This window comes from Rhinoraja longicauda, chromosome 2 (assembly GCF_053455715.1).
Source record: "Rhinoraja longicauda isolate Sanriku21f chromosome 2, sRhiLon1.1, whole genome shotgun sequence".
NCBI classification, from domain to species: domain Eukaryota; kingdom Metazoa; phylum Chordata; class Chondrichthyes; order Rajiformes; family Arhynchobatidae; genus Rhinoraja; species Rhinoraja longicauda.
Genome location: NC_135954.1, coordinates 102643338 through 102787516, shown reverse-complemented (window position 1 = coordinate 102787516; position 144179 = coordinate 102643338). Strand labels below are relative to the sequence as shown.

The 144179-nt window shown below is 43.6% G+C and overlaps 1 protein-coding gene across 1 annotated transcript; it reads left to right on the top strand.

The window, feature by feature from the left end:
• Positions 1-79366: 79366 nt before the first annotated feature.
• Positions 79367-143289, top strand: pitrm1 (pitrilysin metallopeptidase 1). The gene is made up of 27 exons (XM_078429528.1): positions 79367-79465; positions 83708-83810; positions 87371-87477; positions 88051-88202; positions 88351-88465; positions 88571-88667; positions 91521-91681; positions 94903-95029; positions 97094-97182; positions 99633-99761; positions 99888-100001; positions 101808-101904; positions 103173-103307; positions 108911-109049; positions 111295-111411; positions 112578-112710; positions 115744-115864; positions 117717-117793; positions 118852-119017; positions 124120-124220; positions 124929-125058; positions 127743-127814; positions 132382-132494; positions 133871-133996; positions 135359-135504; positions 138187-138289; positions 142591-143289. Exons 1-27 carry the CDS (start codon positions 79392-79394, stop codon positions 142682-142684), a joined length of 3138 nt encoding a protein of 1045 aa, XP_078285654.1. The 5' UTR covers positions 79367-79391; the 3' UTR covers positions 142685-143289.
• The last annotated feature ends 890 nt before the right edge of the window (positions 143290-144179 follow it).

The window sequence follows — 144179 nt, the reverse complement described above, 5'->3', positions numbered from 1 at the left end:
ATGTTGTTTTCCCCATCTTCGGTCTTAGATGGATCCCTTACCCGCGTTTCCTCCGTTTCTTTAGTTGTGCTCTTGCTCCCCCTTCCTCCTGGACAAGGCAAGGATAGTTCCCCTGGTCCTCACCTTTCACCCCACCGAACACATTGCATCCAACACATCATACTCCAACATTTCATCACCTCCAACATGATCCCACCGCCAGTCACATCATCCCATCTCCATCCCTTTCCACCTTCTGCAGAGACCGTCCCCTCCGCAACCTCTCGGTTCACTCATCCCTTCCCACCCAAACCACCCCCTCCCCAGGCACTTTCCCCTCCAGCTGCAGGAGATGTAACACCTGTCCCTCTACCTTCTCCCTCACATCCATCTAGGGACCCTAGAAGCCCATCCAAGTGAGACAGATGTTTAGGTGCACCTTCTCTAACCTCACCACCTACTGCATCTGGTATTCCCGATGTGGCCTCCTGCACATCGGTGAGACTCAGCGTAGACTCAGCGACCGTTTCGTCGAACACTTGCACTCGGTCCGCCAAGGCCTACTGGATCTCCCAGTTGCTAACCATTTTACCTCCCCTTCCCATTCCTATACCGACCTTTCTGTCCTGGGCCTCCTCCATTATCAGAAGGAGGCAAACTACTGGAAGTAGAATTCTTAGACCGAGGGAGCTAAGAATGCTCTTGTACTCATCAATTTACTCTGAATAATACTGCAAGAGCTTCCCTGGAATTTCTGCAAGGAATTTATAGTATACAATCACTATTGCCACTATTATTTAATTTGCTTTCACAGGTGTTCCTAGACTTATGAATGTTAGCTTTGGAACTCTTGCAATAATTCCTTTATTGACTCATTGGGATGTCACAGCTTCTTCTGCTCCGTTATCAGGCTTCTGAACGGTCCTTCCATAAGATAGGGTACTACTGTTGAATTCACCTCTATCCCAAAGAGCACATTGGGGCTTTGTCGAAGGAACTGATGGGCTGCAGTGTGCTACAATGCTGAGAACTATATTCTGCACTCTGCATCTTCCCATTTTCACTACCTCAGAGGGACTTGACCCGAAACGTCACCCATTCCCTCTCTCCAGAGATGCTGCCTGACCTACTGAGTTAGTCCAGCATTTTGTGATACCTTCGATTTGTACCAGCATCTACAGTTATTTTCCTACACCTATAGTACATGAGTTTGAACTGATCGTATCTGTGTATGGTACATCTGTTTTGACAGCAGGCAAAACGTTATCATTCTTGGTTCTTGGTTCTTGGTTCTTAGTTCTTGGTCCTCCAAAATATTCCAAATGGAATTTAAACTGGAGGTGGTGGAGTATGGACCTAAGCAAGAAGGGCTTCTTGGAGAAGAAGAGTTGCCTTGAATTTAGTTGCGTCTGGTTGAGTAACTAGTAGGGTGAAGAATATTCCATGCTTTAATTGTGTGATGGAAGAATGAATTGCTATACACATCTGTCTTGGTAGCTGGTATCTCAAATTGAATCGAATGCCCTCGTCTACTCCTGATAGGTTTGAGTTTGGTGTAGATGTGGTCATCTATGTCGAGCTGACCATTTAACATTTTGTAAAAACAGGTCAAACGGTCTCTGTCAGAAGGAACTGCAGATGCTGGTTTAAACCAAAGATAGACACAAAAAGCTGGAGTAACTGCAGCGGCTCAGACAGCACCTCTGGAGAAAAGGAATGGGTGGCATTTGGGGTCAAGACCCTTCTTCAGACGACATTCTCAGTAGATAGACTCAAAATGCACAATAAGCTTTGGCTTCTGCCTACACCTTTTTTTTCCGTCAGAAAATATCATGTATGATTATATTGTTTTATTTTTGATACAATGATTTTGCACTAATTAACTTTCACAACTGTATGGTCAATCAGTTGTATTGTATTGACCGGAAAATAAATAAATAAATAAATAAATAGACAGACAGACAGACAGACAGACAGACAGACAGACAGACAGACAGACAGACAGACAGACAGACAGACAGACAGACAGACAGACAGACAGACAGACAGACAGATAGATAGACAGATAGACAGATAGACAGATAGACAGATAGACAGATAGATAGATAGATAGATAGATAGATAGATAGATAGATAGATAGATAGATAGATAGATAGATAGATAGATAGATAGATAGATAGATAGATAGATAGATAGATAGATAGATAGATAGATAGATAGATAGATAGATAGATAGATAGATAGATAGATAGATAGATAGATAGATAGATAGATAGATAGATAGATAGATAGATAGATAGATAGATAGATAGATAGATAGATAGATAGATAGATAGATAGATAGATAGATAGATAGATAGATAGATAAATAAATAAATAAATACTGGACAAGGGAATATCGACGTGTGACGTGGAACTGAATTGTCAGCCTTGAATGATTTCCCCATTACACCTCACAGAGCACGTCGGTCTCATTGCCAGATGACAAAGTTAGCAGCATTTAAAATATTGCGGTCATTATTCCTGCTTCCTCAGGCGGAGTGCTGTGAGCAGCTTGAGGTGGAATCCACCTGCTAGCCGGCCCCGGCAGTGAATTACACAGCAGTAAAGTGAGTTCCATCCCTGAGACCCTGTCGCAGTGCGAGGCGCAGGCAGGTGTGGGTGGGGGGGGGGGGGGGGGCGTGGGAAGGGTATGTTGCAGGTGTTTCCCTCCTGCTGTCACCACTCATTATTCACACACAAAGGGAACAGAGGGAAAACCACAAGTGAGTACAGTATCAGGAAGAAGCACGCAGCTGGCTTTGAGAACATTTCATCCACCTGCGAGTTGTTGTTTTGACAGATGAATTAGCTTGGCTGAGCGCAATTTAATCTGGCTGTGAAACCCTTTATGGTAAACTAAAGGAATGGATGTTCAGGAAGTTAACTTGGAGTCACTAAAAATAGTTTCTCTGTTTGAGAAACGATTGAAAGTTTACTCAGCGATGTGTAAGCTTCTTTTATCTGATATGCCACTGGTGGATATCAATGAGTTAAAACATGTGCAGGAAGGAACTGCAGATGCTGGCTTACACCGAAGACAGGCACAAAATGCTGGAGTAACTCAGTGGGTCAGGCAGCATCTCTGGAGGAAAGGAACAGGTGACGTTTCGGGTCGAGACCCTTCTTCAGACTGAGTCAGGGGAGGGGAAAACTCCAGCTTTTTGTGTCTATCTTTGGGCTGTTGACATGAGTCAAGAGTGATTTATTGTCAGATGTCCCAGATAGAACAATCAAATTCTTACTTGCAGTAGCCCAACAGATAATGTAAACATAGACTTCAGACTGCCTTTCAGACTGGCCGTCTTATCTAATGAGTTAAAAACAAGTGAGTTGCTACTCCCAATCCTGCAAATTCCACCACAGAGAAAGACAAGGACATCAGGAAGACTGGAACACCACCCTGCCAGGTTCCCCTCAAATCCCACTTCGTCCCGACTTGCAAATGTATCTTCACTCTTTCATGGCCGTTGGGTCTAACTCCTGAAAACGCCAGCTCCGATAACATCCCTGGAGTATCTTTAACCAGAAAGACTGCAGCAATGCAAGAAAGTGTCAAACCATCAACACTTCAGGGTATAAGGCAATGGATGATCAACTCTGGTCTTACCCGTGTTGGCCACATCCTGAAAATGAACTTCTAAACTTGGTATTTCAGTCACGGTGCGATAGAAACCTCAGGTTTGGTTCGAAAGAAATTAATTATTCTCTGCGGTAATGGAGCAAATGTCAAACCATTTGCACACAAATATGATTTATGAACAATTTTTCTTAGGTTATGTGCATTTCCACAGGTCTTCGTTAGGAACAAGCTAATGGTCAGCACCATACTGCTGATTGTCCTTCCCCTCAGTTCATTGAATTACACGTGGCCATTCAACATGCTACACAGTCTACCTTTTTACTCCATGCAAACAATATGATTGGTGTGTCGTGGTCCATCTGGCAGTCTATTATGATTTACCTATCTTGTGGCATTTACATTGTTTTATCTGCACGTTCTCTTTCGATGTAACACTATATTCTTCAGTCTGAAGAAGGGCCCCAACCCGAAACGTCACCTATCCATGTACCACAGGGATGCTGCCTGACCCGCTGAGTTACTCCAGCACTTTTGTGTCTCTTTTTGTGAATGAGCATCTAGTTTACATTGTTTCTATACTCTGTACCCAGTTTCCTTTCTCTTTTTGCACTAGATCATAAGATCATAAGTGACAGTAGAATTAGGCCATTCGGCCCATCAAGTCTACCCCGCCATTCAATCATGGCTGATCTATCTCTCCCTCCTAACCCCATTTTCCTGCCTTCTCCCTATAACCTCATCCTGACTACCTGTTGTATTTCTCAAGGATTAGGCAGGGAAGAAGATCTAAGGCCTGTTATCAGTCTGCACAGTCTGGATAAGGGTCTCGACCCGAAACGTTACCTATTCCTTCTCTCCAGACATGCTGCCTATCCCAGTGGATTACACAGGCATTTGTGTCTATCTTGAGTGGATCTGAGGCCTGTTATCAGACCAGCTATTGAAAGAACATACTGAATGGTACTGAATGTCTTGAGGGCCATCATGGCCAATTCACCTTCCGGTTTCTTATCGTTATGAAAGGTACATATATCCTTCTTTACTGAGAATAAAGTTACCTCAGTTATTTCAATACTGATGTATCCACACAGTAAGTGGCAAGATTATGGATTACCCAGTGTAGTTGACCACAATCATCCTTCCAAACTCCTGGATTCCATTCAAACCTAATCTTTCCTGATGTTATAATAATACCAAGACATCTCTCAACAAACAGCTTTCAATCTGAAAAATCTGCTTTGGTACGAAGTATTAATCCAGAAATTCAAGTAGCTAATACATTATAATGGGAAACCTGGAGAGGAAACTCCATCTTCACAGTACTTCGGCGATTTAATCACTCACATCCAACACTGCACTTTAGTATCAGGATAACACATGGGCTCCAATGATTTTTACTCAGATTTGAGAAAATATCTGCTTTGCTAATGTCCTTCATTGAAGGATATATATAAATCCAGGCCCACAGTAAATGTTCGACTTTGATCTGCCTTCTGAAATACAAATCATTTTGTCCAATAAATACTGGATTGACCAATTATAGCATATCGCAAGGGAAAATAATTTAAACACTGCTGCACCAGTACGATGGTTAAAACAGAAACCTGTATCTTGGTCTTAGCCTGGAACAAGAATGAGCATTTAGATCCAAGCATCCAGCCTCATATTGACCATTGTCATCTCTGTTGTGGACCAGATTTAGACTTTAGACGTTAGAGATACAGCACGGAAACAGGCCCTTTGGCCCATCGAGTCCGCACCGACCGGCGATCACCCCGTACACTAACACTATCCTACACAAGGGATAATTTGCAATTTTTACCAAAGACAATTAACCTATGAACCTGTACATCTTTGGAGTGTGGGAGGAAACCGGAGCACCCGGAGTAAACCGACGCGGTCACAGGGAGAACGTACAAACTCCGTACAGACGGCACCCACAGTCAGGATTGAACCTGGGTGTCAGCAGCAACTTTACTGCTGCACCACCGTGCCGCCCAATGTGCCGATGCTGAAACAAATATTCTAGTGTTGATACAATTTCATGGAATTAATGGCTTGCATACCAAAAAGCTAAAAGAGTAAGTTTGAGAACTTCCTGGCAGGTTAAGCTGTTAGCCTGAGAAAGATGGATCTGTTTATTTTATAGAGACTCGTCAAACTGTATAGCAAGGAAACCGGCCTTTCCACAACCATGGTCATTCCAGCCATTTTACTCATCTTTACTAGTCCCACTTTGCCATACTTTTGATGTGGAAAACAGTTAGATGTTACTCAAATGGTTACACTGGCAGCTTTGACACACATAAAGGACAACATGATTAATTGCAAGTGTGATCAATGATGCTACATTATTGTACATTTGAGTTCACAGACATTGAAACTAGTGCAGGTACATGGTAAATGGAATCATTCACCACAACAGAATTTTGACTCGTGGTGGATGAAGAAATGATTTACAGTTGCATTGTAGACTATAGAATTAGTGTTAGGATGACACATGAAATTTCCAAAAAGAACAAGAATTTAGCCCCTGGTAATCGAACATGCAGATTCACATTTTCTTCCCTTCAGTAAAATGATAAATTCACAAATATCCTCATGTAATTTCAACTGTACACTATTGACAAGAGTAATTCCTGGACTGAGAAATATTAATTCCCAGCCAGTTATGGACTACACACAATGATTATCTTATGACACTTTCTGTGTCGGTGGCGGTGGCGAAGCGGTAGAGTTGCTGCCTTACAGCGAATGCAGCGCCGGAGACTCAGGTTCGATACTGACTACGGGTGCTGTACTGTACGGAGTTTGTACCCCGTGACCTGCGTGGGTTTTCTCCGAGATCTTCGGTTTCCTCCCACACTCCAAAGACGTAAGGGTTTGTAGGATAATTGACTTGGTAAATGTAAAAATTGTCCCTAGTGGGTGTAGGATAGTGTTAATGTGCGGGGATCGCTGGGCGGCGCGGACCCGGTGGGCCGAAGGGCCTGTTTCTGCGCTGTATCTAAAAAAATCTAAAAATCTGTGCAAGTAATGAGTTACTTAAAACTCATTGCAATATTTAGCCAACAGATGAAAGCACATTTTATGACCCTGGTGTCAGAAGTGATCCCTGGAGAACATGGATAAGTGATGGTTCGGGTCAGGACTCTTCTTCAGAAGAGTGAAGGTTCCTGACCCGAAATGTCTCATATCCATGCTCCCCAGGAATGCTGCCTGATCTGCTGAGTTAAGCTACTGGTTCATCAAACTTAGCCCAAGCAACAACAGTGCAACTATTAAAGAGATTTGTCAAGTCACTAAATACTCTAACAGACTTCTGCTGATGTACTGTGGAAATTATCCTGACTGGTTGCATCAAGAACTGCTATGACAATTGTAATGCATTGGAATGCAAGAGGCTACCTGATGGATTCAGCCCGGTTGATCACTGGCACGGCCCTCACCACCATCAAAAGCATCTACATGATTCACTGCCTCAAGAAGGCAGGTTCTATCATCAGTGATCCTTATCATCTAGGCCATGCTCTCTTCTCGCTATTACCATCAGATAGGATGTACATCACCAGACTCAGAAACAACTACTTTCCAACAACTGTTTGTGTAGGAAAGAACTGCAGATGCTGGTTAAAATCAAAATAGACACGAAATGCTGGAGTAACTCAGCGGGCCAGGCAGCATCTCTGGAGAGAAAGAGTGGGTGACGTTTTGTTTGCGTATCTTTCATTCATTTGTTCTATATCTCTCAACATCACCACCTATATTTCTCGTTTCCCTTTCCCCTGACTTTCAGTCTGAAGAAGGGTTTCGACCCGAAACGTCAGCAATTCCTTCTCTCCATAGACGCTGCCTGTCCTGCTGAGTTACTCCAGCATTTTGCATCAACTTTCCAACAGCTATCAGGTTCTTGAACTAACCTGTGCAACCCTAATCTTGCTTCAGCAACACAACAATACGGCCCACCTCTTGCACTACCACGGACTTGTTTTTTACTCAATTGTGTTTTGCACAAATATCTTGTTTTTTGTAGTCTTTTCTTTTTATCATCTTGCCGAATTTCTGTGTAATTGATGCATAATTCATGTATAATTTACATTTTTTGTGTGCTTGTTTGAGTGCATGTGCCCGTAATGCTGCTACAGGCAGTACTTTTACCTGTTCAGAACCAGTGGCCACAGTCTAAGAACAAAGGGGAGGCCATTTAAAACTTGAGATGAGAAAAAACTTTTTCACCCAGAGAGTTGTAAATTTGTGGATTTCTCTGCCACAGAAGGCAGTGGAGGCCAATTCACTGGATGAATTTAAAAGAGTTAGATAGAGCTCGAGGGGCAAGTGAAATTAACGGATATGGGGAGAAGGCAAGTATGGGTTACTGATTGTGGATGATCAGCCATGATCACAATGAATGGTGGTGCTGGCTCGAAGGGCTGAATGGTCTCCTCCTGCACCTACTTTCTATGTTTCTCTGTTTCTCTGTTTCACCATACTTGGATATGTGACAATAACCATGACTTGACTTGATTATACATTCATGATTGCTCGTTGTGACACTGATTCCATTCACTTTCTCCGCCAGCAGCGACTGAGCATATTTAGAGTCTGAATTTTTCAACTTCGCTGATAAAAAAAATTAAAAAGCATCCCCAAAAGTCTGTCTGAAAAATATTTTTTTCACCGTTCATATTTTTCACCAACAATAAATGTTAACCATGCAGAATTTACATTATCATTCATTTTGCTTTCATGACGTTCAGAATGCTAATTTAATCTACCAGCTTGACCTGCTGACTTCTACTGGCGCCTCTAATCCACCCCGCTTGTCTTTCGTGCGTAAATGCCAGTGGCAAATAGCAAAAAAGGCAGCAGGAATGGCTTTCTGTCCAAAAATTGAGAGGAAAAAAAAAGATTATGTAAACAAAAATGAAGAATTTGTCAAAGAATGGTGCAGTCTGAGTTCATCTATAGTTGTTATTATTGTCAATATAAATGTAATTCCAAAGCTGAAACATCTCTCGAGTGGGTTTTTTAAATAATCAAAAATTGTTATTTTTCAAGCTAGCGATATTAATATGCTTCGTGCCATTCGTTAACGACTGTTCACTAAAGACAACTTATTAAGAAACATTTGGATAAGTACATGGATAGGATAGGTCTAGATGAATACGGGCCAAACACAAGCAGGTGGGACAAGTGTAGATGGGGAATGTTGGTAGGCATGGGCAAGTTGAGCTGTAGGGCCTGTTTTTATTCTGCTTGTCTATGGCTCTACGACTGGATACAGTATATATTCTTGTGTCGGAAGGAACTGCAGATGCTGCTTTAAACCGAAGATAAGCACAAAAACCTGGAGTAACTCAGTGGGTCAGACAGTATCTCTGGAGAAAAGGAAGAGGTGATGTTTCGGATCGAGACCCTTCTTCAGACTTAAGAATTCAGTCTGAATTATGAAGTCAGATTTCAGATCTCTGTCTGAAGAAAGGTCTCGACCTGAAACGTCACCAGCTGTCTGACCCGCCGAGTTACCCCAGTGTTTTGTGTCTATCTTCAGTATACAGTTTCCATTAGTTTAATTAAAGGTAGTGTTAGAGTGATCATCTCAATGAATTAAAAAAATTATATTAAGTGTAAGTAGATTGATACGACAGGGGTTTACTGTAGAAAAAGGATGTTTCTGACTGATGCAGAAATTGGCTTACAGATAGGTCTCAAGAATTTTTTGATTGATTGAATGTTTGATTGATTGAATTGATTGAAAGGCATAGTGTGGAAGCAGGCCGTTTGGCCCACTGAGTCCTCCACACCAGCCATCAGTCTCCAGTTCACAGCAGTTCTACATTATTCCAATTTCTCATCCACTCCCGATACAGTGGGGGCAATTAACCTCCAACTCTAAACAACTTTGGGATATGGGAGAAATCCGGATCCAAGCGGTCACAGAATGAACATGCAAACTCTACTGCACCCGAGGTCAGGATTGAACTGGGGTCTCTGCCACTGCGAGACACCAGCTCTAACAGCTGCACCACCATATGCCCTGCTAATCACTGCTAGCAGGTGAAAAATATCCCTGAACCTCCTGTGGACCCTCTCCTGAGCCAGCACATCCTTCCTCAGATATAGTGCCCAAAATTGCACACAATACTCCAAATGCAGCCTGACCAGCACATTATAGAGCCTCAGCATTACATCCCCGCATACAGGCAATATCCGGATTATGTAAGTGTTCCATTCCTGAAAACTGTCTGTAAGCTGATTTCTTCATCAGTCAGAAACATCCATTTTCCACAGTAAACGCCTACCTATTTGTATATCTTGGGTATGCAAGCAAAGAATTTCACCGTGCCTAGTCACATGTGACAATAAAGTATTGAGGATTTTTCCACTAGTGAGAGAGTCTAGGACCAGAGGTCATATCCACAGAATTAAAGGGACGTTCCTTTAGGAAGGAGATGAGGAAAAGCTTTTTCAGTCAGAGAGTTGTAAATCTGTGGAATTCACTGCCGAGGCAGAGGAGGCCAATTCTCTGAATGCATTCAAGAGAGAGCTAGATAGAGCTCTTAAGGATAGCGGAGTCAGGGGGTATGGGGAGAAGGCAGGAACGGGGTACTGATTGAGAATGATCAGCCATGATCATATTGAATGGTGGTGCTGGCTCGAAGGGCCGAATGGCCTACTCCTGCACCTATTGTGTATTGTCTATTGTCTATTCCATCCCATTCCATTCCATATCACTCCACATATTCTTGCTATAATTTTAATTTAATTTTTACAATAGGTGCATGAGTAGGCCATTCGGCCCTTCGAGCCAGTACCGCCATTCAATGTGATCATGGCTGATCATTCTCAATCAGTATCCCGTTCCTGCCTTCTCTCCATACCCCCTGACTCCGCTATCCTTAAGAGCTCTATCTAGCTCTCTCTTGAATGCATTCAGAGAATTGGCCTCCTCTGCCTTCTGAGGCCGAGAATTCCACAGATTCACAACTCTCTGACTGAAAAAGTTTTTCCTCATCTCAGTTCTAAATGGCCTACCCCTTATTCTTAAACTGTGGCCCCTTGTTCTGGACTCCCCCAACATTGGGAACATGTTCCCTGTCTCTAAAGTGTCCAACCCCTTAATAATCTTCAACGTTTCGTATTCTTTGATTTCATTGAAATAATCACCCTAACACTACCTTTAATTAAACTAATGGTAAATATATGCTGTATCCAGTCACTAATGAACACCATGAAGCCTATTATTATTATTATCACGGGGTTCGAAAAATGCTTTTATAATGTACGGGAGAAATTGCATGAAATCGGATTTCCCTAAGTCAGGTTAGCTGTAATCTGGGGAGCCCCTGAATTTCATCTACATTTCTCTTAACCCTGTCAAAACTCGCCTCTTTTAACACAAGAACATCGTCTCATATACATTACTCCCTGAGAATAATAATTTTAAACACTGACTCATTTCTCACACAAAGGCAGAAAGGGGGGAGGGATTCTGTGGAATGTGGACTTGAATGCAATGAAATTTCCAATGCTTGAAATCGGAACTCTGGAAAGAATGTACTGAATAATGGAGGCACAAGAGACGGCAGATGCAGGAATCTTAAGCAAAGCTATCATTAACTTGATTACGTTAGCTAAGGATCGGTGAGAAGAATGTTCATACTGTATATCCCTAGACATGCAGATGCCTTAAATAGTTATGAGCACAAACCACAGTGAAAATAATGCTTTAGACCCACCTCCTCAACGAACAGGAAATTAAAGATGACTCTTCCTGCAGACTCACACCATTAAATATCAGTTGCATTTATTAGATCCAGCCAGGGTAAAAAGAACTGCTTTAATTAACTGCTGAAAACGGTGGATATAACTGTATCTTTTTCTACTGATATCAAATCTCTACACTGCGGTATTGCATTAATTTAATAAACACTGTAGCGTGGTGAGAAATGGCTTGATAAAATCGCAAAGAGGAGCTGTAAAGAAGATACCGTGGTATGGTAAGATATGAGCTGGTGTAAATGTGAATTAAACGGAAATTAGTTGTTTATTTTCACAAAAATATTTGCGTTATTCAAAGCGAGCAATTTTAAGGAGGAAATGACCTGGAATCTGCAGCAAAATATTGACAGTCCATGAACAACTGATCCTCCCATGTTACACCAGTTCAGGTCATGGAAATCTGGCAGAATTTAATTCATAAATCAGTGCCCAGAAACTTAAGATACAGATTAAAGTTCACACTTACAGAATTCATGCGAGAGACAGACAGACAGACAGACAGACAGACAGACAGACAGACAGACAGACAGACAGACAGACAGACAGACAGACAGACAGACAGAATTGTTGAATCACAGACAGACAGACAGACAGACAGACAGACAGACAGACAGACAGACAGACAGACAGACAGACAGACAGACACAGACAGACAGACAGACAGACAGACAGACAGATAGATAGATAGATAGATAGATAGATAGATAGATAGATAGATAGATAGATAGATAGATAGATAGATAGATAGATAGATAGATAGACAGATAGACAGATAGACAGATAGACAGATAGACAGATAGATAGATAGATAGATAGATAGATAGATAGATAGATAGATAGATAGATAGATAGATAGATAGACAGATAGACAGATAGACAGATAGACAGATAGACAGATAGACAGATAGATAGATAGATAGATAGATAGATAGATAGATAGATAGATAGATAGATAGATAGATAGATAGATAGATAGATAGATAGATAGATAGATAGATAGATAGATAGATAGATAGATACACAAAAGCATTTTCGTCATCAGCCATCTTTGTTTCATCATTGTATATTTTTATCACATTGGTTAAATATGATTGTCTCTATCACAAAATCCATGCTGGTGCTCCCCAATCAATGCCTGGCTGTCAAAGTGACTGCTGGTTGTGCCTTAAGGGCCTGTCCCAGTTACGCGATTTTTAAGGCGACCAGCCGGCGACTGTCAAAGTCGTAGCAGATCTCCAAAATTTTATTTTACCCTACGACAATGACCACGACAATGCCGAGTCAGGTCGATACAAGTAACTTTTTTTGGCTAAGAGTTTACACCGTCTTCGGAAACATCGCGGAATTCCCACGCTCACCTGACCGTCAAACTGTCGCCGCCAATCTACCTGTCAAATGTCCTGACGGTAAATAAATTGGTTAAACAAAACTATCTTCTGGTATCTTCAAATGCCTTTTCTTAATTTAATATTACGTGCTTCTAAATGCATCTAAGACAACCTAGCAAACCTGGGGACAGCATGCGACAGCGCCCGCAATAAGCTACGTTACCTGGCGACAAGCCAGCTGTCGCCGAGAAATTTCTAGCAGGTAAATCTTTCCGCGAGACGCGCCGAGATTCGCTATGATTCATTGAAGACTCCTCACGATCATGCCCGCGACACCCCAGCAAGCATTCAGCGACAGCCTAGTCACCGGCAGTCGCCTTAAAATCGCCTAAGTGGGAAAGGCCCTTAATTAGGTTATCATTTCTAAAAGCTTCACTGATACCGAGTTCAACTAATTGACCTGTGATTCCTGTGTTTACCCTTACACCCTTGTTTGAATAAGTGTATGTTTGTAATTCTCCTGTGCTTAGGCACCAGTCTGATATGAACAAATGTTTGGGAGTTAATGACTTTAGAGTTTAGACTTTAGAGATACAGGCTCTTTGGCACACCCAGTCCACACTGACCAAGGATTATCCGTACATTAGTTCTATCCTGCGCATCAGGGACAATTTACAGAGGCCGATTAACCTACAAACCCGCACATCTTTGGAATATGGGAGGAAACCGGAGAACCTGGAGAACCCCCACACGGTCACAGAGAGGACGGACAAACTCCATGCAGTCAGGATCAAACCCAGGTCTCTGGCGCTGTAAGGCAGCAACTCTACCGCTGTGCCACTGTGCTGCCCATCTATGGCTAAAGCCTCAGTAATATCCACCCCTACCTCCCTCGGCAATCAGACCTCACCAAGACTGGATGATCCATTTACTGCAAGTACAGTTAAGGCCCTGTCCCACTTAGATGATTTTAAGGCGACTGCCAGCGACTAGGCTGTCGCCGACAGTTCGCCGGGGTGTCGCGGGCATGATCGTGAGGAGTCTTCTAAGAATCGTAGTGGACCTCAGCGCGTCGCTGAGAAATCATCCGATTTGAAATTTCTCGGCGACAGCTGGCTTGTCGCCAGGTATCGTTGCTTATTGCGGGCGCTGTCGCATGCTGTCCCCAGGTGTGCTAGGTTCTCGTTGATGCATTTAGAAGCACATAATATTAAACTAAGTAAAGTAATTTCAAAATACCATAAAATGCTTGTGTTTAACCAATTTATTTACCGTCAGGACATTTGACAGGTAGATTGGAGGTGACAGTTTGACGGTCAGGTAAGCGTGGGAATTTTGCGATGTTTTTGGCCATCAGCCATTACATTTAAAGCGGGCTCCCAACCCAGATATGCAACCCAGAAACCAGATATGCATCTCCCTTACATTTTCAAAGAATGCCCGCACACTTTTCACAAAAATCCACTTAACCACTTTAAAAAAAAAAAGTTTTAATACAGCTATTAGTAAACTGGAAGTAAATCTAGTTTATGCCTTGTTACAGTGAAGCTTGGTTTTTTAGTAACCATACAAGATGTTATAGTTCAAAACTCTCAAGTACTTACCGACTTTGTCAGTGATTTCAGCGAAAATCAGGACGCCGGAGAAGCATTGACAGCGTGGGAATTTCGCGATGTTTCCGAAGATGCTGTAATCTCGACCTGACTCGGCATTGTCGTGGTCATTGTCGTCGGGTAAAAGAAAAATTTGGCGATCTGCTACGACTTTGACAGTCGCCGGCAGTCGCCAAAAAAACCGCCTAAGTGGGACAGGCCCTTTAACTTCCTGGCAAAGGGTGGTGGATCTCCGGAATATTGCAGAGGGATAGCGGAGGGTTTGTGGGTCATCAAGGATATTGCAAGAGGAATGAAATAAAAGTTGGTATTATCAAGACAACATAACATTTGCCTTGCTAATAGCCCTCTGCACCCACAAGCTATTTTGGCGACCTGTGTACAAGACACCCAGTTACCTTTGGACATTAGTATTACCCAATCACTCACCGCTTTTACAAAGGCTCAGCATCAGTATGTTGCCTGGTGACGCAAATAACATCACACCCTTCCACATTGCATGCCATCTGCCATGTTGTCATCCAACCATTCAGCTTGCCAATATACCCACTTGCCATCTCTCTCCAGCTTCTGTAAATTCCTTGCATAGTTGATCCTCTTCGGGCAAAGGATCCACACATAAAACAACGGGTGGCCATTCCATCCGCCGAGGCCTTGTCCAGTCAATGGTGCTGTAAACTAAGCCGAGCCTATTAACCCATTTTCCTATCTAACCCAACTATGAATTATCTGCCTCTCTGAATTACACCGTACGTTTGTTCTGAAACACGCCATTAATCTTGATGGCATGGTGGCTGAGTGCATTGGAAGTAGATCATTTTACTGAACTTAAACTATTCCAGCCCTCATAATAATATTTACATTTAACTCAGCGCTGTCTTCTACTCCCAGCCAGTATGTCTCCTAGCCATGTCTGTTGGATAATGAATGCTATGGCAGCATCAAACTATGAATTCTCCTGCACTTGCGTGTTAATGAGGCCTTATGTTTGGCTGGTGCAAAACGTGGCATTTGGTTGCAATTCAATGTGAGCCCCAGAGCCTCAGACTGGAAGTTAGTGGTTCGTAACCCTGAATTACACTAAGCGTTCAGCTCTTCCCGTGCTTCCAGCAGTCAGCATTCTGAAAGAGAGAGGTCTATTGTCTTTGGAGCAATCTGAGTTGCAATGGGTTAACTTGAAAAATGCCATCTTGCAATTTACAATGATCACATTTTAATATAGTCAACCCAAGCAGAAAATATTTTGTCGTTTTTACTCGACTCATGTACTTCCCAAAAATATGCTGCAATTAAGCAGAATGAGACATATTGACATTTATCTCCCATGAACTGACTCATTGCAATTAGCAATAAAGATCTACTTATTGCATTGCTCATATTCAAACATTTTTAATATTCTCTGGTTATTAAAGAACGTAAAGCACAAGCTTGCCAGTCCCAAGTGTCAACCATGGCGGTGCCCGGAAAACTTTGAATAAAGGGCTAGCTTTAATTACTTTGGCACAACCTCACATGTTTCTTGCTAGGGTGCTCATTATTCTATCATACTCTTAACGATAATTTTGTTTTAATGCTCCAGCTCACATCCCATATGGTCGTGGAAGTAAAGGCATGTTTGTGAAAAAAAAAAATAGATGGGTGGAATTTACTGGCGGTCAGCGATTCTTCTGATTCAGTTTTGGGCACCATGTTATTGGAAAGATATGGTCAAGCTTGAAAGAGTTCAGAGAAGATTTACAAGGATGTTGCCAGGATTAGAGGGTGTGAGCTATGGGGATTTTTTAGATTTAGATTTAGAGATACAGGGAGAGGTTGAGTCGACTTGGTCTCTATTCCTTGGAGTGCAGGAGAATGAGGGGTGATCTTATAGCGGTACAGTATACAAAATCTTGAGAGGAATGAATCGGGGCACAGAATTTCTTGCCCAGAGTAGGGGAATTGAGGACCAGTGGACATAGGTTCAAGTTGAAAAGATTTAATAGGAATCTGAGGGGTAACGTTTTCACACAAAGGGTGGTGGGTGTATGGAATAAGCTGCCAGAGGAGGTAGTTGAGGCTGGGACTATCCCATTGTTTAAGAAACAGTTAGATCCCAGGTACGTGGATAGGACAGGTTTGGAGGGATATGGACCAAACGCAGGCAGGCGGGATTAGTGTAGCTGGGACATATTGGCCGGTGTGGGCAAGTTGGGCCCAAGGGCTTGTTTCCAAGCTGCACCACTCTATGACTCTATGAATACTTTTCCACATTGCTTGGGTTTGGAACAAGTTGGGTCAGCAGGAATGTTCCATTTCATGAGGCACTCTATTGGAAAAGTTGAAAGCTGCTCCACAAACTTGGGATACAGTCTGCCGACAAGGTTCATTCGGGAGGCAAAGTTCACGTGGAATGTGAGTGACTTCATTGAGAAGCCCTTTTATTGAAAGAGTAAGCTGTAAAGACAAATTCATTAGTATTGAGCGTGCAAGTCACAACACGGTTGTCACGGGAACAGAGATGAACACTGCTGGAATAACTTTTTCTTCAGGTGGCTGTATGAAATTATTTCTCTGCCTTTTCTCCGTGGAATTGGGAAGCATGCAAAATTTAAACGTTAAACCCTAGTTAAAACAATTGCTATATATGCTAATGTAAATGTTTGTTAACTTGGTACTGCTTGTTGAGGTTTCATTATGGGGTCAGTATTCTTGAAATAAACATTTTCCTCTTGTGTAGGAAGGAACTGCAGACATAGTCGTAATTTAACTTTAGATAGTTCCTCTGTCCCTCCCTTCCCCTCCCCCTTCCCAGTTCTCCCACTGTCTTCCTCTCTCCACCTATATCCTTTATTTGTCCTGCCCCCCCCTGATATCAGTTTGAAGAAGGGTCTCGACCCGAAAAGTCACACATTCCTTCCCTCCAGAGATGCTGCCTGGCCTGCTGTGTTACTCCAGCATTTTGTGATACCAAGGAACTGCAGATGCTGGTTTAAACCGAAGATGGACATAAAAAGCTGGAGTACAACAGCGGGTCAGACAGCACCTATGGAGAAAAGGAACAGGTGACGTTTCGGGTCGAGACCCTTCACCAGAGACACTGTCTGACCCGCTGAGTTACTCCAACTTTTTGTATCTAACTAACATTACCCCCTTGCTTTCCTTCAGTATATCCAAGCTCTGCCACTGCATTGTGTTTCAATTTGCCACGCACTGTTCCTGTAAAAATTCTGTGACACAAAGACCAATGAAGCATTGAGAAATGGTTGCTTTATTCTGCCATAATTACAAAAACAAACTGAACACTGTAGTCTCATTATTCTACTGGTTGCTGTGCTGGAATGTTTATAGCTCTTTGAAGTCAGTTTTGTTTGACATTTGGAGCTGAAACCTGCATTAGAATTCAAGATGCTGCCTGTCCTGCTGAGTAGTTTCAATAATTGGTTCAGGTTTCCAGCATTCAACATATATTTAGAGGCAGAACAGTGACACAGCTGGTAGAGCTTTTGTCTCACAGCGTCGGAAATCCAGGTTCGATCCTGACCTCGGGTGCTGCCTGTGTGAATTTTGCACGTTCTCCCTGTGACTGCATAGATTTCCTCCGGGTGCTCCGGTTTCCTCCCACATCCGAAAGACATGCGGGTTTGTAGATTAATTGGCCTCTGCAAATACTCCCGGGTATGTGGGAAGATTGTGAGAAAGTGGCATAACATAGAACTAGTGTGAAGGGGTGATCGATGGTCAGTATGGACTCGGTAGGCTGGAGGGACCGTTTTCACTCTGTATCTCTAAACTAAACTAAACTAAACTATGTTTTCTTCTACAAAATGGTAGCTGGGCATGAGAGAGACGTTGTTATTAAAAGCATCAGAGCATTCAGCAGGGCGAGGTCTTAATATGTGCCGAAGGTATTTATTTCACAAAATGCTGGAGTAACTCAGCAGGTCAGGCAGCATCTCAGGAGAGAAGGAATGGGTGACATTTTAGGTCGAGACCCTTCTTCAGACTGAAGAAGGTCTGAAGAAGGGTCTCGACCCGAAACGTCACCCATTCCTTCTCTCCTGAGATGCTGCCTGACCTGCTGAGTTACTCCAGCATTTTGTGAAATAAATACCTTCGATTTGTACCAACATCTGCAGTTATTTTCTTAATATGTGCCGATATGTTTGAAAGGAAAAATATTTGGTGTTAGATCTTTGAAACAGTTTGCATTGTGCTTAATGACACAATTAATGTATTGCTTTAAAGGCACAATAAATGTAAAGAAAGACATGTAATATCAGTATTGTTTTTTCCTGCCTCTATTTTTAAGGGTATACTTTAGAAATTAAAGATAAATTGTTATTTGTGGACTGCTCATTTTCACAGAATGACCATAACATTGAGTCCTCCAGGATAATTGGACCCGCTATGCTACAAAAATAAGTTGGAACTGCAGGAATAGTGCAGATGGCAATTGCAGGTGGCAGGCATGATCCAGTCCAAATATTTTCCCCAATAGCCCTCTGTGCTGGCAATAAATGTCTACCATAAAGAATTTATATTTTTATCCATTTTGCATTACCAAGGCCACATGTGGCTTTTTTTTAAAGTGCTCAGCATCCAATTCCTTTCGATTACAGAATGCGCACATCGGAGACATGAGCCATAAATGATGCAGGCTAGAAGAACAAACGCAAGGAAAATGGGGGTAAAAACTTGCGGTGCAGATGATTCCATGAAAGAAAATTGAGTTTTTGTTGATGAAGGTTTTATCGGAATCAGCCCGCAATTATTTTTATCGCTGACTTACTTTTCAAAAAAAAGACACAAAGTGCTGGAGTAACTCAGCAGGTCAGGCCTGCATCTCTGGAGAAATGTAGAAGGAAGGAACTGCAGATGCTGGTTTACATGAAAGGATGCAAAGTGCTGGAGTAACTCAGCATCTCTGGAGCACACGGTGAACATGGCATTTCAGTCGGGACACTTTTGAATGAATGAATAAGTTTATTGGCCAAGTATGTGCTTATACAAGGAATGTGCCTTGGTGCTCCGCGCACAAATGACAACACAAACATACAGTTAACAATTAAGAATAAAGCATAACCACATCAAAACAATAAGGATACAACATTACAGTCTAAACATATTATATTTATTTCCATATTTCAGATACAGCGCGGAAACATGTGGGTGAAAATAAACCAGAGCAAAAAAGAGACTCCAGACTTTGGTTATTAAGTAGAACTACTACTCGTGGAAAAAACCTAGACTTCTTCAGACTGAACAAGGGTCCCGACCTGAAACATCACCTATCCATGTTCTCCAGGGATGCTGCCTGAACTGTTGAGTTACTCCAGCACATTGTATCTATTTTTGTAAACCAGCATCTGCAGTTACTTGTGCCTCCTCTTTAATTTAGTTGAGTATAGTTTAGAGATACAGAATGGAAACAGGCCCTTCAGCCCATTGAGTGCACGCTGACCATCAATCAACCATCCACACTAGTTCTAGGTTATCCCACTTTCTCATCCTCTCCCAGCAACCCCTGTTCACACTAGTGCTATCCCACACACTAGGGGAAATTTACAGAGGACAATTAACCTACAAATCCGCACATCTTTGGGATGTGGAGGAAACCAGAGCACCCCCGGGAAACAAAACCCACATGGACACAGGGAGAACATTCAAACTCCACACAGACAGCACCGGGGAGTCAGGATCGAACCCTGGACTCTGGCGCTGTGAGGCAGCCGCTCTGTGCTTTGAAGAAACCATCCATTGAGCATTTGTTGTTTACAACCGGAAATACTTAACCTTACTGAACGCTGATCAAAAAAACAGCCAAACATCCCCATGTGGAAATCAAAAATTAAAATCCCAAAACGTCAAACCTTGATCAGCCTTTCGGCAGCGTGGTGCTTTTAATAAAGATTTTAATTTCATATACGTGTGGGCGACATACGTCATATAGGCCAAAAAGTCACAGCATGCCATACACAAGCTTAAACCCTACACAGGTCGCAGGTCAAATGCTTCATTGCACCACGCAAAAAATAACTTAATTTATTACTCACTAAATCAAAGGAGTGGGACTCATTTTTGCCACATTGTAACCTTGAATTTGTATTTATATTGTGCTTTGTGTTAATTCTTCCCCACAGAACGGCAATAAATATCAAGACTCCTTGATGAATAATGTACATACCAGATTCCCATCATAAAGGTTATCTCAGGAACAATATTAAAAATGAAACAACTAGGGGTTTGTGTAAGGGAAAGAAGCTTTTGGATCAGAGTTGTAAATGTGAACAGGTCTTTTTATTGCCTACCCTTGGTGTAGGGTGAAGCCAATAATGTACGACACGCAGTGGTGTTTAGAAGATTGGAAAAGGCCAGGCAATATATTCAGTGGAAGTATTCAGTGGTGAAATGTGGGGTTTAAAAGAATGTCTTATTTCATTCGCATTGCCTCCTTCACAATTCAGTAGCTGGGTTGTTGCCCGTATTTCCAAGCCGTCTCTGGCATGAGCATTAATGTTCACCTTTGTTGACTTCAGTTCTGAAGAAGGGTCTCGACCCAAAACGTCACCCATTCCTTCTCTCCTGAGATGCTGCCAGACCCGCTGAGTTACTCCAGAATTTTGTATCTACCTTCGATTTAAAACAGCATCTGCAGTTTTTTTTCCTATTAATTTCGTTGTTTCTACATTTTGACTCCTCCACTGCAAAAATCTCCTCAAGGTATGCTAGTCTGAAGAAGGGCCTCAACTACATTGAAAATTTGAGGCAGTGCAGCGTAGGTTCAAGAGATTGATCCCTGGGATGGCGGGACTGTCATATGAGGAAAGATTGAAAAGACTAGGTTTGTATTCAGTGGAGTTTAGAAAGATGAGAGGGGATCTTATAGAGACATATAAAATTATAAAAGGACAGGACAAGCCAGATGTAGGAGAAATGTTCCCAATGTTGGGGGAGTCCAGAACCAGGGGCCACAGTCTTAGAATAATGGGGAGGCCGTTTAAAACTGAGGTGAGAAGGAACTTTTCCACTCAGAGAGTTGTGAATTTGTGGAATTCTCTGCCTCAGAGGGTAGTGGAGGCCAAATCACTGGATGGATTTAAGAGAGAGTTAGAGCTCTGGGGGTTAGTGGCATCAAGGGATATGGGGAGAAGGCAGGCACAGGTTACTGATTGTGGATGATCAGCCATGATCACAATGAATGGCGGTGCTGGCTCAAAGGGCCGAATGACCTCCTCCTGCACCTATTTTCTATGTTTCTATGTTTCTATGTTACAGTATAATGCAAGGTGCATTTTAAAGTTCATCAGTTCATGGAGCAGAATGAGGCCATTCGGCCCATCAAGTCTACTTCGCCATTCAACCATGGCTGATCTATCTCTCTCTCTCTCAACCCCATTCTCCCGCCTTCTCCCCCATAACTCCTGACACTCGCACTAATCAAGGATCTATCAATCTCGGCCTTAAAAATATCCACTGACTTGGCCTCCACAGACAACTGTGGCAATGAATTCCACAGATTCACCACCCTCTGACTAAACAGCAGGCAGTATTCAAGTATACAAATTGCTGAGCGCAGGAGTCGAGTGAGGCAGTAGGGGGTACTCCGTGGGTTTCTTTGCTCAGCCGAGAACTTATAGTTATAATGACAGTCATTTTTGTCAGCGCTCATTGTCACCGCATTGTGCAACAGAAGGCAACTTCTGACATTCAAGCGTACGCAGTTTATTCTGGGAATCCAGTTATTGCCGGTGACATGCCTCAATGTTAGTCCCAGCAGGATAAATGATTTGACATGCAATTCCACTGTTCTCAATTTAAAAACTAGAGAAAGTGTGGCACCTTGCTGAATATTGTGTGAATAAACGAGGTGACCAGGGTGGCAGGGTGGCACAGCGATAGAGTTGTTGCCTTACAGCGCCAGAGATGCGGGTTTGATCCCGACTACGGGTTCAGTCTGTACGGAATTTGTACGTTCTCCCCGTGACCTGCGTGGGTTTTCTACGAGATCTTCGGTTTCCTCCCACTCTCCAAAGACGTACAGGTCTCTAGGTTAATTGGCTGGGTAAAATTGTAAGTTGCCCCTAGTGTGTGTGTGGATAGCATTGGTGTGCGGGGATCGCTGGTTGGCGCAGACTCGGTGGGCCTAGGGGCCTGTTTCCACGGTGTAACTCTAAAATTAAAAAAAACTAAACTAAATTATTAAATCATTAAAATTTCCAACTGCCTCTCTTCGAGTCAGAGAGTCATAGAGTGATACAGTGTGGGAAACAGGCCCTTCGGCCCAACTTGCCCACTCCGACCAACATGCTCCATCTAAACTAGTCCCACCTGCATGCTTTTGGCCCATATCCCTCTAAACCAACCCTATCCATGTACCTGCCTAAATGCTTCTTAAATGTTGCAATAGTCCCTGCCTCAACCACCTCCTCTGGCAGCTCCTTCCATACACCCACAACATTTGTGTAAAACAGTTATCCTTTTTTACTTTGTTTTTGCATTTCTAATAATTTTTATTTAACTGACAATAGCTTTGAATTAAAGGATAATAAATATTAGGAAAGATGTGTGTGTGTTTGTGTGTGTGTGTAGGGAACCATTATCACCTGTTTTATCTCTACAGCACAAAGTCAAGGTCTATCAAAACTTTCAGTGCTAATCAATGCAGAATATGGTGCAAGTCAGAGAGTCATAGAGCTAGACAACATGGAAACAGGCCCTTTGATGCAACCTGACCATGCGGTCCAAGTTGCCTCAACGAGGTAGTCCCATTTGTTTGCATCCAGCCCATATCCCTCCAAACCTTTTTGATCCATGTGCAGTTGCTTTAGGGTGGCTAAGATCAGAGTGGATCTTGAGGAAGAGTCAGTTTACAACACAGTGGGCTGCACGGTGGCACAGTGGTAGAGTTGTTGCCTTCCAGCGCCAGAGGCCTGGGTTCGATCCCGACTGCGGGTGCTGTCTGTACGGAGCTTGTACGTTCTCCCCATGGCCTGCGTGGGTTTTCTCCAAGATCTTCCGTTTCCTCCCACTCTCCAAGGACGTACAGGTCTGTCGGCTAATTGGCTTGGTGTAAGTGTACATTGTCCCCAGAGTGTGTAGGGTCGTGTTAATGATAGTGCGGGTATCGCTGGTCGGCGCGGACTCGGTGGGTCGAAGGGCCTGTTTCCACGCTGGATCTCTAAACTAAAAACTAAACTTGCTAACCGGGAAGATCTTCCCCAAGATCTATAGCAAGAGAATGCATTTCCAGTGTGCACTGTTCATTGTTTTCTCCCTCCTTATCAAGATGTGCTTTCAATAATGCCTTGTTTTTGAAGCTTATCTTTTACATGCTCCAGAATGCTTTGGCTGCCACGTCACATTCATATCCTTTGTCTCCCTTATTTGTCTCAATGCCTTGCACTCGGAGAGCTGCATCCTATTGTAGTGATGGAATATGGTGTGTGATATGAAACCATGAAATCGGAGAGACAATATATCACAGAAGGCAGCAATGTGGCCCATCAGATCTGCTGTGATAAGTGAAGTCTGGTTCATTCCACTGTCTGGTATTTCTTTGAATCCTTGCATGACTCGGCCACTTCTCCAACTGGCATTTGAAAGGCAGAAATGAATGTGTTTCTACCACTCTTTCCCGAAGTGTGTTCCAGATTAAAGCTACTCATTAGAGTACTAAGATTTTTGTCGTGTCACCTTTACTTCTTTCCCCTATCACTGAAGATGGAACATAACCCAGTACAGCAGAGGAACATGTACAGTTCAGCCCACAGTATGAAATATGATGCAACAATAAACTAATCTCATCCACCTGTACATGATCCATATCCCCCACCAATTCAATGTGGGAGGAAACCGGTTCACACGGAAAAAACCCACATGGCCCACATTCTTAGGGGCAACAGTCTTAGAATAAAGGGGAGGCCATTTAAAACTGAGGTGAGAAGGAACTTCTTCACCCAGAGAGTTGGGAATTTGTGGAATTCTCTGCCACAGAGGGCAGTGGAGGCCAAATCACTGGATGAATTTAAGAGAGAGTTAGATAGAGCTCTAGGGGCTAGTGGAATCAAGGGGTATGGGGAGAAGGCAGGCACAGGTTACCGATTGTGGATGATCAGCCATGATCACAATGAATGGCGGTGCTGGCTCGAAGGGCAGAATGGCCTCCTCCTGCACCTATTTTCTATGTTTCTATGTTTCGACAAACTCCATACAAATAGCATCCGTAGTCTGGATTGAACCTGAGTCTTGCGATGTGAGACAGCAACTCTACCACTGCGCCACTATATCCCTTAGACAGGATGGAATTGGATCGAACTGCTATCCTTCCTCACATGAGCATGGTGATGCACTAAGACCGCATTAGCACATCTTAGTATTAAAATAGCACAGAAGAAGCCAGGAATCATAACACTTAACTGTCGGAGCTGTCTTCTGATGGAGTCAGAGCTACTCCAACTTAAATTCCCAAACAGAGGAAAGAGGATTAATTTGTGCTATCTAATCCCGTTCTGTTTATCTACTAACAGGCAAGAACAAAGTTATCTGGGGGTAGGAATTGGTGATCACAACAGCCGATCAATACCAATGCATTCAGCAACTGGGCATTTTTGCATTTTACTCAACATAAAAGATTGTCCCGAAATGCTCCACAGAAGCCTAATAAAGCAAAAAAGATGCAAGGCCATTGAAGATAATCAGAAAATTCACTTGATAGGAGCAGAATTAGGCCACTTGGCCCATCATGTCTACTCCGCCATTTAATCATGGCTGATCTATCTCTCCTAACCCCATTCTCCTGCCTTCTCCCTATAACCCCTGACACCCATACTAATCAAGAATCTATCTATCTCTGCCTTAAAAATATCCATTGACGGCCTCCATAACCTTCTGTGGCAAAGAATTCCACAGATTCACCACCCTCTGACTAAAGAAATTCCTCATCTCCTTTCTGAAGGCACGTCAAGTTATTCTGCATCGATGCCCTCTGGTTCTAGACTCTCCCACTAGTGGAAACATCCTCTCCACACGCCACTGGAGATAAATGGGTCTACTGTGGATAGGGTGAGCAGTTTTAAATACTTGGGAGTCCGCATCACAGAGGATCTGACGTGGGTAACGCACATCGCCGCACTGGTGGGTAAGGCAAAGCAGCGCCTTTACCACCTTAGACAACTGAGAAAATTCAGAGTGTCTCTGAGGATCCTTCATTGCTTCTACTCTGGGGCTGTAGAGAGCATCCTGTCCGGCAACATTACAGTCTGGTTTGGGAACAGCTCTGCCCAGGACAGGATGGCCCTGCAGAGAGTAATGCGTTCGGCAGAACGCACCATGGGAACTACACTCGCCCCCCTGCAGGACCTATACATCAGGAGGTGCAGATCCAGAGCAAGCAAGATCATGAGGGACCCCTGCCACCCCAGTAACGGACTGTTCCAGATGCTACGATCAGGCAAACGCCTCCTCTGTCATGCTGTAAAAACGGAGAGGATGAGACGGAGTTTCTTCCCACAGGCCATCAGGACTGTCAACTTTTATAACCCCAGAGACTAAATTTTTGTCTACACTATAGTAACTTATTAACTTTATTTATATGCTGTAACTGTAATTCTTTTTTGTGCACAATCCGCAGGCATTGCCACTTTCATTTCACTGCACATCGTGTATATGTATGTGACAAATAAATTTGACTTGACTTGACTTGACTCTATCTAGGCCTTTCACTATTCGGTAAGTTTCAATGAGGTCTCCTCTCATTCTTCTAAACTCCAGCGAGGGCAGGCCCAGTGCTGTCAAACGCTCATCATGTGTTAACCCACTCATTGCTGGGATAATTCTTGAAAACCTCCTCTGCACCCTCTCCAATGCGAGCACATCCTTCCTCAGGTATGGGGCCCAAAACTGCTCACAATACTCCAAATGCAGTATGACCAGTGCCTTATAAAGCCTTGGAATTACATCCCAGTTTTCATATTTTAGTCATCTCGAAACAACTGCTGACATTGCATTTGCCCTCATTACTACCGATTCAACTTGCAAATTAACCTTTCGGGAATCCTGCACCAGCACTCCCAATTTTCTTTACATTGTCTTCCATCTTTCACTTCCCAGTGATACAATGTGACACAAGCTTGTTTTCTACCGACGCAAAACGTATCTAATTTTCTCTCCCGTTCCCCCCAATGCTGTATGTCCTGCAGAGTACCTATAGATTTTTTAAATCTTATTCCAATGAAGAATTGGCAGATGCAGTTTAATGTGGATAAGTGTGAGGTTATCCACTTTGGTGGTAAGAATAGGAAGGCAGAGTATTATCTGAATGGTGTCAAGTTAGGAAAAGGGGATGTACAACGAGATCTGGGTGTCCTAGTGCATCAGTCACTGAAAGGAAGCATGCAGGTACAGCAGGCAGTGAAGAAAGCCAATGGAATGTTGGCCTTCATAACAAGAGGAGTTGAGTATAGGAGCAAAGAGGTCCTTCTGCAGTTGTCCTAGTGAGACCGCACCTGGAATATTGTGTGCAGTTTTGGTCTCCAAATTTGAGGAAGGATATTCTTGCTATTGAGGGCGTGCAGCGTAGGTTTACTAGGTTAATTCCCGGAATGGCGGGACTATCATATGTTGAAAGACTGGAGCGACTAGGCTTGTATACACTGGAATTTAGAAGGACGAGGGGAGATCTTATCGAAACGTATAAGATTATTAAGGGGTTGGACACGTTAGAGACAGGAATCATGTTCCCAATGTTGGGGGAGTCCAGAACAAGGGGCCACAGTTTAAGAATATGGGGTAGGCCATTTAGAACTGAGATGAGGAAAAACATTTTCAGTCAGAGAGTTGTGAATCTGTGGAATTCTCTGCCTCAGAAGGCAGTGGAGGCCAATTCTCTGAATGCATTCAAGAGAGAGCTGGATAGAGCTCTTAAGGATAGCGGAGTCAGGGGGTATGGGGAGAAGGCAGGAACGGGGTACTGATTGAGAATGATCAGCCATGATCACATTGAATGGCGGTGCTGGCTCGAAGGGCCGAATGGCCTCCTCCTGCACCTATTGTCTATTGTCTATTGAAACCACATATAGACCAAATTTGTAAAGACGACCGGTTTCCTTTCCTGAAGAGCGTCAGTAAAACCAAATGTGTTTTAATACAGGTTGATAGTTCCATAGTTAACATTACTGACTTATCCATTGCTTGAATTTGGATTCCCCGCTTGCCGAAGTGAGATTCAAACTCAATATCTTCTGACCGATAGGCCAGGTCCCAGGGTACTAATCCAATAACTTAACCAAGATTGTCCGAGGAATTGATTAGACAAAACGACAGTAACCAACAAGATGATAGCCACGAGTATTTTAATTATAAATACAAAAATAGTATTGATTTAGATTTAGAGATACAGTGCGGAAACAGGCCCTTCGGCCCACCGAGTCCGCGCCGCCCAGCGATCCCCGCACATTAACACTATCCTACACACACTAGGGACAATTTTTACATTTACCCAGTTAATTAACCTACATACCTGTGCGTCTTTGGAGTGTGGGAGAAAACCGAAGATCTCGGAGAAAACCCACGCAGGTCACGGGGAGAACGTACAAACTCCGTACAGACGGCGCCCGTAGTCAGGATCGAACCTGAGTCTCCGGCGCTGCATTCGCTGTAAGGCAGCAACTCTACCGCTGCGCCACCGTGCCACTCTATACTTCAGACTCTGGAATGACAAAAAATAATGATCTCAGCACGGGCAAGGGAGACCCATTGTTGGAGCCGAAATTGGACAGCATAGAGACCGCGATGATGGGGCCTTGGCGGCGTCGAAGCCTCGCGGGTTCACCCGCGGTCGAGGGTTGATGAGAGCGTGGAGGATCGCCATGAGAGGGGGAGGGGAAGATCAAAGGAGGACCCGACGTGGGGGGAAAGTTGGGGTGGGGGACAAAAGGAGGCGTGCTTTGCAACTTTGTCAGCGCTGTAGGTGGCTGCTATTTGCAATCATTGTGTATGCAAGCAAAGAATTTCACTGTACCTAGTCACATGTGACAATAGAGTATTCCTATTCCTAGGTATACAGATGAGTTAAAGTTTACAGACAGGACATGGGAGGAGAGCAGTACGGCAAAGGGAACATGAGAATAGTTAGTTGCAATAATAATCATATGATATCCGTCTGCTTACGATTTTAATGAGGTGACTTTTGGTAGGACCTGTGGGTTTCTGGCAGCGATGAACTCCCCAGACCTCTATTCATGCCTCCTTCTAATTATCGGGACCAGTGCCACCAGCAACAGCAAATTAGACAACACATTATGCATTTTACAGTGTTGCAGCAGTTCTGACCAATCAGTGGTGATGTTCCCGTAATGCGCTCTACCAAGCAGAGAACAATTTTATTTCCATTAAATGACTCTTAATATTCTGGGATGTATTTCCAAAATGTCGTTGTCGTTCCAAAGATAATTGCCTCCAATTCCGTGGCATCTTTGCTTGACTGGAGGAATTTATGACTTTCTGATTAGGGAGAGCAGGAGCCAACTCCAAATTAACAGTTGCGCCCCGTTGATGAGAATCTTCATGTGCCGTTAAAAGACTTGACTAGTGCTCCAGTTCTCTTCTACCTTTATTTAACTGTGTCCTCGTTTAATGCTAATGCCATATTTTGGCTGATTCTGGAGGTTTAATTTCCACCCTGAGCTCTTTCTAAACTGATTGTTCAGCAGAGTTCTGAGATGCAAGTACCTGCTGTGCAGAGCCTCACTGGAGCAGTGCATCTAATAGCCCCTCATTACATGATAGCAAATTCCAGGAAGCAACGACACAGAGATGCACAGGCCTAACTTCAAGAACAACTCTTAAAATACGCTTTTCCACATGAATTCACGACTCGCATCGAATTTCTGAGCAACAATGCGCATTTTTGCTCCGTTAAGCTAAGCTTAAGTAAAACGATACCATCAGTGCAGGAAACCGATAGCGGAGAATTGGAGTTGCAATAAACTATTCCCCAATCGTTTGATTGCTTTATTGCGCACACATTTGGACACAGTGGTGGAGCAGTGGTTAAAATGCTGCACAAAAAATGCAGAAGCGTGAATTAACAATCCAAAGATCTAATCCTCCCACACCAGATGTGTCATTTAAATTCAGTTTAATACTCCAGAATTTTTCAAAGTTCTTAATCTTCCTCATTCTTCCTCTTAATTCTACCTCATTCAGTTATTCCGCTATTGCACTTTGGGATTATTTTTGCACTGCTTCAGATTGCACTGCAAACTTTGCACCAGCAGACGCTGCCTGACCCACTGAGTTTCCCCAACACTTAGTGTCCTTTTCGACCATTCAGTTGTTTTGCATTTGCATCGAAACGTATAAGATTATTAAGGGGTTGGACACGTTAGAGGCAGGAAACATGTTCCCAATGTTGGGGGAGTCCAGAACCAGGGGCCACAGTTTAAGAATAAGGGGTAGGCCATTTAGAACTGAGATGAGGAAAAACTTTTTCAGTCAGAGAGTTGTGAATCTGTGGAATTCTCTTCCTCAGAAGGCAGTGGAGGCCAATTCTCTCAATGCATTCAAGAGAGAGCTAGATAGAGCTCTTAAGGATAGCAGAGTCAGGGGGTATGGGGAGAAGGCAGGAACGGGGTGCTGATTGAGAATGATCAGCCATGATCACAGTGAATGGCGGTGCTGGCTCGAAGGGCTAAATGGCCTCCTCCTGCACCTATTGTCTATTGTCTATTTTCATTGTATTTATTGTGTCCTTCATTATCTTCTATGCCGTTGACTCCGTGAGCTTCATGCGAATAGGGAATTTTATTTCACCCTGATGTACACGACAACAAACTAATCTGAATTTGATGAACATGAAACGGACTGGATTGTTATTAAAAACCCATTTGATTCACCAGAGAGTGATGGTCATAGTGACGTAGACATAGTTAGTCATAGACACAGAAAAAGGACCATTAGTCCACCTAGTCAACACCAAAACAGCAGACATCCATTTTACACAAAACCTACATTAATCACTTTATTTCTCCTCCCAACATTATCATCAGTTCTCACAGCCCCTAATTCTACCACTCATCTGTACATACCAGGGACAATTTACAAGAGTGCAGGAAGGAACTGCAGATGTTGGTTTACACCGAAGATAGACACAAAAATGCTGGAGTAACTCAGTCTGAAGAAGTTCAAGACCCAAAATGTCACCTATTCCTTTCATCCTGAGATGCTGCCTGTTCTGCTGAGTTACCCCAGCACTTTGAGTCTATCTACAATTTACAATGGGCCAATTAACCTGTCAACTCGCACTTTTTTGGAATGAGGCAGAAAACCGGGACAGCTAGTGGAATCCCATGCAGGCACAAGGAGAATAAGAAGATGTGTCTGAATGGTAGCAACATCACGTAGTGGTCATCCACAAGAACAACTCCATGCAAGTCAATTGTAGTGCAAAACTTCAGGGATTGTAACAGCCAGTCCTACTAATCAATATTGTTCTATGTTCTATGCTGTAATTACCCCAAGTGTGGCCTAACCAGTGTTTTGTAAAGTTACAATGCAACATTGCAACTCTAATATTCTGTGCCCTGACCTATGAAGGCAATCATGCTTTATGTCTTAGGAAAATAACTGCAGATGCTGGTACAAATCACAAAATGCTGGAGTAACTCAGCAGCATCTAGGAGAGAGAGAATGGGTGACGTTTCAGGTCGAAACCCTTCTTCAGACTGATGCCTTATGTCTTCTTCACTATCCCATCTATTTCAATGTTGCTACTTTCAGGGAACTATGGACCTTTACCCTCTGTTCCTCAACGTTCCTTTAGACATTCCAATTTATTGTACATGTCCTACCCTTACTTAACTTCCGAAAATGCATCAATTCACTATTGTCTGGATTTGTCAGGAAACAAAGGATCTATTTTGGCCTCCAAATGAGAATTTCTAAGTCCTCTAATAACTTCTGAAGATCTTTAGAATTGTAAAACAATCATCAGTGACAAGCAATAAAGGTAACTTGACTGCACATGGGAGTATTGTGTGTAGCTCATACCTTTTAAACAAACTTTGAAATGTGCTTTTGGGCGCAGCAGTCTTGTCAGGCTAATAGGGCAGGACAAACGTTTCAGCGTTTGTGCATTCTGCTCCAACTAGTTCTTCTGGTTCAGGTGGGTTATTTCGAGATCCCATGAAGTTGGAAAAAAAGAGGGAGTTTTGTGTTCCCTTTTGTGGCGTTCAACAAACACAACCAAAAGCAGGTTAACTGCTCTTCAATCAAATTGCTTCTTATCCTGCAAGATGATTGTCATGTTTACCCAAGAAGTAGTTGCTGAACTTCAAAGTACTTCATTGTTTGTGAGAAATTTAACACTGGCTGGCATTGACATGCAGCTTTATCGTGATATTCTGTCTACTTTTTCTGTTTGTTTACTTATTTATCTATTTATTTTCTTCTCTATGTTCTAGTAATCCCTGTAAAGCGTCTTTGAGTGTTTGAAAAGCGCTATATAAATGTAATGCATTATTATTATTATTATTATAAAGCACGTTAGAAACTACAACTTGTATTACTGCGGATGCAATGTTACAACCGAACAGTAAACGCACATTGTTAACAGCTTGCATTTATATTGGTTTATTATTGTCACGTGTACTGAGATACAGTGAAAAACAGTATGTCTGTGCTATCCAGATAAATCATACCATCCAGGCAATCAAGCCATACACAACTACAAGAAGAGGAAAATGACCAAAGTGCAGTGTAGTGTTACAGCGCTACAGCGATAGAGAAACTGCAGGTAAAGAAAAGTGCAAGGGCCTCAATGAGGCAGTTTGGGAGATCAGGAAGAGTGCTCAGCAGTCTGATAACAGCAGATAAGAAGCTATTCCTGAATCTGGTGACACGTGTTTTCAAGCTTTTGTAGCTGCTGCCTTCTGTGAGGGGAGGAGGTAAGTGGCCCTTGATTATATTGGCTACTTTCCCAAAGCAGTTTGAAATATAGATGGAGTCGCTGGAAGAGGGTGCTGGTTTGCATGATGCATTGTGTAGCGTCCAAAACTCTCCACAACAGTTTTTTGCAGTCTTGGGCCGAGCAGTTGTCAAAGCAGGTTGTGATTCAAACACAATAGGATGTTTTCTACCGTGCACCTGTAGTTGTATGTGCCTTCATGTGACAATAAAATACCATTGCATTGGTTCTAAAATGCCTTTACATAAAGTATAATGTCGCAAGATGCTTCATAGACTGTGTGGCTGTGATTTGATGCTGGGTGACAAATGAGATGAACAGTGAAGTACCTCGTAAACCATGGGGCTCCCGATGTCAGGCAGAGGGGCCCAGATGCCGTAATCCAGCACGACAGGGGCAGGTGGGCCGGTGAATTTGCCGTAGGCCACTCAACTCCATTCCATTCCAGACATGTTTAATAAAATAAAACCCTGTAGAAACAGTGGCTACTTTATTAAACAAGGATCCCCCCCAGCAATGACCCTCTAAATCACATTGGTTTCACTAGTTTCAACATAACGTACCGCTTTCGAACGGATAGCACAAGTTGTAAATCACGGATTTTATGGTCTGATTTCTGCTTTTCAGTCGATAAAAACTGCTGCTCAAATTGATGATGTTATTACATGCCCCAAATTATGACAGGGGAAAGGCACCAGCCTTGGGGCAACTCACACCAAGAAATACCTGATGCAACCTTACAAGGAAATATGTGTAAACACTGCAAAACAAAAGGGCCAAAATCACATGCAATGGAATAGCAATCCCCCAAATCAAACACATTCGGATGTTCTTCAGTACAGTACAGTAAAGTTATGAAATCTCTCCTATCATTGCAGAGGTGGCGCAGCGGTGGAGTTGCTGCCTCACAGCGCCAGAGACCCGGGTTCGATCCTGATTACTAGGTGCTGCGGGTACGGAGCTGTGTACGTTCTCCCCGTGACCGCGTGGGTTTTCGCCGAGATCTTCGGTTTCCTCTCACACTCCGAAGGTGTAAAGGTTTGCAGGTTTATTGGCTTGGTATAAATGTAAAAATTGTCCCTAGCGTGTAGATGATAGTGTTAATGTGCGGGGATCGCTGGTCGGTGCGGACTCGGTGGGCTGAAGGGCCTGTTTCCGCGCTGTATCTCTACTCTAAATTAAACTGAGTAAAACAACGATAAACACAAAAAAAAGGGCTAAAGAAAGATCCTAATCCAAAATGTCACCCATCCATTCCCTCCAGAGATGCTGCCCAACCCACTGTTCCTCCAGCACTTTATATTTTACTCACAATTCCAGCATCTGCAGTTCTCTGTGTATTCATATATACAAGAGACTTCATTTCTCAGAAGACAGACACGAAATGCTGGTTTGTCAGCCAGCGTCTCTGGAGAAAAGGAATAGGTGACGTTTTGGGTCGAGACCCTTCTCAGGTGCTTCACCAATTGAGGTTTTGAGTCCTCTTTACTCACATGGTTTCCTCTCCCATTAACTTTTTTGATTAATGCCTGCACCTAGAGAGAAAAATAAATCAATGGAATAATTATGCTATGGTTCATTCAGGGTGCTGTGAAGATAAATGGAAATGTTACACCGTGTTTTCTCAGTTTGTGGTTTACAGTGGGATATAGGTCAGCTCGAATAAAACTTCATTTGAGGAAAGGCTCTGGTGCAAGCTTTGAAATGCAGCGCAGGTAGAAACATCTGAACGTGTACTTACAGAAGACGTCTGGCTCCCATCAATTGTCTTGCACCATGTTGGCTTTGCATCTGCTGCAGTCTAACACGGCCAACGCAACCCAAATTGAAAAAGTTCCCAGATGGCGTGAAGTGGCTTTTGGGATCTTTTTTAAATTAATTTTATAATGAGTTAAATTAACAGAGAGCCATCTGGCGACATAGAAACGTAACCAGGGAGCACGGCGATTTCACGCTGTCCACTGGTCTGTGTCCCCCCCCAACCGATGAGCTATACCAGAGCAAGTAGTGCAACTCAGATCAGCTACTGAAAGTCACCTTCAGCAGACAGGAGCGTCGCTCATAAAACATGACTCAACGAGGACACTGGGAGTTTGCTATCGCTTCAGCTCTTGGAACGCGGAGAAATTTCTCTATCTTGTAATTTGCTCAGCTGTCATCACATTAGCTGTCTCAGCAGCGAAATTCATTAGATGGCAGAGAATTGCTACACTTGTGCAGTAGTAGATACTGTCCAAGCCTGCCACAAAAATTTAAAAAATCGCCTTGCCTGTTCCGGTATGAGCTCCGAAGAAAGGTCGTTTAGATTTAGAGATACGTATATTGATTGTTGTTACGTCGTTGATCCAAAATGTTAATTTTCTTTCTCCGCTAATGCTTCCTGACCTACTGAGCATTTCCAGGACTATCTGCTTTGAATTGAATCCAAGTACGATTCATCATCACAAGAGCATTATGGAGACAAAGAAGTGCGGAAATCAGCCCTTGGACTCTGCTGTGCCTTTCAATGATATGGGCTGATCATCAAAATCCAGTCTCCCTGTTTCAGCTTTCTCCTTAATTCCTCCAGCCTCAAGAACAGTAGAACACAGAACAGCACAACACAGGAACAGGTCCTTTACATAGATACATGGACAATAGGTGCAGGAGTAGGCCATTCGGCCCTTTGAGCCAGCACCGCCATTCAATGTGATCATGGCTGATCATCCGTAATCAGAACCCTGTTCCTGCCTTCTCCCCAAATCCCTTGATTCCGCTCGCCCTAAGAGTTCTATCTAACTCTCTTTTGAATGCATCCAGTGAATCGGCCTCCACTGCCTTCTGAGGCAGAGAATTCCACAAATTCACAACACTCTGGGTGAATTTTTTTTTTTTTTACCTCACTTCTAAATGGCCTACCCCTTATTCTTAAACTGTGGCCCCTGGTTCTGGACTCCCCCAACATCATATATAAGCATCATCAACAACATGTATAAGAAAGGCCAGAGCGGACTGTACCTGCTGAGGAGACTCAGGTCCTTTGGAGTGCAGGGGGAACTTCTGAGGACCTTCTTCGACACTGTGGTGCCATCAGGCATTTTCTGTGGAGTGGTCTGCTGGAGCAGTAGAGTAGCATGTCAACTGCTGACAGGAAGACACTTGATAAACTGATCAAGAAGGCCAGCTCTGTCCTGGGATGCCCCCTCGACTCAGTGCAGGTGGTGGGAGAGAGGAGGATGATGGCAGAGCTATCATCACTGCTGGGCAACGACTCCCACCCCATGCAGGACACTGTCACTGCACTGAGCAGCTCCTTCAGTGACAGACTTCTTCACCCCAAGTGTGTGAAGGAGAGATAGAGGAGGTCCTTCCTTCCTGCTGCCGTCAGCCTCCCACCTGGTTCCATCTGCTTATGACTCACACACTCAACCCAGTGAGTCTTCCATTCCACCACCCCCATTGTTCCCATCTGTCCGACATCCCTCCCTTATCTGGTTCCATTCATCACTTTCCTTTCTTATTAAATTCCATAATGTGCAGTCCTTTGTTGTCTCCACTTATCACCTCCTAGGTTCAATCGCTAACTCCATCCTTCCCACCCCACCTGGCTCCATATGGCCATCAACTCCTCCTCACCTGAATCCATCTATTGCTTTTGTAGGAAGGAACAGCAGATGCTGTTTTACACCGTAGATAGACACGAAATGCTGGAGTAACTCAGCGGGTCAGGCAGCATCGCTGGAGAAAAGGAAGTGGCGACGTTTCGGGTCAAAACCTTTCTTCAGACTGAGGGGAGTCCAGAACAAGGGGCCACAGTTTAAGAATAAGGGGTAGGCCATTTAGAACGGAGATGAGGAAGAACTTTTTCAGTCAGAGAGTGGTGAAGGTGTGGAATTCTCTGCCTCAGAAGGCAGTGGAGGCCAGTTAGTTGGATGCTTTCAAGAGAGAGCTGGATAGAGCTCTTAAGGATAGCGGAGTGAGGGGGTATGGGGAAAAGGCAGGAACGGGGTACTGATTGAGAGTGATCAGCCATGATCACATTGAATGGCGGTGCTGGCTCGAAGGGCTGAATGGCCTACTCCTGCACCTATTGTCTATTGAAAGGAGAGGTATGAAAAGGCTCAGAACAAATCAGAGCCGGCACTGATGACAAAGGAAAGGTGGAGCCCACAATGGTCTATTGTTGAATCTAGTCTGCCCATCTATTGCTTGTCAGCTCCTGCCTCCCCCACCCCTCTCACCGCTTTATATTGGTCATCACTGCTTTACACTCTCAGTCCTGATGCAACATCTTGACTCAAAACCTTGACTATCTCTTTGGCCCCAGACATTTGGCTCTTCCAGCAACTTGTTTTGTGTTCCAGATTACAGCATCTGCAGGCTCCAGTATCTCTCTTGTCCACTCTTCCACCTCCTCTCAATTCACACCGTTTCCCAGGCAAACATGGGAATTTTTGCTCGCCCCCCCTCCCTTTTCCCCCATACAGGAACCTGAATTTACCTTCCAGGAATGGTGACAATTCACTTGCACTTCTCTCACTTTAATGTACCACATTTCAGTGCTGACAATTTGGCTTCCTTGCCGTTGCACAAACCAAACATAGATTGTGCGATTGATTTACAGTACATCCATCTTTAGTCCAAGAGGATGTCTCTGATATCCCAGTTGCCTCTCACATTAATTCCCTATCCTACTTCCACTCTACATTCTCCTTCTTTACCCTCTTTCACTCCTCAAAGCTTCAGGAGTAAAACTCCGCACAGCCAACACCCGCAGTGGGGATCGAACCCGGGTCTCCGGCGCTGCAACTCTACCGCTGCGCACTCCAGAACCAGCAAAACCAATCTTACAACGTAAATGTGAAGTGTGGGGAATTATGAAGCAATGGCAGTTTCAGATGGAGAGTCATCAGGGGAGGCAACTTCAGATGAATAATAAATAATAAAAAAGAACAACAAAAAAAACTATTTGCGGAAAGAGTTTTGGTACTTTGTAAAGTGTGCGGGAACACTTCAACTGTTACAGGATAGTCACAGTCCAGTCACTCAGCTATCTCACCCAGTTTTCCTCTTTGGAAAACCAATTACAAGTGTTCTACGCTGAACAGCGATAGCATCAGACACACTCTCCTCGACAGGCAGCTCGACTTGAGCAAGTGAACCCGATACAGCATTACACACCACCCTTTTCACTGAAGATTGCCCAACTCCGGAATGCATGGAATATCCCGCCTTTAAAGCACAGATTTAAAATCTATCAGGATTTCTTGCTGCACAAACAATATTCTTTTTCATTTTCTTTCAGGTACTGGCGATCGAACAAGCTCCAGGTTTAAAGCTTATCGGACGGACTCCTGGAACCGAACAGACTAAACCAGCGAGGCCCACTGCGACCAACGAGGCCTGCCGCCCACGGCTCTTACGAGACCTCTGCTCGGGCAAGGGGCGTCGTCCCAGAGCTGCACACCCCACAACCTGATCACTGGGCCCGACCGAGAGAGGCCCGACCTCGCCTGGCGCCGTGACCTTACATCGGGGCCCGAGCAGAACGGGTGCCTAGCCTGTCAGGGTGCCAGACACCGTGATCGGACTTCTGGATCCCACCAAGCGCACCCACCTACCTCACGGAGCAGCCGAGTCCACGCAACACCTCTTGGGTCCCACCAGGACCAGCCACCTACCCAGGAGAAATGACAGAGGGGGTGGGGTGTCTGAAGGAGGGTCTCAACCCGAAATGTCACCCATTCCTTCTCTCCAAAGATGTTGCCTGTCCCGCTGAGTTACTCCAGCTTTTTGTATCTACCCAGGAGAAGCCTTGCTGAGGCTCCAAAAGGCGCTGGTCATGCCACATTTTGGAGTACTGTGAGCAAATGTGGGCCCCATATCTGTGGAAGGATGTGCTGGCTCTGGAGAGGGTCCAGAGGAGGTTTACAAGGATGATTCCAGGAATGAGTGGGTTAGCATATGATGAGCGTTTGACAGCACTGGGCCTGTACTCGCTGGAGTTTAGAAGGTTGATGGGGGACCTCATTGAAACTTACCGAATAATGAAAGACATAGATAGAGTGGATTTGGAAAGGATGCTTCCACTGTTGGGAGAGTCTAGCACCAGAGCTCATAGCCTCAGAATTAAAGGGCTTCTCTTCTAGAAAAGAGTTGAGGATGAACTTCTTTCGTCAGAGGGTAGTTAATCAGTGGAAGTCATTGCCACAGAAGGCTGTGGAGGCCAAGTCAGTAGATATTTTTAAGGCTGAGATGGACAAATTCTTGATTAGAACATGTGTCAAACGTGATGGGGAGAAGGCAGGAAGATGGAATTAGGAGGCACAGATCAGCCATGATTGAATGGCGGAATAGACTCGATGGGCCGAATGGCCTAATTCTACTCCTATAACTCGTGTGAATCTTGTGTGTGTGAAGCCCTGTGGGAGAAGCACTGCACTATAGTGGGACTGGGCAAGATGGGTTCAAGTCCCCCCTACCCAGCATACTGCTGGCAAGCACATCCCTTCCTAGCGAGCTCTATATATTCTACTCTCACTTTGAACACGTCACTGGAAGGGCATCATCTGCCCTGTCAGCCTCAAGTGCTCTGTCTTTCTGAGAGTGAATCTGACGAAGGCAACTGACTCCGATTTTTAATGGTCACTTGGAGAGGTACTGGATAGTAAAGGTTTGGAGGGATATGGCCCAAGTGCAGGCAAGTGGGACTAGCTTGAGTAGGCAACTTAGTCAGCAAGGACGTTTCAGGCTGAATGGCCTGTTTCCGTGCTGTATCGATCTATGTATTTACCTATGCGCAAATTGGAGGAATAGCACCTCATATTTCACTTGGGCAGCTTACACTCCAGCAGTATGAACATTGACTTCAAGTGACCCTTGCTTAATGAACACTATCTTCAAGTGACCCTTGCTTTCCCTCTCTCTCCATTCCTCCCCCTTCCCAGTTCTCCGACCAGTCTTACTGTCTCTGACTCCATTTTATCTCTGTTTACCTTGTTGTTACCTTCTCCTAGCTAACAATGATCTCATCTATTCCTTCTCTCCAGAGATGCTGCCTGTTCTCACTGCGTTACTCCAGCATTTTGTGTCTATCTGTATAGATCTATGACTATTCCCCCCCCCCCCCCCCGTTAAATCCTGCTAACCTACGCTCACAGAAGTGCCCATTAACTCAGCTGCCACTCATCTCCACTCAGGGCAATTAATAATGGTCCATTGACCTCCCAAACAGCACGTTGAGGGAATGTGGCAGGAAACCAGAGCACCTGGAGGAAACCCACACAGTCTCAGGAAGGAAGTGCAAACTCCACACAGTATCGCCGGTGGCCTGGATCAAACCCAAGTCCCTGGAGCTCGGTGTTTTTTTGTGCCTAAACCTGCACTAATCTCTCAAATGAATCGTTTGCAATGTGGTGGGAAAGATAACACAACATGCAACTACACCATGTCTTTTGTTGTAATCTGGTATCTTTGAGTGTCATTTCTTCTTCTGCCACAAGGACGTGGTTGATATCAAGATGAGCAAGATAAAACGAGAGAGTGTTTGCTACACTTCCTGTTAATTAACATTGCGAAGAACAAGGCCATTTACGTGCGTTTAATACCAGAGAGAGAACATTACAAGCAAAATGGAAATAATGTCAGTGGAGACATCACCAAGGAGGGAGCACAGCAATTGAAATTCTCCTCTAACCACCTTTCTATATTCTTCAGGTTCTTTTTAATGCAGACACTACATTTATAATTAGTCTTTTAATTGATGGCCAACAATCAAGGCATTCCCCAAAGGCCAATCTAAATACTCAGTCAAGGGTTGGAGGCCGAGTTAAAAACTACTTTGCACATACAAATAGGTCTCAGAGTAAGGAACCTGCATACAGAATTTAGTTTAGTTTCATTCATTTAGTTTCGCTTAGAGATACAGCACAGAAACAGGCCCTTTGGCCCACCGAGTCCGCACCGACCAGTGACATTAACACTATCCTACACACACCAGGGACAATTTATACTTATACCAAGCCAATTAGCCAACAAAACCTGTACGTCTTTGGAGTGTGGGAGGTAACCGAAGATCTCGGAGAAAACCCACGCTGTTGACGGGGAGAACGTACAAACTCCGTACAGACCAGCACCCCATAGTTGGGATCGAACGCCAGTCTCCGGTGCTGCAAGCGCTATAAGGCAGCAACACTAACGCTGCACCACCTTGCCGCTTGTTCGTTGATTGAGACGAGGAAGATTCCCAGGAAAAAAACCATATCCCTTTTATTTTCAGTCATTCACGGAGTGCGATCATTTCTGACAGGACCAAACGTAAATGCTGTCCCTGATTGCCCCATCTTCTTCAGTTTCTGCAATCTATATAGGACGGTACTCACAAAATGCTGCTGGACAGAGAGTTCTGTGACTTTTACCCTGTGACAAATGTTGGGTAAGCAATATGCTTCTCGTGCATGGTGCACAACCTGGATGGAAAATGGGAGATGGTGTTATTTCCTTTCTATTGCAGTCCGTGCCCATTAGGGGGTCAAAGCTGAGAGCCTGGAAGGTGATGTGAAAGAAAGCCAGACGAGGGGTAGGCCATTTAGGACTGAGATGAGGCATCCAGAGGAAGGCACTCAAAAACTGGCTTCCACAGTCTCACGGAGATTGCTCATGGCCTGTGGACCATGGGTTTCAACGTCAGAATCACAGGTGTACTCAACCATTAGCTCTCGATAGCTACTTGTTCTGCTCATCCACAGATTTGCCCTGGTCACCTGGTGGCACTGCATCTCTCCCCACCAACCTTCTCCCCCTTCCTCCTGAGATTAATCTTCCCATCCAGCCACCATGACCCCACATTAGTATCAGGGAAGGTACATATGCTGAAGTGTTATCTCTCTGAACCTCATATGGTAATACGTCCACCTTCTTACCTGCAAATCATCACTCACCATCTTCACTTGGATTCGCTCGAGAAAGTTTCCCGGAAACATTCCATCTGCAGAGGTTGGACAACCACCGGTCCCTGTGTCCTTCTCAACTCCAGCCTGAAGCAACATCTAGCACTAATGGTTCTGGAGATAGACGCAAAATGCTGGAGTAACTCTGGCATCTCTGGAGAGAAGGAATGGGTGATGTTTCGGGTCAAGACCCTTCTTCAGACTCACATCTGGATCATTAAGTAGCTGTTGGATCGCTTGGGACGATTTTCCCTGGAGCACCAGAGGCTCTAATCCTTCAGAGGTGTACAATAGCTTGGGAGCCATAGATAATGGGATTTGTCACAGTCTTTTTTGTCAGGGTAGAGTAGTTCAGATCTGGAGGGTAGACACAAAATGCTAGAGTAACTCAGCGGATCAGGCAGCATCTCTGGAGAAAAGGAATAGGTATTTTGTGTCTACCTTCATTGTGAACCAGCATCTGCAGTTCCTTCTTACACATCAGATCCAGAAGGCATAGGTTTAGGGTACAAAGGGAAAGATTTAAAAGGAACCTGAGGAATATTTTCTTCACACGGTATTTTTGTCTGGTGGAGCTAGATTCAAAAGATACAGTTTAAGAGTTTCCAAGGCTATGGGGAGGGCATGGGCAAAAGGATGAACTGGATTGTCGCAGTCAAGTAAAGTCAAGTCAATTTTATTTGTTTAGCACATTTAAAAACAACCCACGTTGACCAAAGTGCTGTACATTAGTTCAGGTACTAAGAAACGAACATACAACATTGTATGTGCTGTTATGCACAAACATAACAGCACATACATAAACAGTTCACAGCGCCCCCTCAGAGGGCCTCAAACGCTAGGGAGTAGAAATAGGTTTTGAGCCTGGACTTAAAGGAGTCGATGGAGGGGGCAGTTCTGAAGGGGAGAGGGATGCTGTCCCACAGTCTCGGAGCTGCAACCGCAAAAGCGCGGTCACCCCTGAGCTTAAGCCTAGACTGCGGGATAGTGAGTAGCCCCAAGTCGGCCAACCTGAGGGACCTGGAGATAGAATGGTGGGTGTTTTACAGCACAGTTTTACAACACAGTCATAGTGTTTTAGTCTGACTGAAGAAGGGTCTCGACCCGAAATGTCACCCATTCCTTCTCTCCCGAGATGCTGCCTGACCTGCTGAGTTACTCCAGCATTTTGTGAATAAAAACCTTCGATAGTGTTTTACAGCACAGAAACAGATCCTTTTGTCCCAACAACATTTCCACCAAGATGCCTATCTACATTAATCCCACTTGCCCGCATCAGGCCCCTATCTGTCTACTTTCCTATCCAAGTACCTGCCTAAATGACTTTCAGAGATGTGTCCATCTCTACCACCTCCTCCGGCAGCATGTTCCTTATAACCACCATCTTCGGTGGGAAAAGCCTGCCCCTCAGATCTTCCATACATTTCTCCCCTCTCATCTTATATATCATCATATCATATATATACAGCCGGAAACAGGCCTTTTCGGCCCTCCGAGTCCGTGCCGCCCAGCGATCCCCGTACATTAACACTATCCTACACCCACTAGGGACAATTTTTACATTTGCCCAGCCAATTAACCTACATACCTGCACGTCTTTGGAGTGTGGGAGGAAACCGAAGATCTCGGAGAAAACCCACGCAGGTCACGGGGAGAACGTACAAACTCCTTACAGTGCAGCACCCGTAGTCAGGATCGAACCTGTGTCTCCGGCGCTGCATTCGCTGTAAAGCAGCAACTCTACCGCTGCGCCACCGTGCCGCCCTATGCCTTAAACCTATGCCTTCTCATTTCAGATTCCCACAGCCTCTGAGAAACTCTGACTATCCAATGACCATCATAATTTTGTAAACCTCAAAAAGGGGTCGCCCCTCAGCTTCCCATGCTCCAGTGAGAAAAAAGCTAGAGTGGATGTGGAGAGGATGTTTCCAGGGGTGGGAGAGTCTAATGACTCAATAAAAGGACATACCTTTAGTATTGAGATGAGGAGGAATTTCTTTAGTCAGTGGGTGGTAAATCTGTGGAATTCATTGTCACGGACAGCTGTGGAAGCTAAATCATTTGGGTGTTTTTAAAGAGGATATTGATAGGTTCTTGATAATTAAGGATATCGAAGGTTTCAGGGAGAAGACAGGAGAATGGGGTTGAGAGGGAAAGATAGATCAGCCATGATTGAATGGTGGAGTAGACACGATGAACTGAATGGCTTAATTCTGCTTCTATGCCTTATGACCAACTTCTATTTGAAAAATATATTCGGCTGAGCGTCGATGCTAGTTGAGTTGAGTTAAATTTATTGTCATGTGTACCGAGTTACAGTGAAAAGCTTTTATTGCATGCTATCCAGTCAGTGGAAAGACAATATACAATTATAATCGAGCCATCCAGAGTGTAAATACATGATAAAGGGAATAACGTGAATAAAGTTTAGTGCAAGATAAAGTCCAATCACAGATCGTCTAAGGGCCTCCAATGAGGTAGATAGCAGCTCAGGACCACTCTCTAGCTGTTGGCTGGGTTGTTCAGTTGCCTGATTCGTTTTGAAATGCACCACAGGTAGAAACACCTGAAAGTATATTTAGACAAAAGGTCATGCTCCGATAGATGTTTTACCTCATGCTAGCTTTGCTTATGCTACAATCTAACATGATCAATGCAGACCCATGGGCTGAATGGCCTCCTCTTCTGTTGTGATTCCATGAAACTGCTTAATGGCCCAAAATCTAAAATAACACTGAGGCTCATAGCATGACTTTATTTCTGCACAAACGAGGGGCAGATTGGGAAATCAATACAGATGTCTGAAGAAGGCTTCCAACCCGAACCGTCACCATTCTTTTTCTCCAGAGATGCTCCCTGATCCGCTGAGCTATCCGCTGACATTCTTCGGTGTAAACCAGCAGTTGCAGTTCCTTTCTGCACAGATATCCATATGCTCTGGTTTTAGTTAAAGTTATAAAATTATTCAGCAAGGAAACAGGTCGTTCAGCCCAAATTGATTCCATAAGAATCAGATGTTCAGCTCTGATGTTAGTTTCACATGACCACCATCCCCACTGTCGACCTCATCACTGTAATCCATTGATGGATGCAGCTGCTAGATTTTATAAAGTAATTTCAGCACCAAACATGAAGTCATGCCAATTCCAGCCCATTGCCAAGAAATGATCTTAATCCCATATGTTTTAATTCTTGCTGATTTTTCAAAGTGCAATTTAATTTCCTATCTGCCTCCTCTTTTTATAGTCATAGAGTCATACAACTTTGAAACAGGCCCTTGAGCCCAACTCTGCCACACCATGCAAGATGCCCCATCTAAACTAAGCTTATTTGCCTGCAATTTGCCCATATCCCTCTACACCATTCCTATCCGTATACCTATCCAAGTGTCTTTTAAATGCTGTTATCGTACTTGCCTCAACTGCCTCCCCTGACAGCTCGTTCCATATACCTTTTCACATATTCCAAGTGAAAAAGTTGCCCCTCGGGTTCCCATTGAAATTTTCCCCTCACACCTTAAACCAATGTCCTTTGGTTCTTGATTCTTCTATCAATTCCTCTCATAATAGGTCGGGTGGGCCCGCGGTGGGTGCCGGAGGTTGGTTGACGACGCGCCGTTGAAAGAACAAAGAGGGGCCCGGCGTGGGAGGGGTGGGGGGAGGGTGCCGAGAGAACAAAGAGGGACCCAGCATGAGGGGGAGAGGGGTGGGGACCACTGAGAGAACAAAGAGGGACCTGGCGTGAGGCGGCCCGAAAGAATAAAGAGGAACGCAGCGTGGGGGATCCGCCGAGAACAAAGAGAGACCATTGGGGACTATATAGAATACTTTAGTTACTTTGTCGGCGACCTATACTCTTTGCATACTTTGTGTATGGTATGCAAAACAAAGAATTTCACTGTGATAGTGAATTTCAGGCATAGTTTTACACACTTCTATAAAATCACTCTTTAGCCACCTGGCCTCCAAAGAAATAAAGCCCCAGCTTGCCCAATCTCTCCCCACAGGTCAGGCACTCTGTGGCTGGCAACATTATCGTAAATCTTCTCTGCATTCTTTCCAGCTTAATGACATCCTTCCTCCAGCAGGATAACCAAAACCAAACACAATACTCCAAGTGCGCCCTCAGCAACGCCCTGTACGACAGAAACATAAGGTCCCAACTTCTATATTATCAATACCCTGAATGATGAAGGCCAAAAGCATTCTTTACCTCTCTATCTACCAGTGCCACTACTTTCAGGGAACTATGTACTTCTGCTCTACAACACTCACCAGGGCCCTACCATCCTCTTTGAAGATCTTGCCCTGGTTAGTCTTCCCAAAATGTGTTTTTCCTATTTTTTAAAATCTGCCCTTCCTTTCCCCATGTATTACTACAAACACGTTTTTTTCTTATATTTCACACTGATTTGATTTTCAGTCTGAATTTAAATTCCGCAGATGTTATGGTGGCATTTGAACTCGGGTCACTTAAAAAAATGCACTGAGATATTCTGCTTCAGTCAACCTTTCCAAGTTCCCACAATCCTCCAAGAGAAAATAAAAAATCTTCCCCACTCCTCTCTATTTTCTCGAACAGCAAATTTAAATTCATTTTTCTCAGGTTATGGTGAATGCCCATTGCCCTGAGAGTTTAACATGAGGTGGGGGCAGCACAGTGGCACAGCTGGTTGAGCTGCTGCTTCACAGCTCCACAGACCCGGCTTTGATCCTGAACTTGGGTGCTGTCAGTGTGGAGTTTTCACATTTGTCCGGTGTTTTCCGGTTTCCTCACACATACCAAAGGCTTGCAAGTATTAATTGGCCTCCATAGATTGTCCCTAGTGTGTAAGGAGTGGATACAAGCGACTTTAGGCTTTAGAGATACGGAGATACTGCCCTTCAGCTCACAGAGTCCGCGCCGACCAGCAATCACCCCGTACATTAGGACGATCCTGCACACTGGCTACAACTTACATTTTTATTTACCAAAGATGATTAACCTACAAACCTGTATGTTTTTGGAGTGTGAGAGGAAACCGGAGCATCCGGAGAAAACTCACGCAGTCACAACGTATCAACTCCATACGGGCAGCAGCCGTGGTCAGGATCGAACCCGGGTCTCTGGCATTGTAAGGCACCAACTCTACAATACAATACTATACAATACAATATATCATTATTGTCATTGTACAGGGGTACAACGAGATTGGGAATGCGCCTCCCATATGATGCAATAATTTAATTAGCTAGTCAGTATTAATTTAAACAACCCAATGAAACAAATTGTAACAGTTTTAAAACAGAATAAAGTGCAAGTAGATCTGTGCCGGTTCACTGTGCGATGTGACCATCCGGCTCAGCAGGACCGGTTCATAGCAGCTATGGCCCTGGGGATGAAGCTGTTCCTGAGTCTGGAGGTGCGGGTGTAGAAGGTCTTGTATCGTCTGCCCGATGGTAGACGTTCAAACAGGCTGTTGCAGGGGTGTGAAGAGTCTTTGTGGATGCTGGTGGCTTTTCTGAGGCATCGTGTGTTGTAGATGCCCTCCAAGGCTGGTAGCTGTGTTCCGATGGTCCTCTGAGCTCTATGGACTATCCGCTGAAGAGCTTTCCTCTCTGCCTCCGTGCAGCTGAGGTACCACACAGGGATGCCATGCGTTAGGATGCTCTCTATGGTGCAGCGGTAGAAGGTCGTCAGCAGCTGTTGGGGTAGACCAGACTTTTTCAGTGTTCTTAAGTAGAACAGTCTTTGTTGTGCCTTCTTGACCAGCGCAGCAGTGTTAGTGGACCATGTGGGGTCCTCCGAAATGTGAGTGCCCAGAAACTTGAAGCTGGACACTCTCTCCACACTGTCTCTACCACTGCGCCTCAGTGCCACACAAATATAGGATAACATTGATGAACTAGTGTGAACGAGTGAACGACGGTCAGTTTGCATGGTGTGAGTTGAGGGACCCGTTTCCATGTTGTTATCATTCAATGAATCAATCAAATATTATTTCTCCCAGCTCAGATGCTGCCTGAGAAGCTGAGTATTCCTATCTTTCAACTACATCTTCAAAATTGAAAAACTAAAATGGCTGTACATTGTCCATGCAAGGGCTGCTAATATTGCAGTGTTATTTCCAATGATGTACAGTAAAATAATCCTTTGGAAATATTATGTATATTCTGCATTTTACAGAATCCATCCACTCAGATCACATCCAGCCATTTTATGTGCACTGTGTTTTCTATCACACTACAAAGAGGAATAAATTCTTCTTGTCGCCTCTACATAGGTTCTTGATTGGTTAAAGATCAATTGCCTTTTTCTGTTTGCGTATGGGCATAATCAGTTTAAATATTAAGCATTTTCCTTGCAAAAATGTAAAAGTCATTCAACGTGCAAGGACAAGTCTCACCAACAGCACACCACACGCCATTAGAATCACCAAGAGCAAAAATGGCTTATTGCTAATTCTGCACTGCCACCTACTGACGAGTAGCAGTTGTACAGTGTCACGTTTCCTTCATTACCACAGTGTTGTTCTGGAGACTTCAGTTTTCCAAATTGGAAATAAATCTTCTTATTCCATGCAGTGGGATGTTACAATCTGGTAATGAGCAGGGCTTTTCCCTGGAGGGAGCTATCTGGTACACTGTCAAAGCAGAGAACTGACCATGAACTTCTGGTCAAACTACAGTCTGCCAGCTGCAAGGCCATTAGGCTAACTTTGCTAAGGCAAGCCTGCCAAAGGGATGTTCAAAGCATGACTTGAAACCTCTAGGATAATCATGAATAATCATTAAGCAAAGCATTGCAGACAGTGACGATATTAGCAAAATGACATCGCTCATAAGTGATAGGAGCAGAATTAGGCCATTTGGCCCATCAAGTCTACTCCGCCATTCAATTATGGCTGATCTAATCTTTCCTTCTTAACCCCTTTCTCCTGCCTTCTCCCCATAACCCCTGACACCCATACTAATCAAGAATATATCTATCTCTGCCTTAAAAATATCAGTTGACAGCCTCCACAGCCTTCTGTGGCAATGAACTCCACAGATGAACCACCCTCTGACAAAATAAATTCCTCCTCATCTCCTTCCTTAAGGAACGTCCTTTTATCATGAGGCTAGGACCTCTGGTCCTAGGCTCTCCCACTAGTGGAAACATCCTCTCTACATTCACTCTATCCAAGCTTTTCACTATTCGGTAAATTTCAATGAGATCCCCCCTCATCCTTCTAATCTCCAGCGAGTGGAGGCCCAGTGCCTCTGTAAGTTATCTGTGGAATGGAGTGTTTGGAGGTCACGATGTGAAACCCGCCACACAACCTGTGCAGCAGTGATCCTTGACACATTTTCTACCTACAGAATTCAGCTAATTTTATACCAATGCATGTTTCAATGCATTTCAAAGAATGCTGAAGAGACTTCCAAGCTTTAGACTTTTGACATACAGTGTGGAAACAGGCCATTTGGCCCACCGAATACTCCCTGAATAGTGATCACTCCGTACACCAGTACTATCCTACACACTAGGGACAATTTACAACCCCCCCCCCCCCCCCCCCTCCTCCTTAAACACCAGCATTAAAACAAATTTGATGGGCTCCACAGATATTATCTGGATATTACTAGAGCTGAAGAAATTGCCTACATTATGATTCTTTTGTGAACTGTAAAGAAAAACTGTGTAATATCGTTTATGGGATTAGTTGTTATGCACAGGCACCCCTGTTTTAATTTGCTTCTGGTATCAGGTTAACTACAGGCACCTATCCCAGATATCTACTTTTTTTTCAATGCGTTTCCTTTTAAACTCGGGCACTTCATCTCTCAATCTTTGCTTCGCAGCAAAATAATTACATTCTGTTGAGGTATTTCACTAATTCTCCAAGACAATTACTTATCAATCCAGTGCAGGAACTATGAGCGTCATGTCACAAAGCAATTCTTCTGTGATGCCAATTAACTGCTGGCCACCAAGCTGATGTTTCACTTGTTCTATAATCAGGCCAAATGTACCAGTCAGTCTCATTACAGTTAAACATGAATTCAATGGGAATGTGTGCAGCAAAATTAATTTCTTGTGTTAAAACAAAGATTAACCATTAATAAGCTGTATCTGAATTTAAGTCATATTTGACGAAAAAAACACTGGAGTGTCAAGGAATGAGTGATGAACTCAGAGATATTTATATCCATGTGGGCCTGAGAAGGATGATGGTGAGAGGCTATTTTCCTCTAGTTGGAAAGTCTAAATCTGCGGCATTATCTCAGATTGAAAAGTCAAGTGTTTCGGACTGAGATGTGATAAAGTGTCTTTACTGCAGAAGGCTGTATATCTTTGAAATGTTCTACTTCAAAGGGCCCATTCCCAGGCAGATTGCGATAGATTTTTTGGACAATAAGGAAATCAGAGGACATTGAAATATGTTTTGAAAAAGTGTTTCATAACGGAGGGCGGCACGGTGGCGTAGTGGTAGAGTTGCTACATTACAACACCAGAGATCCAGGTTCAATCCTGACTGTGGGTGCTGTCTGATTATGTATGTTCTCCCCGTGGGTTTTCTCCAGTTGCAGCAGTTTCCTCCCACACTTCAAAGACGTCGAGGCTTGAAAGTTAATTGGCTTCAATTTACAAAAATTGTCCCTAGTGTGTAGGATTGTGTTAGTGTATGGGGAACACTCCTTATTCTTCTTTCGTATGTCAACTACAACAATCAAAAAGTGGCAATTGGTGCTTCAGAGTACCGTAGTTGACGCTTCGCTGCAAATTTTGCCAGTTCTGTAGAACTACCCAGGGTGGACGATGAGGACGTAAAGCAGCTCCGACCCCATGGGGAACACTGGTCAGCGTCGGACTCAGTGGACCAAAGGGCCTGTTTCCACGTTGTATCTTTGAACTAAACTTAAACTAAACTTCACTCTTAATTGTGATTTTAGCTATTGCTCCCTGGCTTCCCGAGCTCCTTCCACTGGACTAAACAGATGTTTTGTATCTATTCCAAATATTTTACAGATTTTGATTGGAATTACATTGTCATACGATGCAGAAATAACTCCTTCAGCTGCTCGAGTTTGCACCGACCATGAAACTCACATTTGCACTGATCCTAAATAGTTTCCTTTATTGTGCAGGAAGGAACTGCAGATGCCAGTCTAAACCGAAGATAGACACAAAAAGCTGGAGTAACTCAGCGGGACAGGCAGCATCTCTGGAGAGAAGGAATTGGTGACGTTTCGGGGAGGGGTTGAGTGAGAGTAAATGTCGGGGTTATGTGAAGTTAGAGAAATTAAGATTCAACCACAGGGCTGTAAGCTGCCCAAAGCGAGATGTTGTTCCTCCAATTTGCGTTTAGCCTCACTCTGACAATGGAGACGTAGGACAGAAAGGTCTGTGTGGGAATGGGAAGGAGAATTAAAGTGTTTGGCAACCGGGAGATCAGGTAGGTTCAGGCGGACTGAGTGAGGTGTCACTACCTTGGAGATGGTCCAAGTAAAGTTGAGTGCAGGATAGAAATTGGTGGTAAAGTTGATAAAGTCCGTGAGTTCTGCATGGGTGCAGGAGGTAGCACCGATGCATTCGTTAATGCAACAGAGATAGAGTTCAGGGATAGGGCCAGTGTATGCCTGGAACAGGGATTGTTCAACTGTTTCCTTTAACATCGTTACTTTTTTGCATATCTCTCATTCATTGTTCTTTATCTCTCCACATCATCGTCTATATCTCTCGTTTCCCTTATCCCTAACTAGTCTGAAGAAGGGTCTCGACTCGAAACGTCACCCATTCCTTCTCTCCAGAGATGCTGCCTGTCCCGCTGAGTTACTCCAGCTTTTTGTGTCTATCTTAGTTTCGTTTATTACTCTTCCCCTATAAACCCACTCGGTCTCCCCTTTCCAGATTGAACCACTCATGTTCACATTAGAAGCAATAATCTACAGTAGCCAATTCACTCAATAACCAGTGCATCCTCAGGGTGTGGGAGGAATCTGGATCACCCAGCGGAAACACAAATGGTCAGAGGGTGAACATGTAAACTCCATAAAGACAGCCCCACAAATCAGGATTAAGCGCAGATCGCTGAGCTATAAGGTGGTAGCTTTAAGACATGTCAGGTGAGATCGGCCCCGTGGAATGCTCATCCTGCAACATGTGGGAGATCAGGGATATTGTCGGTGTCCCTGATGACTACTTGTGCAGGAAGTATGTCCAGCTGCAGCTCCTGGCAAACCGCATTGAACGGTTGGAGCTGCGGTTGAACTCATTCTGGAGCATCCACGATGCTGAGAAGGTCGTGGATAGCACGTACAGTGAGTTGGCCACACCACAGGTAAAAGATAAGCGGACAGAAAGGAAACGGGTGGCCACTAGCCAGCGTAGCAGTAGGCAGGTAGTGCAGGAGTCCCCTGCGGTCATCTCCCTCCTAAACAGATATGCCATTTTGGATACTGTTGGGGGAGATGGCTCATCAGGGGAAGGCAGCAGCAGCCAAGTTCATGGCACCGTGGGTGGCTCTGCGGCAAAAGAGGGGAGGAAAAAGAGTGGAAGGGCTATAGTGATAGGGGATTCAATTGTAAGGGGAATAGACAGGCGTTTCTGCGGCCGCAAACGAGACTCCAGGATGGTATGTTGCCTCCCTGGTGCAAGGGTCAGGGATATCTCTGAGCTGCTGCAGGACATTCTGAAGGGGGAGGGTGAGCAGCCAGTTGTCGTGGTGCACATTGGCACCAACGATTTAGGTAAAAAACGGGATGAGGTCCTACAAGGTGAATTTAGAGAGCTAGGAGATAAACTTAAAAGTAGGACCTCAAAGGTAATAATCTCTGGATTACTACCAGTGCCACGTGCTAGTCAGAGTAGGAATAGGAGGATATTTCAGATGAATACGTGGCTTGAAAAATGGTGCAAGGGGGAGGGATTCAAATTTTTAGGACATTGGAACCAGTTCTGGGAGAGGTGGGACCAGTACAAACAGGACGGTCTGCACCTGAGCTGGAATGGAACCAATGTCCTAGGGGGAGTGTTTGCTAGTGCTGACGGGGAGGATTTAAACTAATGTGGCAGGGGGATGGGAGCAGGAGCAGAAAGACAGAGGGGTGTAAAATGAGGGTAGAAGCAACAGGTAGCAAGGTGAAAAGTAAAAGTGGCAGGCAGACAAATCCAGGGCAAAAATCAAAAAGGGCCACTTTTCAACACAATTGTATAAGGGGTAAGAGAGTTGTAAAAACAAGCCTGAAGGCTTTGTGTCTCAATGCAAGGAGTATACGTAATAAGGTGGATGAATTAAATGTGGAGATAGTTATTAATGATTATGATATAGTTGGGATTACGGAGACATGGCTCCAGGGTGACCAAGGCTGGGAGCTCAACATCCAGGGATATTCTATATTCAGGCGGGATAGACAGAAAGGAAAAGGAGGTGGGGTAGCGTTACTGGTTAGAGAGGAGATTAAAGCAGTGGAAAGGAAGGACATTAGCTTGGAGGAAGTGGAATCGATATGGGTAGAGCGACGAAACACTAAGGGGCAGAAAACGCTAGTGGGAGTTGTGTACAGGCCACCTAACAGCAGTAGTGAGGTTGGGGATGGCATCAAGCAGGAAATTAGAAATGCGTGCACTAAAGGTGCAGCAGTTATAATGGGTGACTTCAATCTACATATAGATTGGGTGAACCAAACTGGCAGGGGTGCTGAGGAAGAGGATTTCTTGGAATGTTTGAGAGATGGTTTTCTAAACCAACATGTCGAGGAACCAACGAGAGAACAGGCCATTCTAGACTGGGTATTGAGTAATGAGGAAGGGTTAGTTAGCAGTCTTGTTGTGCGAGGCCCCTTGGGCAAGAGTGATCATAATATGGTAGAGTTCTTCATTAGGATGGAGAGTGACAAAGTCAATACAGAAACAAGTGTTCTGAACTTAAAGAAAGGTAACTTTGAGGGTATGAGGCGTGAATTGTCCAAGATAGACTGGCGATTGATGCTGAAAGGGTTGACGGTGGACATGCAATGGAAGGCATTTAAAGGTAGCATGGATGAACTACAACAAGTGTTCATCCCAGTTTGGCTAACAAGGGAAATCAAGGATAGTATTAAAACAAAAGATGAAGCATACAGATTAGCCAGAAAAAGTAGCATACCAGAGGACTGGGAGAAATTCAGAGTCCAGCAGAGGAGGACAAAGGGCTTAATTAGGAAAGGGAAAATAGATTATGAGGGAAAACTGGCAAGGAACATAAACACTGACTGCAAAAGCTTTTATAGATATGTCAAGAGAAAAAGATTAGTTAAGACAAATGTAGGTCCCTTGCAGTCGGAAACAGGTGAATTCATCATAGGGAACAAGGAGATGGCAGACCAATTGAACAAATACTTTGGTTCTGTCTTCACTAAGGAAGACATAAACCGTCTGCCGGAAATAGCGGGGGACCGGGGGTCTAATGAGATGGAGGAACTGAGGGAAATCCAGGTTAGTCGGGAAGTGGTGTTAGGTAAATTAAATGGATTAAAGGCAGATAAATCCCCAGGGCCAGATAGGCTGCATCCCAGAGTGCTTAAGGAAGTAGCCTCAGAAATAGTGGATGCATTAGTGATAATTTTTCAAAACTCTTTAGATGCTGGAGTAGTTCCTGAGGACTGGAGGGTAGCTAATGTAACCCCACTTTTTAAAAAGGGAGGGAGAGAGAAAACAGGGAATTATAGACCAGTTAGCCTAACATCGGTAGTGGGGAAAATGCTAGAGTCAGTTATTAAAGATGTGATAGCATCACATTTGGAAAGTGGTGAAATCATCGGACAAAGTCAGCATGGATTTACCAAAGGCAAATCATGTCTGACGAATCTTATAGAATTTTTCGAGGATGTAACTAGTAGAGTGGATAAGGGAGAACCAGTCCATGTGTTATATCTGGACTTTCAGAAGGCCTTCGACAAGGTCCCACATAGGAGATTGGTGTACAAACTTAAAGCACACGGTATTGAGGGTTCAGTGTTGAGGTGGATAGAAAATTGGTTGGCGGACAGGAAGCAAAGAGTAGGAATAAACGGGTCCTTTTCGGAATGGCAGGCAGTGACTAGTGGGGTACCGCAAGGCTCAGTGCTGGGACCCCAGTTATTTACAGTGTATATTAATGATTTGGACGAGGGAATTGAATGCAACATCTCTAAGTTTGCGGATGACACGAACCTGGGTGGCAGTGTTAGCTGCGAGGAGGATGCTAGGAGGCTGCAGAGTGACTTGGATAGATTAGGCGAGTGGGCAAATGCATGGCAGATGCAATATAATGTGGATAAATGTGAGGTTATCCACTTTGGCGGCAAGAACAGGAAAGCAGTATTACCTGAATGGTGACCGATTGGGAGAAGGGGAGATGCAACGTGACCTGGGTGTCATGGTGCACCAGTCATTGAAAGCAAGCATGCAGGTGAAGCAGGCAGTGAAGAAAGCGAATGGTATGTTGGCATTCATAGCAAGAGGATTTGAGTTTAGGAGCAGGGAGGTTCTGCTGCAGTTGTACAGGGCCTTGGTGAGACCGCACCTGGAGTATTGTGTGCAGTTTTGGTCTCCTAACCTGAGGAAAGACATTCTTGCCTTAGAGGGAGTACAGAGAAGGTTCACCAGATTGATCCCTGGGATGGCGGGACTTTCATATGAGGAAAGACTGGATAGACTGGGCTTGTACTCGCTGGAATTTAGAAGACTGAGGTGGGATCTTATAGAAACATATAAAATTCTTAAGGGGTTGGAGAGGCTAGATGCGGGAAGATTGTTCCCGATGTTGGGGGAGTCCAGAACCAGGGGTCACAGCTTAAGGATAAGGGGGAAGTCTTTTAGGACCGAGATGAGAAAACATTTCTTCACACAGAGTGGTGAGTCTGTGGAATTCTCTGCCACAGAAGGTAGTTGAGGCCAATTCATTGGCTATTTTTAAGAGGGAGTTAGATGTGGCCCTTTTTGCTAAAGGGATCAGGGGGTATGGAGAGAAGGCAGGTACAGGCTACTGAGCTGGATGATCAGCCATGATCATATTTAATGGCGGTGCAGGCTCGAAGGGCCGAATGGCCTACTCCTGCACCTATTTTCTATGTTTCTATGTTTCTAATTGCTGCATCATTGCATTTAACCTCTAAACACTGGGGTAGAGAAGCCAAGTCTGTGCAACCTTCAATCCTAAACTGAATTGAAATCTCCACCGAAACAATGCAGGACATAGCAACCTGCTTGATAGGCACCCCATCTACAACCATCCACTACACCACCAACCCACGGGAGCAGCAACTTATACAATCCACAGGATGAATTCAGCGACTAAGATTCCTTAGACGTCACCATTGAAACTCGCAACCTCTACCAGGTAGAAGGACAAGGGCAGCAAAAGCAGGGGATCCCTATCAATTGGAAAATGCCTTACAAGACACGCGCCATCCTGACCTGGAAATATATCGCCATTCCTTCACCGTCACTGGGACAACATCTTAAAACTCACTCCCTGTCAGCAATGTGGGTAGACCCAGGGCTCAATGTCGGCAGCAGTTCGTAAAGGCAGCTCACCACTACCTTGTCAAAGGCAATTAGGGATGGGAAATTAAATGCTGGCTCGGCCTGCAAAGCCCACATCCCTTGCATGAATATCTTTTTTTTTTAAATCCGCTTTCTTTCTGGTGAACCTTTTCAGTCTTGTTTAGGCCAATGTAATATTGCTGAGGTCTGATGTCCAAAGTTAACTTCACAGGAGATAGTTAACTTCACAGGAGACAGTCCCTCTTCACACACGACTGTGTTCCTGCATTCGACACCAACACCATTGTCAAGTTTGCAGACGACACAACGGTGATCGGGCTTATCACCAACGGGGATGAAACAAACTAAAGAGCGGAGGTGCAGAACCTGGCGGACTGGTGCTCGGATAACAACCTGTCCCTAAATACCACCAAGACCAAGGAGCTGATCATCAACTTCCGTAGGTCACATAACGGGGAATATGCCCCAATCTCTATCAACGGGGACAGTGTGGAGAGAGTGTCCAGCTTCACGTTTCTGGGCACTCACATTTCAGAGGACCTAACATGGTCCAATAACACTGCTGCGCTGGTCAAGAAGGCACAACAAAGACTGTTCTACTTAAGAACACTGAAAAAGTCTGGTCTACCCCAACAGCTGCTGACGACCTTCTACCGCTGCACCATAGAGAGCATCCTAACGCATGGCATCCCTGTGTGGTACCTCAGCTGCACGAAGGCAGAAAGGAAAGCTCTTCAGCGGGTAGTCCATAGAGCTCAGAGGGCCATCGGAACACAGCTACCAGACTTGGAGGGCATCTACAACACACGATGCCTCAGAAAAGCCACCAGCATCCACAAAGACTCTTCACACCCCTGCAACAGTCTGTTCGAACTCCTTCCATCGGGCAGACGATACAAGGCCTTCTACGCCCGCACCTCCAGACTCAGGAACAGCTTCATCCCCAGGGCCATAGCTGCTATGAACCGGTCCTGCTGAGCCGGATGGCCACAACGCATAGATCAACTTGCACTTTACCCTGTCTAAAAAAACTGTTACAATTGTTTCGTTTCGTTGGGTTGCTGTTAATTACTTAAATTATTGCATCGTATGGGAGGCGCATTCCCAATCTCGTTGTACCCCTGGGTACAATGACAATAAAGATATATTGTATTGTATTGTATTGTATAGACACAAAATGCTAGAGTAACTCAGCAGAACAGGCAGCATCTCTGTACAGAAGGAATGTGTGTCGTTTCGGGTCGAGACCATTCTTCAGACTGAGAGTCAGGGAAGAGGGAGTCTGGATATATGTAAGGGTAAGGTGTGAAAATGACAGATCAAGGCCGACGATGATAAGGAAATGTAGAATGGATCGTTGTCAGCTGAGGGGAAGGGTGTGGGTGGAGTGCTCCAAGAGCTCTGCTCAATGAAAGCATTTTCTTTCTTCTTTCTTTTTTTTTCTTCTTTCTTTCTTCAATGGCCATACTCATTGTGACAGTGCCAGCAATTTTCAATATCTGGGACATTACTGAGCATCAAGAATAACTCCTTGGGTTTGGCCAGTAGAAGGTAGATCCAAAGCTAGGTTATCTCTACACAACAACACCTTGGACTTATATAGTTTTTTAATGTACTAAAACATCTAAAAAAACTTCCCAGGAGTGTCATCCTCCACCGAAGGACATATTAGGACTGGTGACCGATCAAGATAGGTTTGAATTGAGTGCTTCTTTCGGTCTCCAATGAAGGAAATATCAGCGATCCCATCCAAAGCAATTTCAAAGAGGCTGCTGCTTGTAAAATATTCTTACTGAAGATTCACTGTTGTGGTTATCTGAAATAGGTGACTGTTGGAGAAAGCAGGGACATTCTGAGAGTCAAGCTTGTGTTTATAGCATGGAAATAAATTTATAATCATATTTTTGATAAGAAATTTGAAAATGATTTACTTGTTCTTTTACAAGGGTGCTCATCCACTCCTAAAGCCTCCTCGGGCTATTGAAATAATAGATCGGGTCAATATTCTCAAACTAGCTCCACAGATCACTCCTTTCTTATCGTGTGGTCCAGGATTTCCCAACAAAATGAATGCAGATTCTTTCTGTGTTAACCTACTTGAAATGATAGTACAATTGATTGTGGCCTAACCTAAATAAATACCTTGGTCAGTCACGGATATATTACAACCTTAATTGGCATTTCCACATTTAAGAATCCCTAAATCAAAAACATACAAATAGTGTTTATCTCGATACAGTATATATATTTTTTAAAAAGATGCGGACGCTGTAGGAAGGAACTGCAGGTGCTGGTTTAAACTGAAGATAGACACAAAAAGCTGGAGTAATTAAGCCGGGTCAGACAGCATCTCCGGAGAAAAGGAATAGATGATGTTTCGGGTCGAGGCCCTTCTACGGACTGAGAGTCAGAGGAAAGGGAAACTCCAGCTTTTTGGGTCTATCTTTGGGCTGTTGACATGAGTCGAGTGAAGAGAGTCAAGAGTGTTTTATTGTCAGATATCCCAGATAGAACAATGAAATTCATACTTGCAGCAGCACAACAGAATATGTAAACATAGTACACTGTAAACAATATAATAAACGAGAAAAAACAAGTTCAGTGTGGGAAGGAACTGCAGATGCTGGTTTAAACCGAAGATAGACACAAAAAGCTGGAGTAACTCAACGGGACAGGCAGCATCTCTGGAGAGAAGGAATGGGTGACGTTTCGGGTCGATTCTGAAGAAGGGTCTCGACCTATTCCTTCTCTCCAGAGATGCTGCCTGTCCCGCTGTTACTCCAGCTTTTTGTATCTATCTTCAAAAAAAGTTCAGTGTGTGTATATACTGTATATACACATACTCACATATACATATGACAGGAAAGATCAGCATTTATATTCCATAATTTGTTTCATTTGAGAAAGTGGTGATGAGCCATCTTTTTTAATAGCATTACAGGTATGGACTTCCATGAGGTAGATGTAGTATTGATGTAGGACAAGTGATATAATTTCCAAGTCAGAATGATAGGTATCTTGTGATCACCTGCAGCTGCTTCTTGATAGCAAAAGGTTGCTGGTTTGGAAGGTGCTCTTGGGAGTAGCCTGGGTCAGTGAATTTTATTAACAGTACATGGCCCATATGGGAGATGGGGTACAAATCATGGTGGATGCTTTGATCTGAATCCTGTCAAGTACCCTCAGATTAAGCAGCACTCGTTCATATCTGGAGAGAACATCGGTTCCGTAATACAGTGAGGTGGATTGGTGAAGATTATTCTGCCAAAATAGGCAATAAATTATCACATCCATTTAGTTTAGTTTAGTTTAGTGATACAGCGCGGAAACAGGCTTATCGTCCCACCGAGTCCGCTCCAACCAGCGATCCCTGCACACGAACACTATCCTACACACACTGGGGACAATTTACAATTTTACCAAGCCAATTTGCCTATAAACCTGTACGTCTTTGGAGTGTGGGAGGAAACCAAAGCACTCAGAGAAAACCCACGGGGTAACGAGGAGAACGAACAAACTCCATACAGACAGCATCCGTAGTTAGGAGGTGAGGTGTGGTGAGGCAGCAACTCTACTGCTGTATCACTGTGCCGCCCAATTGGTCTCTTCCAATTGTGAAAACATCTTGATGATTGAAAATGCATTGCAGCATCTAATCTTGTTGGCTTGGCATTTTAAGTAATCAGTGTTTGATGTTGAGCAAAATAATTTTTATTTTTAAATATTTTCATGACCTCAGAATTTTGTCTCTCTCTCTCTCTCTCTCTCTCTCTCTCTCTCTCTCTCTCTCATTCTCTCCCTTCTTCCAGCTCAGTAACACTTTGAGATACCTGCCCCACCCCACCAAATCTGACCTCTTAATAACCCCAAATTTAATTGTTCCTCCAAGTTCCAAGACCTTGACTGCTGGAAATCCTCCCCAATAATCTTCATTTCACTTCTTCCTCTCTGTCCTCCTTCAAGATGCATTTAGCTTTAGTTTTAGAGATGCGGCATGAACACAGGCCCTTCTGCCCACTGAGTACGAACTGACTATTGACCACGAGACACTAAGGGCAATGTACAGAGGCCAATTAACCTACAAACCTGCATGTTTTTGTAATGTGGGAGGAAACTGAAGCACCCGGCGAAAACCCACGCGATCACAGGTGGGAACGTTCACACTCCACACAGACAGCACCCGAGGACAGGATCGAACCTGGGTCTCTGGAGCTGTCAGGCAGCAACGCTACCACTGCGCCACCATTCCTTTGTCCAAGCTTTTGGGCAATTGCCTTTATATAACCTTTTGAGGCTTGCCATCGTTTTCTTTTTGTTTAGTAAAGCTCTTTTGAAGTTCCCTGGGACATGTTCCCCGCATTAAAGGTCTTGAATGAATAGAAGCTCTTGTTGCTGCTGCTCATTCTGTTGTAACTCCTTTCAACAATGAACAATACTTCAAGTGAAAAAAAAAGATAGAACTTGGTGCCAAGTTTCAAAAGGTAATGCGATTTAGATGCTGCTTTTGCTAACTCCAGGCATAAAGCCAAAACAGAAGGATCAGTGCCAGATTTGACTGGCAATCCAATAACGCCAGCCCCTGGCCAAAGCTTGGTAGTTTCTAAGAAATTTCAACAGAATTCTAGGAAACCGAAAGCCTTGATAATTATTCAGCGATCAGAAAACTGGCATGCAGACCAGATGTCCCTGGTTCAATTAACCGTTCTACTTTCTCTGCAGAGCAATTGATTTATTATGCTTAGGATCTGAGTTAAACGTGAAAACTGTTGCTAGAAGTTCAGTGTCTTAATTGCAGGCAAGCTCGAGACTTTGACTTGTGAGTAGCCATGCGCGGAAGACCCAGAGTTGCAAGTAAATTCCTGCCAGTGAAGCTTTCACTGTGGTCTATTGCTGGCCCCAACATAACATCTAACTGTGAAGCAAAGATAATAGAGCAGAGCAAGAGAGACCACTCGACCCTAAAAACCGTAGTATGTCATGGCGCCATTTTAGTAGTCAGAAACTTGCAGAAACATTTTAAAAGAAAAATAACAAAAATCTGTGAATTGATAGATGAGATATATTCCGCGTTTTTATGGTATCATCACACATACTGTTCCCACTACGAGAGGCATAGCAAACGGCGGGTTTTGCTTACTAAAATGGCGGACGTTACACTCCTTTGCATACTAACTTCAGTAGAGGCGATTTTGACGGAGTGGTTCATCTTGCTCCTCTAGTATCTTTGCTGTGAAGCTCAGGAATCTGCTGAACAAAGTGCAGCAGACTAGACGTGATGCGGACAAAAAGAGAATGCAGATGCCTGAACCTGGAACCAAAAAAACCCAGATCGCCGGAAGTACTCACTATGTTGTCCACTGTTAATCTTTCCTCTTCCCTTTCTTTTATGATGCAGTTTCTCGAACCCAAAATGTTGACATGTACCTTAATTCTCAACAGATTGATCCTCCAGTGTTCTGTTTTTACACTTGATGCCGTTTTTGTGAGCGAACTCATTTGTTTAAAGATTTCATTGGTGAGATAAGACCCTCGGAATATAAGAATTTGGGAACATGACTAAGCCACTCCGCTGGTTAAGCCTACCCTAACATTCAATATGATCGTGGCACCAGCACTCATCAGCTGTTCTGTGCCAGATCCCTATTACACTCAAGATAACCACAAAATGCTGGAGTAACCGAGGCAGCATCTCTAGAGGAAAAGGATGAGTGACGTTTCACAAATTGGCGGAACGGCACCTCATGTTTCGCTTGGGCAACTTGCAACCCAGTGGTATGAACGTTGATTCCTCTAATTTCAAGTAACCTCTGCATTCCATCCTTCCCCCTCCCCACCCTAGGTGTCCTACTAGTTCCACTGTTCGCATCCTTGTAACCCCCCTGTTATCACCTGTTTCCCAGCCAACAATGGGCCATTATTGGCTCCACCCTTCCTTGGTCATCTGTTGCCAGCCCTGATTTGTTCTGGCCTTTTCTTACCTCCAGTTCCCTCCCCCCTACTTTCAGTCTGAAGAAGGATCTTGACCCGAAACGTCGCCCATCCTTTTCCTCCAGAGATGTTGTCTGACCCTCTAAGTTACAACAGCATTTTGGGTCTATCTTCAGTGTATACCAACATTTGCAGGTCCTTTCTACACCTATCACACTCAATTTTTTTAAATCAAAACGGGGATTTACTTCCTCTTTAAATACCCAGGTATCCGACCTCCATAATCCTCTGGGATAGAAAATTCCAGAGATTTATCATCCTCTGTCGGAAGAAAATTGTACACACCTCGGTTTAGAGAAACATGTTTAAGGCAATTTTTTCCCGTATCGTATCTCCGTCCACACTGCGGTCCAACATCGAGCAGTTAGCGGCTTTTACTGGAGACCGACTTCAGAAGCTCCAACCGCGGGAGCCTTCGGACTTTAACATCGTTAACTGAGAATTAACTTAGAACTGAGATGAGGAAAAACTTTTTCAGCCAGAGAGTTGTGAATCTGTGGAATTCTCTGCCTCAGAAGGCAGTGGAGGCCAATTCTCTGAATGCATTCAAGAGAGAGCTGGATAGGGCTCTTAAAGATAGCGGAGTCAGGGGGTATGGGGAGAAGGCAGGAACGGGGTACTGATTGAGAATGATCAGCCATGATCACATTGAATGGTGGTGCTGGCTCGAAGGGCCGAATGGCCTCCTCCTGCACCTATTTATTGTCTATTGTCTATCGTGGAGCTCGCGGTCCCTGGTTAGAGACCAACTTCGGGAGCTCCAAGCCACAGGAACTTCAACCGCCCCGACGCGGGAGCTTCGGATGCTCCACTGCGGGAGCTTCGATCGCCCCGACACGGGGGCTTCGATCGCCCCGGCTGTGGATGGTTTGTCTGCCCTGACCGTGGGAGAATAAAGAGAAAGAAGAATGGGCTTTATTGCCTTCCATCACAGTGAGGAATGTGGGGAATTCGCAGTGGTGGATATTTATGTTAACTTTTCTGCAGTTGTGTGATTGTTGCTTTTTTTTAGTATGGCTGTATGATGATTCGGACTTCACTGTGCCTTAATTGGTACATGTGACAATAAACTGACCTTAGAACCTTTGCTTTCAAACTAATACTTTCTACTTACATCAGAAAATCAGACTAAAACAAAGGAACCGAAGTGAAAGAGATGTGCAGGCTGGAAAATAGTTCAGAATTTTCTTTGGCTGCTGCACAAAAGTGACAATGTGAATGCAATTATGATTTCCAAAGTAAGCTATTTAAAGCAGAAATAATTTAAAGAAAATATTTGTTTGAATGAGATTGGCAAACCTCTTCCCCCAAATTAGTGTTTTCGCTCTGGGTGCAAATCCTAGCCGTCTCTTTAGTTGGAGATTGACAGGGGTGGAAAAAGAAATTCAATCTCTGACACTTTCATCCAATCCTGGAATCCTTTAAGGGCAGCACGGTGGCGCAGCGGTAGAGTTGCTGACTTACAGCGCTCTCAGCATCAGAGACCTGGGTTCGATCCTGACTGTGGGTACTGTCTGTATGAAGTTTGTATGTTCTCCCCGTGACCGCATGGTTTTTCTCGGAGATCTTCGCATTCCTCCCACACTCCAAAGACGTACAGGTTTGTAGGTTAATTGGCTTGGTGTAAGTGTGAATAGTCCCTGGTGTGTGTCCCTGGGATAGCGTTAATATTGTAATTGTAATTATAATTAATTTATTAGCCAAGAATGTAAACATACAAAGAATTTAATTTGTCTACAAAAAAAAGCAGCAAGATACATAACCACATAAAAATTAAACATAAACTTAAAGAGCCACCACAACGCCGTGTGAGAGTCCCCAGGGATTTTTTCGGCGACCTCACATTCCCCATTGTGATGGCAGGCAAATAACTTATACCTTCTTTCCTCCTTTTCTCCCGCGGTCAGGGCAATCGAAACCTCGGCAGTCGCAGAAGCTCCCACAGTCGGCGATCGAAGTTGCCGCATCGGGGCGACCGAAGCAGTTGATCCCTAACAAAGGGACCGCCGGACGGCGGGGACTCGTTGGGCCGAAGGGCCTGTTTCTGCACTCTATCTCCAAACGAAACTAAATCCTTGTGATTTGTTATGAATCCAATGGAATAATTCCATGGAGTATTTGGCCACCAGAGAGCATGTTTGCAACGAGATTGCTGGAAGTGAGCTGTATTTCCTAACTCTGCATTGGCCCAGAGAGTTGAGAATTCCATCCACGATCGCCAGTTTTGCACAAGATTTCCAGTCATGGATGAAATATTCATGCAGATGATCCATTGAAACTTGTGACTCTGTCATTGCATCAATCAAAAAGCCGCCCAAGATCTGTGCACATGGATGGCCCAGGCGACCATAAACCGTCCGTGCTCATGAACAAAATGCTCGCCCTGATGGATGGACGGACACAAGATCTGCCTCCTTTTCGAACAGGTCTTCCTCGAGTGGATGCCTGAGGACATCTGCCTGCTCCTCGCAGATGACGATTTCGTCGACCCCCGACGGCTGGCAGCCCGTGCGGATGTGGAGTGGCAGGTCAAACAGCAGGGTGGAGCCACCATCAGTCGGGTGGCGGCAGTGCCTCGGCAGGTCATATCGACAGTCCACGGAAGGAGCGGCAGTGACGTTGGCCACGAACGGCACCAGCAAGGACAAGTGGTGCTATTACCACCAAAGTTGGGGCTCCGAGGCCCACCGATGCTGACCACCCTGCACGCATCCAGGAAACGCCTCGGCCGGTAGTCGGTATTGGCAACTGCAGCCGGCCCAAAACATCGCCTCCTCTACACCTGGGATCGTCATTCAGGGCGGCATTTTCTCGTTGACACGGGAGTGGAGGTCAGTGTTTTACCCCCCTCGGGCACTGACACTCGTTCCGGAAAGAAGGGGCCAACAGCAGCAAAATCAGAACATACGGGGTCCATACGATCCTGCTCAACCTCAACTCCTGTCGCTTCAAGTGGACCTTTACCATCGCCGACGTCTCACAACCGCTGCTGGGCGCAGACTTCCGCCGGGCGCACTCCCTGCTGGTCGACGTGAAAGTACAACGTCTCGTTAATTCTGAGACGTTCGAGTCGATCGCCTTGCGCCACGCCAAATTGACAGCGCCCCACCTCGGCTCGGTGACCTTCTCCGACAACGAGTACGCCAGGAGCTTGGCCAACATAACTCCCCAGTTCACAACAGCCAGCCCCAAGCATGGGGTGAAGCACCATATCCCCACCAACAGACCACCACTCCATGCACACGCACGCAGGCTGCCCCCCGACAAGCTCCAACTGGCCAAAAACAAGTTCCGCAAGGTGGAGGAAATGGGCATAGTGCGCTGCTCAGACAGCCCATGGGCATCCCCGCTTCACATGGTCCCCAAAGCATCTGGGAGCTGGAGACCCTGTGGGGACTACCGCCGCCTCAACGAGGTCACAACAGCCGACCGGTACCCTGACCCTCACATCCAGGACTTCACGGCAAACCTGGCGGTGCCAAGGTTTTTTCCAAGATCGAGCTGGTACGCGGTTACCATCAGACTGCGGTCCATCCAGACGACATCCCCAAGCGGACTTCGTGTTCATCTACCTCGACGACATCCTCGTCGCCAGCCGCTCTCGCCAGGAACACCGCGCACACCTCCGGCAGCTCTGCCAGAGGCTCAACGAGCATGACCCGGCCATCAATCTTGCCAAGTGTCAGTTTGGCCTCACTTCCATCAACTTCCTCGGCCACCACATCAACCAGCACGGAGAGGTCCCGCTCCCGACCAAGGTCAAGGCCATTCGCAAGTTTCGCAAGTTTCTCGTTGACACGGGAGCGGAGGTCAGTGTTTTACCCCCCTCGGGCACTGACACTCGTTCCGGAAAGAAGGGGCCAACAGCTACTACTATGAAGGGACTCCAAGAGTTTGTCGGCATGGTCAACTTCTACCACCGTTTCGTGCTAGCAGCCGGCAGTATCATGCAACCGCTGTTCAAGGCCCTGGCCAATAAGCCGAAAGAGCTCATTTGGGACAACGCGGACACGACCGTGTTCGACAGCGCCAAGGGGGTGCTGTCAAAGGCAAGATGCTGGTACATCCACGGGCCAACACACCAACAGCTCTCACGGTCGACGCATTTGGGCCGAGTGCTGGAACAACTGATCAATGGTAGCTGGCAGCCCCTCGCCTTTTTCAGTCCTCATCTGAGACCCCCCCAAGCAGAAATACAGCGCTTTCGACCGGGAGCTCCTCACTCTCTGCCTGGCCATCCGGTATTTCCGCTACTTCCTCGCGGGCAGGGATTTCACAGCTTTCCCCGACCACAAGCCGCTCACGTTTGCCTTTGCCAAAGTGTTTGATCCTTGGTCAGCCCAACAGCAGTGCCACCTGACCTACATCTCAGAATACATGACTTTTGTCCAGCACATCGCAGGCAAGAGCAACCAGGTCGCAGATGCGTTGTCCCGCACCGCCATCAATGCCATCCACCCACTGGCCCCAGGAGTCGACTACACTGCTGTGGCAGCCGCCCAACGAGAGGATGAACAGATGCTCGCCTACCCGCACCGCTATCTCAGGCCTGCTGTTGGATAATGCGTGATTCGGGCCCGCTGACACCACGTTCCTCTACGACGTGTCTACCGGACAGCAAGACCATCATCCTCGCTGCCTGGCGCCGCTGGATTTTCGACATGGTTCATGGCCTAGCTCACCTTTCCATCCGGACAACGAAGGCACTGATGGCAGCCATGTTCATGTGGCACAGGGTTGCGCAAACAGGTCGGCAACTGGGCCAGAGCGTGCATCCCCTGTCAAACCTCCAAGATTCAGCGACACATCAAGACGCTGCTGCAGGACTTCGCCACATCCACGTCGACATCGTTGGACCGCTGCCCCCATCCAGAGGTGTCACCCACCTCTTCACCATCGCGGACAGATTCATGAGATGGCCAGAAGCCGTCCCGCTTTCGGTTAACCTCTACTGCGACCTGTGCACGTGCCCTCACCGCCCACTGGATCACCCGCATTGGCGCGCCGGCGGACATCTCCTCCTACAGAGGTGCGCAGTTCACCTCCGAGCTGTGGTCAGCAATGGGCCGGCTGTTTGGCACTAAGCTGAACCACACAACGGCCAACCACCCGCAAGCAAACCGCCCAGTGGAACGTTTTCACCGGCACATGAAGGCATCCCTCAAGGCAAGGCTCACGGGCCCGGACTGGATGGACGAATTGCCGTGGGTCATGCTAGGCATACGCACTGCCCCGAAGGAGGACCTGGCAACTTCCTCGGCCGAGCTGGTGTACGACGCCCCACTTACGGTCACAGGGGACTTCATCCCCGCGGCGTGTGGACATCAAGAACGACCCACGACCATGCTGATGCACCTCTGTGAGAAGGTGGGCACGCTCTCTCCAGTCCCAACGTCCTGACACGGTCTCATAATGATGTACGTCCCACCCGACCTCCAGGACTGCCAGTACATCTTCCTTCGCCGAGATTCCCACCGTACACCACTGCAAAAGCCTTACGAGGGACCCTTCAGAGTATTGCAAACGACGTCACGACATTCATCATCAACATGGGCGGCAGACACGAGACTGTCCCAGTGGACCATCTTAAGCCGGCACCCTTGGACATTGACCAACCAGTGTAGGTGGCATAACCAGCAGCAGAGGGCGTCCACCATCACGACCAAACCCGCCCTCAACTCAACCAGCTGCAACCCCAAACACAGGAGACACGTACACAAGATCAGGCTGCCTCACTCGACAGCCTAACCACCTCCAATGTTCCAGTTCTGGGGGTGGGGGGGGGTCATGTGGCGGGCCGAGCCACTTTTGTCTCGAACCGTCGTTCGTTGAGCTGGAGCACTCGCGTGGACCTGGTGTGATGTGGGCCGACCAATCAACGCCGACCTGGGTGGTCTGCTGGTGGTGTGCAGCGGACGATGGAGCTAGTCTCCACCTCACTGTCAACACGTTAACACACACCTTGCCCTCTTGTACTAAGTGTTGAGCTGTATCGTTTAAATATTAAACTGAGTATTTATACAACAGGTGAACCTCTACAAGGCATTGATATTTACATCATTTACCGACTAACATTTAGCCCTTGTACTGTCAAAGTGTAAAAGGCCACGGACCAAGTGCAGGCAAACAGAATTAATGCAGATTGGCACTTGATGGCTAACATGAACACGGTGGGCTGAAGGGCCTGTTTCTATGGTGTATGACAAAGTCAATGTCATCTTCAGCTTGAACTCACTTTTATTGCCTTCAATGCAGAGGAATTTTATCAGCAAGCAGAAATGGAGTTCAGGGGTGACCGCGCTTTTGCGGTTGCAGCTCCTAGACTGTGGAACAGCATCCCTCTCCCCATCAGAGCTGCCCCCTCCATCGACTCCTTTAAGTCCAGGCTCAAAACCTATTTCTACTCCCTAGCGTTTGAGGCCCTCTGAGGGGGTGCTGTGAACTGTTTATGTATGTGCTGTTATGTGTGTGTGCCATTGTATGTTCGTTCTTAGTACCTGAACTGATGTACAGCACTTTGGTCAATGTGGGTTGTTTTTAAATGTGCTTACAAAAAAAATGGACTGACTTGACTTATAATCGTATAGAGGATAGATTTCTGTGCAAGAAGGAACTGCAGATGCTGGTTTAAATCAAAGATAGACACAAAATGCTGGAGTAACTCAGCGTCTCTGGAGAAAAGGAATAGGTGACATTTCGAGTGGGTCCTTTTTCGTTGATGTTACCATTTATTTAATTGCTTTAACTCCGGCATTGGAGCTGATTAAAGAAATGCACTAAGTCTATTAATTGTGAGGTAGGTTTGATGTAGTGTATAGGTTATTTATTGGTTGCATAAAGGTGTGATTAGTTGTTATCTGATGGCTGATTGTATTCTGCATTGGGTGATTGTGTAAGTTACCTCTCTTACTCTCGCTTATCTCATCCAAGAAGGGTCACTGTTACATATTCAAACTCCTGCTCTGTTCTGTCCTCCACTATATTTGAGAGCTCCCCCTTGGCAGAAGCTCTTAAGGGGAAGCTTGATGTAAACATAAAAAGAGTCAAATTCCTGAGGTGAGTGCAAATTCCTTTGGTGGCCTGCCTTTGATCATGTGCATCATTAAGGGCTCCTTGTAAAACTGAAGGCAATGGGCACTAAGGGGAAAACATTCCAATGTTTAGAGTCGTACCCTGAACAAAGGAAAATGGTTGAGTTGCTGGAAGTCTATCATTCCATCCAAAGGGCATCACTGCAAGAATTCCCCAAGAGAGTATCATCAGACCAACAATCTTCAGCACAATCATCTTCACCCGTTGACTCAATAACCTTCTTTCATCATTGGGGTGGCACAGCAGTTGGTGTTGCTCCCCACAGAGCCCCAGTCTTGATGCAGACATGTGCATTTTGTACAAAATTTGCATTTTCACCCCTTGCTTCAAAGGGTTTCTATCTAGCACTCCAGCAAAGGGTGGCACGGTGGTGCAGCAAGTAGGGACGCTGCCTCACGGTTCAGGTGACCTGGGTTCAGTCCTGGCCACGGGTACTATTTTCGTGGACTTTGCATATTCACCCATTGACCGTGTGGATTTACATCCAGTTATGTCCCTCATCCCAAAGACATGCTGGTTGATTGATCAATTCTTCAGGAAAGATGAGAAGTATGGGGATTGGGGATGCCCTTTAATAATTGGACAAAGATCAATTTGATTGCAATTCCTAAACTACCCGCACAAATACCCAAGCAGCATTCAGGCAAGTGGCATGTACCATTCAGGTAAGTGGCATGTACTATTCAGGTAAGTGGCATGTACCATTCAGGTAAGTGGCATGTACCATTCAGGCAAGTGGCATGTACCATTCAGGCAAGTGGCATGTACCATTCAGGCAAGTGGCATGTACCATTCAGGCAAGTGGCATGTACCATTCAGGTAATTGGCATGTACCATTCAGGCAAGTGGCATGTACCATTCAGGTAAGTGGCATGTACCATTCAGGTAAGTGGCATGTACCATTCAGGTAAGTGGCATGTACCATTCAGGTAAGTGGCATGTACCATTCAGGTAAGTAGCATGTACCATTCATGTCATACAAGCGGCAGGCAATGACTATCTCCGCGAAAGAATCTAAGCTAACCCTTGGTTCATCAAGGACTAAAAAACTCAACTGGACCAACCACATAAACATATCGATTACCAGAACTGGTGTGGGGCTGGATTTCTTGTACCAGAGGCACACCTCCAGACACCCAAAACTATTTCACCCTCCACACGAACAATTCAGGAATATGATGGAATGCTCACCAATTACTTGGAGCTCTAACAGTTCTCAAGAAGCACAACGTTACCCAGGACAAATTTGTTCACTTGATTAGCACCTCATCAACCTGCTTAAACACTTACTCTCTCACCCATTGGTGCATAGTGCTGCAGTGCACCACAGTTAGTAGAAACAAGAAACTACGTATGCTGGTTTATATTTTAAAAAGACCCAAAGTGTTGGAGTAATTCAGCAGGTTAGGCAGCTTCCCTGGAGAGGAGACGTTTCAGGTCAGGACCCTTCTTCAGACTAGCAACTACAGTTACTTTCCTAAATTAATCCATCAGAAACTCTCAAATTTGCCACCTCTTCCATCGAGAAAGACAAGGGCAACAGGCATCTGGGGAATACCACCTTGTGAAGGTTCCCCTCCAGTAACACTGTGGAAGGATGTTCTCCAGCAAGGTTGCAGGGGTTCAAAAAAGTGAATGACCAATTCCAAATCTGAATACATAAAAACAATCCAGGTCACATTCATCTCCAACCCTAGTGGGGATGATAAATGTTAGATCGTTTGTGGACTAGGTGTTGGGGTTTCATCTGAACTCCCCGCCAGAAATTTGTTAAAATGCTACAAGCGCAACATTCGTCTTTGAAACTTTAAGAATGTGACCCTTACACCCATCACACCAGTCCTCTTACATTTTAATCTAAGCAGTCACGTGAAATAATTAGGTTTTAAAAACAGTAATCATCTCGGTTAATGAGATTTATTCAAAGTTTTTGTAAATATTTTTGGAGTCAATGTGATCATTATTTGCCAATAAGATATTCTGAATGAATGCATTCTATTCTGGATGCCGTCTATCTTAATTTGTAATGCGAGATCCCCCTCCTTTGTGTTGTACTTGAACAGGCTTTCATATTGTGTCATTACTCTCTCTCTCCTCTTTGACTAATGTTAACTCTAAACATTAGCAGGTCTACATTGACACAACTTCCAGCTTCTGGAGCAGCGTATTTCTGAGAAATCATTCCCTCGTGAAATTCAGTAAGTAGCTTCACATCTACAACAAGGTAAACAGTCTCGGCGGTCCTTTCACATTCAAAGGTTTTTTTTGGCTCTTTCCATACAAGAACCCTGGAAGTAGAAGCAATAAAGGACATGTGTGAATTTGCCAAGGTCTCAGGTTCGATCCTGACTACGGGTGCTGCACTGTAAGGAGTTTGTACGTTCTCCCCGTGACCTGCGTGGGTTTTCTCCGAGATCTTCGGTTTCCTCCCACACTCCAAAGACGTGCAGGTATGTAGGTTAATTGGCCGGGTAAATGTAAAAAAATTGTCCCTAGTGGGTGTAGGATAGTGTTAATGTACGGGGAACGCTGGGCGGCACGGACTTGGAGGGCCGAAAAGGCCTGTTTCCGGCTGTATATATATGATGATGATATGATGATACACTGAAATACCATCCAATGGCAGTTTGTCTCAGGGTGAAACAATCTTGCAGTCAAGACTGAATTGTTTTTTATTAGATGTTTCCAATACAGGGGGTGCATTGCTTGTTCCAAGATTGAGAACCTTGCAGCAATTTGATGACCTTTACTCATGGCTATGCAGCACTACTACAAGTGCCTGCGGCCTCTCATCACACACAAATTTAGGACGCTATTTTAAGACCTCAAAATTTACAGTTGTCCGATGAATTTCTTTAATTGTGTATACCATGGCACATAAGGTTGCAATATTTACTGGCAGTTTATGCATGGAACAGAATTATTTCAGGCACATGTGCATGGTCTTTCATTGTGTTCTTTCATATTAATACTGAAAATTTAATTAAAAACTTCAACTTATTGCAAATACCAAGGAATCTTAAGTTCTGCACGGTGGCGCAGCGGTAGAGTTGCTGCCTTACAGCGAATGCAGCGCCGGAGACTCAGGTTCGATCCTGACTACGGGCGCCGTCTGTATGGAGTTTGTACGTTCTCCCCGTGACCTGCGTGGGTTTTCTCTGAGATCTTCGGTTTCCTCCCACACTCCAAAGACGTGCAGGATTGTAGGTTAATTGACTGGGTAAATGTAAAAATTGTCCCTGGTGTGTGTAGGATAGTGTTAATGTGCGGTGATCACTGGGCGGCGCGGACTTGGTGGGCCGAAAGGGCCTGTTTCCGCGCTGTAGAATCTAAATCTAAATCTTTAAAGATACTGTAATAAAGCTTGTCTTTAAATATATTAGGCAGATGCCATAGTAGTTGGTGCTGTTAACTACCTCATAGCTCTTGTCTTTGGCTGCCGTCCATGTCAGCACCTGGCCCATGTTCCCTCCAAACCTTTCATATCCAAGTACCAATGACTTTGTTGGATATCCGAAGATGGTCTTGGAGGATGCACCTCAAATTGCGGAGCATCTTGGATAATGCAGCTCACCCCCTCCATGACACACTGGTCAACCGATTGGTTCCACGAAGATGCTGCACAGAACGCCACAGGAGATCCTTATTTCCTGTGGCTATCAAACTGTGCAACTCCTCCCCCTTCTGTCGTGGGGCAGACTGACTCCCTTCCCCCTCCCCCCCCACCCCAATTCTGAACTTTCCACTCGTCACTTTAAATTCATGTTTCATGTATCGTGTTGTGCTTTATGACTGTTGGCAGACCAATTTCTCTCCTGGGTTAAATAAAGTTCTATCGGATCGTATCGGAGCATATCCAGGCATCTTTTAAATCTCATCATTGTACTTGCCTCCACCACTTCCTCTAGTAGCTCGTTCCAATTATGAATCATAGCCTATCCAGCAACTCAAACCCTCCATCACTGGTAACATAATTGTAAATCTTTTTTTGCATCCCTTCAAGTTTAATTACGTTCTTTCTACAGTAGACCTATCAGAAATGTACACAGTACTCTAAATGTCGCCTTACCAAAGTTATGAACAGTTACAACTCGACATCCAACTCAATCTACTTAAAAGCCAGACCGATGAAGGCAAGTGTGCTAAATGACTTATTTAACACCCTGTCTACTTCTGTCACCACTTTTGTGGAACTATATCCCTGCACCTATAAGTCCCTCTATTCAACACTCCCAGGGCCTTACACTGGAGGGGATTCTAGATGTGATGTATCTGCATTTAGACAAGGGTCTCAAAGAAGGGTCTCGACCCGAAACGTCACCCATTCCTTCTTTCCTGAGATGCTGCCTGACCTGCTGAGTTACTCCAGCATTTTGTAAATAAATACCTTCGATTTGTACCAGCATTTGCAGTTATTTTCTTACACTGCATTTAGACAAGGATCGATTACGAATCCATCGTGAGCTCACCAACTGGATACAAAATTTGCTTGGTGGAAAGGAACCATTGGGGTAGTAAGTTTATGTGATAGGAGCAGAATTAGGCCATTCGACTCATCAGGTCTACTCTGTCATTCAACCATGGGTGATTCATCTCTCCCTCCTAACCCATTCTACTGCCTTCTTCCCATAACCCCTGACTAGTGGAGGGATGTTTTTCAAATTGAAAGCCTGTGAGCAGTTTGGTGCCACAGGCATTAGGTTTGGATCCATTGCTGTTTGTGATATTTTGATAAAAGCAACTTAGATCCGAATGTAGGTGGCATGATTGCAGACCTTGCAGATAACAACAAAATTGGTGGTCTGGTGGAATGTGAAGTTGTCTAAATTATAGCGGAATTTAGATCAACTGGGAAAATGGACAATGGCAAATGGACTTTTGTATAGTTTATTGTCACGTGTACCGAGATACAGTGAAAAGCTTTTGATAATAATAATAATAATAATATTCATTTATTGTCATTGCAACGAGTACAACGAAATTAAAAAAATAGCCAATCCTGACGGTGCGTACAAACATATATGCAATAAATGCAAAAACAAATAAATACATAAATACAATTAAATACAATTATATTAAGTACAAGATTTTTTAACGGTGTTGCCTAGTGCAAAGGTAGTGTTCAGTTCTCGTATGGCCCTGGGGTAAAAACTGTTCTTAAGTCTGTTTGTTCGGGATTTGATGGACCTTAAACGTCGACCAGAGGGCAGATGAACAAACAGACGGTGGCCGGGGTGGGATGGATCTTTTATTATTTTGCCTGCTCTACTGAGGCAGTGTAGGCTGAACAGGTGCTCCAGGGAGGGCAGTGAGCAGCCGATGATCTTCTGGGCCGTCGTGATGACCCTCTGAAGGGCCTTCCTGTCCTTTTCTGAGCAGCTGGCATACCATGTGTGCTAACCAGTTAACAGAAAGACAAAACATGATTTCAATCGAACCATTTACACAAGGAGATAATGTTTAGTGCAAGGTAAAGCCAGCAAAGTCCGATCAACGATAGTCCGAGGGTCACCATTGAGGTAGATAGCAGTCTACATCCCACCAAATGCTAACGCTAGCACAGCTTTAGGCTACCTGCTCGGTGCAATAAACTCACAACAGAGCACATATACAGAAGCAGTCCACATCATAGCCGGGGACTTTAACCATGTAGACCTAAAGACAGTTCTCCCGAAATTTGAACAACATATAAGATGTACTACCAGGGGAAAAACACACTAGACAAGGTTTATTCTAACATTAAGAAGGGTTTCAGGTCAGCACCACTACCACACCTAGGGCAGTCAGATCAACCTGTCCATATTCTTAACTCCAGCATACACCCCACTCAGGAGGAAAGCTCCAGTCACCATAAAGACTGTTAAGACATGGCCTGAAGGAGCTTCCTCGCAGCTGCAGGATTGCTTTGAAAGGACCAACTGGGATATTTTTGAGGATCAGGACTTGGAGGAGTACACATCAGCTGTACTCTGCTACATCCAAAACTGTGTTGACAATGTCACCGTCGACAAACGTATCCGGTTGTATCCCAATCAGAAGCCCTGGATGACGAAGGATGTCAGGTCTCTCCTCAAGGACCATAACACCGCCTTCAGGTCTAGTGATAGAGCTCTATACAGTGCTGCTAGAACCAACCTGAAGAGAGGCATCAAGGATGCCAAAGCGTCCTACATGAGGAAGATTGAGGACCACTTCACCAACAATGACCCACGGCGGGTATGGCAAGGCATCCAGCACATCACCAACTACAAGACCAGCAACCGCACGACTGCCGACGCATCACTGGCAGAGGAACTTAACTGTTTCTTTGCTCGTTTCGAGGTGAAAGCTACAGTGGCAGACATAACACCCTCTCCAGCACCTGACAACCACATCTTCACTGTGCAGGAGAATGATGTTAAGCGCGTGCTCAGAGCAGTGAATCCCAGGAAAGCTGCAGGCCCCGATGGTGACGGGAAGAGTGCTGAAGGAATGTGCAGACCAATTATCTGAGGTCTTCACAAAAATCTTCAACCTGTCCCTTTTAAAATCCACCATCCCCCCCTGCCTGAAGTCCGCCACAATCATCCCACTGCCGAAAAAGTCTGTCATCAGCGGCCTTAACGACTACCGTCCGGTAGCTCTCACACCGGTCATCACAAAGTGCATCGAGAGGCTGGTCCTGCAGCACATCAAAGCCAGCCTCCCACCCACCTTTGACCCATACCAGTTTGCCTACAGAGCAAATAGGTCTACAGGGGATGCCATCGCCACTGCTCTTCACACTGCACTGACCCACCTTGAACACCAGGGGAGCTATGTGAGGATGCTCTTCCTAGACTTCAGCTCTGCCTTTAACACAGTCATCCCGAGCAGACTGGTTACCAAACTTTCTGACCTTGGATTTTCCCAAACCATCTGCCAATGGATCAAGGACTTCCTGACCAACCGCCCCCAGACCGTCAAAATAGGCCCTCACCTCTCCTCCACCATTACACTGAGCACCGGCTCACCACAGGGCTGTGTGTTGAGCCCCATCCTTTACTCCCTCTACACTCACGACTGCGCCCCCACCCATCCCACCAACACCATCATCAAGTTCGCGGATGACACGACTGTGGTTGGACTCATCTCAGGAGGAGATGAGACAGCCTACAGGGATGAAATCCAAAGGTTGGCAGCATGGTGTTCAGTGAACAATCTTGTCCTGAACTCCTCCAAAACAAAGGAACTTATAATAGACTACAGGAAAACCAGTGCAGAACACGACCCACTCTACATCAATGGGGTCTGTGTGGAAAGGGTACCCGCTTTAGGTTCCTGGGTACGCACATCGCAGAGGATCTTACCTGGTCTACCAACACCATTACCACAGTGAAGAAGGCACAGCAGAGACTCCACTTCCTGAGGATCCTCAGGAAGACCAACCTGCAGGAGAAGCTCATGATGTCCTTCTATCGCTGCTCCATCGAGACTGTGCTGGCATACTGTATAACCACATGGTATGCCAGCTGCTTAGAAAAGGACAGGAAGGTCCTTCAGAGGGACATCACGACGGCCCAGAAGATCATCGGCTGCTCACTGCCCTCCCTGGAGCACCTGTTCAGCCTGCGCTGCCTCAGTAGAGCAGGAAAAATAATAAAAGACCCATCCCACCCCGGCCACCGTCTGTTTGTTCTTCTGCCCTCTGGTCGACATTTCAGGTCGATCAAATCCCGAACAAACAGACTCAAGAACAGTTTTTACCCCAGGGCCATACGAGAACTGAACACTACTTTCTGCAATAGGTCACACTGTTAAAACTTTTGTATTTAATATATTGGTATTTATTTGTTTTGCATATATGTTTTTTACGCACCGTCAGGATTGCTATTTTTTAATTTCGTTGCACTTGTTGCAACGACAATAAATGAATATTATTATTATTATATTATTATTATTATTATTAGTTCAACACTTTTCTCCGGTTGTCGTAGGATGATTCAGTTGCCTGATAACAGCTGGGAATAAAATGTCCCTGAATCTGGAGGTGTGCGTTTTCGCACTTCTCTACCTTTTAACTGATGGGAGAGGTGGGAAGAGGGTGTGGCCAGGGTGCGACATGTCCTTGATTATGCTGCTGGCCGTCGAGGCAGCGTAATGTGTAAATTGAATCAATAGAAGGGAGGATGGTTTGCTTGATGGTCCGGGCTGCATCCACAATTCGCTGCAATTTCCTGCGGTCTTGGATGGAGCTGTTCCCAAACCAAGCTGTGATGCATCCTGATTAAATGCTTTCTGCAGTGCATGTGTAGAAGTTAGTGAGAGATGTAGGGGCCATGGTGAACTTCCTGAGCCTGCTAAGGAATTAAAGGCGTTGGTGTGCTTTCTTAGTTGCCAAACTCAAAAAAGTGTGAAGTGATGCAACTGTTCAATTTCACATTACACTTGGAAACATCTTTTACATTTAGCAGGCACTCTAGAGCACAACAGGCATGTGATGTGCCACAGGATTCCTAGCCCCGTGTGTTCCTGACAATGTTTTGAATACAGATTGGCCCATGAGTAGGTTATCAAAAATCTGTTGAATATTAAAAAGACACGAGTGCAGAAAATGTGCTCAGCTGGGAATGTCCAGACCCAGGGGTCACAGTTTAAAATTAAGGAGTAGGCCATTTAGGACTGAGATGAGGAAAGACTTTTCCATCCAGAGAGTTGTGAATCTATGGAATTCTCTGCCACGGAAGGCAGTGGAGGTCGATTCACTGAAGAGTTAGATTTAGCTTTAGGGCTAAAGGCTCCAACGGACCCCTCCTCTTGGATCCCCCTGGTTGGCCAACTACCCTCACTAGAACTTGTCATCTCCAACTGCCGGCGTGACATTAACCGCCTCAAATTCTCCACTCCCCTGACTAACTCTAACCTCTCCCATCCTGAACTTGCAGCCCTCCACTCACTCTGCAACAACCCGTAAAAAAAACAAAAACAAAAATAGAAAGAAGGGTCTCGACCCGAAACGTCGCCCATTCCTTCTCTCCTGAGATACTGCCTGACCTGCTGAGTTACTCCAGCATTTTGTGAAGGGATTATGGGAAATACAGTAAGCAGGAACAGGATACTGTATTGATTTTGGATGATCAGCCATTATCATATTGAATGGCGGTGCTGGCTCAAAGGGCCGAATAGCCTACTCCTGCACCTATTTTTCTATGTTTCTATGTTTCTATGAGACAATGGAAGCGATAAGGAGAGGAAAGTAGGTTGGGTTCCTCCAAGCAGTTTCTCTTTCTTTCATCAGACACCAGACCTCGTGTAGGAAGGAACTGCACAGATCCTGGTTTACACCGAAGATAACAGAGCAGAGCGAGATAGACCATTCGACCCTAGAAACCGCAGTCCGTCATGGCTCCATTTCACAATAGACAATAGGTGCAGGAGTAGGCCATTCGGCCCTTCAAGCCAGCACCGCCATTCAATGTGATCATGGCTGATCATTCTCAATCGGTACCCCGTTCCTGCCTTCTCCCCATATCTCCTGACTCCACTATCCTTAAGAGCTCTATCTAGCTCTCTCTTGAATGCATTCAGAGAATTGGCCTCCACTGCCTTCTGAGGCAGAGAATTCCACAGATTCACAACTCTCTGACTGAAAAAGTTTTTCCTCATCTCAGTTCTAAATGGCCTACCCCTTATTCTTAAACTGTGGCCCATTGTTCCGGACTCCCCCAACATTGGGAACATGTTTCCGGCCTCTAACGTGTCCAACCCCTTAATAATCTTATACGTTTCGATGAGATCCCCTCTCATCCTTCTAAATTCCAGTGTATACAAGCCTAGCCTTAGTAGGCAGAAACATTTGAAAAGAAAAATAACAAAAATCTGTGAGTTGATAGATGAGATATATTCTGCATTTTTATGGTATCATCAAACATACTGTTCCCCCACAACACTGATTACACTGCGAGAGGCAGAGCGAACGGCGGGGTTTGCTTACTAAAATGGCGGCCGTAACGCTCCTTCGCGCACTACACTTCAGTACAGGCAATTTCGACGGAGTGGTCCATCTTGCACCTCTGGTTTGCACCTCTGGTTTGCACCTCTGGTTTGCACCTCTGGTTTGCACCTCTGGTTTGCACCTCTGGTTTGCACCTCTGGTTTGCACCTCTGGTTTGCACCTCTGGTTTGCACCTCAGATAGGCACCTCAGATAGGCACCTCAGATAGGCACCTCAGATAGGCACCTCAGATAGGCACCTCAGATAGGCACCTCAGATAGGCACCTCAGATAGGCACCTCAGATAGGCACCTCAGATAGGCACCTCAGATAGGCACCTCAGATAGGCACCTCAGATAGGCACAAAATGCTGGAGTAACTCAGCGGGACGGGCAGCAACTGTGGAGAGAAAATCTCACCGGTTTTGAGACGAAAAGCATGAGAGGCGCATGAGCGCATGCCGGGCTCGCCTCCAGTGCGCATGAGTGGGTGCCGGGCCCGGCTCCAGTGCGCACGAACGGCTGCCGGGCCCAGGTACGATCCCACTGCGCATGAGCGGCTGCCGGACCCGGTTCCTGCGCGCATGTGCAGAAGCTGGTGCCTGTCGAGCAGCCGGGTCCGGGTGCTCAGTTGATTGCGCGCGCAGTCGGCGTCTGCGGGGAAGAGGCGGCGGCATCATGATGATGATGATGGTCAGCGCGGCTTCCGTCAGCAGGCTCTGGCGGCGGCTACTGCTGCGACCCGCGGCCCGGTGAGCGGGGGGTCCAGTGTCTGGGCCTGGGGGGCTCCAGTGTCTGGGCCTGGGGGTCTGGGCTTCCAGTGTCTGGGCCTGGGGGGCTCCAGTGTCTGGGCCTGGGGGTCTGGGCTTCCAGTGTCTGGGGGGGTTCCAGTGTCTGGGGGGGTTCCCAGTGTCTGGGAGTCCCAGTGTCTGGGGGTCCCAGTGTCTGGGGGTCCCAGTGTCTGGGGGGGTTCCCAGTGTCTGGGAGTCCCAGTATCTGGGGGTCCCAGTGTCTGGGAGTCCCAGTGTCTGGGGGTCCCAGTGTCTGGGGGGGTTCCCAGTGTCTGGGAGTCCCAGTGTCTGGGGGTCCCAGTATCTGGGGGTCCCAGTGTCTGGGGGTCCCAGTGTCTGGGGGGGGGGGGGGTCCTGTGTGTGGAGGCCTGGGGTCCAGTGCCTGGGGGGGATCTAGTGTCTGGGGGGGATCTAGTGTCTTGGGGGGGGTCCAATGCCTACCTATCCCGCTAAGTTACTTTTGTGTCTATCTTCGATTAAAACCAGCAACAGCAGTTCATTCCTACACAGTTGACCTGAGCTCGGTTGATGGGCTGCGGAAACACTTGGATAGACAGAAAGTGTAACTCAGTGGGTCGGGCAGCATCAGGTCAGGCAGAAAAAAGATGGGTGACGTTTCAGGTCAGGACCCTTCTTCAGACTTGGAAACACTTGGTCTGTTTCAAGGTTTCAAGGTCAGTTTATTGTCAAATGTGCCAGTTAAGGTACAATGAAATTTGAGTTACCACACAACCATACTAAGTTATCTTATAGAAACATTAAAAAATTATAAAAGGACTGGACAAGCTAGATGCAGGAAAAATGTTCCCAATGTTGGGCGAGTCCAGAACCAGGGGACACAGTCTTAGAATAAAGGGGAGGCCATTTAAAACTGAGGTGAGAAAAAACTTTTTCACCCAGAGAGTTGTGAATTTGTGGAATTTTCTGCCACAGAGGGCAATGAAAGCCAAATCACTGGATGGAGTTATGAGAGAGTTAGATAGAGCTCTAGGGGCTAGTCCCACATAATACAATACTATACAATACAATATATCTTTATTGTCATTGTACCCAGGGGTACAACGAGATTGGGAATGCGCCCCCCATACGATGCAATAATTTAAGTAATTTAGACAGCAGCAACCCAACGAAACGAAACAGTTGTAACAGTTTTGGACAGGGTAAAGTGCAAGTTGATCTATGCGTTGTGGCCATCCGGCTCAGCAGGACCGGTTCATAGCAGCTATGGCCCTGGGGATGAAGCTGTTCCTGAGTCTGGAGGTGCGGGCGTAGAAGGCCTTGCATCATGTGCCCGATGGAAGGAGTTCGAACAGACTGTTGCAGGGGTGTGAAGAGTCTTTGTGGATGCTGGTGGCTTTTTTGAGGCATCGTGTGTTGTAGATGCCCTCTAAGTCTGGTAGCTGTGTTCCGATGGCCCTCTGAGCTCTATGGACTACCCGCTGTAGAGCTTTCCTTTCTGCCTCCGTGCAGCTGAGGTACCACACAGGGATGCCATGCGTTAGGATGCTCTCGATGGTGCAGCGGTAGAAGGTCGTCAGCAGCTGTTGGGGTAGACCAGACTTTTTCAGTGTTCTTAAGTAGAACAGTCTTTGTTGTGCCTTCTTGACCAGCGCAGCAGTGTTATTGGACCATGTTAGGTCCTCCGAAATGTGAGTGCCCAGAAACTTGAAGCTGGACACTCTCTCCACACTGTCCCCGTTGATAGAGATCGGGGCATATTCCCCGTTATGTGACCTACGGAAGTTGATGATCAGCTCCTTGGTCTTGGTGGTATTTAGGGACATACTAAGAGATTAGTATGCAAACTTAAAGCACACGGTATTGTGGGTTCAGTATTGATGTGGATAGAGAACTGGCTGGCAGACAGGAAGCAAAGAGTAGGAATAAACGGGTCCTTTTCAGAATGGCAAGCAGTGACTAGTGGGGTACCGCAAGGCTCAGTGCTGGGACCCTAGCTATTTACAATATATATTAATGATTTGGACGAGGGAATTGAATGCAACATCTCCAAGTTTGCGGATGACACGAAGCTGGGGGGCAGTGTTAGCTGTGAGGAGGATGCTAGGAGGCTGCAACGTGACTTGGATAGGTTAGGTGAGTGGGCAAAGACATGGCAGATGCAGTATAATGTGGATAAATGTGAGGTTATCCACTTTGGTGGCAAGAACAGGAAAGCAGACTATTACCTGAATGGTGGCCGATTAGGAGAAGGGGAGATGCAACGAGACCTGGGTGTCGTGGTACACCAGTCATTGAAAGTAGGCATGCAGGTGCAGCAGGCAGTGAAGAAAGCGAATGGTATGTTGTCATTCATAACGAGGGGATTTGAGTATAGGAGCAGGGAGGTTCTGCTGCAGTTGTACAGGGCATTGGTGAGACCAGACCTGGAGTATTGCGTACAGTTTTGGTCTCCTAATCTGAGGAAAGACATTCTTGCCATAGAGGGAGTACAGATAAGGTTCACCAGATTGATTCCTGGGATGGCAGGACTTTCATATGAAGAAAGACTGGATGGACTTGGTTTGTACTCGCTGGAATTTAGAAGATTGAGGGGGGATCTTATAGAAACTTACAAAATTCTTAAGGGGTTGGACAGGCTAGATGCAGGAAGATTGTTCCCGATGTTGGGGAAGTCCAGAACAAGGGGTCACAGTTTAAGGATAATGGGGAAGTCTTTTAGGACCGAGATGAGAAAGTTTTTTTTCACACAGAGAGTGGTGAATCTGTGGAATTCTCTGCCACAGAAGGTAGTTGAGGCCAGTTCATTGGCTATATTTAAGAGGGAGTTAGATGTGGCCCTTGTGGCTAAAGGGATCAGGGGGTATGGAGAGAAGGCAGGTACGGGATACTGAGTTGGATGATCAGCCATGATCATATTGAATGGCGGTGCAGGCTCGAAGGGCCGAATGGCCTACTCCTGCACCTATTTTCTTTGTTTCTATGAATCGAGAGATACGTATGTAGGTTAATTGACTGGGTAAATGTAAAAATTGTCCCTAATGTGTGTAGGATTGTGTTAGTGTGCGGGGATCGCTGGGCGGCGCGGACTCGGTGGGCCGAAGGGCCTGTTTCCGCGCTGTATTTTCTAAAAAAAACATAAACATCCACCACAGTGGATTCCACGTTCCTCACTGTGATGGAAGGCAATAAAGTTCAAACTTCTTCCTCTTTGTTCTCCTGCGGTCAGGGCAGTCAAACCATCGGCAGTCGGGGCGATCAAAGCCCCCGCAGCCAGCGGTCGAAGCCCCCGTCGGGACGGTTGAAACACTGCGTCGGGGTAGTTAAAACTCTCCACGATCCCAAGAGTGCAGTTCCATGCTGGCAATAATGTGCCCTCATCACAGAGATATGGAGTGGATTACGCTTGGTCAATAGGTAAATCTGCTCCTGGGAATTTAGGTTTAATATCCTGGTTTCAGTATGGCCTGTGAAGCAGACATCAACCCAGCTGTGACTAATCGGAACAGGCGTTTTGTCGTTTTATGCTGGGCGATCCATAATTTTTTGATTGAAAGACTTTGTGCTTTGTTTCTTTACTGGTTATTATGGTGCTGCTATGGACTAAGTTTAATTTGTCCTTCTATACTACACCCCTAAACAGGACTTTAATTTACTTTTAAGTTTTGGTTTAAATTACAGCATGGAAATAGGCCCTTTGACCGCAGTCTATGCTGACCATTGATCACCCGTTCACACTAGTTCTGTATTATCCCGCTTACTCATCAACACCCTAAACGTCAGGGGGCAATCTGCAGAGGCCTAGAAAGCAGCACGTGATTGGGATGTGGGAGGAAACCGGAAAGTGTACAAACTACACGCACAGACATCGCCAGTCAGTATTAAACCTGGGTCTTTGGTACTGTGAGGAAGCAGCTCTACTAGCTATGCAACAGTGCTGTCCTATAGATAGATACAAAAAGCTGCAGTACTGCAAACTTAGCGGGACAGGCAGCATCTCTGGATAGAAGGAATAGGTGACGTTTCGGGTCGAGACCCTTCTTCAGTCTATGGTTGTGCAGCAGGCTTCATAGTTGTGTATGAACGCTGCTCAAACATAATTGAATCAGTCTTTCCTTTGGTTGTCTACCACGCCAGGAACAGTGCAGCATTGTTATCTCGTTATTCAAAAGAATTGTTCTAACTTTGATTAACAAGTTTATGCCTTCGTTCATTTTGAAAATATTTATTGTTTGCCCCCACTAGATCTGTGAAGTGTCATTCATGGCGATGGAACAGCGTCTCTGCAAGAGAGAGAGCCACACATTATGTCGTCGGAGAGAAAGTTCATGGGTTCACCATAAATCAGGTAGTTTTCTCTCTGATGATTTTAATCAAAACAGATTCGTATGTATACAATCTGAGACCAGCATGAAAGTATTTCAGTCAATGGATTACTGCAAACTGCCCAGTTACTTCTGTAAGCACAACCTGGCAACAAATCTGCACAGAACAAAGTCCATCAATCAAGATTGGGACAAATGGGTAGTCAAATTTGTATTGGTGAGATTGTCTATATTTTGTGGAAGCATTGCTGTGGGGCCTCTGGAAAACTGGAATGGAATTTGTTAGGTTTACTTACCTGGGCAGGGTTTATCATTTTGCTTACACGAGACTGCAGATGCTTCAATCAGGAGCAAAGAAACCATACTGAGAAACTTCTGAGTTCTTCCAGAACTTTGTTTATTTGCTCTGTACTTTTGCGACTGTTTTATGGCATCCCTGCCACAAACACATTCCCTCTATTTCAGAAATGAAAAGTCAGTCTGAACAGAGTCAGAATGCTATTTTACGGTGATGCCTGAAAACAAGCGCTTCAAAATGTGAAGCTTTAAAATTCATAATGATGCATGGCTTTAATTGAAGTTGGTTTATTGTTGCCCTGTTTACCGACAAACTGGAAAAAACTACCTTGCATGCTATCCACGTAAAAACATCCATACATGGTTGCAATCAAAACCATATACAGATTCGCATGTATCTTGGCAAGATTCGCATCAGCCAAAACATTATGGTCTGACGAGCCCAAATATTATGACCAATGGCCTAATATGCTGTTGGTCCTCTGTGTGCAGCCCCATACGCAGCAGGGTGCGATGCACTGTGTATTGTGACACATTCCTCCCGTGACCACCAGTAAAATTTTCTTTGACGTGCCACAGTAGACCTTCTGTCGGTTCGGACCAGACGGGATAGCCTTTGTTGCCCTCGTGCATCGATGAGCCTTGGGCGCCCAACACCTGTTGCCGTTTTGTGGTTTGTCCCTCCTCGGACCATTGTCGGTAGGTACTCACCACTGCTGACCGGGTGCACCCCACAAGCCTCGCTATTTCAGAGATGCCCTGACCCAGTCATCTGGCCATAACAATTTTGCCCTTGTCAAAGTCGCAGGTCTTTACTCGTGCCCATTTTTCCTGCATCCAAAACATCAACTTCAAGAACTGACTGTTCACTTGCTGCCTAATATATTCAACCCCTTGACAGGTGCCATTGCAACAAGATAATTGATGTTATTCACTTTGCCTGTCAGTGGTCATAATGTTTTGGCTGATCGGTGTATGTGTATAACAGTGCAAAGAGAAACTAAATAGAATGCAGAGTGTAGTTACCACTACAGAGAGAGTGCATATATAAAAGTGCAGGGATGCCAACGAGTTGGATTGAAGGAATCGGGAATACAGCTGTGGGAGGAATGTTGAGTCTAATAACAGCAGGGAAGAGGTGGTCCAATAATCTGGTGGTACGCTTCTTCAAGCATTTGTACCTTCTGCCTGTCAGAAGAGGGGATAAAAGGGAATGACTGGGATGTGAGTGGTCCTTTGTTATGTTGGCTCCTTTCGCGAGGTGGTAGGTCGTCACTAGAGGGAAGGCTGTTTGTATGGTGGACTGGGCTGTATCCACAACTCTGTTATTTCTCACAAACTTTTGCAGAGCAGTTGTCAATCCGTGCTGCCAGGATGCTTTCTATGGTATATCTATAGGAATTGTCATTTGAAAACTTTCTTGGTCTTCGGCAGATGTAGAAGTATTGATGAAGGGTTTCGACCCGAAACGTCACCCACTCACATCTGTCCCCTCTCCCTGCCCCCTCTCCTCACATCTATCCCCTCTTCCCCCCTCACATCTGTCCCCTCTCCCCGTCCCCTCTCCTCACATCTATCCCCTCTCCCCCTCCACTCCTCACATCTATCCCCTCTTCCCCCCTCCCCTCTCCTCACATCTATCCCCTCTTCCCCCCCTCCCCTCTCCTCACATCTATCCCCTCTCCCCCCCCCCCCCCCACCACCAATAGCCCCTAGCCGTGCACATACATTTCTCCCACCACCCGGGACTGCTCCTATCCCCTCCTGCCTGACACCTTCATTCATATGCTTCCCTCTGGATTTACATTTTATTCCTCTTTCCCTACCTGACACCGTTTTGTCTTCTTTTTACCTCCAGCCTTTGTCACTGTCTCCAACCATCTGCCCATCACCCACCTCTTTACCGCCGCACCTGGTACCTGTGCACACTTATTGCTTAGTAGACTTTGCTCAACCGGCATCTCATTTTACTTCCCCCAGACTCCATCAGTCTGAAGAAGGGTCCTGACCCGAAGCGTTGTCTGCTCATTCCCTCCACAGATGCTGAGTTACTCCAAAACCTAGTTATTTGCTCAAGATTCCAGCATATGCAGTCCCTTGTGCTTCCTAATAGAAAAGATGTGGGGTTCAAATTCTATTCCAGTATTTGAGTTCATAACTTCACCTGTCTTATCACTGCAGTATTAAGAACGTGGAACAGAATGGCCGTGGTCCAAGCCTTTCGACCACAAAGGCAATGGAAAATTGTCCTGAAATAGTATCCCCTCATATATATGGTTCAAATTTATGCTTAGGTTTGGATGAGTAAAAGTAACAAATAAACCAGAACACTCCTGTGCTCAAATAAGCTCCACCCCATTAAGATATTTCTTGGGTTGTGGAATAAGCGAGCCATTTGGCCATGTCTTTTCTGGTCCTATGGAAGAGCTATCCATTAATCTTATTCCACTGACTTTTCCCCAACAGTCCTGCCTTTGGGAGTCTTTAAAGGAAATTGTGTGGAATTAATGGGGAAGTAATTTCGTGAATTTGTCCTGGGACGATAAAATGGGATTTCAAAAGAACTAAGGGTATGATTTTATTTGTTTAATGAATTGTAAGGCCTGAAAGTACTGCATCAATGGTTGGTTGAAGCAGATTCACTCATTTCTATAAAGGAATTGAATATTTATTTGAAGGGAGAATATTTTTGGGGTACGGGGGAATAGCAATGGGTCTGAAGAAGGGTCTCGACCCGAAACGTCACCCATTCCTTCCCTCCAGAGATGCTGCCTGTCCCGCTGAGTTCCAATTGAATGAGACTAATGGATATCATTTATAAAATGTCAGCATGGTCAAGTGCTCTGCTTCTTCATGTTGTATATTCCGTACTTATGGAAATTCCTAGTGGGAAGAACTGCTTTCAGAGCCTGTTCTAGTTCATCTGCTATTTGCACATATTCAAAGCATTCTTTGCGATCGTGAAGTTGATGAATAAATAGTTATTCAAAAAAGTATTGAAATTGGTGAGTTACATAACATTAATTCTAAAAAGCTTCACTAAATGAAATGAGCCATTATGCATCAACAAAACAGAATAATGTGTGTGATCGTGCAAAGTGTTTCTCACATTTCCGTTTAATGTTGAGTATGAGGTTTATAAATATTGTTAAAATGCTGATTAATCTGCTATACTGTATAAGGGACAGTAATCGTTATGTTTGGGTCTGCTTTTTCATTCTTAAAGGAGTGCAAATACGGTAAAAATCAGTGCTGCGTTTTTAAGAGTAATCTTTACTTTCCACAGGTTACAGCTGTTCCTGATCTTTTCCTGACAGCAGTTAAACTTAGTGATGATAATACAGGAGCTCAGCATTTGCATGTGGCAAGGGATGATCCAAACAACCTGTTCAGGTAATTTATTGCAATGGCATACTTAATGTAAACATTCTGGTGCATTGTATGATCATATCTGATTATGATTATCTCATTGTGCAATTATAACATCTGCATTCTAATTGTTGATGGGCTTTGGGCAGTACTGGTGAGATCAACCCCTTGATTGCCCTTGAGAAGTGCTGGAGCCATCTTCTCAAACTGCTGCAATTCTTCTGATGCCGGTCCTTCCGCTGTGTTGATCTGAAGGGAATTTCAGTATTTTAACCCTACACTAATGAAGGCATTTCCTATTCTGGAAAATATATTACCAGCGTTGAGTATCACAAATCATAAATATTGTAGCCCTAAATGATAACTAATTTATCTATGAAGTATTGTTAAAAAAGACATTTTTCATGTAGAAAACACACTGGGTGCCCTGCTAATCTTTGAAGATTTAGGTTGATGAAGTATACAATGGAATGCGATGGCAGATGGGAAACTGAGATTATCTAAGGCTTTTAATGAGACTTAACGACCCTAATGTTGTTTTGTGAAGTACATATCATAATCATCTGACATTGTGGTCCTGTGTATGTTATCTTTCAGTGTGCAATTCCGTACCACGCCACTCAACAGCACAGGTGTGCCGCATATTCTAGAACATGTAGTACTTTGTGGCTCTGAAAAATATCAAATTAGAGATCCTTTCTTCAAAATGTTGACCCGATCCCTTTCTACTTTCATGAATGCCTTCACAGGTCAGTATTGATTTTGTGCGTGTGTTATTGAGATTACTGTAAAATATAGTTTGAGATTGGTACTAGTGAGGGTGGAGGTAATAGAATGAATAACTCAACAGCACCAAAGAAAAGTAGATTTGAATTTTTATTTTCTTGGTCTTTGCAGCAAGTGACTACACAATGTATCCATTTTCCACACAAAACTCCAAGGATTTTCAGAATCTTCTCTCTGTTTACCTTGATGCTGTCTTCTTTCCTTGCCTAAGAGAATTGGACTTCTGGTAAGATGTAAACTTGTTAAGTATGCCTTTTATATTTGTTACACATCGTTTTTGTGTACTTTTGTACATGTTTTGTATATTAGTATTGACTTTATCTGTCTTCAGGCAAGAAGGATGGAGGCTGGAACACGAAATTGCTGGTGATCAATCATCACCACTTGTCTTTAAAGGAGTTGTGTTCAATGAAATGAAAGGCGTATTTGTAAGTCTTCATAAATTATAATTTAACTTGAACACGATGCACGTTTGTGGTGTTCAAATACAGACTAAAATTTTATAGAAAAGTTGGCAAATGAATGCTTCAAAATATCTCCGTAGGTATTTGTGGGATTCATTGTTAGTCATTTGGTTGTTTGAAGTTTGTATGAGTGCAAGTAGCCTTTTAGGATTGCTTTTTCATGTACACAGCGATCCTTGTAATGCTCCTCACACCATCTCACCTTTCATGGTAGTATAACATTCAGATTCTTTCCATTTAATGTCTTGTTCATTGGGCGCTTATTGAATGTTGGAGCAGGTTGCTAAGTTAAATGCTACTGACACAAAAGTGGGTGGGATTGTAGATACTGAGACGGTTGTCAAAAATTGCAGCAAGTTCTTGATCAATTGGGCACGTGGGATAAGGAATGTTTGATGGAATTTAATACTGAGAAATGTGAGGGGTTGCATTTTGAGAAGTTTAACATGGACAGGACCTATACAGTGACTGGTAGAGCTCTGGGGAGTGTAGTAGAGCAGAGGAATCTAGGAGTGCAGGTACATAGTTCCTTGAAAGAGGTGCCACAGGTAGATAGGGTTGTCAAACAGGCATATTTTGGCACATTGGGCTTCATCAGTTAGCGTGTTGAGTAGAGAAGTTGGGAAGTCATGTTGCAGTTATATAAGATGTTGGTGAGACCACATTTAGAATAATGTGTTCAGTTTTGGGCACCATGTTAGAGGAAAGATGCTGTCAAGCTGGAAAGGGTGCAGAGAACATTTAGTTTAGAGATTTAGTTTAGAGAAACAGCGCGGAAACAGGCCCTTTCGGCCCACCGGGTCTGCGCCGACCAGCGATCCCCACATTAACACCATCCTATACCCACTAGGGACAATTTTTACATTTTCCAAGCCAATTAACCTATATTGGAGTGTGGAAGCAAACCAAAGATCTTGGAGAAAACCCACAGGGAGAACGTACAAACTCCGTACAGGTGGCACCCATATTCGGGATCAATGGACAATAGACAATAGGTGCAGGAGTAGGCCATTCGGCCCTTCGAGCCAGCACCGCCATTCAATGTGATCATGGCTGATCATTCTCAATCAGTACCCCGTTCCTGCTTTCTCCCCAAACCCCCTGACTCCGCTATCCTTAAGAGCTCTATCTAGCTCTCTCTTGAATGTATTCAGATAATTGGCCTCCACTGCCCTCTGAGGCAGAGAATTCCACAGATTCACAACTCTCTGACTAAAAAAGTTTTTCCTCATCTCTGTTCTAAATGGCCTACCCCTTATTCTTAAACTGTGGCCCCTGGTTCTGGACTCCCCCAACATTGGGAACATGTTTCCTGCCTCTAACATGTCCAACCCCTTAATAATCTTATACGTTTCGATAAGATCCCCTCTCATCCTTCTAAATTCCAGTGTATACAAACCTAGTCGCTCTAGTCTTTCAACATATGACAGTCCCGCCATTCCGGGAATTAACCTAGTAAACCTACGCTGCACGCCCTCAATAGTAAGAATATCCTTCCTCAAATTTGGAGACCAAAACTGCACACAGTACTCCAGGTGCGGTCTCACTAGGGCCCTGTACAACTGCAGAAGGACCTCTTTGCTCCTATACTCAACTCCTCTTGTTATGAATGGCAACATTCCATTGGCTTTCTTCACTGCCTGCTGTACCTGCATGCTTCCTTTCAGTGACTGATGCACTAAGACAACCAGATCACGTTGTACGTCCCCTTTTCCTAACTTGACACCATTCAAATAATAATCTGCCTTCCTATTCTTACCACCAAAGTGGATAACCTCACACTTATCCACATTAAACTGCATCTGCCATGCATCCTCCCACTCACACAACTTGTCCAAGTCACCCTGCAACCTCATAGCATCTTCCTCACAGTTCACACTGCCACCTAGCTTTGTATCATCGGCAAATTTGCTAATGGTACTTTTAATCCCTTCATCCAAGTCATTGATGTATATTGTAAATAGCTGCTGTCCCAACACCGAGCCTTGCGGTACCCCACTAGTCACTGCCTGCCATTCTGAAAGGGACCCATTTATCCCCACTCTTTGCTTTCTGTCTGTCAACCAACTTTCTATCCATGTCAGTACCCTACCTCCAATACCATGTGCTCTAATTTTGCCCACCAATCTCCTATGTGGGACCTTGTCGAAGGCTTTCTGAAAGACAAGGTACACCACATCCACCGGCTCTCCCCTGTCAATTTTCCTAGTTACGATCGGGATCGATCGGGATTCGGGATACAAGGATGCTGCCAGCACTTGAGGGCCTGAGATATAGGGCGAGGTTGAGCAGGCCAGGACTCTATTCCTTGAAGTGCGGGAGGATGAGAGGTGATCTTATAGATGTGTACAAAATCATGAGAGGAATAGATCAGGTTGACGCACAGTCTCTAGCCCAGAGCTGGGGAATCGAGAACCAGAGGTCATAGGTTTAAGGTGAGGGGGGATAGATTTAATAGGAATCTGAGGGTTAGCTTTTTTACATAAAGGGTGGTGGGTGTATGGAACAAGCTGCCAGAGGGGGTAGTTGAGGCAGGTCATATCGCAACGTTTAAAAAGCATTCAGACAGATACTTGACAGGATAGGTTTCGAGAGATATGAGCCAAACGGAGGCAGGTGGGAGAAGTGTTGATGGGACATGTTGGTTGGTGTGGGCAAGTTGGGCCAAAGGGCGCGTATGACTCCATCTGCCACCCTGGAACCATTAAATGCTTTAGCCGTCCTCTTTACAAAAATAACAGACTTTCTCAGTTTATGGTTATTAGGAAACTCAATTTAATTTTATTCCTATTTACATCATCTGCCTTTTCGTTTCAGGCCAACAATGAGAATCTGTATGCTCAACACTTACAAAACAAGCTTCTACCTGATCATACCTACTCGGTGATATCTGGAGGTGACCCTTTGCAAATACCCGAGCTTGCGTGGGAAGAATTAAAGCGCTTCCATGCCACACATTACCATCCTAGTAATGCAAGGTACATTATAGGACAATATAAAAATATCGTGAACAATTAATTTAAATTTAAATTGCTAAGCCAATATTTTGTCCATCAGGTCATAAGAGAAAGGAGCAGAATTAGGCCATTCGGCCCATCAAGTCTACACCGCTATTCAATCATGGCTGATCGATATATCCCTCCTAACCCCATTCTCCTGCCTTCTCCCCATAACCCCGGACACCCGTACTAATCAAGAATCTATCTATCTCTGCCTTAAAAATATCCACCGACTTGGCCTCCACAGCCTTCTGTGGCAAAGAATTCCACGGATTCACCACCCTCTGACTAAAGAAATTCCTCCTCATCTCCTTCCTAAAGGAACGTCCTTTAATTCTGAGGCGATGACCACTAGTCCTAGACTCTTCCCCACTAGTGGAAACATCCTCTCCACATCCACTCTAACCAAGCCTTTCACTATTCGGTACGTTTCAATGAGGCCCCCCCCCCCCTTATTCTTCTAAACTCCAGCGAGTGCAGGCCCAGTGCTGTCAAGCGCTCTTCATATGTTAACCCATTCATTCCCGGGATCATTCTTGTAAACCTCCACTGGACCCTCTCCAGGGCCAGCACATCCTTCCTCAGATATGGTGCCCAAAATTGCTCACAATGCTCCAAATGCAGTCTGGCCAGCACCTTGTTGAACCTCAGCATTACATCCTAGCCCTCTTGAAATAAATGCTAGCATTGCATTTGCCTTTGTCCAAGGGTGATGGATAGCGATTTTGATTGAATATAGCTCTTGGTGTAAGTACAAATTAGACAATTTTAAGTTAAAAAAAAATCTGGAAGAACTCAGATTGGTCAGGCAGAGGGAAATAGCTGGAAATGGCTTTGGGCCATATTGGGGGCCCTCTTTCAGACTGAAGAACAGTCCCAATCAAAATATCATCTGTGTATTTCCCTCACCAGTTGCTTTCTGATCTGCTGAGTTCCTCTTGCAGTTTGTTTTTTTGCTCAGTATTCCAGCATCTGCAGTCTCATGTCACCCTCTGATAATTTAATACCTCCTTTGCATAATTTCAATTCATAGGGACAATAATGTAAACATCTACCCACCGAGGCATGCAGTTATTTTAATTTTGAAATTACACAATAGATAGAATTACAGCTTTGTGGACTCTGAAACTATAAGTGGGTTAACTTGTTGCAGGTCCACTGTAAAGAAGTAAAGCGAGGGGGTGGAGGGGCTGTCACCTGCACCATGGAAATCCAGAGGGGATTAAACAAAATAAATGGGTGATATGGTGTGCTTTGGTATTTGACATCAACGAGTATCCTGCTTTAATCCTGCATTCAAGTGCTGATGGTCCAGAGTTGCACCTCTTTCCTGATTCCTGCAAGTTCCAGGCCATCAGCTTATACCTCACTTAACCCCCCATCTTCTCCGTTCTTCCCTCTGGGTGATCACTGTTTTGGGCATTTGAGAGAATCAGTTAATGGGAAATGTTGCGAGAATGGCATTGATATGGGCCCTCTGCAAGTGGTTATGTACTATGGTCTGAATGGCCCCTTACAGTGGGGGAAATATGAAAAAATACCAGTTTTCATAATTGGCATCAGCAAATACTGACATATTTCAACGTAGCTTGTATCAAAACTCAATTGAAGGTTGTTTATTACAGATTTGTTGCCAATTTATGATCCAATAGCTAGTGATCTTTAATATACAGAGAATAGATACAGACATCCATAACGGGCATAACTTAAAATTTCACTCGTTCTTTAAACAGATTTTTTTTTCAATGTTTCTTTACTGGCTATGATATGCATCCAATGTTGCAACTTGTCCTTCTGGGCTTCGGCTTAGTTTAAGAACAAAAAAACCCATTGGTTCCAGTTAGTCTGAAGAAGGGTCCTGACCCGAAACGTCATCTGTCCATTCCTCCACAGATGCTGCTTGACCCGCCAACTTTTTTTGCTACAGTCCTGTCCTCGTAGTGTAATGCACTTTTATTCCATCAGTCTTTTTTTCGGTAGTTCACATTGGTCCCACCTCCCCATAATCACGAGTCTATCAGCTCTCTTCAGATAACACTTCTCTCTGTCCATCTAGTTTTATAGGCGATTCCTCCCCAAGCCTCCATTTTACGGGGTGTTGAGTTCCCAGATAACCATCCACGTTGCTACTTTTCTGTAAAGCCAAGCCACATCATCTGTTCATCGCTAAAAAATGCAATCTGATAATAAAAATTCATATACAAATTCCATGAGAGCGAGATTTAACATAATAGTACTATATTTGCCAAGTATGTTTTGCAATATACGAGGAATTTGATTTGCCATAAAGTCATACCAATAAAGAGCAACAAGACACCCAAATACATTTTTAAAATGAACATCCACCACAGCGACTCCCCCACATTCCTCGCTGTGATGGAAGGCAAAAAAAGTTCAAACTTCTTCCCTTCTTTGTTCTCCCGCGGTCGGGGCACTCGAGCCTTCCGTTGTCGGTGTGATCTTGGCTCCAGCAGCCGGCGATCGAGCCCTCTGCATCTGGGTGATCAAGCTCCCGCATCGGGGGGATCCCAGCTCCCCTGCACCGGGCAATCACATCCCGGGTTGGGGCTAGTCAAACCTTCTGCGACTTGGAGCTTCCCGACATCAGTCTCCACTCGAGACTGCAAGCTCCTCGATGGTGAAATCCGCAGGCCGCGGTTGGAGCATCGATCCCAGGCAAGGGATCGCAGGCTCTGATGGAAAGTCCAAGGCCCCGCAATGGGGCTCAAAGTCGATCTCGACTAAGGCCGCCAGCTCCATAATGTTAGGCCGCAGAGCGACCGGAGATACGATCCGGAAAACAATCACATCTCCGGCAAGGTAAGAGATTGAAAAACGTTCCTGACTCCCTCCCTACCCACCACATAAAACAAACCAGAGAACATTAACACATACTTTTTAAAACACACTAAAAATAACAAAAAAGACGAAAAGGCAGACAGACAGTTGGCGAGGCTGCCATCGCTGACGGCGTTACCTGATGGTATATTGTTCCAAGTCTCAAATGTTTAGGTAGCGATTTATGAATTCTGCAAGCAAGAATTTACATTACCAGAACTACTGTAATGCAGGGCTTACCTGCACTCACTGTGACGTGTAGACCTATGTCCAAAAAAGTTTAATCATTTAAAATCTAAGTACTACATTGATTGCATGAGAAGCTTAGAAGCTCTACCATGTATCTGTTTTATCTGTTTCAGGTTCTTTACCTATGGTGACCTGCCCCTGGAACAACACCTCAAACAAATCCAGGAAGAAGCACTTTGCAAATTCCAAAGAATTAATCCTGGCACTTCAGTTCCCACACAACCACGTTGGAGTGAACCAGTAAGTAAAGGACACAATCTCTCTGACTCTGGGTTAACATCAGCAGTGAAATAAAGTTATAAAAGTAATCAATATTTATGGCAGTCGTGATGCAGATTGACAGTCCTGCTGCAACTTGACTTTTAATAAGAGATTATTCTGGATGGATCAAGAGTGCAGAGAATTCGATGGTCCTGCAGACGAGAAACAGAAGAATCAAATTCTTGCTGCAGCTTTACAGGTCCTTATTTTGAGGTTGACAGATATCCCAGCCAAGAGAACTCGTTCTTGCATCGATCCTGACAAAATGCATAAGAATTGTATATAAAACAAAATGTTGGAGACACTTAGTGGGTCAGAAGCTTTTTTGGAGAGAAATGGACAAGCGAGATTTTGCGTGGGACTCTGTCAGAAGAAGGGTTCTGACCGGAAACGTCAGCTGTCCATTTCATTACACAGATATTGCCTGATCTGCTGAGCTCATCCATCACTTTGTTTTTTGCTCAAGATTCCAGTATCTTCAATCTCCTGTGCCTCTGTAAGAAAATTGTGTATGTTTCGTGAGATGCCTCTTATAAACTTTAGGGAGTAAAGGCTCACTCAACTCGATCTTTTCCTGTACACCAATTCCCCAATCAACATAATCATATAGTTTTATATCGTCGGCAGGCTTGAATATATTGTAGGAAAGAACTGCAGATGCTGATTTGAATGGAAGGTAGACACAAAATGCTGGAGTAACTCAGCGGGACAGGCAGCATCTCTGGAGAGAAGGAATTGGTGATGTTTCGGGTTGAGACCCTTCTTCAGACTGATGTCAGGGGAGTGGGCGGGACAGAGGTAGAATGTAGTCGGAGACCGTAAGACTGGTGGGAGAACTGGGAAAGGGGAGGGGATGGAGAGAGAGAGGGAAAGCAAGGGCTGTTTGTAGTCAGATAAGTCAATGTTCATACCGCTGGGGTGTAAGCTACCCAAGCGAAATATGAGGTGCTGTTCCTCCAATATGCGCTGGGCCTCACTCTGACCTCATCCATTGTCAGAGTGAGGCCCAGAACCGGGAAATCAGTTAGGTTAAGGCGGACTGAGCGGAGGTGTTCAGCCAAACGATTGCCGAGCCTGTACTTGGTTCCCTCGCCTAAATCATTGGTACACATTGTAAATAGCATCAATCCCTGTGGAATCCAACCGCCACAACCTCCCAACAAAAAAAGACCTGTATATTCCCAGTTTTCTGTCCATTAATCAATCCTCAATCCACACTGATATTTAATCTCCAATCCCAAATACAGTAATTTTGTTAATAATCTCCTGTGTTGCAGTTTATTGACGACCTCTGAATAATTCAAATGCATCATATAATTTTGTTTTCCCATTGCTATTCTACCACAGAATCTCAAAAAAACCCACAACAGATTTGTAAATCAAGGTTTCCCCTTGTATTGACGGGCCTGTATTCTCTGTTTTATTTCTCTCGCCCTTATTTCTTCGATAGCAGGGTTTCATTTCAGTGCAGGACTACTAGAAGTGGTTTAGTGCGAGTGAGATATTTATACACCCAAGAAAAATAACTCGTTCTTATTTTAAAACAGTACACCTCTTTACCAAGAAACAGAATATTTTCTAAATTATCTCACTGTTGCACTTGGCATGTGCAAATAGTCTGATGCCTATTTGCCTGTCTTACTGGGTTGACAATTCTTCAATTAGCTTTAAACTGCTCTGAGATGTCATGAAATGCATTTCTCTCAATGGAAGTTCTTAATATTTAAACACAGAGAATGTGAAAGAGACCTGTCAGCAATGCTCGATTAAAAGTCTCATTTTATTACAATATCACAACAAAATTATGATTGGCATCCACTTGTGGCCAATATGCTTCTGATTGCTGTATTTTTGTAAAGAAAATAATGGTAGAGGAGGTACAGTGTAAGAAAGAAATATGTCTTTTTTTTCAATGTTGGATCGGTCGGTGGTAGAACCTGTCTGGCACTTTTATCTGACCATAAATGCAAAATATTCCTTTTTAAACAAAAAAAATTGTAGTGTGTTATTTATTGCTTCTTTGTGGTCTTATTTTGCCTCCAGAAGGAGTATCATGTTCCTTGTGGGTCAGACTCGATGGCTCCTGATCCTGCTAAGCAAACCACATACAGTGTCAGCTACTTGTTGGGCGAGTAAGTAAATTTCATTCTTTTCCTATTTCTCTACACAGGAACTTAAAGTGTATACTAACTTGAGCATTCCATATTTCAAATAAACCAGTTATACCTGAACTGTGTAGGAAGGAACTGCAGATGCTGGTTTAAACCGAAGATAGACAAAAAAAAATCTGGAGTAACTCAGCGAGTCAGAAAGCATCTCTGGAGAAAAGGAATAGGTGACGTTTCGGGTCTGAAGAAGGGTCTCGACCCAAAACGTCACCTATTCCTTTTCTACAGAGATGCTGTCTGACCCGCTGAGTTACTGGAGCTTTTTGTGTCTAATCCAGTTACAAATGTAATTGTATGCATAATTTATTTTGTCAAATCGCACTTTCTTGGAGTAAGTGCAGTCTTTCCTCCTGATCACTTTGTAGACTTTTAGATGCTTTTCATAAATTTCAGATCTTTTCAGCAACATTATTCAAAGGATAATTTTTTTAAATGAAATACCTTTTTGATCTGTGCTAAAGTACTGATTTTAGACAATATCTGACAAAGTTTCACAGTTTCATCTTTAGTTTATTATCTGTGTCAGTCATAATAACAGGATCCAGTAAATTTCTCTCTTCCAGTAATTTACCATGGAGAACTATTGAAGTTAGGAGCAATTTCTTAAAATCTGTTAAATGTTGAAAAAGTGCTCGTCTTCATTGAGTGTCTTTCAGTCTTGTTTGAATTGACCAAACTGTTAAGAAGCTTTTTCTCATATTGTGGTTGGAATCAATATTCACATTTAATTTCACACCTCAAATGGATTAAATACCATTTTGGTACTCTTAGATTGATGTTCATATGATGGGTGCAACATCTTTAATTTGTATTGCTTTTATCCCCCCTACAGGTGTAACCCAGTTGTATAAGAAAATAACTGCAGATGCTGATACAAATCGATTTATTCACAAAATGCTGGAGTAACTCCAGTTCTTCAGTCTGAAGAAGGGTCTCGACCCGAAACGTCACCCATTCCTTCTCTCCCGAGATGCTGCCTGACCTGCTGAGTTACTCCAGCATTTTGTGAATAACCCAGTTGTATGTTATCTATAACCCCTTTTTAAAGAAAAATTGTTTTACCTTTAAACAAAAGCACAATTTTTCAGTAATGTGTGCAAAAATGCAAATTTGCTTTCATTTGCATCTCAAACAAATGGAATTCTCTTTTTAAATAAGAAATCTGTGATGTGTGTTGACAGAATAATATTGACAAGATTGCAAGGGGAACTATCCTGGTAGAGTCATAGGATCATTTAAGTCTTACTAAGAAATTAAATGTAACCTCAGGTGAATGTCTCGTGGAAAAGGCAGATTCTTTGATAACGTCGAATTTATTCACAACTTTACTGATGTTCTCAGTTGGATAACTAGATAAAATAAAAATAGAAAATGCTGGTTCAACCACCTCTATCCCAATGAAGTTTAGTTTTAGAGATACAGCGCGGAAACAGGACCTTTGGCCCACCGAGTCCGCGACGACCAGCGATCCCCGCACATTAGCACTATCCCACAGACACTAGGGAGAATTAACAATTTTACCAAAGCCAATTAACCTACAAATCTGTACGTCTTTGGAGTGTGGGAGGAAACCGGAGCACCCAGAGAAAACCCGTGCAGTCACTGGGAGAACGTACAAACTCTGTACAGACAGCATCCGTAGCCAGGATCAAACCTGGGTCTTTGGCGCTGTAAGCCAGTGCCTCTACCCCTACACCACTGTTCCAACCCTAAATTCAAATTGTGAATGTGCATCTCTTCATAGAAATAGGCCCTTAGCACTTTCAGCATTCAATGCCGAATGAAACAGTTTCAGATGATCAGCCATTCCTAACCTTTATCTCGGTCTTTTTCCAAATCCCTCTTCAACTTGAAATTTTGGATTTCATTCATTGTCTCTGATATTTATCCCCTGCATTCTTCCTTCAGCCAGCGCCAGTTTCATTCAATCTCATTTGTTCTTTCCTTACTGTAAGACTTTTTTCATTTCTGCTCCTCTCCACTTTCTCCACAATATAATATATTTTTAATCTACTCGCAATTCTGATAAAAGAACCTGAAACAATAACCTAATTTCTGTTTTAGTGGATGCTGCCAGATCTTTTGAGTATTTTCAGTATTTTTTCATATTTCCACCATCTACAGTATTGTATCTTTGGCATAATAGCTGAAGTATTTGGCTCCAGCCTCCCTTTAAACATTCTGGGTTCTCTGGAAAATTCATTATTCTACTGTCTAACATCTAAAAAATAAGAAGTTAAAAACTTGTTTGAATTTAAATAGAATAGTCCCGTCAGTGAGAATGCCAGATTAATGGAGTTTTACTGCAACTTGTTTCATAGCATTTTTATATTAAAATCATTGTTTCCTTGTGGTTTAATGTTGGGGGGAAATATTTTATTTCAAATGTCTGTTGTTTTTATGTCTTCTTGTAGCATTACCGATACCTATGAAACATTCATCCTCAGTCTTCTATCATCTTTGCTGGTTTCTGGGCCCAATTCTCCATTTTACAAAGCATTGATTGATGCCAGGATTGGCACAGACTTTGCTCCTGTTGTTGGGTAGGTTTAGTTTTGTTCTGCTGTATCTTTTTTTTTTAGTTCTTTTAAACTGTTAGCTATTAGTTTGATCTTTAAATTCTTAAGCAGTTTTGTAGTCATTAATGGAAACTATGATTGGTTTTTCAGATTCGATGGGAGCACAAGAGAGGCTTGCTTTAGTATTGGGCTGCAAGGCATTGCAGAACAAGACATCAAATCAGTGAAACAGATCATCGAGAAAGTAATTGACGAAGTAATTGAGTGCGTAACCTACTCTATAAACATAATAATTTAATTACAGTGCAATGTGTATGCTGCTGCACAGTGATGCCACACAATATGTCCCCTTCTTAACTTCAGTACCACGTGCAAAACTGCATTTAAGAGATATTTGGACAGATACATGAGCAGGCAATAGGCAATGTTTAGAGGGATATGGACCAAACACGGGCAAATGGGACCAGCTGTGGCATCTTGGTCATCGTGGAGGATTTCCATGTTTCCATGCTGTATGACTCTAATTCGATGACGTGCTCAATTATGTGAGGAATACTGTGGAGACAGCTTCCTTACTGGAGGAATGGTTCCTGGATGTATTTATCCTTCTGCTCTATTCTCCACCTATTTGCTTCAGACATTGCAAATATGGAATATGGTATTCGGTCATCTGGATGTTGGCAAGAGAATGTAAAAATCATACTAGCCTGCAATAGGCTCTCATTTCATTTGGTTTAGTTTAGCTTGGAGACGTAGCTTGGAAAGAGGCCCTTTGGCCCACTGAGTCCGTACCAACTAACAAAAACCCATATACTAGTTCTGTCCTACACACTAGGGAAAATTTACAGAAGCTAATTAACCTACAAACCTGAACATTTTGGGGATTTGGGTGGAAACCAGAGCACCCGGAGACAACCCACACGGTCACAGAGAACGTACAAACTCCGGACAGACAGCACCCGTAGTTTCATAACGTCTCCATTATGGCATCCTTTATGTAATAATGGTGCCCATGACCTGACTTAAATTAGGTTTTTTGAACAAAACAATAGTACTGGGGGAACACAGTGGGTCTGGCAGCATCTGTGGAGGGATTGGACTGATGACGTTCTGGGTTGAGACTCTTTATCAGACAGATTGAAATGGGGGGGAGAAAGCTGGAAAATTAGAGGTGGAACAAAGGCTGGCAAGTTTGGGGGACGGGGGCTATTGGCAGAGGACTGGAGCATATGACAAAGGCAAGGGGTGAAAAGGAAACAAATGGGTGTCAGATGAAGAGAAGAGGAAGAGTGGGAGGGACATGGGTGGAAGAGGACAGGAGGAGGAGAAAAGGTGGATGAAAGGGAACTATGAGATTTGGAGATGAGTGTACAAAGGAGGGAAAGGAACAGGGGGAAAGCAGCTTCTCTTTAAGTGAGAAGTTGCCTGCTTCAAGTTATTTACAGCAGGATGGTACAACTATATTTCTAGCGCATGACCTAACAATACTGAGCAAATGAGGATTTAAAATTGACTGCCTGACAGTCCCCCAAAAGTCTTTATACCTTTATTGCTCTGATATTTGTCAAAGAAATGTTGCAGAGTTATAGGATCACAGCACAGAAACAGTTTTGGTCCACTGTGTTCCTGCTGACCACCAAGTTCATAAGTGACAGGAGCAGAATTAGGCTATTCGGCCCATCGAGTCTACTCCACCATTCAATCATGGCTGATCTATCTTTCCCGCTCAACCCCATTCTCCTGCCTTCTCCCCATGACCCCTGACACCAATTACCCATCTATACTGATTCCATTCACTTGCACCCAGTCTGTGGTCTTCAACACCGTGGCAATTCAAATGCTTCTCTGCATACTTGCATGGTCATCTTCCTTTCTTCCTCTGATTCTTTCTGAACCTCTTGTTAATCACCATAAACATATACCCTTTAGCTTTAAACAACTCTGCTAAGGGGGACAGTTTGTTATTATATACCATGCGCGTGCCCTGTAAACCCTATGCTTGCCCTATGTCTCATATTTGCTTGAGTGTTTTATTCACATGTTTAAAGTTGCTTTTTTTTAAATTAAAAGGAAAGGATTTGAGGAAGTGAGAATAGAAGCACTCCTTCACAAGATTGAAATTCAGTTGAAACACCAGACTACCAATTTTGGCCTTGCATTAGCATCGGTAAGTTGCTTTTTACTTTATCCACATGATGGCGTACTAACCACACTACCGTAGTTTGTGGAAAATATTTCCAATGTGCCACAAGAGGGTGTTAGAATCTAGTTAATGCATGGTTTCATGTTAAATCGGTGTGGTGCCAATGTATCAAGTGTAAACTGTTTGAAGTAATCCTTTTTGAACTGTTTGAAGTATTTCTCATGTTATTGGTTAAGTGAGCTCTGTTAAATGTTTTCACATTGAAGGACTAAAATGTATTAAAATAATTTTAAGGAGGCTTCCTTCCTCCAATTTACTTTTTAGTGTTCATGTCTGTGAGCTGGCATTCTGGGCCTTGAGTGACCTGCAACTGAAAAGCCGTATCCATTGGATAAGTGCTTTCAGGACACTGTTTGTGAGCAGGAGGAGGGCTCAGATGTGCACAATCGAGTGTACACTAATATCCAGATGAGTAGATAGCATGATTTTAAAATTAACATTTGTCAAAATTATGGATTAGATCAACACCGTCCCATCATTCAGCTCTATTCCCTGGTGGTTTTTGTACTCTGGCAGCATGACTGAGAAATGAACTGAAAATGCCCCATTCAAATCCACTGGAAACGGCAGCCAAAATCTCTTTTTTTTTGTCACCCATTCTCCATTTCTGCCAAGTAGTTGTTATTGGATACAAAAGCAAGATTAACACTCGAGTGTTGTATCTAGCTTTGTGCATTGCAATCTTGGCCAAGGATAGGTTAGTTGCCAAGATGAGGGGATTAGGTCCCATTGTAAGATGAAAAGTTCTGTTATTTATTTCAGAACAAAAACTTTGAGGATTGATAATGTAGGTAGAGTGATAGGCTTCTCATGAGCAGTGAAGATTGACACAAAAAGCTGGAGTAACTCAGCGGGACAGGCTGGAGAGAAGGAATGGGTGACGTTTCGGGTCGAGACCCTTCTTCAGCATTAGCAGTCATGTCGGAAGATAAGTATGGAAATAAATACAACCTTGAGTAATCTTGAATTTGGAAACCTAAGTTATCCCAATGAAACAATACTCTGAATAAAGGTCTCGACCCAAAACGTATCCCATTCCTTCTCTCCAGAGATGCCTATCATGCTGACTTACTCCAACATTTTGTGCCTATCTTCTAAATGCAAGGTGCAATTTTAGATTTGTCACTTTAAACGTTCCTTTGAGGTGTGATTCATAAATCAAGTTGTCAGAAATTAAATATAATTTTCTTTTAATAACAATCACTGATTTCTCTTTGTATGTTTATGTCTAGTATGTTGCAACAAATTGGAATCATGATGGGGATCCTGTGGAGGTGTTGCAGATTGGTGAAAAGGTGACTAGGTTTAGACAATCCCTGAAAGAAAATCCTCAATTCTTGCAGGATAAAGTAAGACACTATTTCAAGGTAAGGGTAATTACATTTAATGTTTTATTTGTATTTGGGGTCTCAGCAGCAGTGACTATCACTATCAACATAGGAAGATGTCTGCGCTGAACCTTGTATCAAATTCAACCATTCCAGTTTGTCTGCACATGATCTATATCCCTCCATTCCCTGCATATTCAAGTGCCTATTATAAGCCTCTTAAATGTCATTATCGGATATCTTTTTTCCACAACTCTGGCAGCATGTATCAGGCAGCTACTACTCTGAAAAGAAAACTTGTCCTGCACATTTGCTTTAAAGTTAAAGTAAAAACTCACTCTAAAGCTATGCCATCTATGATTCGACATTTCCACCATGGGGGGGGAAGGGTCTGACGGTCAACTCTTGCCAATGCATCTCATAATTTTATAACCTTCTGTTAGGTTCTTCCTCAGCTTCTGGTACTCCAGAAAACAAATCAACCTTGTCTAACTTCTCCTTAAAGTTAATATGTTTAAATCCAGGCAATGTCCTGTTAAACCTCACCTGGACCCTGTCCAAGACTTCACATTTTAACTGTAACGGGTGACCAAAATTGACCAAAATATGACATCCTGACTCTTTTACTCAATACCCAACTCAATAAAGGCAATCATACCATACTAGTCTACCTACGATAGACATGTACAGGGGGATCTTGGGTTCCATCAATGCGGTCCTGGCATTAACTATTTACTATCCCCTTGCAATTGACCTTTAAAAGTGCCACCCTCACACTTGCTCAGATTAAACGCCATCTGGCTTTTCTCTGCCCATGTCTATGTTCTATATCCCGTTGTATCCTCTGACAGCCTTCTTCATTGCTCACGACTCCATCAATTTTTGTGTCATCTGCAAACTTACCCGACCCATCCTCATATTTGCCCCAAGTAATGTATATATACTGTATCACAAACAGAGGCCCCAGTATTGATCCTTGCAGAACGCCACTGGTTAAAAACCTCCAGTCAGAATACCAGCCTTGCACTACAACCCTCTGTCTTCTATGAGTAAGCAGTTCTGAATCCAAACAACCAAATCACCATGGATCCTATGCAACTTAATCTTCTGGATCAGTCAACCACAAGGGACCTTGTCAAATGCCTGACTAAAGTCTATGCAGGTTACACCTACTACTCTAGCTTCATCAATCACCTTTGTCACCTCCTGAAAGAACTTAAGTCAATTTAGTAAGACATGACTAGCCCTGGCAAAGCCATGCTGACAGTCCAAATTAGCCCATTATCTTCCAAATACTTGTAAATCCTATCCATATACATTCTCTATAAAAGCTTACCACTGAGGTGAGGTTAACTGGTTTATAATTTCCTGGATAATCTCTGCTTCCCTTCTTGAGCAAAGGAATAACACTGGCTACTCTCCAGTCCTCGCATCTTGTCTGTGGCCAGAGAAGATACAAAGATCTTCATCAAGGATCTCGCAATCTCCTCTCTTGATTCTCACAATAACGTGGGGTAGATCCTATCAGGCCTTGGGGAGTGGTCCAACCCTCTCCCTAATTACCCTCTTGTTTTTATCCAAGTATAAAATGCCTTGGAATTCTCTTTAATCCCACGCAAGAACATTTCATGGCTCCTTCAGGCCCTCCTGATTCCCTGCTGGAGTACCTTCTTACTTTCTTTAGATTCTTCACATGCCCTGTCTGGCTTCATCTTGCTAAACCTTGTGGTTCTTTTTTTCTTCTTCTTTTTAATCAAATTTACAACCTCTCTCATATCATATCATATCATATACATACAGCCGGAAACAGGCCTTTTCGGCCCTCCAAGTCCGTGCCGCCCAGTGATCCCCGTACATTAACACTATCCTACACCCACTAGGGACAATTTTTACATTTACCCAGCCAATTAACCTACATACCTGTACGTCTTTGGAGTGTGGGAGGAAACCGAAGATCTCGGAGTAAACCCACGCAGGTCACGGGGAGAACGTACAAACTCCTTACAGTGCAGCACCCGTAGTCAGGATCGAACCTGAGTCTCCGGCGCTGCATTCGCTGTAAAGCAGCAACTCTACCGCTGCGCTACCGTGCCGCCCATCATTCCCTTACCTTGCCATCCTTGTCCCTCCTCACTGGAACATGCTGGTCTTGATCAGCTGTTCTTTAAACGACTCCACGTATCAGACATGGACTTATCCAATACAGCTGCTCCAACTTTACTCTCCGTAGCTCCTGCCTAACAATGACGTAAGTGACCCTATTTTGATTTATCACTTCCCCCCCCCAGGGTCCAGACTTGCTCTAATTCATAATTAAACCTAAAACCTAGGGTGTTGTGATCCCTGTTTCCAAATGCTCTCCCATCGGAACGCCAGTCACATCGCCAGCCTCTTTTCTCCAATATACGATACAGTATGGTCCCCTATCTCATTGGACTGTCCACTTAATGTTGCAGGAAACCATTTTGGATGCACCTCACAAATTCTGCTTCTAATCCTCTTGCCCAAAGGAAGTTAAAGTCACCCATTGTGACCACCCTATTACTTTTACTTCTGTGCATATATTTGTTCCCCTATCTCCTGCAGGCTGTTTGGAGGCCAACAGTATAATCCCATGAGAGTGATTGCGCCTTTCTTATTTTTGAGCACTACCCATATTGCCGCAGTGCATGAACCCACCAGTGCCGCTGTGACCTTTTCCCTGATTATTATACAATTCCTCCACCTCCTTTATCTGGTCTGAAACATCAAAATCCTGGAACATTAAGCTGCCAGTCCTGTCCTACTCGCAACCAAGTCTATGAAATGGCCATGGTGTCATAGTTCTTTACACTGATCCAGGTTCTAAGTTCGCCCCCTTTATCCATAATACTCCTTGCACATAAATAAACACAGTTCAGCCCATCGGTCTCACAATGTCGATTAACCTGTTCATACCTTTCCTTTTCAGATTTGCTTGTCATATACTCTACATTCACATCATTCCCTCCCCTTCCCGATCTGCTGCTCGCATTCCCACCCCCCGCCACTCTAGTTCAAGCCGTCCAGAGGCGTATGAGTGAACTTCCCCGCAAAGATACCAGTTCCCCTCCAGTTCAGATGTAGCCGGTACTTGTAAAGGTCCCACTTGCCTTGCCTTGATCCATATATCCAAAGCCCCCCCCTCCTGCTACAGCTCCTTAGCCACTTAATAACCTGCAATATCTTTCTATTTCTTAGAACACAAGATCATAAGTGATAGGAGTATAATTAGGCCATTCGGCCCATCATGGCTAATCTATCTCTCCCTCCTCACCCCATTCTCCTGCCTTCTCCCCATAACTTCTGACACCCGTACTAATCAAAAGTATATAATATTTTATATATATAATATGTCATATTTCTTGCCGCTCTAACTCGTGGCACAGGGGAGGCAATATGCTATCCTTGAGTCTCATGTGCGGCCACAGAACTGCTCACCTGTACCCCTTATGGACTATCCTATCACTATTGCTCACCTAGACTGTTGCTGTGCTGTTCAACTGATCCTGAGGTGGTTCTGCCGTCCTGGCTGCTGCTACTATCTGCCCCTGAGAGTTCATTTCCCCACGGTATCCAAAACGACATACTTGTTTGGGAGAAAAAGATAAAGCCACAGGAAACTCCTGCACTAGCTGCCTGCCTCAAACTCCTACATTACCTGTCTGCCTCTCCTGGTGGTCACATCCATCTGGCCAAACCTTTCATGTGACCACCTTCCTGAAACTACCGTCTACAACCTTTTCTGCCTCCTGAATTTTTTTAGTATAGTTTAGAGACACAGCACAGAAACTGTCCCTTCGGCCCACCGAGTCGGCACCGACCAGCGACCCCCGCACATTAACACTACCTTAGATGCACTGGGGACAATTTACACTTATACCAAGCCCAATTAACCTACGAACCTGTATGTCTTTGGCGTGTGAGAGGAAATCGAAGATGTGGGAGAAAACCCATGCGGTCACAGGGAGAACGTACAAACTCCATACAGACACCACTCGTAGCCGGGAACGAACCTGGGTCTCCGGCGCGTCACGTGCTGTTAGGCAGCAACTCTACCGCTGCAACACTGTGCCGCCCCTAATGCTCCTCTGTTTGTCCATTTGCTGCTCCAATGAATCCAGACAGTCTGAGAGGAGCTGCAGCTGGACACACTTCCAGCAGAGACAGTCATCAGGGGCACTTGACTGCTCCCTGATTTCCCAGGATTTGACAGGAGGAGCATACCACTCCATTGACTGCCATAACAACCTCCGGAATACACATTTAAAAAAAATCTATAGGACCTCAGGAAACGTAAAAATTGACAATCTTAACTTGTTTCTACTCGCCCTCTTCACCAAATATTTATTACATCAGCACTTTCACATCAAAGCAGCCCCTCTCAAAGTGGCTGCTCCAAAATGGCAGCTTCACCCTTTTACTTGCTGCTAAGGCTGACTGGCATAAAAAAAGTCACCCTACTTTTCAATAATTAAGTTGAATTAATCGACAGTGAATGTTAATTGGCTTTTATTTCATAAGATTTTATTATTTAAAATATTTTTATCTTTTACATTTTTTGTCTAAATATATATTGCTTTTGCATTTACAAGATAGTGTTTGCCTGCGTGTGGAGGGCTATCTGTAGCAATCTCTGTTCCCTATAGGTTGGTATTTTCCCTTAACAATAACTGGCAAGTTTAGTGATTTTTGTTTTGGCCTACACTTCATATTTGTCCTTATTTATTGAATTTTATTTCATGAAAAAAGTTTACGAAAGATGTCATAAAATTTGTCAACTTATGGTTGTTAAATCCAATGCCATAAATACTGCAATATATTTAATGGCATTTAAATCATATGCTTTCTTTAACTGATTTCTTAAGGCTCCTATCAATCTACATTTATTAGGCTATCTATGCCAACTAATTTTTATGAGAATGCGTAATAATTTCATCCTTTTCCTGAATTTCTAGTTTATTTATTTATCTCCTTGAGCTGAAGTATTTTGATGCCCTTAAATCCTTTGGTAGCTTTCTTTTCCAAAAATGTGTTTGTGAAATCGAAATGTGATTTTTTTAACTTATTATTTATTCCCCCATTGCTTTTATTAGAATTCTTAATTGAAAATCATCAACTACTATTCTTTTCAGAATGTCACCCGATATTGTTCTGCACTTTTCACTGAAGGCTATGTATTTTGTAAAGTTACTCCTCTCTTATTTCTTTCTGAAGGAGAGTTTTGCTGTTATTGGATTGGACATGCTGGATGCAGGAAAAATGTTCCCGATGTTGGGGGAGTCCAGAACCAGGGGTCACAGTTTAAGAATAGGGAGGTAGGCCATTTAGGGTCTGAGATGAGGAAAAATTCTTTCAGCCAGAGTTGTGAATCTGGAATTCTCTGCCACAGAAGGCAGTGGACGCCAATTCACTGGATGTATTCAAGAGAGTTAGATATAGCTCTTGGGGTTAATGGAATCAAGGGATATGGGGAGAAAGCAGGAACAGTGTACTGATTCTGGATGATCAGCCATGATCATATTGCATGGCGGTGCTGGCTCAAAGGGCCGAATGGCCTACTCCTGCACCTATTTTCTATGTTTCTATTTTGGCCATAATATGGAATGTTTCTTGTGACCCAGGAAAACCCTCATCAGCTGGCCTTGTCAATGAGTCCGGATGAAGGTTATTTGAAAAACCAAGGTAATGCGGAAAAAAGAACACTACAAGAGAAGGTCAACTCCCTCTCTACAGAAGAAAAGAAAGAAATCTATGAAAAAGGTGACTTTCTCTATGGATCGGGAATCATATTTTATTAAATATTTTGTGATTGCTTTTTCCTTTTAATCACAAACATCTGTAATCCCCAGAGCACGAGGTGGACATTTTGTGTTGCCTGGGTATAAGGCAGCATGTGTCATCTTCCTCCTTCCTCCTGGGGGGCAATACCCAGTTTGTCATCACAAGACACCTGTGGATGTGCACATTATAACCATGAGGAATGGCGCTTTATTGTCATTTTTTTTGCATACAGTTCAGTAAACCTTAGCACAATCCTCGATTAGCAAAGTGTGCAGAAATCGTCATCTGAGACCACAAACGAGAGGCACCAGGTTTTGGCGCCATTTTCAAAGTCCAGTCCACGTGCTAGGTCCGTGAGCGGCGCTCAATCCAAGCGAGCTCCAGGCTGCTGCGGCCCTCGTCTTCCTTGGATGTCTGGATTGTCCAGCAAACTGACATCCCACTCCTCGCCCTTCCACCTTTTGTGTCCCGAGGGCGCCTCCCTCGGCTGACCTTGAGGGCACGGTAGGCCAGACCTCTGTTCCCTCTGGTATTATTGATGAAGAGCATGGGGCGTCCTTGGTGCCAGTTTTATAACTGGAACATTATACTAACTCCACTCCTAATTGCTGGGATTTACAGGCGTGTGAGTTAACATTACCATTGCTCTAACACCTCTAAATTGGCTGGACTGAATATAACCCCCACAGCAAATTACAGTTTTTTTAAAATGCATTCTTAATGTTGTGTTTTAATTCAGAAATTAAGTTGTCCATGGAGTGATGATAAGGGCTATTGCAGAAACATTTGGATGTTCCGATTAAGATTTAATATGGTGGACTTTGAATTAAAATGTGTTTAATTGTAACTGCATTTCTGGTTGTCTTTCATCCCTTTGTTTATCAGGAGTCTATTTATCTCTCCTTTAAGAATTTCAAAGAGCTTTGTTGAAGAGCTTTTCATAGACACACAGAGAAAAAAACTTTTCTGTCTTGCATCTTTATTTTCAAATCCTTAGTTCTAGGTTCACCCACGAGATGAAATTGCCTCCCCTCATAGAAACATAGAAAATAGGTGCAGGAGTAGGCCATTCGGCCCTTCGAGCCAGCACCGCCATTCAATATGATCATGGCTGATCATCCAGCTCAGTAACCTGTACCTGCCTTCTCTCCATACCCCCTGATCCCTTTAGCCACAAGGGCCACATCTAACTCCCTCTTAAATATAGTCAATGAACTGGCCTCAACTACCTTCTGTGGCAGAGAATTCCACAGATTCACCACTCTCTTTGTGAAAAAATACTTTCTCATCCCGGTCCTAAAAGACTTCCCGCATCTAGCCTCTCCAACCCCTTAAGAATTTTATATGTTTCAATAAGATCCCCCCTCTGTCTTCTAAATTCCAGCGAGTATAAGCCCAGTCTATCCAGTCTTTCTTCATATGAAAGTCCTGCCATCCCAGGGATCAATCTGGTGAACCTTCTCTGTACTCCCTCTAAGGCAAGAACGTCTTTCCTCAGATTAGGAGACCAAAACTGTACACAATACTCCAGGTGCGGTCTCACCAAGGCCCTGTACAACTGCAGCAGAACCTCCCTGCTCCTATACTCAAATCCTCTTGCTATGAATGCTAACATACCATTTGCTTTCTTCACTGCCTGCTGCACTTGCACGCTTGCTTTCAATGACTGGTGCACCATGACACCCAGGTGTCATGGTGCAATTAAGGTCCATCAGTGTCCCCCGTATTTCAATCATCTCCACTTATTCCAGCAGGTACAAGTTTTGATCTGCATCTGTTCCAGATCCTGGTTCAGTAAATCTTCGCTGATCTACTCCCTGCACATGAACATCTTTCTTTAAATAGGAGGCTAATACTGTACACAGTACTCCAGATATGGTCCCACAATTGCCTTATCTAACTGAAGCATAACCTTCCTACTTTTGCATTCAACTCCCTATATAATAGATAACATTTTGTTAGTTTTTCTAATTACCTGTGATCTACACACTAGTCTTTTGCAGAAGTTGAACATAAAATAAATGATGCAGTGGTGATTCTTATTGATGGTATCGGTATGAAGGTTCTTTCAGAAGCTTTGCTTTAGATATTCCAACAATTTGTTTTGTGATTATTGCTACAGTTAATGCTTCACCAGTTTTCCCATTTCTTTGAGATGCTTTCAAATGCACTTGTGATAAAATAGTAACTTGATTAATTACAAAGGTTCGTTTTATTTTCTCAGGCCTGGAACTGATAGCTGCACAGAGCACACCTCAAGATGTGTCCTGTCTTCCAGCACTTAAAATTTCTGATATTCCACAGACATTTCCTTTAACATCAGTCGAGATGGATTATGTAGGTAAGACTATTAACCTGCATGGGGTTGTCATACAAGGTCTACTTGTTATTTAAACCTGCAGTTTAGGGCAAAGTTTGACTATTGATGCTTGGAAAGGCTAGTAGAAGCTACTCGTATACCTTCTATACCCTTTGCAATGGTTAGGTTCAAGAGTCTTTAAGAATAAATATAAAATGTTGGCTTTGTCAATGCAGTTCACATTCTGTGAAGAAAGCAATATCCGGGTGATCATTTGTTCAATATTTGTAAATCTCTCAGGATGGGTGAGTTCTTTGCCCCCGTCCTATTCAGTTTTCCCAGTGGATTAGATGGTCTCACATGTGGCTTCCTGGCAGTTCATTGCCATATTGTTTCGGCCTTATTACATTAACATATGATGAGCGTTTGACGGCACTGGACCTCTACTCAGTGTTTAGAAGGATGAGGGGGGACCTCATTGAAACTTACCGAATCGTGTAAGGCTTGGATAGAGTGGATGTGGAGAGGATGTCTCCACTAGTGGGAGAGACTAGAACCAGAGGTCGGAACCTCAGAATAAAAGGACATTCCTTTAGGAAGGAGACGAGAAGGAATTTCTTCAGTCAGAGGTTGGTGAATCTGTGGAATTCATTGCCACAGAAGGCTGTGAAGGCCAAGTCAGATATTTTTAAGGCAGAGATAGATAGATTCTTGATTAGTAAGGGTGTTGGGGTTATGGGGAGAAGACAGGAGAATGGGATTGATAGATCAGGCATGATTGAATGGCGGAGTAGACTTGATGGGCCAAATGGTCTAATTCTGCTATTACTTATGAACTTATTAAATTAAATCCGTGTTGTTGATTGCAAAAGAACTGCTAAAAATGTTTTATGGCAACACTTGGAAAAGGCTATGGTGAAAAAAAGACTAATGACCAATCAAATATTGAAATGCATAAGGTATCTGTTTTAATTGGAACGAATTGAGTAAATTGTTACAAGAAAAACAAATGGTCATTCCAGCAGATTAAGAATCAGTTTAATTTTGAAATAGAGAAGCTAACAGAAAGATTTAAATATTGTGTGGTTAGGTTTGTGTCAATTTAAATTGGCAGTAAGATATGAGACATGGACAGTCATAGTGAGCTGGTCACTACGTTAAATGTACCTTTTGAAACGTTGGCTTCATTCTGTTCTACTTTCTTGCAGGTGGAGAGGTGCCTATTCAGTACTGTGAGCAGCCAACCAATGGCATTGTTTACTTCAGGGCTTTCACCAGCCTTAATACTCTACCAGAGGAGCTGAAGCCATATGTACCACTATTCTGCAGTGTGATCACAAGGTAGGTTAGTGAAGTTGCAGATGGCTTTTGACTTTTGTAGTTTTAATGAAGAGGAAAGTTTGCATTTACTTACATTACCTTAAAACCGGCAGGGACACAGTTATTCAAAACAAAAATCAGACGTTGCTGACCGGCTCCTACCACATTATTGGGGAAAAAAACTTTTTAGGCAATATTCTGACTCAAGTAGCAGAAGCTACTCATGTACCTTCTGTGTCCTTTGCAATGGCTTAGTTCAAGAGTCTTTAAGAATAGATGTGAAATGTTGGCTTTGTCAGTGCTGTCCACATTCTGTGAATGAACAATGTGATATCTGAGTGATTATTTGTCCAATATTTGCAAATTTCACAGGATGGGTCAATTCTTTGCCCCCATCTTATTCAGTTTTCCCTGTGGAGTTAGATGGTCTCACAGAAAATAGGCAAAAATTGCTGACAAAACTCAGTGGGACAGGCAGCATCTCTGGAGAGAAGGATTGGGTGACGTTTCGGGTCGAGACCCTTCTTCAGAGCCAGTGGACAGCCACTTTTATATCTCTAGACTCATCTCTAGATTGAATATGTTGAATGTAGATGGGTTAGTGGGTAAGTTTGCTGACGACAACAAAATTGGAGGAGTTTCAGACTGTGAAGAAGGCTGGCAGAAGATACAGCAGGATATAGATCAGCTGCAGAAATGGGCAGAGGAATAGTAGATGGAGTTTAACCTGAGCAAGTGTGAGGTGTTGCAATTTGAGAGGTTGAATCTAAAGGGAATGTGTACAGTTAGCGGCAAGACCCGTAACAGCATGATGAGCAGAGGGATCTTGGAGTCCCAAGTTCATAGCTCATTGAAGGTGGCCGCGCAAGTAGATAGGGTGGCAGCGAAGGTGTATGGTATGCTTGCCTTCATTGCTAGGGGCTTTGAATACAAGGGTCTGAAAACATGATGCAGCTCTATATGACTTTGGTTAGGCACACTTGGAATATTGCATGTAGTTCTGGTCGCCTCGTTACAGGAAAAAATGTGAAACCTCTGGAGAAGCGGTTTACCAGAATGCTGCCTTGGTTATAGAGTTTCAGCTATAGGGAGAGGTTGGATCCTTTTATCTGGAACATTCTTTTATCTGGAACGTCGGAGGTTATGGGGAGACTTGATAGAAATATATAAAATTATGATAGGCATAGATGGGGTTGGCAGTCAGAACCTTTTTCTCAGGGTGGAAATGTCCCATGCTAAAGAGCATAGCCTTAAGTTGAGATGGGGAAAGGTTAATGGAATTGTGCAGGGCACTTATTTTTTACACAGAGGTTGATGGGGGGCATGAAATGCATTGCTGGGGTGGGGGTGGAGGCAGATGTGATAGTGGTGTTTAAAAGACTTGTAGATAGGCACATGGAAGAGCAGCGAATAAGAGGATGTGGATCATGTACAGGCAGATGAGATCAGTTTTGCTTGGCACAAACATCACAGCCGAGGGGCCTGTTCCTGTGCTGTATTGTTCTATGTTCTGTGAGAGATAATGAAGTGTACTAGATTATAACTTATGAACAATCTATCTATGTGAAGTATTTGTATATTTAAGGAATGTCAGATATCTCTGCACCATGGTTAAATATTACAAGGTTTTAAAAAAATAAATACATGTTGTCACCCTTAAATCTGTTTGTCTGTGCCGGTTTCGATTTTTGTATTGTTAGTGTAATTTGCTCAATCTGTTTGATGGCATCATTTTTGTTGGACCCCTCTAGATGATATCATAAGGATATTGTCAGAAAAGCTGAACTTCACACTGTGGAGTTTGCTGGATCCTGGGCAACATTCTTTTGAAGCACGGGAGGGGTATTAATTGTTTTTTTTAAATGATTTTATTAGCGAAGTATGAAAACAAAACAAGTATGTAAATCATACGAGGAATTTGATTTGCCATACCAAAGAAGCAACAAAGCACGCGACCACATAAACATTTAACATAAACATCCATCACAGCGGCTCCTCCACATTCCTCACTGTGATGGAAGGCAATAAAGTCTTTATCTTCTTTCCTCCTTTTTCTCCCGCGGTCGGGGGAGTCAAACTATCTGCAGTCGGGGCGATTGAAGCTCCCATGTCGGAGTGATCGAAGCTCCCGTGATCGGGGCGGTCGAAGCTCCTGCAGCTTGGAGTTCCCGAAGCCGGTCCCTAACTAGGAACCGCGAGCTCCACGATGTTAAGTCCACAGGCTCCCGAGGTTGGAGCTTCCGAGTTCGATCCCTGGCAAAGGGGCTGCCAGCTCCGAGATGTTAAATCCACAGGCCCTGCGGTTGGAGCTCCCATGGTCAATACCCAGAAAGAGGCCGCCAGCTCCACGATGTTGGGCCGCAGTGCAGGTGGAGATACAATAAGGAAAAAGTTGCATCACTGTCGAGGAAAGAGATAAAATAAGTTTCCCTCCCTCCCCCCCACACCCCCCACATAATACAAAACTAAAGATACACTAAAACAACATTTAAGTACAGACTAAAAACCAACAAAGAGAGAAAGGGACGAGACAGACTGTTGGCGAGCCAGCCATTGTATGGCGCCACCCCGGTATTATTTAAATGCTTAAAGTATAAGTTGTGGTTTATGGACAACATTGATGACAAATATTTCATGCAGATCTTTATAAGCTGACTAGACCAAGTAGACCTGTTGGGCCCAAACCTCTCCTGCATTGGTGCAGCACCCTCTCCTTCCCCCCTCCCCTCCCTTCCCTCTCCCCCCCCCCCCTCACTCCACCCCCCCCCCCCCCTCACTCCATCCCCCTCAACCCCCCTTATCCTCCCCTCCCCCCTCCTTCCCTAGGAGATAGATTTTAACTTTAAAAATATAACACCGATTTCAATGAAGCTTCTTCCATTAGCACCAAAGGGATGACGGTGAGTAAGGTGGGCCTAGAAATTGTCACGCTATCGTGTACCGTTTTGGTTGTAGTTCGGGAACAAACAAACAAACAAACAAACAAACCAGAGTTTTGGTATATAGATAATAATAGATTTAACGACTTACATTTTACTTCATTATTTTTTTTAGAATGGGCTGTGGGAATCACAATTATAGAGAGCAGGCACAACGGATAGAGTTGAAGACTGGAGGAATGTCTGCCTCACCTAGGATTCTCCAAGATAATGAAAATTTGGATATGTTTGAGCAGGTGCAGTACTTATTGGATTTCAACTAGAAGCAACAAGCAGAATAAGCTGCAAGTATTAGATGGGACTTTTGTTCATAATAAGAAGGAAAAAAATTTTCTCAAATTTAAAGTAACCAAACAAAACTTCATTTCATTTACAAACCGGTAAGATTTGTGGGCGAGAGCTTTCCATTTGGAAAGGGTTTTAGTTTTATCAAAAATTACTGAACTAGGTACAAATACAAGCTGCTAAATTTAAAATGGACACTAAGGTGTCGAGATGGCTTCAGCTGCAAGAATCCTAATGTTCGCACCCCAAAAATATTTTGAGCGGGCGTAGTTGCAAACTTTAAAGTCATGGTGTTATACAGCACAGAAACAGACACTTTGGCCCAACTCATTGAAGCTAGCCTAAGCCCATTTGGCTCATATCCCTCTAAAAAGGACATTTGAACAGGTTCATGGATAGAAATGGTTTAAAGGTTGTAATTGTACCTATCTCTACCACTTTCTCTTACAGTTTGTTCCATATCCCCACCACCTTCTGTGCGAAAAAACTTGCTCCTCTGGTCCTCTTTAAATCTTTCCCCTCTCACCTTAAACCTAAGTCCACTGGTTTTATACGTCTCTACTTGGGGGTGTTGTATTTTCAAGTGTAAGAAGTATGATAATTGATGTTTGGATTTGATCACTCGAGTGCCTTTGTATCATTATGTGAAATTGAGGTATTTTTTTACTCAAGTTACAAGATTTGGGTGGGCGTTCTGTTAAAGTACAGCAGAAACGAGAGACAAATGCACAAACTACAGGTGTTCAGTGGGTCAGTCAGTATCTGTGGAAAGAAAAACTTAAAATTTCAGTGACTTTTCATAATGTTTTAAGTTTGAGAAAACAGAGAAGGATGTGTAGAGCAAAGTCAATGTAAATGAATCCAGATCAAAAGACATCAGACACATGCTGTTGGTGCTGTCTAAGAGAAAGATGAAGGTAGACACAAAATGATGGAGTAACTCAGCGGGACAGGCAGCATCTCTAAGAGAAAGATGATCTGTCTGAGGAAAGGATAAACAGAGAGTTGGGTAAATAAGGATTAAGGAGAGCAAAGGGACGTAAATACTGCAGCTGCTGGAAATGTGAGATAAAAGAGAATGGTGGGAATACGCAAGTCAATTAAAATCTTTGCAGAGAAAAACTTTGTTACGCCTAAACCTACCTGATCTCCCGGTTGCTTAACATTTTAACTCCCTTTAACTTAATTCCCAGCACTTAAGGAACAGCACCTCGTATTTCGCTCGGGTCAAGCCCATTCTTCACAATATAGGCATTTAAAAGGATTCTGTAGGATATACTGCAAAGGATTTTTAGGATACAGGAAAATTATCTGACCTCACTGGCTTGCAATTACAATTTTGTGCAAAGATGATTGTGGCATTTCCCATTTGGATAAAATACGTGTACATTAATGCTCACCAATCTGATATTTAAATGTAAAGTCAAATGAAGTTTATGATTTTGATTAAGTTATGTACTTGCACTAGAATCGCAATAATTTTAAAATCAAATGGATTCATAGAGGTTCCAAACTACTACCAACTTTTACCGACTTTGATTTCATAAAAAGGACCAATTTTTGATCACCAATACAGAATAACTAAGAATTTCATTAACCCTTCAATAATCTATGGTGTGTCTTTTGGGGCTTATTTTCTGTCTTTGATCATTAAAAAACGATGCTTTGATAATTACTATTCATTAGTATCATTAGCACCATCGTTCTTTGTGCTTTTCTTGTGCTGTAATGATTATTACATTTGTATTTCTTGTATAAATTATGCTTACCATTATGTTGAAACAGTTGTTTCTTTTACATCAGGGAGTGTTGTTTACGTCTCTATGTTTGGACAGAAACCTGCCTGACATGATGCAACTTTGGGCAGACACTTTTAACAGGTGAGTGCCAGTTGATAATATAATAAGTCTGAAGAAGGGTCGAGACCCGAAACGTCACCTATTCCTTCTCTCCTGAGATGTTGCCTGACCTGCTGAGTTACTCCAGCATTTTGTGAATAAATACCTTCGCCAGTTGATAATACTTAGTTTCAAAAATAGGTATAAACTTTATTTTATATTTTGCTTTTGATTAATTCATTGTGTCCGCCTGGAATTTATCAATGGAAGTATTGTGATCCTCACAGAGTAATTCAGTAAAAGCATTGCCATTTGCCAAATTATGTTTTGTACAACTTAAAAGTTATAAGGGGAACTAAAACTGATACGAATGGAGCTTCTTGTATCTGACCATTACATGGATAGTGCTGAAAAATTACGAATGAAAACAAGTACAGTCAGAAGGTTTGCATTTCAGGAATACTGTTTTCACAGCAGAGATTGATAGATTCTTGATTAGTAAGAGTGCTAAACGTTACAGGGAGAAGGTGTGCAAATGGGGTTGAGAGGGGATAAATAGATCAGCCATGGTTGAATGGTGGAGTAGATTCAATGGGCTGAATGACCTAATTCTGCTCTTATCACATATGGTCTATTTTCTTTTACAAATTTGCTGCTTGATCTACTGAGTTTCAATCTCAGATTTCCAGTTTAGTTTAGAGATACAGCGCGGAAACAGGCCTCTCGGCCCACTGGGTCCGCACCGACCAGCGATTCCCGCATTTTAACACAATCCTACGCATAGTAGGGACAATTTACATTTGTACCAAGCCAATTTCCTACATCCCTGTACAACTTTGGAGTCTGGGCGGAAAGCGAAGATCTCGGAGCAAACCCACGCAGGTCACAGGGAGAACGTACAAACTCCGTACAGACAACACCCACAGTGGGGATCGAACCCGGGTCTCCGGTGTTGCAAACGCTGTAAGGCAATAGCTCTACCGCTGTGCACCATGCTGCCTATAGTGGCTACTATTAGTGGTGTTTGTTATTTTTTGCTTATTGAAGCTCTGAACAATTCTGTGACTCAATAACCCTTTCTCATTTCCATTCCTTTGCAGCCCCCATTTTGACGACGAGGAACATTTCAGAGTGTTGGTGATGATGGCTGCACAGGAGCTGTCTAATGGGATTCCAGACACAGGGCATCAATATGCAGCAGTTCGGGCTGGCAAGACACTGACTCCAGCAGGAAATCTGCAAGAGACATTTAATGGGTTAAGCCAGGTAAAACTCAGTCACTGTTTTCCCTTTTTCCCCCATCCCCTCAATAGTTTTTCTGTACACGAGTAATAAAAGGAAAATAAATAATTGACCTTAATTTATTGGGGTTTTCTCCCCCACACCCACCACACCCCGAATTTGAATGATGTATCATTGCTTTTGACATTTATTCAAAAATTGGGATGGATGTTGCTGACAAAGTCAGTTATAGAGCTTTCCCCTCACCCCAGAGAAGATAGTCTGGAGCTATGTCACTTTTTACAGTGAGTTTCTCGCTGTGCTGTGTGAGGGACCTCTTAAAACAATTGACCCAGCGAAGATGAAAGAACGACTCTATTTTCTCACGTAGGGGCTCGTGACAAGGAGATAATATTCGTGCAAACCATGACTTCAAGTGGGAGAAGCCAAGAAATTGGGAAGTGTTTGAGAGAGGAACCATGATGGGTGTCTGCAATAAGTGGAAGTAGTACATGTTTAAAATTCAAGTGAGCGTAGCTTGAGGCACTCAGCCAGAATACTGTCAAGGCCCATATTCTTTAGTTTGTCCAATGTGCTGTGCTGTTTTATGTTGCTATTCCTTTTATAAGGTGATATTTTTTTCTTTGGTATCAAGATTATGGTATCAAACAGTGAACAGATTAGTGAGTTTATTGAGACAGCGGCTGTCACCAAAGATTTTTGATTGCTATTACAATGTACATTTTCTGCTACTACTTGTCACAGTTACACTTATCTATTTTGTAGTAAGATTTGGGCCTTTTGGAAGTGGAGCCGTTATGAATCAAAGGGTAATAGTATTGGGAAGACAATATTTCTCTTTGTAGTGTGCTAGGAGTTAAAATGACCTGGTTTGAGATTTTCTGATTAGCTGTTACTGTCTTGGTTTTAACAGTTCTAAGCCCCCTTAATTTTCACCTAATGTCCACCAAGTTTGCCTCTACACGAGCAAATCAAATAGGCTGGGGAGGCGGGGGGCTGGAAATGAACCAGCCAGATTCAGGAGAGAAGTTTGAATAACTGAGAGCAAGCAATTAAGAGCTTTGTATTCTCCAGTTTAGATAGGGTTCATTGAATAAAGAAATGCAATACTCAAAAGTATTAAAGCACCTTTTTCAATTAATTATTTGAATGGAAAATATTTAGAATATCAGTTTACACAAAATATTTTCACTTTTAAATATAAAAAAAGAATTAAGTGATAAATGTCATGTTCCAAAAAGAATGACAATAAGACACTGGTTTTCTGTTCCTGTGGTATTCACCCACAAATTGCATTTAGAATTCTATCAGACAAAATGTGTAGGAAGGAACTGAAGAAGGGTCTCAGCCCCAAATGTCACCCATTCCTTCTTTCCAGAGATGCTGCCTGTCCCGATGAGTTCCTCCAGCATTTTGTGTCTATCTTGGAATTCTATCATATTGTCATCCTAAAAACCTTTAACTACAAGATCTCTTATTAATGTGTAAGAAGGAACTGCAGATTTAAATCAAAGATAGACACAAAATGCTGGAGTAACTCAGCGGGACAGGCAGTGTCTCTGGAAAGAAGGAATGGGTGACATTTGGGGCTGAGACCCTTCTTCAGTTCCTTCCTACACATTTTGTCTGATAGAATTCTAAATGCAATTTGTGGGTGAATACCACAGGAACAGAAAACCAGTGTCTTCAACGTAAGTAAGGGCAATTATAAAGGTATGAAGGTGGCATTGTCGATGGTGGATTGGGAAAATAAGCAGAGAGATGTCACTAAATGAATGGTGGTAAGTATTCAAACAGCTAGTTAATAAATCAGGAATCCATCCCAGTTAGAAAAAAAGAATCCATGAAACAGAGGCATAATCGGATTATTTTAAATTGAAAAGTAGGGCATAAAGTGTATTAGGGCTTGTGGTAAGCCGGAGGGCTGGAGCAGCAAAAGACTAAAAAAGCTCATGAGAAGGGTGAAAATTATTTTTGAAAGAACTTGATTGTCATATGAAAATTTATATGGGCATATAAATAAGAAGACTTTACCTAGGGCATGTGGTGTCTCTAGGGAATGAGGCTGATAAACTAATTAAAATAAAATGGCAGATATGTTTAATCTTTTTTGCTTCAGTCTTCATCTTGGAAAACATGGTAATCTGCCTAAGATAATCGATGAGCTAATTTCAAATTATGTGGAGGAACTTGTGAAAATGTCAGTCACAAAGGATAAAGTATTAGAGAACCTCATGATGCCAAAGGCAGGCAGATTGCCAGGACATAATATTAAACACAAGATTCTGGAGTAACTAATGGGACAGGCAGCATCTCTGGATAGAAGGAATGGGTGACGTTTTGGGTCGAGACCCATCTTCAGACTGAATCAGGACCATGTTTTAAAGGAGGTGGCTGCAGTGAGCGTGGGCTAATTGGTTGAAAATTTCAAAACTTGCTATGTTTCAGTAGGGTATCATAAAAATCTCCTTGTTCCAAAAAGAAAGAGAGAGGGATTGTAGGGAACTATCGGCCAGTTAGTTTATCAAGTATTGATGGTGAAATGCTATCACATTTTAATGAAGAAATAGCTAATTGTTTCAGAAAGCTGAACCTAGTCAACCTGGTTTCATGAAAAGTAAATCGTCCAACAGATTGCATCAAATTCTACAGAATATAATGGTAAGCTAATAGGGAGGAACTTGTGGAGGTGGTGTGTATAGATTTGCAAAAGACATTTGACAAGATGCCACAAGAGGCTCGTCTATAATTAAGATCCCCAAATATTGGACAAAAAATATGCTAACATGGATTGAAACTGGCTGTTTTATACTAAACACAGAGTTGGAATACACGTGTGTTTTGGGCTGTAAAGATATTACTAGTGGAGTACACCAGGGATCTGTTTTTGGCTCTCAGTTGTTTTCAATTTACATCCATAACCTAAAGGAAAGAATAATTTCCAAGTTTTCCCAATGATATGGAAGTAGGTGGAAGGGTGGTTTAGTGATACTGATGGATTGTGAGTGGGTAAAAACTTGGCAAATGGCATTTAAGGTATGGAAGTGTGAAGTCATGCACTTTGATCAAGAAATAAAAAGACAGATTATTATCTGAATAGCCAGAGACTACAAATGAGTTACGGTCAAAGGGATCTGGGTGTTCTAGTGCATGACTCAAATAAGTTAGCTGGCAGGTCAAACAAGTAGTGAAGAAGGCAAATGGTATGTGGGGGTTAGAGTTTAAGAATCGAGGGGGGGGGGGGGGGGGGGGTGGGTTGTTATTTATACTGTTGGAATATTGTGCATAGTTTTGGTTCCCATATCTAAAAAAAGGATAGAGTAGTATCGGAGGTGGTCAGTCCAAAGCTGATTCACCTGTCTAATCCTGAGTTGAGAGGGTTATGTGTTCTGTAGAGAAGCTCAGCAGTTTGAGTCTGTGTTCTTTGGAGTTTAGAAGAAATGAGGGGTGACCTGATTCACAGATACAAGTGCCTAAGGGAAGTTTGATAGGGTAGATGTTGAGATATTTTTGCGAGTGGGAAAGTCGCAAACAGGTGGGCATAGATACAAAATAAGGGGCAGGTCATTTAAAACGGAGTGTGCAGAAATTTCTTCTTAGATGAACCTGTGGAATTCTCTGCCCCTGAGGGTGGTGAGAGCCAGAACATTTGATATATTTAAGATGACGATGGATATTTGATAGATTAAATAATTGTGGTGGGAATTGAGGTCAGCTACGATCATATCGAATGGCAGGACAGACTTGAAAGGCCTGGTGGTCTATTACTACTCCTGTTTTTTTGTATTCTTGTGAGAATTACAAGACCTAATAGTTTGACATTGTTTTCTTTGAAAACAACTGAGGGAACTGTGGGGAGACTTAAGTAGAATGTATAAAATGTTAAAAGGCCACATGCAATTAGGGACCACATATTTCTCTCAGTAGATAGATTAAAAAAAGTAGAAGGTCATAGTAGGTGGACGTTAATTGATTGAATTATAGGAGAGATTAGGAAAAATCAATTTTCCCAAAGGGTGGCAAGGAACTAGAAATTGCTGATTAGTTTATTATTATTGTCATGTGTACTGAGGTACAGTGCAAAGCTTTTTGTTGCGTGCTATTTTCCTACTTGTGAGAATATCTCAACATCTACCCTATCAAGCCTCCCTTACGGATTTGTATCTTTGGATAAGGTCACCCCTCATATCTTCTAAACTCCGGCAAGCACAGACTATACATGATTACAATCAAGCCGTCCATAGTCTTTGGATAAAGGGTACAACATTAAGTGCAGTATTTGAAGATAGTTCAAAGGTCTCCAATGTGGTAGATGGGAGGTCAGGACTGCCCTCTATTTGGCGAGAGCACGGTTCAGTTGTCAGATAATAGCTGGGAAGAAACTGTCCCCGAATCTGGAGATTTGGGTTTTCAAACTTATTTACCTTTTGCCTCGTGGGAGAGGGGGGAAGGGGGGGTGACCAGGGTGAGACTGGCCCTTAATTATGCTGGTGTCTTGACGAGTATAGATGGAGTCAATGGAAGGGAGGTTGGTTTGTGTGATGATCTGGGCTACGTCCACCACTCTATAATTTCTTCTGGACTTGGATGGTGCTGTTCCCAAATCATGCTGTTATGTATCCAGATTAAAATGCTTTCTACGTCCTGTCTGTAGAAGTTAGTGAGGGTTGTTGGGGACATGCCAAACTTCCTAAGCCTTCCAAGGAAGTACAGGGACTGGTGTGGTTTCTTGGTCATAGCATCAATGTGGCTGGTCCAGGACAAATTACTGATGATATTTATTCTGAAGAACTTGAAGCTTTTAACCATCTTGACTTCAACACTATTAATGTATACTGGGGGTGCGTGTGTATTACTTCGCTTCCTGAAGTCAATCCCTGAAAAGGCGATAGAGGCAGAAACCCGCATCATTATGGTCGTGTGTATTGAATAATCTTAATCTAAATAGGTACGAACCTAGTATTGAGAAATTGATTTTGTTTTGGCTGCTCTTTTTCAGCTCATGTGGCCACATTGGGTCAGGTTGCGGCATCCTATGTTGTAAATTTTCCATGATTTCTAACAACTTTGGACGTTTTGTAAGACGTTCTGTAGGTGCTTGCGTGTAAAATATTTTTCCTCCAAAGGTGCACCAAATGAAGAGAATTGCTGAGATGCCTGAACTTTTGACTGTTCTCCGCAAACTGCCACGTATTAAGATGCACTTAATGAGCAGTGAGAATATGAGGTGAGCTTTTAATATTCAGAAGCACAGTGTAGCCAGACAAAATAAAGTGCACATATCTTCAACGTTTCAAGCTCTGAGGTTTTTTTAAAGTATGTTTCAGTGTGATGTGACAGATGTTGATTGGGAATTAACTTTGCAGAACATCAGCTTTGAATGTTAAGCAGAGACATTTATTGCACCATCTCTAAGATAGGTAAACATCTTTGAAAAGTAGCTTTACTATTTTATGTTACAAGAACTTATCCTTTGACCTTGAATTCTGGCTGGAATTGTCTTTTTTCAATTTCCTTTGCCTGCCACTTATGGGTCTGGCACTGTGGTCCACTTTCAATTTATTTGTGTGTTCGTATAATGCAAATTGTACCAATTATAGTACTAGGTTTCCTGTGATAGTCTTAAACAAGATCAAGACTTTTTTTACATGTGCATAAAAAAGCTATGTACCTGTGTATAAAAGCTATGTGCTTGTTATGTTGTGCTTCGATTTTAAAAAATGAAGATGGTCCATTATTCTCATGTAAAAGTTATGTTTCTACCTTGTTAAAGGATCACTTTTATTTCTGAGATGGACGAAATGGGAAAATTGAGTTTGTTACCATTCACTTAGTTAATGTCATCATTATGTCAAATCGCAAAGACCACAACTTTGTATGAACAGCAATGAATTGATTATTGCAGGTAATTCATTGATCTATGTTATCTTGATAGATGTGCAGTGAATGCCGCTCCCCAAGAAATTCCTGAAGTGTCAAAGGAAGTTGAAAAATTCTTAAGAAACATTCCTGGATTAGGAAAGAAAAAGAAAGACAAGAAACTCATCCGTTCTAATATTATTGAGGTACGACTTTCAAAATATTCAAAATTCAGTGGGTGGAAACTGCTGTAAACAGCACCATCAGCTTACTTCATGCTTTTCCTGCCTCGAGTAATTACCAAATTTGTACTTTACTTTTGAATTGTTCATTTCTGTCCACTTGCCATTTGCTTGTTCTATTTGGAATGTGTTTCTGCACTTTTTTTTCACCCTATATGTGACAACCGTAGAAGTGTTTGTATCTATATATTAGACATGGCTGAGTGAATGGGCAAGATCTCAGCAAACTGAATCTAATGTGGAGAGATGCAAGGTTGCACACATCAGTGGAATGCAAAGGCAGACTATTATATAAATGGAAAAACATAGTGGATGATCAAAGTATGAACTGTGTTCTTGTCCATGAAACACAAGGTTAGACAAGTACAAAAAATGGTTAGGAAAACAAATGCCACATCAGCCTTCATTACTGGAGAATTAGAGTTCAGAAATCAGTATTGACAGCTTTATGCAGAGTGCTGGTGAGGTAGCAACTGGAATACTGTGTACAAATTTGGTCCTTTGTTTAAGAGAGGATATTCAGGCATTGGCAGCACTCCATAAATTCCCTAGGATGGCAGGGTTGATTTATCACAAGTGGAAATATCTTTTGAAGTTTCGAAGAATGCAAGATGACATTGAAATGCAAGTTTCTTAGGGGCACGACTGGGTAGATGACTAGATGTTTCCACTCGGGTAAAAACTTGAACAGGTAGACATACCACAAGATTAGGGTTCGGTCATTTAAAATTGGAACGCTGAATCTGGAATTCTGTACCCCTGAGGGTTGTTAAAGCAAGGTCATTGGGGGTATTTAAAAAGGAAGCAGATACATTTTTGAAAGACTAAGGAAATGGGGCTATGGGGAACAGACACTGACACAATGGCCAATTCCTTTTTTCGTATATTCATGTGTTCATGCCACAGTTATGTGTCATCTCACTTACTGTTCAGTTTTTCTTTAATGGTATAAAGCCCTATGGAGTGCTACTGTTGCTAGACCACTAACAGGAACAGTTAAAGGAATCTCTTTGTGCTGTGTGTGTGTGTGTGTGCGCGCATCGCGTGTTGCTTTGGGAACCATACTTGATATCTTTCCAGACTCAAATTTTCATTGTAACAGACAAATGTGATTCAATTGTATCCAAAAAGATATAAAAATCTAAATGTTATGAAGATAACGTCAGTTGCATATAAGGGTATTTTAATTGTATGAGCAACCCATGTCCAGTCATCCATGGTGGATGAGTGTCATCCACTGTTAGGATGTTTTTTTAAAAGTTACCTCTTCGATGGTGGACTTCAATATTCTTCCGTACTTGGTAAACTCACCCGTTCCACATCGCTGTGACCTTAGTATAGAATGGTTACAGCATCAATACAGCATTTGTTATTGGAATTCAACAGCAAATTAATAATTCTACATCTACCTTTTAGTTTACTGTCGTCATACGAATAGTTAACAATTGGAACCAAGTCCAAAACTTGTAAGAATGGCTTATTCTTCTCATACCTTCAATATTGTTTATTGAGTTGTGGTTAGTAGTCATGAGTCCACCTTGACAAGCGTGCAAATGGGTTTTCCTACATAGAACATAAAGCAGTACAGCACAAGAATGGGTCCTTCAGCCCATAATGTTTGTGTGAAACATGATGCTAAGTTAAACTGATCCCATCTATCTGTGCATGGTCCATATTGCTCTATTCCCTGCACTTCTATGTGCCGATCTAAAAGCCTCTTAAACGCCACTATCGTATCAATGGATTATTTTTATTTAGCCAGTATTATTTATTTATTGATTCATCATTTATTTATTTGCCAATTACACAAGTTTAAAACATCGCACCTACTATGGCGTTGTCAGGTTTCTAACTGGCCAAATTTACAACAACTCTGAATATGAGATTCCAGGAATCTCTGTCGTATCCGACTGTTGTGGTAGAAACTGGATATTAGGCCCTGGAACCAAACTAACCTTCTATGCTCTCTTCAACTCCAGAATGAAGCCACTATTAAAGCTGTCAAGGATTTTCAGAAACATTTTTCTCCTTTTGTGTTATGAGATATTTCAAAGGTTAAAATAAAAATCTAAATCACTTAAATAATTAGGCATTAATCAGAATACATGATCAAACCTTCTCCCCAGCCCCGTGGTCCACGTTCACTTTATTTGTCATATTTAGATCTTGGTGTTTCCCACAGGCATACTTGCTTGCACCTGTGGTTCAAGGTTCATTGAAAGTTTAGTGCAATTTCAGTCATTATGTTTAGTTGGTGCTTTTTCTAAAGATGATACCAGACCAATTTGACTTGCTTTAAAGCAATCCGAGAATAGTCCCTGCATGCCAGTGATGTTTGGATGACACATCCCTATCGTTCCTATTTTTCCTTAGTGTAGTCAACACTGAAGTGCCTCAAAGTGTCAGATTTCCTATATCCAAAGTATTTTATTTTTGTATTAAAATTCTTGTTGCCTTTCTAAAATTGGTTTCCCCACCCTGTCCTCTCCAAACCGCATCAGAAATTCCATCGTTGAACTCCATTCTCGCCTTCGTGCCCACATCAATAAACTTGTGAAACGAACATTCGAATGACAGCAACTGTTTGATTTTAAGTTTCAATGTAAAAGGTTACAACTTCGGACTAAATTTGACCAATTTTCTTGCAGAAACCACTCAATCCTGAAGAAGTCGGGGGTGATGTGCGTGGAGGTTCAAGAGTTTCAAGGAAGCTTGTGTTTGTAAGACTGATATTTTTGAATTGATGAACTTTCTGAAAACACTAAACTTAAAATTTTAAGATATAAAATATTACTTTTTGATGCAGTACCTTCACTGGGCCCAAGGCCGTCATAAAATTTGAATATTAATGCAAGGCCTATTATTTTGGTGGAAATTGCTAAATGTTTGGAGATGTTTAATAATTTGTATTGCAATGGGTGTTCACAATGTGTCCTCCTTCAATAAACACAGATTAGATATTTTTTTAGATTTAGAGATACAGCGCAGAAACAGGCCCTTCGGCCCACCGGGTTCGCGCCGCCCAGCGATCCCCGCACACTAACACTATCCTACACCCACTAGGGACAATTTTTACATTTGCCCAGCCAATTAACCTACATACCTGTACGTCTTTGGATTGTGGGGGGAAACCGAAGATCTCGGAGAAAACCCACGCAGGTCACGGGGAGAATGTACAAACTCCGTACAGACGGCGCCCATAGTCAGGATCGAACCTGAGTCTCCGGCGCTGCATTCGCTGTAAGGCAGCAACTCTACCGCTGCGCCACTGTGCCGCCCTAAAAACACCTGGCATTAGTTTGCAGGATTGACCCCAAACATCCTGTTGCCTGCTGCTTGGATTCCTCATCCCGCTCCTATTCATAGCTCTTGGTCTCTAGCCTCCTGCATTGCTATAATAGATCCCAATGCAAACTACAACATTGCCTCACCTTTGATCTGGGTTTGTTGCAGCCTGTGGGATTCCACAATGCATTCTCCAACTTTGGATAACTCTGTCCTCCTTTCTCTTTCTATCGCAACTGGGCATTTTTGTCTGCTATCTCTTCCTTTTTTTTTCTTTCAATTGTATATTCTGACCTGTGAGGCATGTCCTAGTAAACTAAACTATACAACATTAGCAACGCACTACACAGGCAAAAACTGTCCCTTAGTGGCTACATTATTCAATCCACCCATTGCTCTCATCTGTCACCAAGATCAGCTTTTCAGTCATTCTCAAATTCGTTGAAGGGTCTTCAACCTGAAATGTTGACTTTTTTAATGACCATAGATACTGGCTGACATTTTTTTAAATCCAGAATCTTTTGTTTTTATGTTAAATCTTTGGACTATCTCAGCTTTCTGTGAATATGACATTCAATACAACACTGGAAGCTGAGTTGACCGCTAAATTTTAAGAACAATGACCTACAATTCAGTGTTATTGTACATGCATCCATTCAGAAGTGACGATTGGAAGCAAAAGTAGGGCGTGTTATATTTGTACTGAATTTTGAAAACCAAACTTAGGATTAGGTATTTATTTGCTATTTAATTGCTCAATTTGTAATTTCTGAGAAATGAAAGTGAAAATTGGCAAATGACATTCAGCCTGTGTGGAAAGAACAGGAATGCCACTCGCTAGTAGGCACAAGAGGATCTTCTCCCTCGTCCAACCTCCTGTCTTTGTTTTGAGCTCATAGGCAAACTCTTGAGAAGCGACAGGTTGAAGCAATTTCAACCTTTTAAATTTCAATTTAAAAGTCTACAGTTTATAACTGAGGTTGAGAGGAAAAGATAGATCAGCCATGATTGAGTAGCGGAGTAGACTTCATTGGCCAACTGGCCTAATTGTGCTTCTAGTACTTATTAACAATTTCCCCCTCTAGCTACTACAGTACCTAACGTAAAACTTGACAGACTGGCAGACTAAGCTCTTGGTTAAGAAAACGTTGTCATAGGCTGATCAGCTGATGAGAATCTTTGGGTCTCAATATCTTTAAAAGCAGACTAGAATGGTCCCTACCCGAATCATCACCTATCCATTCCCTCCACAGATGCTCTCTGACCCGCGGAGTTACTCCAGCACGTTGTGTTTTACTAAGGCTGCAGGACTTCATTACCTCAGGGTTCTAGGTCTCCTGCTTGTCAAGATTGTACAGTTGCTGTGTGTGCACTAAATTCTCTTGAGGATCGCCACTTTGTTGTGGTTGAGAAGCTTCCCTGTGCCCAATTTCTTGAGAGCTAAACTGTCTGGAGCTATGCAGCTGGCAGGATCACCCTTGGCAGACAGATCGAGAGGGAGGCTCCAGACACCGTGTGGGCCAAGAAGAAGACCTCTGGTGAAACAGTTGGACGTTGACGGCTGGCGAGCAGGAGGAGCAACACAACGGCTCCAAAGGCTGCAGCTGGGAGAGCTGCCCGGATCTGTCCTTGTCATGGGCTGTGTGGTGGCTGTCCGTACACCCGTCTCCCCATGTTAAAAGATGTACAGGCGTCCACCTGGACAGACATGCCACCTGCAATAAAGTCTGTTGCTCCAGGATCGACTCTTCAGCCATCTCGAGGCCCACAGAAAGGACCCACCAGGGGGACAATGGTGGACTTCGAGAGATTCCCAATGATGACAAGATCCCCGCACTACTTGCAATCTTTTACCACAAATAATTTAGTTTAGTTTATTGTCACGTATACAGAGGTACAGTGAAAAGCTTTTGTTACCATCCATTACAAAGTAGCTGTGGACCTCTGCTTATCATTTTAAGATTGATCACACTTTATAATTTTCTATGGAGTGGTCTGCTGGAGCAACAGCATCTCAGCGGTGGAAGGGAAGAGACTCGACAAGCTGGTCAGGAAGGCCAGCTCAGTCCTGGGTTGCCCCCTCGACTCAGTGCAGGTGGTGGGAGAGAGGAGGATGATGGCAAAGCTAACATCGCTGCTGGACAACGACTCCCACCCCATGCGGGACACTGTCACTGCACTGAGTAGCTCCTTCAGTGACAGACTGTTTCACCCCAAGTGCGTGAAGGAGAGATATAGGAGGTCCTTCCTTCCCGCTGCTGTGAGACTGCACAACCAGCACTGCTCCCAGCAGACGAGTCAACAATAACAGCTAAGAACACAGAGAAAACTGATGACAATTTATGTATCTTCCATTTATAATGAATGATCTCTTGCTATCCACTTTGCTGCTGTAACACTGTAAATTTCCCAGGTGTGGGACGAATAAAGGAATATATTATTATTATTATTAATCCCCAGAGTTTATTAACGTTCACCAATGATAACCTGCGTATTTGGTATTTGTCCGCTTGTGCTAGGTTTTGACTTTGAGGACTTTATATTTTTAAATCCTCTTGTAATTGGAGTGTAACAAAAAGAATGTATACATATGAAATACAGCAATAGTTTTGTTTTGGGTATACCATCAACTCCAAGAAGACAGGTTATCTACCAATTGTCACTAACTGAGACAAATCGGAAAGAACCGTCAGTTCAACTTGGTGAAACAACCCTGGAAAATGTAGATCAAGGTACTTCCGTACCTTGGAAGTCACCTCACCTCCAATGTCGACCTTGATGACGAGAACCAACATCGCCTTAAGTGTGCTGGAACACCTTTTGGACGGCTTTGAACAAGAATCTTTCAAAATCGTGACATCCGAACAGACACAAATGTTAGTGTACAAAGCAGTGGTGATTCCAACGTTCCTGTATGCATCAAAAACCTGGACAACATATCAACGCCATCTGAAAACATTTGAAAAGTTCCATCAACAATGTCTTCGAAGCAGCTTAAATATCAGCTGAGAAGACAGAAGAACCAACGTTAGCGTGCTGAATGAAGCAAAAACATCAAGCATCGAAGCCTTTGCCATCAAGAACCAATTAAGATGGAGCGGTCATGTTGTTCGGATGGAAGACGAGCGTCTACCAAAACAAGCCTTCTACTCCCAGCTTAAAGAAGGCAAACGTAAAAGAGGCGGGCAAAAGAATAGATTCAAAGATGCCTTAAAAGCCAGCATGAAGAAATGTGAAATCGACAATTGGGAAGCCAATGCCAAGGTCAGGAAACTCTGGCGAACCATCATCCAAAAAGGAACAGCGACCTTCGAAGCCAACTGATGTGCAGAATTAGAAGAAAAGAAAAGTAAACAGAAAGAGAGGCAGCAACAACCAACGCCCGATGTGACATCTGGAATTACCTGCCCTGAATGCCAAAGAACTTTCAAAGCCAGGATTGGACTCATAAGCTAGCTGAGAGTTCATAAAACCAATGGAACATAGACCATCATCCTCGACCTCGAGGGATAGCCATGGCGACGACGATTTTATTTTCTTACAAAGAATGTGCGCAAGGAGCTGTTTATAGTTATTTAGTGTAGGAAAATAACTGCAGATGCTGGTACAAATCAAAGGTATCACAAAATGCTGCAGTAACTCTGCTGGTCAGGCAGCATCTAGGAGGGAGGGAATGGATGACGTTTCGTGTCGACTGAAGAAGGGTCTTGACCCGAAACGTCACCCATTCCCTCTCTCCTAGATGCTGCCTGAACTGCTGAGTTACTCCAGCATTTTGTGATACCTATAGTTATTTAGTGATTCAGCTAATGGTTAAATTAAAAAAATTAAATGTTGTAAACACTCAACACGTCGGAGAGCATCTGTGGAATGAAGAACAGTCTGAGAGCTTTTGTCAGAATAAATAGTTGAATCCCTCTTGTATACAAAGGCAATGTAGTGTTACATATTTACACAATGCTTAGTGGAAAGTTTAAATTTCTCTTTGGCTACTCCTTTTAGGAACCTACCTTCAAAGCTTGTCAAATGAAGACACACTTCCAGCTTCCATTCCCTGTGAATTACGTCAGTGAATGTATACGCACGGTTTCCTACACTGATCCTGACTTTGCCAGGTAAGTTGCATTAGTATAAAATTGCAAAGATTAATTTCTTGATGGACTTTGAATAAAAGGTAAAGTAATGACTTTAAACAAAATTATATGGGAGAGGAAGAAAATTATTTTTTAATGTTGAGATTTTGATCTGAAATCTGAAAAACACCTTAAACTTCACTACACCAGTCTTGACTATATTTGGAGAAGGAAATGAAAATACTGTCGACCCCAGTGGTCTTTTAAGTAAATTCATCCATTTAGAAAATTAAATTGACAAAATTGAACTCCTGCTATATTTTTAAAATAAATTGTGCCTTCCAGGAAGGGAATGAAATTTACATCAGCACTTATTGATTTTGTAGGTAAATTAGAACATTGGAGAACATTGGAGAAGAGGGTGGAATTAAAATTACTTCCTTTATGGTTTTATAGATAAATTCACCATAATGTTAAAATGAATGCCCCCATTTCAATTTTGGTCTCTACTGAATTGGTTAATGTCAGTCATGCCCTAAAGAAGCTAAAATTAGCTGGGATTGGGAAGGTGAATAAAATCAAGCAGATTGTTATCTAGAGAGCATCAATTGGATAAGAATCTTTGTGTGAGATATTGCAGAGTCCATATTATAGAAATAAAAGGTAAATACAACGTTTTTTTGGTTTATATATAAGATGCAGTAGGTGGTGTGGAATTATGATATTGATTTCTCTTTGAAGTTGCCTGGAACCACTTCTGCGGTTTCAGAACCTATAGAAATGGATTAAAGGAACTTTGTCTGAAGATTAGGCAGCAAAGTGGCGCAGCCAGTGGAGCTACTGGCTCAAGGCCGGAGACCCGGGTTTGGTCCTGACCTCGGGTGGTGTGGAGTTTGCACATTCTCCTTGTGACTGCATGGGTTTCCTCCCAGTGCTCCCGTTTCCTCATATATCCCAAAAACGGCGGGTGTGTAGGTTGATTGACCGCAGTAAATCGCCCCTAATGTGTAGGGAATGGATGTCGTAGTGGGATAACATAGACCTAGTGCAAAAGGGTGATCGATGGTCAGCGTGAACTCAGTGGGCCAATGGCCTGTTTCCATGCTGTATCAATCAATCTGTTCTTTTTACCCAGCTTATTATCTCAATTACTTTTTAATCCATAAATGTGTTAAATTGATTCCTCTGGCCATACGGCGCTGGCAACTTAGCATTCTAAATCATATCAATGGGTGGGTATCATGGGGAAAGGAAATAAATGAAGTTAAGTGATTTGCTATGTTTTTGCATACTATGATCATGGATATTTACAAGTGAGCTTTGTCAGCAGAGTAACTTCACTTTCGCTGTGTAACGTTCCTCATAGTGCAGTCGTATTGTTACAAATGCATTTGCTATTAATTACATTTTATTTATAGACTTTCTGTTCTTGCACGACTGATTACTTCTAAATTCCTCCACCGTGAAATCCGAGAGAAAGGTGGGGCGTATGGAGGCGGTGCCAACTTAAGCAACAGCGGTCTATTTTCATTCTATTCTTACAGGTACCCGTGACATTTTTTAAATGGTTTAAATTGTGCAGAGAAGAACACAGATTGAAGTATGAGTTGCCCCTTTTGCTTGATTTTTATCAGCTGTTATGAAGCGATAATATTTCAACTGGGGCTATAGATCTGGTGCTAAAAGTTCCAATTATGCTGGGAGATGGCTTTTAACTGGAACATACCTCGATACAAGAGCAAGTTGGCACCGGAGCATTGTGACTTTTTACCTGCTAGTCGCAGAAGAGGATTCACTATCATCTGTTACAATCGGTCCAGTATTTTACGTCACCATTACTTGTGTATGGTCAGGAAGGCCAGCTCTGTCCTGGGTTGCCCCCTCGACTCAGTACAGGCGGTGGGAGAGAGGAGGATGATGGCAAAGTTAACATCGCTGCTGGACAACGACTCCCACCCCATGCAGGAAACTGTCACTGCACTGAGTAGCTCCTTCAATGACAGACTCCTTCACCCCAAGTGCGTGAGACTGCACAACCAGCACTGCTCCCAGCAGACGAGTCAACAGTAACAGTTAAGGAATACACAGTAAACTGATGACAATTTATCCTTGTCTTTACTTTTATTTATAATGAATGATCTCTTACTATCCACTTTGCTACTTTAACACTGTAAATGTCCCCGGTGTGGGACAAATAAACTAATATATTATTATTATTATTGCTTGATTGTACATGGGTATAGTATGATATGACTGGATAGAATGCAAACAAGGCATTTCCACGGTTCCCTGCTCCACGTGACAATAATAAACCAACAACAATATACATCTGATACCACTTCAAACAACTGTTCGGCCATCTCCCCAATATCGCTGTTGGCCGAGCTTCATTTTTTCGTGTACCTATTTTGTGCTTTATTATAAGCACTACAATGGAAGTTCTTGTTATTCGGAATATGTTTTCATGTGTAGCTTTATCATTGTTTATCATCGTGGACGCAATATGAATGAACAGAAATTGTCTCAAATATAAAGGCTGGTCAATGGAGATGGAAATTTGTAACATATGAGATCATTTGAGGGATCAAAACAGTTTTGAATTTGCAAGTGTTCTCCTTTTGATCATTTGTGTAAATGATCTCATTGAATACGTGGTATAGAGTAAATACTCTAGATGCGTAATATAATTAAGAGATGGGTTAAACTTCCCTCAACTACATTCAGGCTTCGAATGTTAATTTTCTGCCTCCACATTTTATTGGGCCTCTATAAAAATTTAAATGTATTGCCTGTAAGTTTATGGTGCATTTAATTATCATTCATGAGCAAATGTTTGAAGATAATACAATGAAAAATGGTTGAGTTATGGATATAATATACAAGAAAATTACTATCTATAATTACAGAGATCCTAATTCTCTCGATACAATGTCAGTATTTAGAAGAAGCATTGCTTGGGCCAGAGCAGGAAAATTTACACAAGACGATATTGATGAAGCCAAATTATCCATCTTTTCAGCTGTGGATGCCCCCATAGCACCATCAGACAAGGGTAAGAATGTTTGATCATTAATAAAGATATGATAGTGAATAATAGACTGTTGGATTGGAAGAAGCATCTGTGTTTCTGGAAAACCTAACTGTGTGTGCTTTAACAATATAATAAGTATGAAAGTGAAGACAGGCATCCTGATCATATTTAAATGTCCAGCTATTCTCCTGTGCACTGATGAGCCACCAAGCACCTCAGAAGCAGCCAGATTACGTTCCCATTTTTGTTATTGTTCTGTGCATTTTAACCTCTGACAAAATTCTAACTTGTCTATTTTTGCATGTAAGACTGGGTCCCAGGTGCCTGCTGTAAACTAGCAGGTATGATGACTTCAACAAAGACGTTTGTTGGTCTAATCATCTTGGACATTCAAAGGTGTTGGCTTCAAGTTCTACGGGTTTCCTGTGGCTGATGCAGCCAATGTGAGATGCTGACATTGCCGCAGTGTGGGAGGGGGGTGTTTGGGTGGCAGCTTGGGTAAGGTAGAAGCTTGCTGTTTACACTGGGCTCCCTGTACTCCCATTAAAGTGGCTTCAGATTCTCAGTGCCATTCCAAGCGCTCCTCTATTTTGAGCAGTCATAGAGCAGGAATGCCTACAGGCCCATTGGAATGTTGCATCTTTTCAAGGAGGCTTAAAGAACATCCATGAATCATTTGCATTCATCACCTGGTACCTCTAGCACAGCAGAGCTCAATGATGTCTCTGTTTTCGGAGTACAGTTTCAACAATGCAAGGGGTGGAGCCTGCCTATCGGAGCCATCAATGCAGTAATGCCTCAATGCTGGGGATGTGGTGAGGGGAAGGACATTGTGGTGGGGGGCGGGGGGGGTCCACTCGTACAGCACAGAAACAGGCCATTTGACCCACCATGCTGACCATCAAGCACCCACTTACACTAATAGACAATAGGTGCAGGAGGAGGCCATTCAGCCCTTCGAGCCAGCACCGCCATTCAATGCGATCATGGCTGAACATTCTCAATCAGTACCCCGTTCCTGCCTTCTCCCCATACCCCCTCACTCCGCTATCCTTAAGAGCTCTATCCAGCTCTCTCTTGAAAGCATCCAACGAACTGGCCTCCACTGCCTTCTGAGGCAGAGAATTCCACACCTTCATCACTCTCTGACTGAAAAAGTTCTTCCTCATCTCCGTTCTAAATGGCCTACCCCTTATTCTTAAACTGTGGCCCCTTGTTCTGGACTCCCCCAACATTGGGAACATGTTTCCTGCCTCTAATGTGTCCAATCCCCTAATTATCTTATATGTTTCAATAAGATCCCCCCTCATCCTTCTAAATACCAGTGTATACAAGCCTAATTGCTCCAGCCTTTCAACATACAACAGTCCCGCCATTCCGGGAATTAACCTAGTGAACCTACGCTGCACGCCCTCAATAGCAAGAATATCCTTCCTCAAATTTGGAGACCAAAACTGCACACAGTACTCCAGGTGCGGTCTCACTAGGGTCCTGTACAACTGTAGAAGGACCTCTTTGCTCCTATACTCAACTCCTCTTGTTATGAAGGCCAACATTCCATTGGCTTTCTTCACTGCCTGCTGTACCTGCATGCTTCCTTTCAGTGACTGATGCACTAGGACACCCAGATCTCGTTGAACATCCCCTCTTCCTAACTTGACATCATTCAGATAATAATCTGCCTTTCTATTCTTACTTCCAAAGTGAATAATACTATTTTATTTTCCCCATGTTCCCATTAACCTCCCAATGATCTACCACTCATTAGCGGTGGCCAATAAACTACATATCCATGTGGGGGAATTTGGAGCTCCTGGATGCAACTCGTGTGGAAATAAGGAGAGAACATGCAAGCTCCACACATACAGCCCCAGAGGTTATGGTTGAACCTGGGTCGCTGGAGTCGAGCTCACCAACTCTACCAGCTGCAATACTGGGGTAACCACAGCAGATTTGACCGGGAAATTTGCAGTACTTAGCCAATAGAGCATTGATGATACTTCTCCATTGCTTTGAGTTCCATCTGCAGATAGTCTATGTTGCAAAGAGTATAAGAAAATAACTGCAGATGCTGGTACAAATCGAAGGTATTTATTCACAAAATTATGGAGTAACTCAGCAGGTCAGGCAGCATCTCAGGAGAGAAGGAATGGGCGACGTTTCGGGTCGAGACCCTTCAAAAGTGCACAAGAAGGCAGTGGTTACTGCTGCCCTGTGGACCTTGTGTGTTTTGCAGAGTTTGAAGTCTTGATCATCAACTTTTTTTTGCTCAGATAGTCAAAGGTTCCAAATCATTGCTTCACTCACTGAGGCATGCAAGTGAATGGGCCCTCTTTATCAACCACAGTTATCAACCAACTGTCCCCTGCTGCACCACAACCTCTCCCAGAAACAATAAAGATCGATGATGGTCCTCGAGCATGTGTTAAGCTGCTTCTTATGTCGTGGGAGCCACTTCCTAACGGACATAGATGATGAAAATCGGCATTGCCTTCGGGGTGCCAGCACATCATTCAATCATCTTTGCAAAAGTGCTTGGTACAGCATATATAGAATTAACTATGTGCATTCATAAGTTTCTCTTTGCACTTGCAGTGAATGAGTGTGATTGAAAGCACACCATTTTGGAGTTGCCAGAATTGATTCATGCAATTTAGCAATTGAAAATGCTGTTTTATTACACTCTCTCTGCTTCTTCACCAGGATTAGATCGTTTTCTCTATTGTATCTCGGATGACATGAAGCTGAAACGCAGGGAGCAGCTTTTTCAAGTTGACCGTGACGGCTTGATAGAAGTAACCAACAAGTGAGTGACTGTTTAAAAGAAGCCTGGATGCTAAAAGGGCAAAATGAATCCACTTGTTTCTGCTTTATAAGAAAATTCAAGCTAATTTTGTACAGGTTGATTTTGAATTACTTGATTTCCAGAAAAGCTACATTGTGTGTGTGGGGCAGGAGGAGAGAGAGATTCCACTGATCCTTGCGTTGGGTAACACATTTCCTATTGCTGCCCTCAAGAAAACAGGATAATTCAGTTGTTAAAGTGGAGAAAAGAGATTGTGCAACAAAAAAAACAGACTGCTGGAGGAACCCAGCAGGTTGACAGTACCTGTGGAGGGAAATGAACAAATGATAGCTCGGAGATAGACACAAAAACTGGAGTAACTCAGCGGGGCAGGCAGCATCTCTGGAGAGAAGGAATGGGTGACAGTTTGGGTCGAGGCCCTAGCTCGGGTGGGGATCTATCTATCTCGCGGATTTTGCCACCTTGTCTTCCCAGTTCAGTTCTAATCTGTGTTGTTGCCCCTTCAAGAAACAAAAAAACGGAATGTTTTAGAGTAGACGGGTAAAGGGTGCAGTTATTAGAGCAAATTAGTATATTCTCAGTGATCTGCACGACTGTGGACACTCTGCACTACAGTAACTTGGCAAACTGATTTAATCTCTACTCTTCAACATTTGTTTAACCTCTCATCTTCTACGGAGGCTTCCAGAGGAGGCCACTTGGAATTTTACAGCTCCAATGCTATGTATTATGTTTTTATTTTATAAATTTAACTGCAATGTTAATTCTGTATAAATTAGCAGATTATTATTTCTCATTTGTTGGTCTTGACTTTGGTCATCTGTCTCTTCCCTAATTTCTTTCTTCATTTTGTAACATCAATGCCTGTAGTACTTTGCATAGTTAAACTTTTATTGCATTTTAGGACAATGTGTCCAATGGAGCCATCAACAGCTTGAGTTTAATTGTTCTTGGCATTAGAAGTCAAATAAGGGACTAAATATGTTAACACCTGTTGTCAACATTCTTTGTTCAAGGCATAATTGAACATGAAAAGCTTTCTACTGCTTCTCAGTACTCTTTCTGCTCTATTACCCCGAAGATGTACACAAAATTCTAGAGTAACTCAGCGGGACAGACAGGTGGGCAGAAGGGGTGGGGTGGTTCTGTTGGTAAGGAATGAAATTCAGTCCTTTGCGAGGGGTGACATAGTATCAGAAGATGTAGAGTCATTTTGGATAGAACTGAGAAATTGTACGGGTAAAAAGACCCTAATGGGAGTTATCTACAGGCCCCCAAACAGTAGCCTGGAGATAGGGTGCAAGTTGCATCAGGAGTTAAAATTAGCATGTAACAAACGCAAATGCTACGGTGGTTATGGGAGATTTCAACATGCAGGTAGACTGGGAAAATCAGGTTGGTACTGGACCCCATGAAAGGAAGTTTGTGGAGTGCCTCCGAGTTGGATTCGTAGAGCAGCTTGTACTGGAGCCGACCAGGAAGAAGGCAATTCTGGATTTAGTGTTGTGTAATGAGCCGGATTTGATAAGGGAATTCAAGGTAAAGGAACCATTTGGAGGTAGTGACCATAATGTGATAAGTTGTAATCTGCAATTTGAGAGGGAGAAGGTAAAATTGGAAGTATCACTTTTCAGTTCAACAAAGGGGACGTTGGAGGAATGAGGGAGGAGCTGGCCAAAATTGACAGGAAAGGGACCGAGCAGGGATGACGGTGGAACAGCAATGGCAGGTATTTCTCGGAATAATCCAGAAGATGCAGGATCATTTCATTCCAAAGAGGAAGAAAGATTCTAAGGGGAGTAAGAGGCAACCGTGGCTAACAAGGGAAGTCAAGGACAGTATAAAAATAAAAGAGAAGACGTATAACATGGCAAAGATGAGCGGGAAGTCAGAGGATTGGGAAACTTTTAAAGATCAACAGAAGGTAACTATGCCAAGAATGTAAAGGAGGATATTATAAGCTGCTTTAGGTATGTGAAGAGGAGAAATTAGTTAAGACAAGTGTGGGTCCCTTGAAGGCAGAAACAGGTGAATTTATTATGGGGAACAAGGAAATGGCAGAGGAGTTGAACAGGTACTTTGGTTCTGTCCTCGCTAAGGAAGATACAATCTCCCAGGTGTACTAGGGGACGGAGGACCTAGCGTGATGGAGGAACTGAAGGAAATTCACATTAGTCAGAAAATGGTGTTGGGTAGACTGATGGGACTGAAGGCTGATAAGTCCCCAGGGCCTGATGGTCTGCATCCCAGGGTACTCAAGGAGGTGGCCCTAGAAATCATGGACGCATTGGTGATCATTTTCCAATGTTCTATAGATTCTGGATCAGTCCCTGTGGATTGGAGGGGAGCTAATGTTATCCCACTTTTTAAGAAAGGAGGGAGAGAGAAAGCAGGGAATTATAGACCAGTTAGCCTGACATCAATGGGAAGATGCTGGAGTCCATTATTAAAGATGTACTAGTGGCTCATTTGGATAGCAGTAACAGGATCGGTCCAAGTCAGCTTGGACTTACAAAGGGGAAATCATGCTTGACAAATCTTCTGGAATTTTTTGTGGATGTAACAAGTAAAATGGACAAGCGAGAGCCAGTGGATGTAGTGCACCTGGACTTTCAGAAAGCCTTTGATAAGATCCCACACAGGATATTAGTGGGCAAAATTAGAGCACATGGTATTGGGGGTAGGATACTGACATGGATAGAAAATTGGTTGGCAGACAGGAAACAGAGTAGGGATTAACGGGTCCTTTTCAGAATGCAGGCAGTGACTAGTGGGGTGCCGCAAGGCTCGGACCACAGCTATTTATAATATACATTAATGATTTAGATGAAGGAATTAAAAGTAACATTAGCAAATTTGCAGATGATACAAAGCTAGATGGCAGTGTGAACTGTGAAGAGGATGCTGTGAGGATTTAGGGTGACTTGGACAGGTTGGGTGAGGGGGCAGATGCAGTATAATAATGTGGATAAATGTGAGGTTGTCCACTTTGGTGGCAAGAACAGGAAGGCAGATTATTATCTGAATGGTGTCAGGTTAGGAAAAGGGGAAGTACAAAGAGATCTGTGTGTTCTTGATCATCAGTCACTTAAAGTTAGCATGCAGGTACAGCAGGCAGTGAAGAAAGCTAATGGCATGTTGGCCTTCATAATGAGAGGAGCTGAGTATCGGAGCAAAGACGTCCTGCAGTTGTACAGGGCCCTGGTGAGACCACACCTGGAGTATTGTTTGCAGTTTTGGTCTCCTAATTTGAGGAAGGACATTCTTGCTATTGAGGAAGTGCAGCGTAGGTTCACGAGGTTAATTTCCGGGATGGCGGGACTGTCATGTGATGAAAGAATGGAGCGACTGGGCTTGTATTCACTGGAATTTAGAGGGATGAGAAGCGATGTTAGCGAACCATAAAATTATTAAGGGATTGGACATGCTAAATGCAGGAAACATGTTCCCGATGTTGGGGGAGTCCAGACCAGGGGCCATAGTTTAAGAATAATGGGTAGGCCATTTAAAACTAAGATGAGGAAAAACCTTTTTCACCCAGAGAGTTGTGAATCTGTGGAATTCTCTGCCACAGAAGGCAGTGGAGGCCGATTCACTGGATACATTCAAAAGAGAGTTAGAAAGAGCTCTTTGGGCGAGCGGAGTCAAGGGATATGGGGAGAAGGCAGGAAAGGGGTACTGATTGTGGATGATCAGCCATGATCACATTAAATGGTGGTGCTGGCTCGATGGGCCGAGTGGCCTCCTCCTGCACCTATTGGCTATGTATTTCTGGAGAGAAGGAATGGGTGAAGTTTCGGGTCGAGGCCCTTCACACTATTACCACAGTGTGGTTGTGCTCACATTCTTTGTCTGCACCCCAGTTCCTCTGTCTTTGTTAACTGGTCCTGATTTGTTCTGATGTTTTCCTACCTTTAGTTCCCTCCCCTCTACTTTCAATCAGAAGGTTCTGACCCGAAACTTCACCCATCCCTTTTCTCCAGTGATGTTGCCTCACCCCATTGTGTCTATCTTTGGTATAAACCAGCGTCTGCAGTTCCTTTCTATGCTATTTTTGATGCAACTTTTTTTTTTGGAAGTCCTTCAACTTCAACATAAAAAGTGATATTGATCCAAAATATCACCAGTCCATGACCCTCAGATATGCTGCCTGACCCACTGAGTGACTCCAGCACTTGCAGTTCCTTGTGTCTCAGTCTAACAATATGCTGCACCCAAAGAAATTTTAACCCAAGGAAAACATTTTCTATGCTCCAATTAACCACTTAAGTTAATGTTTCTTTTTATTTGATTTTTTTCAGGTATTTGATAGCTGGGCAAAGCACAAGTGGGGCTGCAATTTTAGGGCCTGAAAGTGAATCTATCAAACGAGATCCAAGTTGGGTGCAGAGGTAATACAGAATAAAAGGACTAATGCCAAGGATCTTATCACTTCCCCATAGTAACACAGGATCAAGGTGGATTCAACTGAAATATTGATGGTTACTTGCACCTAATCTCTGAAGGAGATGAATGTGGAAACAGCAATGTTCTTGATCCAAAGATGGCTCTAGGGTTTTGCGAATGGCACAATTCAATGGAGTTCCTTGTTACCTCAATTTCTAAGTTTGCAGCTGCTATAACAGAGTAAATATGGATTCCTAATGCTTGTTGAAATTCAAGGCAAGTAACGTATCTAGCTCTTGGGGGAGAAAAAAAATGATTTTGAGGAAGAATCATGCAGAATGTTTTCTCTACAATTATGATGTGAAATACAGTTAATTCTGTACAATGTGATTTGCCAGCAGAAATACAATTCTTTCCAAGCTATTTTAGTATTTGTTATTTGACTTCACTAGAGCATTTTGTGCAAAGCATCCTCGTTGGAAGAGATTAAGACAAGTGGTTTATGCAGACCATTCAGATGGGCAATTGTGAGACCTTGTTGTGAAACTTTAACATCTGTATTTTTTAGTAATCTAAAATAAAACTTTTATGCAATGGTAAAACCTACTAGCAATGTTTCATTCTTGTATTCTGTCTTTGCTTTTTTTTTTCGTGCCTCAGTATTAACGGTGAGGGTAGTCAGAATGAGGTACAGGCAAGTACAATTATAATATTTAAAACATTTGGACAGGTAACGTTTAGAGAGATATGGACCAAATGCAGGGTAATGGTTAAGTTTAGCTTAAGTTGGCTTGGTTGGTTGAATAAGTTGAGCCGAATGGTCTATTTCCATGCTGTATAATTCTGACTGAACACCCCTATCGGATCAGACATAAATTGTCCCGTTAGACCAGTGTTTCTCAACCGGGGTTCCCAGGAACCCTAGGGTTCTGAGAGAAATAGGCTAATCATATGTAAATGCATTTTTGTCTTTTGCATTGTCAATAAACTTGAGAAAAAAAGTTATCTTTTGCTTAAACCAGTTATCAGAAAAATATATGATGTTTGCCTTATGTATGAAGTTTAAGAAAGAGATTAATAAAGATATATAAGAATTTTTATGCAGGGGTTCCCTGAGACATGGAAATTATTGCGAGGGTAAAAAGGTTGAGCAACACTGTTAGACTAATGCAAAGTCCTGTTTTATATTTGCACAAAACAAAAGTGAAATACTGCATAGTGTAGATATCAGACATAGTATGGAGGCACTCTGCAGAGCAGATAACATCTGAGAAACAATGGATAATGTTAGATATTACACACCTAAATTAACTTAACATCATAGTCAGCGCAGATATTATGACCCCCACGGTCTGTTGTTAAGTGGTACTGTTGTATGTTCTATGAGATAGACCTGTTTCTAGGTGGTACTGCAGGTGAAGATAGGCAGCAACACCAGTGAAGGACACCTTTCTATTCCTCCCTCATAAAATAATAGATGGGGTTTAAAGGTGGCCTGAATGAT

Coding starts and splice junctions, on each gene's coding strand:
- pitrm1 (XM_078429528.1), top strand. CDS start 79,392: ATGATGATGATGATGGTCAGCGCGGCTTCCGTCAGCAGGCTCTGGCGG. Junction 103,308..108,910: donor AAGTAAGACACTATTTCAAG/GTAAGGGTAATT, acceptor CTTGTGACCCAG/GAAAACCCTCATCAGCTGGC. Junction 138,290..142,590: donor TTGATAGAAGTAACCAACAA/GTGAGTGACTGT, acceptor GATTTTTTTCAG/GTATTTGATAGCTGGGCAAA.